Source organism: Aphidius gifuensis, linkage group LG2, assembly GCF_014905175.1.
Source record: "Aphidius gifuensis isolate YNYX2018 linkage group LG2, ASM1490517v1, whole genome shotgun sequence".
Taxonomy (NCBI): Eukaryota; Metazoa; Arthropoda; class Insecta; order Hymenoptera; family Braconidae; genus Aphidius; species Aphidius gifuensis.
In genome coordinates this window covers 20,174,554-20,309,880 of record NC_057789.1, presented here as the reverse complement: position 1 = coordinate 20,309,880, position 135,327 = coordinate 20,174,554, and the positions used below count along the sequence as shown (strand labels likewise).

At 31.5% G+C, this 135,327-nt stretch overlaps 8 protein-coding genes and 2 long non-coding RNA genes across 15 annotated transcripts; 3 read left to right on the top strand and 7 right to left on the bottom strand.

Moving 5' to 3' along the window:
• Window positions 1-1,081: 1,081 nt before the first annotated feature.
• Window positions 1,082-4,293, bottom strand: LOC122849308 (sodium/hydrogen exchanger 8). The gene is made up of 4 exons (XM_044147998.1): window positions 2,560-4,293; window positions 2,019-2,486; window positions 1,638-1,954; window positions 1,082-1,270 (listed from the first exon to the last, which is right to left on the bottom strand). The coding sequence occupies exons 1-4, from the start codon at window positions 3,946-3,948 to the stop codon at window positions 1,246-1,248; spliced, it is 2,199 nt and encodes a 732-aa protein (XP_044003933.1). The 5' UTR covers window positions 3,949-4,293; the 3' UTR covers window positions 1,082-1,245.
• A 12,041-nt stretch (window positions 4,294-16,334) lies between these two features.
• Window positions 16,335-20,873, bottom strand: LOC122849306 (nuclear pore complex protein Nup155). Its single transcript, XM_044147994.1, has 2 exons — window positions 20,487-20,873; window positions 16,335-20,396 (listed from the first exon to the last, which is right to left on the bottom strand). Exon 2 carries the CDS (start codon window positions 20,392-20,394, stop codon window positions 16,483-16,485), a length of 3,912 nt encoding a protein of 1,303 aa, XP_044003929.1. The 5' UTR covers window positions 20,395-20,396; window positions 20,487-20,873; the 3' UTR covers window positions 16,335-16,482.
• Window positions 20,874-29,809: 8,936 nt separating this feature from the next.
• LOC122849290 (alpha-glucosidase 2) lies at window positions 29,810-33,791 on the bottom strand. The gene is made up of 2 exons (XM_044147971.1): window positions 33,587-33,791; window positions 29,810-33,352 (listed from the first exon to the last, which is right to left on the bottom strand). The coding sequence occupies exons 1-2, from the start codon at window positions 33,788-33,790 to the stop codon at window positions 31,112-31,114; spliced, it is 2,445 nt and encodes an 814-aa protein (XP_044003906.1). The 5' UTR covers window position 33,791; the 3' UTR covers window positions 29,810-31,111.
• A 39-nt stretch (window positions 33,792-33,830) lies between these two features.
• Window positions 33,831-50,075, bottom strand: LOC122849295 (ras suppressor protein 1). Of its 4 annotated transcripts, none has more exons than XM_044147981.1 (7): window positions 49,952-50,075; window positions 49,643-49,846; window positions 49,149-49,320; window positions 48,962-49,080; window positions 48,790-48,872; window positions 48,439-48,686; window positions 33,831-33,917 (listed from the first exon to the last, which is right to left on the bottom strand). In XM_044147981.1, coding segments are annotated over exons 1-7 (849 nt in total). In that variant the 5' UTR covers window positions 49,974-50,075; the 3' UTR covers window positions 33,831-33,916. The 4 variants fall into 4 exon arrangements, with proteins under 4 accessions (XP_044003916.1, XP_044003913.1, XP_044003914.1 ...); XM_044147978.1 differs by lacking the exon at window positions 33,831-33,917 and adding an exon at window positions 40,413-41,023; XM_044147979.1 differs by lacking the exon at window positions 33,831-33,917 and adding an exon at window positions 41,097-41,952.
• On the top strand, window positions 38,545-40,301 carry LOC122849297 (nuclear envelope integral membrane protein 1b). Its single transcript, XM_044147982.1, has 6 exons — window positions 38,545-38,860; window positions 38,977-39,086; window positions 39,237-39,459; window positions 39,539-39,705; window positions 39,810-40,025; window positions 40,125-40,301. The coding sequence occupies exons 1-6, from the start codon at window positions 38,773-38,775 to the stop codon at window positions 40,251-40,253; spliced, it is 933 nt and encodes a 310-aa protein (XP_044003917.1). The 5' UTR covers window positions 38,545-38,772; the 3' UTR covers window positions 40,254-40,301.
• Window positions 42,306-44,848, top strand: LOC122849303. Its single transcript, XR_006373563.1, has 2 exons — window positions 42,306-43,624; window positions 43,867-44,848. It is a non-coding gene; the product is annotated as an uncharacterized LOC122849303 (long non-coding RNA).
• LOC122849291 (CCR4-NOT transcription complex subunit 10) lies at window positions 50,061-60,406 on the top strand. Of its 2 annotated transcripts, none has more exons than XR_006373561.1 (5): window positions 50,061-50,173; window positions 50,285-50,697; window positions 50,778-52,097; window positions 52,190-52,283; window positions 52,365-52,479. XR_006373561.1 is itself a non-coding variant. In XM_044147972.1 (5 exons), exons 2-5 carry the CDS (start codon window positions 50,286-50,288, stop codon window positions 60,003-60,005), a joined length of 2,163 nt encoding a protein of 720 aa, XP_044003907.1. In that variant the 5' UTR covers window positions 50,061-50,173; window position 50,285; the 3' UTR covers window positions 60,006-60,406. The 2 variants fall into 2 exon arrangements, 1 of the variants encoding a protein (XP_044003907.1); XM_044147972.1 differs by adding an exon at window positions 59,950-60,406 and having other exon boundaries at window positions 50,778-52,283; window positions 52,365-52,553.
• Window positions 60,407-70,167: 9,761 nt separating this feature from the next.
• LOC122849289 (RRP12-like protein) lies at window positions 70,168-74,462 on the bottom strand. Its single transcript, XM_044147970.1, has 3 exons — window positions 72,773-74,462; window positions 70,842-72,637; window positions 70,168-70,572 (listed from the first exon to the last, which is right to left on the bottom strand). Exons 1-3 carry the CDS (start codon window positions 74,225-74,227, stop codon window positions 70,482-70,484), a joined length of 3,342 nt encoding a protein of 1,113 aa, XP_044003905.1. The 5' UTR covers window positions 74,228-74,462; the 3' UTR covers window positions 70,168-70,481.
• Window positions 74,463-96,546: 22,084 nt separating this feature from the next.
• LOC122849305 lies at window positions 96,547-99,751 on the bottom strand. The gene is made up of 3 exons (XR_006373565.1): window positions 97,520-99,751; window positions 97,248-97,446; window positions 96,547-96,967 (listed from the first exon to the last, which is right to left on the bottom strand). It is a non-coding gene; the product is annotated as an uncharacterized LOC122849305 (long non-coding RNA).
• A 1,700-nt stretch (window positions 99,752-101,451) lies between these two features.
• Window positions 101,452-131,099, bottom strand: LOC122849292 (xaa-Pro aminopeptidase ApepP). Of its 2 annotated transcripts, XM_044147975.1 has the most exons (7): window positions 130,797-131,099; window positions 107,806-108,939; window positions 106,954-107,012; window positions 106,686-106,875; window positions 106,495-106,625; window positions 106,243-106,418; window positions 101,452-101,666 (listed from the first exon to the last, which is right to left on the bottom strand). In XM_044147975.1, exons 2-7 carry the CDS (start codon window positions 108,933-108,935, stop codon window positions 101,541-101,543), a joined length of 1,812 nt encoding a protein of 603 aa, XP_044003910.1. In that variant the 5' UTR covers window positions 108,936-108,939; window positions 130,797-131,099; the 3' UTR covers window positions 101,452-101,540. The 2 variants fall into 2 exon arrangements, with proteins under 2 accessions (XP_044003910.1, XP_044003909.1); XM_044147974.1 differs by having other exon boundaries at window positions 106,686-107,012.
• Between the last annotated feature and the right edge of the window lie 4,228 nt (window positions 131,100-135,327).

The window sequence follows — 135,327 nt, the reverse complement described above, 5'->3', positions numbered from 1 at the left end:
TCAATGGACTGTAATACAGAAAGAAAGAAAATACAAATTAAATGTAACTTAAAATGGAAATAAACAACAGCACAATAGGTTCAATTAATCGGAAAATAATTGAATAATAATAATAACAATAATGATGATAATAATAATAATAAACAATAGAAAAAAATTAATAAAAGTAACAGAAAGAATTTAAAAAAAAATTCTTTTGTAGTTGTCTGTAAAAATGAACTAAATTTAAAAATACTAAACTTTTTTCAAGCTACAAAAATATTTGGAAAATAAAACTCATCGTTTGATTATCAATACTGAAATTTGAATGAACACTGAAATATTGCATAAAAACATTTTTAGTTTCAATAGTTTTATAATTATGCAGGATATTAGAAAAATTATGCTAAGAAGTTGTTCATCCATTTAAAAAAAAAAAAAAGAAATGAGGCTTCAATATATACTGCTTGTTATATTATTAATCAATGATCACTAATGTGAGCAAAAATTCAATTCTCTATGTTTTAATGATTTTGTTTAAAAAAGGTGATTAATAATGAGCTGGTTGAGAATGATTTTCAAGAGACAATTTGATGGACTTGATGTTCAGATTGCTGCCTTTATGTCTCCTTGAATAGAAAAAAAAAAATCATTTAATTGCTGATAATGGCTATTAAAAAAAAATTAGCATATAGAACCATAAAAAAACCGTTGATTTATCAAGTTTAAATTCATTTTAATAAGTATTTTAATTATTAAAAAAATTTTATTTTATTTATTATTTAATCAAAGAATAATTCGTTGTACATTTTTTTTGTTATTTATTTATTCGATATTCGTGGAAACTATGATTTTTTGTCGACTTAAAACAATATACATCAAAATTCAATCTAGTACTACTCAAAAGCGACATGTCACCTTTTACTTTTTAAATATTTAATTTTTTTTTATAAAACGCTAATGACAAAAGAAAAAAAGTTAAGATCTAAAATCATTGTTGGACGGATTACAAAAGTCTCTCCCAATCTGTATTGTTGTAGATTTTTTTTTTTTCTTTAATTTGATACTATATTATAATAATCTAAAATGATATAAATATACATTTGGCCTGCCATTAAGTAACTGTTCAAACTTTACGCAACTTTTTGTTGTTTTGTTTTTGTTTCCTATATACAGTGCAATTTTCTATATTTTCAACGAAATACTGAGTCTATTTGTGCAGGCAGCTTAAGTTGACAAGTAAAATGAAAAATAAAGTTAAAAGCCTCAATCAGACCATTCCTCGAATCTTCTGTAAATGAATAATTGAAATGTTTTTTTTTTATTATGTAGTCAAAAAAAAAAAAAAAAAAAAACAATCAATAAATTAATCAACAATTAATTATTAGATAAAAAATATCAACCCAACACCATGAAGTTTAATCATGTAATTCAAATAATCAAAAACATTATTCTCGATTGAATAAAAATGAAAGTTAAAAATACTGGATAAGTATTTATGACTAGATAGGAGATTAATGATCAAGTTGATATTTGTTAATAAGCTATAAGTTAAAATCACATTGTTAAAAGTTTGAAACAAGTTCGAACAAAACGAATACACGAAGATATTCCCCAACAAACATTTTTTTTATTATTATTAAATACTTAATATAGACCCGTGACTAACGCATCCTTTATTTCCACTAGTTCCGTAATTATCCTTTTGTCTTTCTGGTACTACATGAAGTTGAGTAGTTGTTTCTTCATCACTTTCAACTGGACTTATTCGAATTGCTTGGTACCATTGATTTGTTAAGTCTGTCATTTGTGATTTGCAATCTTTTAATTCTTGCTGTGTAAATCTTCTTGTAAAGAATGGAATAAAGAATTTTAAATCCCATCTCGCAAATCCTCGTATTCTAGACTGTATAAATGACACTTCGATTTCTTCCTCAGTAAACTCTGACAAATGTTCCGAGTCAATTGTTTGTCCCTTTAACAAAAAAGCAATATTTAAAATAATTTTTTTTTTTTTTAATTTAATTGAAATTTCGTACCCATTCCCTTGTTTTGCTTAATGAAACTTCCTTATTTTTATTTTTTCTTCTACTGTTATTTTTTTGTTTTTTTTCTGCTCTTAAAAACTTTAACAAAGGCATCGTTGATCCACCAAATACCAAGGTAGTAAATAAAACAATAATGAGAGTTGTTGTGATAATAACATGACGTGTTTCGTCACTAAAATTAAGATGTAATGATAAAGCATATGATATCGCTCCTCTTAATCCACTGAACCACATGATAAACATCATTTTTTTCGTTATTTGATGCTCGCGAAAGCGGTTGACTAATATAGCAAGTGGAAATATATTTGCAGCTCTTCCTATCAAACATAGTATCAATGACCATGTAACAAGAGCCGGTTCAACACGATGCCTAAAGCTAAATAATGCTAGGCCGAGATAAGCAAAAACACAGGTCTCTGCAATAAAAGCAAGTGTTCTCATTGTTTGTTGCATTGTTATCTAAAAATAAAAATTAAAGTTATAAATTAATCATAAATTATCATGATTATTTGTTAATGATTGATTAATTTACCTGAGTAACAGTAGAAAGATTAAAATGTGTATAATGTGACATGACGATTCCATTAAATAATATAGCCATGATTCCTGATAGCTGCATTCCTTCGGCCAGAACATAAGGAGCGTAAGTAAACACTAACATAATTCCAAATTCTAATGATGGATTTTTTCTCAAATCAACATGTTTGAGTAGCATTGCACTGATCAATGCTGAAACAACACCAATACCCGCTGATGCAAAAAACATTAGACAAAATCTATTAATTCCTAGCATGATTGCTTCACCAGTTGTTGATCCATTATTCGACTCTAAAACAGATGTCGTCAATACAATTGCAATGGCATCATTAAGTATTGATTCGCCAAAAACCAACATATTTAAAACTGGATCAACATCAAGTGCATGGAATATAGCAACAGTAGCAACTGGATCAACGGCTGATATTAGTGAACCGAATGCAAAACTTTCAACAAAACTTAATTTATATGCAACATCCGCAAGACCAAGTAAATAAATACCAGTACCAATAACAAATGCTGATATTGCTGTTCCAATTATTGCAAATACCAATATACTACCAATATTTTGAAAAAAATTACCCTTGTGTAAATTATAACCAGATTCAAATATTATAGGCGGTAATAATACAAGAAAAAATGCTGTTGGTGAAAATGCTTCTTCTTTTTTCCAATTAGCAATATTTTGATGTGACATCATGTTTATTATTATACCGATTGCACCACCTAGCACCACAATAACAATTGATTCTGGTACATATTGAAAATTTGTTTGCAGCATGAGATGAATGAGGAGAATACCGAGTGCAAGAACACATAGAACGAAAAATATTGACATTGAACTGTGGTGTTCATCGTCAGCTGAACCTTTATCTGGTAAAACTGGCTCAGCTGGCACTGGTGGTAATTTTGTGGTGTTTGTCTCGCTTGACCCAACTTGATTAATGTGTGAAATAATTCTTGATGTGTTATTTTTGATGCTAGTGTTGTTCGTTTTGATCTTCAGTGATTCTTCGTAGATTTGGTGTATTTTTTTGTCAGATTCCAATGGCAGTAATGAGGGCTTTGTAGAATCTTTACTAGTATTTAATTTATTTACTAGTACTACAGCATTATCTTCAGGACGTTTTTTTTTAAACTGATTATTGTTGATTTGATTTGACACATTTTTTATGTTATCGTCAACGTGTTGTTGATTTAGACTTGTTATAAATGTAGTTGAAGGTGAAACCTCTTCTTTAAAAGAATTTTCGAAAGCTGATTGATTAATATCATACCCTAATGATGGTTGTTGAAGAGAAGTAATTATTAGAAAAGGTAATATTAATTTTATTATCCACAAACATTGATAAAATTGACTAAACTTCTCGAAATTGGACTTCATTATTAAAACATTTTTCAAATAATGTTTGTTGTGTTTGACGTTTCTGGAATTTGACAGTTGTCGCTAACTTTGATATTTTACTACTAGGTCGTCGTAAACTTGATATAAATTATTATTGTGATAGTTAAATATTAAATTATAAAGTTATATATTTACTTAGAAATATTAAATATTAACTTATAAAGTTTATTATATTTCATACTACATGATTTTTTGTTAGTGATACGTCCAGGGTGCCAGACAGTCTAAAAGAGAAGTCTGGAGGGCAGTGATGGGTAAATGGTCGATTTTTGAGGTTTCATACACTTACAGTAAGATACTGTAAGATACTGTAAGAAACTGTAAGATACCTCTGACGCCATTTTGAACATTCTTATTGACTGTCGACTCGACAATTAGTTCTTATTGCTCGATATATATTGGTACATGTAATTTATTTGTTATATAAATATATATAATATCAAGGAAAACCAGTTTTAAGGAATTAATGTTGCTTGAAACATAATTTTTTGGCAACATTAATTTCTTAGCTCCATCCTTTCCTTAGCTACTGCTTTTCCTCGGACATTTTCTATTTATTAAATAAATAATATACATGTCATTTTATTTTTAAAAGATGGAAATGTCCAAGAAAAAGCAGTAGCTAAGGGAAAGATGTAGCTAAGGAATTAATGTTGCTTAAAAAAGAATTTCTTTGGCAACTGTAATTCCTTAGCTTTATCTTTTCCTTAGCTACTATTTTTCCTTGGGATTTTTATTTATTCAAAAAATAAAATGCATGTAATTTTATTTATTAAATAAATTAAAATGTCCAAGGAAAAGCAGTAGCTAAGAACTAAGAAATTAATGTTGCCAAAAATTATATTAATTTGCTTTTGATTTTAAATAACTAATTTTTAAATAAATAAAAATCCCAAAGAATAGTAGCTAAGGAAAAGATGGAGCTAAGGAATTACAGTTGCCAAAGAAATTCTTTTTTAAGCAACATTAATTCCTTAGCTAAATCTTTCCTAGCTACCTTGGAATTTTTATTTATTTAATAAATGAATTACATGTATTTATCGAATAAAAACAAATTGTAGCACGAAGGTTCCACTTTTATTCGTAGAAGGCGCTGGGAACGCAATGTAAGATACCTCGATGTATGAAACCGATGATGTAAGATACAGTATCTTACATGGTATCTTACACATGTAAGATACCAAGGTATCTTACCTACCCAACACTGCTGGAGGGGGCTGAGCAAAAGTCTGGATTTATCTGGATGGCTTAGAAAAAATTAAAAACCCTAGCATTTTATTAAATTTTTTATTGTGTAAAACACGGATTATACCTATTAGTGGAAAATTTTCTCCTATTAATTTTTTAAAGACATTGGGTGCATTCCTTTAATAAAAAATTTTTTTTCGTTTTGCAATTTTGCCCTGTAATACCGACTAAAAACTAGAAACAGAAACAACGACAAAAGTGATAAAATTCTCTATGCAATATTCCAGGCTTTACAGTTTACGATAATGTGTGGTACGAGCTATGTGACAATAACAAACAATCACAACAAGTCAATTTTCTATCTATTTCAGTTTGATATAAACATCCATCTAATAATTGGAAGCCAAAAAAAATAATGTCATGTGCCAGTACTGCCACTACAAGAAACAGCTTTTTCCTATAAAATTTTGGCCAGTATTACAGGGCGAAATCGCAAAACGGAAAAAAATTTTTTATTAAAGGAATGCACCCATTTATTAATATGTAAAAAAAAATATATTAATTTTTTTTTTTAACATTAATATTAATATTGCTACTTAATATTTAATATAGGTATAGTCCACATGGTAAAGTAGATAAAGTTAATAAAAAAGAATCATACATATTATAGCTACCCTAGATAAGAAATTTGAATGAATATATAATATAAAATTTCAATTCAAAATCAACCTTTGGAATTTTTAGATATCATATGAATAATAAAATATGGGGTGCATTCCAAATTTTTTTTCGTTCTGCAATTTCGCCCTGTAATACCGACTAAAAACTAGAAACAGAAACAATGACAAAAGTGATAGAATCCTCTATGTAATTCTCCAGACTTTGAACATTTACGATAATATCCTGTGCAACCTATGTGACAATATATATAACGAGCAATTACAACGAGTAAATTCTCTTTTTATTTCAGCACCCGTATTCAGAGCATGTTCTCATTAGGGCTTTTTTTTTCCGATGGCGGCGCTTGTGAACTTTTTATATAGATTTTAGGGTCGGTTTTCACTCGCAGCTCCATGACGCGCGACACCAAGCGTCTTGACGCAAAGCACCCGACTTCTTGACGCAAAGCACCCAACTTCTTGACGCAAAGTGTCCAGCTTCTTGACGCGCAGCATGAAACTTCATAACGCGCAGCTTGTTTTGGCCGCCATTGTTGTTTACATTCTGTCAAAAAGGTCACATGTTTTAAATTTGACAGAATGTAAACAACAATGGCGGCCAAAACGCGTCGCGCGCATCAACTGACGCGCGTCAGGCGAACATCGAAAGATAATTGCTTGTCAAAACCGGTATTCATAGAAAAGCTTCACAAGCGCCACCATCGGAAAAAAAAAGTCCTAATGAGAACATCCTCTGAATACGGGTGCTGTTTGACATGAATATTGAATAGTCGTTTAGATAATTTTTCCAATAATTGAAAGCCAAAAAAAATAATGTCATGTGCTAGTACTGCCACTACAAGAAACAGCTTTTTCCTATAAAATTTTGGTCGGTATTACAGGGCGAAATTGCAGAGCGAAAATAAAATTTTTATTAAAGGAATGCACTCATGGTTTTCGACAAAAAATTTCTGGTCATTTAATATCCCCCCACAAAAATGGAAACCATAATAATGATTGTGATTGGTCCAAATTAATTTGTAGGTAATTTTTAGTAGTTATCTTTTATCGGTATCTGTAAAAGTTTAGCGAAAGATTGAAATATAAATAAATAAAATGAAAAATCTAAAAAATCTAAAAAATCTGGAAAAAAATGATACAGAATCTGGATTCTGGACAGCCACTAAAATGTCTGGACGAATCCAGACAATTCTGGACGTCTGGTAACCCTGCACCCGTATTCAAAGGATGTTCGCATTAGAGCGTTTTTTTTCCGATGGTGGCGTTTGTGAAGCTTTTCTATGTGAAATCTATATAAAAAAAATTTTGTCAAGCGCCATCAGCGGAAAAAAAAAGCCCTAATGAGAACAATTTTGCCCCGTGAATACGGGTGCTGGATACGTCAATGATTCAGTTAATCAGGAATCAAGATACAGTTGAGCTTGCCAATGTTAAGTTCGGGGTTAAGACTACTGTAAGGGCACCCAGCTTCCGTATATAAGGGTGCAAACTCAGGGTGCGAACTCACGACACGCAAAAGCATGGAGGTGTATAAGGAGGGTAATCTCTCGAATTTCACTGAAGCTCACAGAATGGAGCAAGTCAGTACGTTTTTCTGCCGGTGATGACGCTAGTAGCGAGAAGATCCAAAGTCACATGTTGTTTTTGTTTATATTTTTTTTTTTTTTGTGTAGCTCAGTTAGAGTATTCCTTCATTATGTAAAAAAATAATACAACTACATAATACATTATTTATTTAACAAATAAAATTAAAGCAATTTATTTTAATAAAATAAACACCAAAGACAAGCAGTGTCTAAGAAAAAGATAAAGCTAAGGAATTAATGTTGCTTACCATATAATTTCTTTATAGTCACATCAATTCTTTAGCTTCATCTTTTTTTTTAGCTACTGTTTTCCTTTGGTATTTTTTTTATGATAATGTTTTTTACTTTAATGTTAAATAAATAATTTTTTATTAAAAAGATCATTCCAAATAAATTCTATTTCAATTGAATGTGATGCAAATGCTGACATAAAAAATAATAATAGTCCAATTGAAGTATTGAAAAAAATAACAAAAATGTTCATGATGACATTAATGGATATGAACCAGATATACCAAGTTTTTTAGAGGAATTATTTGGTAAAGAAAAAAGACAAAAAAACCACCAAAGGGTTAGTATTTGTATGGTGCTGTTGGTGATGGAAAAATCATGTTGATGGATCTCTTTTAGGATTGTTGTGAGATAATTTATATCACAATTATTTTAATGATAATATAAATAAATAATTAATAAATATCATTGTTTACAGATTGAGAAAAAAGAACGTGTACATTTTTATTTATTTATGCTAGATGTACATAGTAAAATTCATCAATAGTTAAAAAAACAATAAAACGTGTTTATAGTAGTACAAAACTTCAACCATTTGATCCAATGCCACCAGTTGCTGATATGATTATTAAAAAGATTTTACAAATTTTTTTTTGTTAAATTAACAAACAAAAATTTGACAAACGACTAAAGTCTACAAATTACAAACGAATTACCAACTTTTTTTTACTGTGTATAAATGGAATAAAATTTCCTCTTTGTAATCCACTTTCGTATAAATCATCTGGAGCTGTATTACTTGTTGTAACAATATGTTAATGATTGCAATAATTACACGATCAAATAATTCAGTAAATAATGGTTTCAATATCGTTGCATCAGCAACATCATCAAAACATATATTAGCCATGATTTTTCAATAATCATATCAGCAACTAGTGGTATTGGATCAAATGGTCAAAGTTTTGTACTACTATAAACACGTTTTATTGTTTTTTTAACTTGATGAATTTTACTATGTACATCTAGCATAAATAAATAAAAATGTACACGTTCTTTTTTCTCAATCTGTAAACAATGATATTTATTAATTATTTATTTATATTATCATTAAAATAATTGTGATATAAATTATCTTACAACAATCCTAAAAGAGATCCATCAGCATGGTTTTTCTATCACCATACAAATACAAATCCGTATTATTTATTCTAAATTATTTATTTAACATTAAAGTAAAAAACATTATCATAAAATTATCATTAATTCCTTAGCTTTATCTTTTTCTTAGACACTGCTTGTCCTTGGTGTTTATTTTATTAAAATAAATTGCTTTAATTTTATTTGTTAAATAAATAATGTATTATGTAGTTGTATTATTTTTTTACATAATGAAGGAATACTCTAACTGAGCTACACAAAAAAAAAAAAAATATAAACAAAAACAACATGTGACTTTGGATCTTCTCGCTACTAGCGTCATCACCGGCAGAAAAACGTACTGACTTGCTCCATTCCGTGAGCTTCAACAGCACCCGTATTCAGAGGATGTTCTCATTAGGGCTTTTTTTTTCCGATGGCGGCGCTTGTGAAGCTTTTCTATGTAAAATCTATATAAAAAGTTCACAAGCGCCGCCATCCGAAAAAGGCTTTATCCTCTGAACTCTGAAATATGCTCTCTTAATACACAGTGTGACGTCACAGATTACCCTCCTTGTTAAACTCCATGCGCAAAAGTTTACGTTTTATCATGGCTGCCGTAATTCTAAACATGGCGCCTCCGTGATTTAATGTCGAGCGGGTAAATTCACACGCGCGTTTAAATCACTAGAAATTACTATATATTACCAAAATATCACTGAAAAGTGTAGTTTTGTGTAATGTGTGTGTAGTGTATCTAGTGTACAAAGCTTGGATCACGGAGGCGCCATGTTTAAAATTCCGGCAGCCATGTTTAGAATTACGGCAGCCATGATAAAACGCAAACTTTTGCGTGTCTTGAGTTCGCACCCTAGTATAGAATATGAATTTACTTCTGCGATGATATTATCTCCCGCTGGATAAACGCTGCGGCCTGTGATACGCTGGATAGCTATTCTCGACATAATTATCCCCTGTACCGGGGATAACATGAAAACGCTCGAAAGCGATATAGTCGTTTGATGGAAACCATTGAAAAGATACAAATAAAGCCATAAATTAAGGTGAATTTCCACAAAATAGTTATCCCTGTCGCCGGGGATAACTAAGGGGATAATTATGTCGAGAATAGCTATCCAGATGGGACCGCTAAAGTTAGCGGCAATATGGCTGATTTTAATATGGCTGCTGTTTCCAATATGGCGGTGGTAAAATCCGCGGTTAGAGCACTTTTTGTCGACTTCCGTGACTCTAATTGTACTGTTCATCTGAGTCGAGAGCGTGCAGCATTTTTTCAACATAGTCCTCAGCGGCCATTTTCTAGTAAATTTTTAGTGAGATATAGTGACACAAGTGCTATGGCATGCCTTAAAGGCATGTGGCCACGAGCATAGTTTTTCGACCAAGTTCTATGCCATAGCACTTGTGTCACGAAAATTTTACAAGCGCCATCACCGGCAAAAAAAAGCCCTAAATTGTAAAAAATTTGCCCTGTGAATTGGATTGCAGAGCCTCACGGACGCTTTATGTTTATATGTGTTAAGGCTTGTAGCCACTAGCATAGTTTTTCGACCAAGTTCTATGCCATAGCGATATGGCAAAAATAGTTCACATATGACGGCTATAGGGCGGCGTTTTAATCGTTTTTTGAAATTGTTTCAGCAGTACCAGCTTGCTTAGAAACACATAAAAAATAAATAAAAATATAACCTTTCTTATTTGTTGACAATTTGATATTTGATATTTTTTTAATGTTGGCTGTATCAAAAAAAACTAGTGTGAAGTTAGCGGTTCTATGCTGAAAATGCTGCATGCAGCATTTTTTCAACATAGTCCTCGGCGGCCATTTTCTAGTAAATTTCTAGTGAGATATAGTGACACAAGTGCCATGCTAGTGGCCACATGCCTTAAGGGATTACCTCGGCCAGTGACTAAATATGAGAATGCTTTGAAATTTTTACAGTAGATTCTTGAAATACTGATACATTTTATGTAATTTTTTGGTAATTGTTTGGAAGCTGGAGAATACGATTTTTGTCAAAAAAAAGTCCATGAAAATACCGATATTTTGAATCGACAATATGACATCGTGAAAAAAAAACTATTGGGTTATAAAGTGAGACAAAACAAAACGTATGGAAAAAAAATTAAAGAGGTTTGGAGCTTAGTTTTTTTATAATTAATAATTAAAGTATGAAAAAATTTATCTAATCGAGCAGTATATATGACGTCTACTATATTCTAATGTACGCTTAGCAACACCGAATAGTGATCCGCTATGTTGTGGCGCGTAGGTTAAAAAACGCCAGTAATGGGTGCGTTCCGTGGCTACCCAGTCCGTACGAACTTCAAAATGGCGACGAAAGAAATGAAAATTCTAATAATGTTAAAAGTTACTATGATACATCACTACATCCAAAGCAAGCCAAAGAGAAGGCCAGAGATTTATAAAAACTTAAAATATTAAGTATTACTATTTTTTTCAGGTTATTAAGTTGACAGAGTTTCTATTTAATTATTTCAAATCTGTCGAATAAATTGGCTAAAGTCAAATTTGATCAGATTATTTTCAAATGAAAAAAATCAGGTCTACCACAACAAAGGATCAAAATATTTCCAAACCCCGCCATTTTGAAGTTCGTACGGACTGGATAGCAGTGTTGGGTTTGTATAATACCGCGGTATCATACCGGTCGTAAACCTCGGTATAATACCGGTATTATACCGCGGAGGTTTCATACTTTCATACTTTCATACCACGTTAGTAGCGCCATCTGTAGGAATTTTTCGTATATTACGTCACACACCATTTTGAATTGCTCATAATTTAAATTTAAGAATATCATTCCTTTAATTATAGCATAATAGTAATAATCTTCATCCTTTTCTCAGACTTTTGTTAGTAGTAATAAATTTATTGAATATATTAAAAACTATTGACAAATGTCTAAGGAAAGGATGAGGCTTACCTGTTTATTTCTTTGGCTCAATTAATTCTTTATAAATCAATATGTGGCAACACCCTTCCTTAGTTATTTTTTCCATAGTTTTTTATTTTTTTATTTATGTAAAAACCTATTGGAAAAATGTCTATGGACAGAATGTTGTTTACATGTTAATTCATAAAATATTAATTTAGCCAAAGAAATTAATACGCAGGCAACATCCTTTCCGTAGCTAATACTTTTCCCATAGCTTTTTATTAATTTAAACAAATAAAAAGCTATAAGGAAAATGGTAGCTAAGGAAAGGAAGTTGTCACATGTTAATTTATACGAAATTAATTTTGACAGAGAAATTAACATGCAGCAGTCCAATTCACAGGACATTACAATTTAGGGCTTTTTTCCTCTACTAGTGGCGCTTGTAGAGCTTTTGTATGTGAAATCTATATAAAAAAAATTTGACAAGCGCCATTACCGGCAAAAAAAAGCCCTAAATTGTAAAAAATTTGCCCTGTGAATTGGACTGCAGGCAACATCCTTTCCTTGGATAATATTTTTCCCATAGCTCTTCATTTATTTAAATAAAAAAATGGTCATAGGAAAAATAGTAGCTGAGAAAAGGATGTTGCCTGCATGTTAATTTCTTTGGCAAAATTAATTTCGTATGAATTAACATGTGACAACTTCCTTTCCTTAGCTACCATTTTTCCTATGACCATTTATTTATTTAAATAAATAAAGAGCTATGGGAAAAATATTATCCAAGGAAAGGATGTTGCCTGCATGTTAATTTCTCTGGCAAAATTAATTTCGTATAAATTAACATGTGACAACTTCCTTTCCTTAGCTACCATTTTTCCTATGACCATTTATTTATTTAAATAAATAAAAAGCTATGGGAAAAATATTAGCTAAGGAAAGGATGTTGCCTGCATGTTTATTTCTTTGGCAAAATCAATTTCGTAAAAATTAACATGTGACAACTTCCTTTCCTTAGCTACCATTTTCCCTATAGCTTTTTATTTATTTAAATAAATAAATGGTCATAGAAAAAAACGGTAGCTAAGGAAAAGATGTTGCCTGCATGTTAATTTCTTTGGCAAAATTAATTTTGTATAAATTAACATGTGACAACATCCTTTCCTTAGCTACCATTTTTCCTATGACCATTTATTTATTTAAATTATAATAAAAAGCTATGGGAAAAATGGTAGCTAAGGAAAGGATGTTAATTACTTTGGCTGAATTAATTCTTTAGAAATTAACAGGGAAGCTACATCCGTTTCTTAGCCATTTGTCAATAGCTTATTATCTGTTCAAATAAATTAAAATACATTACTGTTGTTGTTTTTATAATCAAATATTGTTCATATTATTTGTTTATTCTGTAATACATCTATTAATATATCAACAAAAAATTTGACATTCGAGAGTTTTATGCTGGTATGGTAGACAATTTTGATGCCATAGGGGGCGTTCCTGAGTTTCATACTTTCATACTTTCATACCGGTTTAATACTTTCATACCGGTATGAAAGTATTAAACCCAAAAATCGACCATTTACCCAACACTGCTGCAGTCCAATTCACGGGGCAAATTTTTTACAATTTAGGGCTTTTTTTTGCCGCTGATGGCGCTTGTAAAAATTTTTTTTATATAGATTTTACATACAAAAGCTTCACAAGCGCTGTGAGTGGTGAAAAAAAGCCCTAAATTGTAATGCCCTGTGAATTGGACTGCTGGATAGCCACGGAACGCACCCAATAAATCCCCCATTGATACACACATACTGCCACAGCAGCTATATCATACACTAACACAACCGCACTCTCAGTACAACCAACTGTTTTTTTTTTTTGCGGTGTTTCACGATTTACACATTTTTTTTAACTATTGAATAAATGTTCAAAAAAATAAAAAGTCGATCAATTATATTTCAGGGATTAATAATATTAGGTTATTATACGATAATTATTTCAACAAACTATTGTTTTATCAAAAAAAAAAAAAAAAAAAATTCATCTTTTTGAGGTTGGCAATGGCTCTCGGACCAATGTATTAAACATAGGGTGCATTCCTTTAATAAAAATTTTTTTTTCGTTTTGCAATTTCGCCCTGTAATACCGGCCAAAATTTTATAGGAAAAAGCTGTTTCGTGTAGTGGCAGTACTGGCACATGACATTATTTTTTTTGGCTTCCAATTATTAGATGGATAACTGTTCAATGTTTATATCAAACTGAAATAAATAGAAAATTGACTTGTTGTGATTGTTTGTTATTGTCACATAGCTCATACCACACATTATCGTAAACTGTAAAGCCTGGAATATTGCATAGAGAAATTTATCACTTTTGTCGTAATTTTTTATTAAAGGAATGCACCCAAGGGCTTTATCCCCTCTCCTATACCCCAAAATTTGGCCGAGGTAATCCCTTAACAGCTGTTGAGTGTGTGTTGTTGCCATGGAGTTTAACCCTCCTTAATCCTTATACACCTCCATGGTTGTTGCTTATCAATGTTTATTAAGGGCCAGTTAAATTAAATTATTAAATTATTTACCCAGGAAAAAGTCGCGTAGATCTACGTATATCAAATTAGATATAATAAGATCTAATTTGATCTAAATATATCTAATTTGATATACGTAGATCTACGCGATTTTTTCCTGGGTATATTAATAAATTAATAATTAATTTATCAATTTATTATTCAATAAATTAATTTTTCATTGTTAATTTTATTATTTAACTAATGAATAAATGGTTATCCTTTGTATTATATTAATTAATGAGTATATTCAATTAAATTGTTATTGCAAAAGAATTTTATTTTATTTATTAATTTATTTATATTAATTTTTTAGCTTGGTATTTTCATTTATTAAAATCAATGCATTAATTTTATTTGTTAAATAAATCAAATACCAAGGAAAAGCAGTAGCTAAGGAAAAGATGGAGCTAAGGAAAGGGATTACCTCGGCCAGTCACTAATAATGAGAATGCTTTGAAATTTTTACAGTAGATTCTTGAAATACTGATACATTTTATGTAATTTTTTGGTAATTGTTTGGAAGCTCGTTATTTTTTTATTAATTTTCAAAGTTGACAACTTTTAACATGGGCTCTTATGGAGAATACGATTTTTGTCAAAAAAAAGTCCATTAAAATACCGATATCTTTAATCGAAATAATGACATCGTGAAAAAAAACCTATTGGGCTATGAAGTAAAAAAACAAAACGTATGGAAAAAAAATTGAAGAGGTTTGGAGCTTAGTTTTTTTATAATTAATAATTAAAGTATGAAAAAATTCATCTAATCGAGCAGTATATATGACGTCTACTATATTCTAATGTACGCTTGGCAACACCGAATAGTGATCCGCCATGTTATGGCGCGTAGGTTTAAAAACGCCAGTAATAAATCCCACATTGATACACACATACTGCCACAGCAGCTATATCCACTGAAATATAATAAAACTGGAAGCCGAACTTCGTGTCGCCGAGAGAGAAACTCAATGGTTGGCCTGTTGTCCTTGTCGGTACAGTCACGTCAACTATAATTGGTTGAGACTACTGAAATATAATGTAACTTTTATACCGTGTAGTACTAGTTTGTTTTGACGTTGACTGTACAAGATTTAATGTGCGCATGCGTGAGTGAGAGGGAAAGCCAACCAATATATTGCTATCTCTGGCGACACGTGCATGGCTAAGCATAGGATCACGTTCATTCACAGGGCAAATTTTTTACAATTTAGGGCTTTTTTTTGCCGGTGATGGCGCTTGTCAAATTTTTTTTATATAGATTTCACATACAAAAGCTCTACAAGCGCCGCCAGTAGAGGAAAAAAGCCCTAAATTGTAATGCCCTGTGAATTGGACTGCAGTTTTATTATATTTCAGTGGCTATATCATACACTAACACAACCGCACTCTCAGTACAACCAACTGTTTTTTTTTTTTTTGCGGTGTTTCACGATTTACACATTTTTTTTAATTATTGAATAAATGTTTAAAAGAATAAAAAGTTGATCAATTATATTTCAGGGATTAATAATATTAGGTTATTATACAAAAATTATTTCAAAAAACTATTGTTTTATCGAAAAAAAAAAATAAAAAATTCATCTTTTTGAGGTTGGCAATGGCTCTCAGACCAATGTATTAAACATAGGCTTTATCCCCTCTCCTATACCGCAAAATTTGGCCGAGGTAATCCCTTAATCATTATACACCTCCATGCCCTTAATGTAATCAAAGAAATTGAATGGTAAGTCACATTCATTCCTCGGCTCCATCTTTTCCTTAGCTACTGCTTTTCCGTGGTATTTTATTTATTCAAAAAATAAAATCAATGCAATCAATATTCGTTAATTTATTTTTAAAAAATTTACAAATATAAAAGATGCACAGTATGAATTGGCACAAGTTTGTGGTTCTGCCTTTTGGTGGTCAAAAACAGTTGACTTTTTTTTTTTTTTATTTTACCGGTAAAAAATCCCGACTCATAACCCCAACTATTCTAGATCATATTACAGAAAAAGATTTGAATATTGAACTGTTGAAAATTTGAAATAAAATGAAGGAACTGTTTTTCAGAAAAACATACAAATTTATTTATTATTATTACAATCTTTTTATTAATCAATTTTTCGACATTACAATAATCATGATATCGTTTATAAAAAATCGTAATAGAAAAAAAAATAATAATATTAAAACGTATAAAAAATAATTTTATAATCTATTAAGAAGTGTCTGAATGGCTCTGAGTCTATTTATTAATTCATTAGCATTAGTTTTACTGAAAAGTGTTGTTAAACATTTTGAAATAATATCTTGTGATTTGATAATGACTTTTCTTTTAACAAAATTATTACCAATTTTAGTATTATTTGTGAAATAATTGACGAGATTTGCTGTTGATTGTATTAAATGAAATTCATTGCCTTCATTGAGCCAAACACGATTATTACCACCAATCATTTTGTCATAAAGATCTAATAAATCTTCCATAGCAACACCGAGTTGTAAAAATCCAGTCATAATATCAGTATTTGGTACATGTAAACGGCAAGCACGCAATTCAAGTTCTTTCAAAAGAAAATCAATTGGAAAACAGTGTGGTGTACCAGAGTATTCTTGACCTAACATTTTAATTTTACTCATGACAATTGGTAGTTTATCCTCAGGTGCTTGTCCTTGTGAATTTTTCATTTCATTGTCAATAATATTTGTCCATATACCTTGGACAAGCATAGCATCTTGATGACCAGAGCAGTGTATTATTGCTAATTTACATTCCCAAAGTTGATGTGGATCAGCATATTCTTCATAAAGCTGAGTAATATCAAGAAGAGATGAATTTAAACGAAGTTTGGCATCTCTAATAACCATGTCATCATATAGATGTTGCTGATTGCATATTGTCTCGAGTATTTGCTGTTGGATTCTTGCAACTTCAACTTTATCCTCAAGTTCACGTAAAAATACCCCTAGATATGGTGCATATCCAGTTTGATCACTTCTCATACAAACAACAGCACGAGCAAGATATTCAACACGTTGTAGTAATTGTATATCTGATCCTGGTTTCGTTGCAAGATCATCAAGTATCTTAGCAGCTGCAGCATGATTTTTATTTCTTTCATAAAATTGCCAAAGTAATTCTGGTTTATTAACACGAATAAGATATGTCTCAAGTGATGAGGCAGCAAGAGCAATAAGTTCACCATGTAAACAACGATCAATCATCCATCTGTAAATTGCACTGTGAAGTATAGTACAAGAGCTTTGAAGTGCATCTTCAATAATTTGATGTAGTGTTTGTTTTGCTGGTGCAATTGATGCAACGGAATTATTGTATATTGGTGGTCCGGGTTTACTAGGGACTGTTGGTGTTAATGGATTTGATATACTTTGATTATACAAAAGATCAAGCATTGATATCACTTCTTTGTATATTTCTAGTCTTTTCATGTATGCTGAATTGCCTTCTAGATCTTCAGTTGGCTCATTATTTTTATAATAATGCAATGCAGCATTATTTTGATCAATTTTATTAGCACAACAAAGTGATAGCTCTAAAATACCAGCATGAAAATGACAAGCAAAAAATTGTTGACAAACTGCTGTTAAATTAATACGTGGTGCAACTGTTTTACATAATTTCAATGCTGATTGCAAATAGCTTTCTTTTTCATCTGGATTTTGTGAATTTTTAGCTTTTAATATTATTTCATTTGCTTTTGAACAAATCGCATCTTCACTTTTGTATAAACTTGGACATACTTCACGCAATTTTGAACTAACAACATCGACTGATGCATTGTCACCCAAATAACTTTCGATCAAATGAATTATTAACAATGATGATATCTCATGTCCAATTAGTATCAAGTCACGAAATGTTGCTGTTGAAAATTGATTTATTTGATCTTTTGATAAACAACTAACAATACTGTGTAGTTGATTTTCACAAAGTATTTTCCAAAGACCAAGTACTTCACAAGCATGATTGATAAATCCTTTCAATGCATCAAGTGAATTTCTTTCTTCAACAAGGGGCTCTTGATAATGAGTCATTGATGTTTCAAAACCATCATGACCAACTCTAGTAGCATTATGTTGTTTTGAAATATGTGTATTTTTATTTAAAAACGATCTAAGAGCCTGGAGATGTCCAAGAATCCATCCAATTTGAGTAGAAAAAATTGTACTTAATATTTGTGATTTTCCATTGATTGTTTCTTGTTTGATACATCGAAGATTCCATATTGGTCGTAAAATTCTACCTACATAAAGATAAAGCCCTCCATGTTTACCCGAAAACTGTTGAATTGCAGTTTCAATATTTAATGATAATCCAGTTTGTTGAGGTGGTTTAAATATACCAGGACGATCAATTATTGGTATTCTTGGTGTTGATGTGCAAACATTGTACAATGCATGAAGATCAGATTGTTGTCCTTGTTGATAATTCGTAATAATGCGTTGTCCCCCATAAAGAAAAAATGCCCGTGTTGCCCACTCTGATAATTGTGCATTTTGTGAGCTTTCAAGTGTCGCAAGAATAAGACATGTTGCACATGCTTGCTCGGGTGATTGCGATTCAAAATATGAACGAACAGCTTCGGTATCGGGTCCTCTTTGTTCTAATAATAATTGTCGTAAAATATCAACTGGTCGTACTTGAACGAGTATGATTGCACCTTGTGCTGTTAAAAATATAAATTTTCTCGGTGGTTCCATATGTTGACGTACAAGTAATGGTGGTTCGCCAATTTGTCCAACTTGTTTATCAATATAAATTGCTGATTCTCCTGGTATCTCAGCCATTGCCCAGGCTGGACTATCAAGTGGTAGTATACTCTGTGTTTCAGCAAGATAATTTGTAAATGGATATGCATCGTTACTCAGACACCAAGCTGTTTCAGTATCACCACCACAAATAAGTATTAATGTCCCTTTACGGTAATGTGCCATTTGTGCTTTTCTTGGTCTCATAACTGGTGCATTAGCAGCATAACCAGGAGGTAAACGTACATGTATTAATTGTAAACACTGTGGACGTGGTCCTGGGTTTGTTATTGATGAACAAGTGAAATAAAATCTTGTACCAGTTGCTGCAACAGCTACGAGATTAAGATGGACTGACTCAGATTCATTTATTGCTGATATACTCACCAATGGACGAAAATTATTACTGTCTAATGTTTTGACAACATGAACAGTATTTTGAACGAGTGATGACTGCGATAAACTTGTTATTTTTGTTGCACCATTGTTGTCAATATCCCATACCATTATTGTTCCTTTGTCACCAAGTGTGTATAGTATATTACGTGAGTCATCAACAGATATTTGGACAATTGATTCTTCTTCTGTTAAGGCAATTGTCACAAATGATGGCACCAAAAATGAAAGAGGTCCTTCAGAATGATTAATTTTTTTGCAACGTTTGCCAAACCACGACGATTCAGCTTGATAATGTATTTCATAAAGTGAACCATTTCTACCACCCAAAAATATACGACCACTATTTGTATTTGCAATTGTTGTTATAGCAATACCATCTGTTGCAACTGTAAATATTGGCTCTGGTACTAGTTGAATCTCGCCTTGAGTGCCGTCAGATTTTTCATTCATTGTCACACCAAGAACAGTAATTTCGACAGTTGTTGTCAGAATCAAAAGATACTTTACGTAGCTTTGGAATATTCCTGGTTTTGGTTTCACAAAACCAACACTGATTATTGTCTCATTGAGACCGTCAAAATATGCAACATCTGATTCATTTTCGTATGACCAAACGTAAATGTCAGAATCGATTGTTAACCAAGCTTTGGAGATGTCAGTAAATAGGCCCATCATGCAGTGACATTGCATGTGACTAAAATGCTCCATTACTTCTGATGGTAGTGGTATTTTACTGTGCATTTTCATCTGATTTATGCTTGTTAAACTTGATGAGTTGCCATTTAATTTTGGATAGTCGTGATCATCTAGACCAGATACTGTTGGTCCACTTTGGACAGTATATCTCATTAAATTAATTAACAATGGAAAATTGCTGTCAGCGACAATGTGTTTATCCACCATTTTTCCTGCCATCTCCAAAGCGTCTAGATGATTTTTCAATGGCTCCATGTCTAAATAAGAATAATTAATCAAATAGTTTTTATGATTTGAAAGAATTTCGAAAACACTCATCATTTTTAACTAGGTATTGTAATACTTACTTTTTTTCTAGGTAATATAACAATAAATACTATTTTAGGTTAGAATGATTTATTTAGTCACCAGAGATAATTAACTGAATAAAACAAGTGGTTGTAAAACTTATCCAAAATATACAATTCCAAATATATTTATAATATTCATATGTAGTAGTATTAATTTCGATAAATATCAACTAAAACATTTATACGTTTATAATCATTCTGAACTGTTCTGAACACTTAGGCGACTTAGACCACTTACATATGTAAACAATTGTGATTTCTGAACAGTTCTGACTTCTGAATGAATTATATATGAAAGCATATGAAAGCAATGAAAAGCATGAAAAGGCCCGCGCGTTCTGCAGCACCCGCACCTGCACCCGTATTCACGGGGCAAAATTGTTCTCATTAGGGCTTTTTTTTCCGATGGTGGCGCTTGTGAAGCTTTTCTATGTAAAATACGGGTGCAGGGCATCACAATTTAAGGCTTTTTTTTGCCACTGATGGCGCTTATAAAATTTGTTTTAAGCGGTGTCTCCACGGCCCACGCCAGTGTTGGGTAAATGGTCGATTTTTGGGTTTAATACTTTCATACCGGTATGAAAGTATTAAACCGGTATGAAAGTATGAAAGTATGAAACTCAGGAACGCCCCCTATGGCATCAAAGCTGTCTACCATACCAGCATAAAACTCTCGACTGTCAAATTTTTTGTTGATATATTAATAGATGTATTACAGAATAAACAAATAATATGAACAATATTTTTGATTATAAAAACAACAACAGTAATGTATTTCAATTTATTTGAACAGATAATAAGCTAAGAAATGGCTAAGAAATGGCTAAGAAATGGATGTAGCTTCTCTGTTAATTTTTAAAGAATTAATTCAGCCAAAATAATTAACATCCTTTCCTTAGCTACCATTTTTCCTATAGCTTTTTGTTAATTTAAATAAATAAAAAGCTATAGGAAAAATGGTAGCTTAAGAAAGGAAGTTGTCACATGTTAATTCATACGAAATTAATTTTGCCAGAGAAATAAACATGCAGGCAACATCCTTTCCTTAGCTAATATTTTTCCCATAGCTTTTTATTAATTTAAATAAATAAATGGTCATAGGAAAAATGGTAGCTAAGGAAAGGAAGTTGTCACATGTTAATTTATACGAAATTAATTTTGCCAGAGAAATTAACATGCAGGCAACATCCTTTCCTTGGATAATATTTTTCCTATGACCATTTATTTATTTAAATAAATAAAGAGCTATGGATGGCAGGATGTTGCCTGCATGTTAATTTCTCTGGCAAAATTAATTTCGTATAAATTTACATGTCCCTGGTAGAAATATTTCTCCGCCGTTACTCCGGCTTTTTCCGGCTTTCTCCGGCATTACTCCGGCTTTCTCCGGCATTACATACCCGGCCCATTCCGGGAAACTATTTCGGCATGAGGTTGATGGCGGAAAATTAATTCCGGCATGAAATTGATGGCGGAGAAATTATTCCGGCATGAGGTTGGTGGCGGAGTAATTTATCTAAATGGCTGAGACGGTGTGGCAACACATCTAGGCATGGTATCGATGGTGGGGAAATTACTCCGGCATGAGATTGATGGCGGATAAATTTTTCCGGCATGGGATTGATGGCGAAGACAATATTACAATTGTTATTAATAAATACTATTTTTGAGCAGACAAACTAGAGGTTTTTCATCGGTTGAACATTTTTATAATATGACAATCTATTCTTTTGTGTTCTTGGTTCATGGAGAACCACATCTAACCCCGCACATACACATGCTTTATAAAAAAAAAATTGTCAAGTTCGCTCACACATTTATAATCTAATCCTCGCCGAGTCGCCGGACGGTTGCCAGAAATACCATAATTCTACCGCTCACCATCGCTACTCATATACATTAAAAGCTAATTGCATGCATAGCAGTGGAAGCCAACGTAGATTGTTTTTATTCATTATTCAGCGAAAAGAAAGTGTGTGCCCTAGTATAAGGCAAATGGAAAATCATATCAATAAACAAATAAAATAATAAAATAGCCATATTGTGCCCAGGGCTAATATTAAAACACTCAGAATAAATGAATTCTGCTTGGATAAATTTGTGGTTCAGCAAAATGGCAGCAGCCGACTCACCAACGACGAAGTCTTATTCATAGCAATGCTGTATTCAGGGTGCAAATTTTATACAATTTAGTTTACTGATGGCGATAAATTCTTATGAACATTGAAAGTTTTAAGACAGTAATAAAATAAATTAAACTGAATATGTTCTGATATATAAATGAAAATTTACGTAAGTACAACAATTATTATTTTCAAATATTACCAAAGTTTTTATGTTTGAAAAAAAAATAACTCGATCTTAGTCAGCAAGTGTTTGTAAATAAATGAGGTTATAACTGGAGCGGTTTTTTTTTATATTAATTTCATCATATCAGTTGACTTAAAATTTGTTTAAAATGTAAATATGATGAACATTTTATTTTATTACAATTAATGAATATATTTTTATTTTATAGCTGCGATTAAATTCAATCAAAAAACTTTCAACGATTGCCTTGGCACTTTGTGCTGAACATACTCGTTGTGAGTTGATACATTTTGTTCCATTGGTACAACGTTTGGCATCTGGTGATTGGTTTACGTCAAGAACATCGACATGTGGTTTAATAAGTATCTTATCCACGTAAAGTACAGAAACAATAGCTGAATTAAGAAATCATTTTTGTAATTTATGTCAATTGACATCTTAAGATGATACACTAATGGGGCGACGTTCAGCATCATCGAAATTGGGAGAATTTGCGAAAGTTGTTGAAATTGAGTATTTAAAATCTGATTCAATTCTAATGTTTGTTATACTTGCACGAGATGAACAAGATTCTGTTCGTTTATTAGCTTTTGCATGTGTTAGTATATTGCAACATTATTACAACGAGAAGATGTTGAACAACGTGTTATGCCAAAATTACGTCAATGTGCTGCTGATTTATCAAGTGTACATTATATGATTGATGATAAATTTATAGATCTTGAAAAGCAGTTAATTATAAACGTACCACATTCCGAAAATATAATTTTAGTTTTCTGAGTCATTAAATGTGATGGTTAGTTTAAATAAATATATTTGATAAAATTGATGAACATATAACATTTCTACATTGTTTTAGTAATCTCATGCCGAATTAATTACTCCGGCATTAATGTTATGCCGGAGTAATTATTCTGGCATAAGATGAATGCTGAAGAAAATGCTTCGGCATAAAACTAGTGGCGGACTAATTTTTCCGACATTACTTCCATGCCGGAGTATTTACTCTGCCATCAATCTCATGGCGGAGTAATTTTTCCGCCGTCAATCTCATGCCGGAATAATTTTGTCGGCATGAAGTTAATGTCGGAAAAATGAATCCGCCACTAGTTTTATGCCGGAGTTTTTTCTCCTTCACTGATCTAATGCCGAAATAATTTCTCCTTCACTGATCCCATGCCAGAATAATTTCTCCGGCACGAATCCTATGCCGGGATAATTCCTCCGCCATCAATCCCATGCCGGAATAATTTTGCTGGCATTAATCCCATGCCGGAACAATTTCTACGGCATGAGTCTCATGCCGGAATAATTTCTCCGCCATCAATTCCATGCCGGAGTAATTTTTCCGCCATCAACTTCATGCCGGAATAATTTCTCCGCCATCAACCTCATGCCGGAATAATTTCTCCGCCATAAATTTCATGCCGGAGTAATTTTTCCGCCATCAACTTCATGCCGGAATAATTTCTCCGCCATCAACCTCATGCCGGAATAATTTCTCCGCCATCAATTTCATGCCGGAGTAATTTTTCCGCCATCAACTTCATGTCGGAATAATTTCTCCGCCATCAACCTCATGCCGGAATAATTTCTCCGCCATAAATTTCATGCCGGAGTAATTTTTCCGCCATCAACTTCATGCCGGAATAATTTCTCCGCCATCAACCTCATGCCGGAATAATTTCTCCAATAAAGAGCTATGGATGGCAGGATGTTGCCTGCATGTTAATTTCTCTGGCAAAATTAATTTCGTATAAATTTACATGTGACAACATCCTTTCCTTAGCTATCATTTTTCCTATGACCATTTATTTATTTAAATAAATAAATAGCTATGGGAAAAATATTAGCTAAGGAAAGGATGTTGCCTGCATGTTAATTTCTCTGGCAAAATTAATTTTGTATAAATTAACATGTGACAACATCCTTTCCTTAGCTACCATTTTTCCTATGACCATTTATTTATTCAAATTAATAAAAAGCTATGGGAAAAGTATGAGCTAAGAAAAGGATGTTGCCTACGTACTAATTTCTTTGGCTAAAGTAATATTTTATGAATTAACATGTAAACAACATTCTGTCCATAGACATTTTTCCAATAGGTTTTTACATAAATAAATAAATAAAAAACTATGGAAAAAATAACTAAAGAAGGGTGTTGCCACATGTTGATTTATAAAGAATTAATTGAGCCAAAGAAATTAACAGGTAAGCCACATCCTTTCTTTAGACATTTGTCAATAGCTTTTAATATATTCAATAAATTTATTACTACTGACAAAAGTCTGAGAAAAGGATGAAGATTATTACTATTATGCTATAATTAAGGTACAACTAGGGAAAATTAAAAATAATGACGATTTCACGAATTTTATAGAGTAGGTAATTGAAATAACGATACACCTTTTTCTTTAATCAGTTTTTTTGTTATAAGATGTTTTTTTGATTAATTAACTGTTAAAGATGGTCCTTTTTTTGAGGTTAAACATAGGCTCTTATGGAAAATAATGTTCGGCTTTTCATATTACCCCATCGAAATACTTGAAAATATAATGCCATATTTACCAAAAACTAAAGGATAAAACTAGAAAAAAAGACGAAAACGAAGACGTATGGCGGTCCATGATAGCGACGCATGCGCAAATAAAATAATCTATTTTTTTGAGTATGTAAAACACACTTAAATTGCACAAGGCACTTAAGGCTTGTGGCCACTAGCATAGTTTTTCGACCAAGTTCTATGCCATAGCGCTATGGAAGGAAAAGTTCACATATGACGGCTATAGAGCGGCGTTTGAATCGTTTCTTGAAATTGTTTCAGCTGTACCAACTTGCTTACAAACACATAAAAGATAAATAAAAATATAACCTTTTTTATTTGTTGACAATTTGATATTTTGACAGTCAATCATTATATATATGTACTATACATGTGTAAATATAAACAAAGAAATTTATTAACAACGCTAACCATTGTTGTTGTATTTTTTTAATGTTGGCTGTATCAAAAAAAACTAGTGTGAACAAGAAGACTAGAAATACAGGAGGACTTACTCCCTATCTCGCCTGTATATAACAACCGTTCCGCTATGTGATCGCCGCATAATTGAGGGGCGCTAGTAGTACCACGGTAACGTGCGCGAATTGTATCGCTTTTTTTTTACAATGCGCACAATACAAACATACTCTGACAAACACTAATAGAGCATTATACACATGATGTATAGCTTGTGGAGCTTTTGTATGTGAAATCTATATAAAAAAAATTTTGTCAAGTGCCATCAGAGGAAAAAAAAGCCCTAATGAGAACAATTTTGCCCCGTAAATACGGGTGTGGGTGCAGTATAGATTTCAACAGGGCCCCGGCACTGCGGCGGCTTGTTTCGCAGTCTAGTTTCTTCTGATTCCCCAGGAAAGATCTAGTTATGTTGCATTCATATTGGTAATCCTACTTATTTTCTACAGTATCGGTCTCAAATCTGTTTTACCAGCTCAATGGCAGATATTTATTCGAATGAAATAAAATAATATAAACAAAATTATATTTATTAATTTTAAATTGAATTGACGATTGAAAAATAAGTAATTGCTTACATGCAGTCGCACCACCGGATCAAAAGTCAAAACGTAACCACACTTATCAAAAATTATATTTAATGTAAATACAAATAATGAAGAACTTAAATAATTACATAATAATTAAGATAAAAAAGAATCATATGTTTTAATTGTTAGAGCCAGTGGATGAAAATGCTCATCGAGTTTTTATTTTGCTGGAGCTGGAAATCGACACATTGGAATTGTTGATAATTGAAATAACAAATCTTCATAGACAATTGTTGTTTACAATAAGTGATATTAAAAATTTAAAAGTTGATGCTGCAGCTAGGTAAATTGTATACCAATAAAATTCAACAATCAATATTACCCATAATAATAAATTGAATTAATATTAAATTAATAATTAAAAAATTAAATTCAACCCAAATATAATCCAAATATAATAATAAAAAGTTTATATGTAATAATATATAGTTATATGAAATTATATATAATCATATATAAAAGTGGTTTATTTGTTATATATGCTAAGATATTGAAATTAGCTTGACAGGCTATTAGCAATGCAATATGCTAATATATAATCATATATAACTATATATTATAATATATAGAAACATATATCTTAAATTTATTAATTTAATAAAAAAAAATACTTTTTCATTGTTTAAACAATTTAATGTTTTTATTTATATAATTGATGATTTATTTGTCCGAAAATATATTACACTATAATACTTAACATCACCAAGACTTGAACACGGTATCTCTTAGTTGAAACTCCAGATAGCCGTACTTACTTAATCACAGCCCTGGTAGATATATTTCTCCGACTTTTTTCCAACTTCTTTTCATTTTTTCTCCAACCATGGTTCATTTTCGTAAGAAGGTGGAGAAAGTTGGAAAAAGTTGGAGAAATATTTCTACCCTGGAGCAGTAACAATTAAAGGTGACGAAAGTTTGTTTTACTTAAATATTCATTATAATCATGGCAATCCAAGAATTAACCGACACTCAGCTGATATATAAATTTTAATTGTTTCATGTACCCCGGAATGTAAAAAAAATAAGCAGCTGTTATATGTATATTATTGAACAAACAAACTTCCAATATTAAATACATAACAGTGGCTCTTAATATATTTATATATTTTGAAAGAATGAAAAATAATTAGTTTCGGTGACCCAAAGAACAATCGACGAATGTCAAGTCATATACGTTGGCCAGTCTTTAATGTGCCAACTCTTTGCTTTATTGTATATTCTCAGTTTTGGCCACCCAATAATTTACCAAGGCTCAGCCAATGAATTGCTTGATAAGAGCTGACCACCTCTTTTTTAACCAATGGTCGGCCAAGTATTGGCATACGAGCCTTGGTAAGCAAATAACCAGCCAAGAGTCAGCCAAGCAGGGGTATAGCACTCTGTGTATTTTGGCACCCGTATTCAGAGAATGTTCTCATTAGGGCGTTTTTTTTTTGATGGTGGCGTTTGTGAAGCTTTTCTATGTGAAATCTATATAAAAACAATTTTGTCAAGCGCCATCAGCGGAAAAAAAAGCCCTAATGAGAACAATTTTGCCCCGTGAATACGGGTGCAATAGGGGCTTATTTTTTGTAACCAGTGGACCGTACATCAACACAGCACCCGTATTCAGCAGTCCAATTCACAGGGCGGCATTACAATTTAGGGCTTTTTTCCTCTACTGGCGGCGGTTGTAGAGCTTTTGTATGTGAAATCTATATAAAAAAAATTTGACAAGCGCCATCACCGGCAAAAAAAAGCCCTAAATTGTAAAAAATTTGCCCTGTGAATTGGACTACGGGTGCAGAAGACCAATTTTCGTCGTAGAAAGAGACAGACAGACAGACAGATAAAACGAGACGATATATACTTTCTACAAGACCGACTTTTCAATAACTTTTTACCTGAATTTCATTTACCGGCATTTTTTGAACCTATAAAAATTAATTAAATTTTTTATGCTTCAATTAATTTATTAAAACAAACAAAAAACTATAAAAAAAATGGTAACTAAGGAAGGATGTTGTTTACATGTTAATTAATAAACATTTAATTTTGCCAAAGAAATTAAGTAAGTTTTTCAAGTAACTTTTGTTTTACTTTTTTACAACTATTTATATATTTAACTGTCTTCTTGGTGAAATCTATATAAAAAAAATTTGACAAGAGCCATCAGTTGCAAAAAAAAGCCCTAATGAGAACAAATTTGCAGATATGATAATATCCCCAAATTTGCCTTGTGAATACGGGTGCAAAGTGAGATTACTGAAATCTAATAAAACTGGACCCTGGTGGAAATATTTCTGCGGAATTGCTCCCGATTACTCCGAAATAGCTCCGGATTACTCCGGATTATTCCGAATCGCTCTGGATTACCCCGGATTATTTAGAATTGCTCTGGATTGCTCCGGATTATTCCGGAATTGGTTCACTCCGAAAAAATTTGGAAAAATACGAGAAATCCGTAGCAATTACAAAATACTCGAATTACTGTGTAAAATGAAAAAAAAAAACGACCAAAAGATTTTAATGGGCCAATTCCGGAGCGATACGGAGCTTTCTGGAATTTTACGTAGTATTTTCGGAATTTTACGGAGTTTTTCCGGAATTTTACGGAGAAATTATTTCCACCAGGGGAAGCTGACCTTCGTGTCGCCGAGAGAGAAACTCAATGGATGTCCTGTTGTCCCTGTTGTCTTTGTCGGTACAGTCACGTCAACTACAGTTAGAAGCTAGTACGTCAAGACAGTCAAGTTTCTACGTGCTATACACAATATATGTATACCTATATATTTTTTATTTTTTTATTAATTCAATCAAAATATCAACATAAAATACACTCTTAGCATTTTGTAAATTTTATTTTAACGTAGAAAATTGATTATAAATTTATTAAAAAATATTATATTACCATAATTCAGTATATAGGTGAATAAAAAAAAAAAAGTTTCATTATTGTCATCTTATATTTATTTCATATTTTTCCAACTCGTTTTGAGTGTCGACTGAGTGCTACATTGGAGAGTCGAGCCATCCTCTAGGGATACGGAGTAAAACAAAGAAAAGCGCAGAAACTATTTCAGCTAGGGATATTATTCTTGCTTACTTAGTGATATTTATTTCCAGTATTTTTGAATTATTGTTCGACACATAATGTGTTCATTTTTTATTCAAATGTACATTCATTATTTTCTTGCATGTTTATTATCGCGTTATTTATTTATTTATTTATTTTGTGTCATTTTCAAGGGTTTTCAATGAGATGACTTAGTTTGGATTATTTTATTTAAGAATGAAAATATTTTATTTTTCTAAACGTAAATTTATGAAAATCTTTGCCGATGTTAAGATCCTTAATGCCAGTTCTGAATTTCTGAACCTACTCTGAAACACGGGTTGATTGTTTTTTTTCTTATTTCACAGCCAGGTTTAAAGATCTTCTATACCCACAATAATTAATGATCGGTTTTTTTTTTTTTTTTATTTGATTTTTTATTATAAAACCGACACTGGCAAATGACAAACTGAATATTTTGAAAAAAAAAATTTCGCGAAAAATGTTACATTTCCGTACATTTTTGAATAATAAATATTGTTATATTATTATTATCATTTATATTCATACATTTTAAAAGCCCATGTAGACAAGAAATTAAAAATATCAGAATTGATTATTTTAGTTTTTTACTATTATTACATTTGTTTCGATTTCAAGAGCAAATTAATATGAATTTTCAAAATAAATATAAAGAAATAATGATAATTTTAAAAAATACCTGAGTTTTCTTTATTATTTATTGAATACAATAAAGTTCAAATAATTCACTAGAACAATGTTAATCGGTTTATTCAAGTTTGTTTATTGAATATTCAAAAAATAAAATTTTATTATTTTATTTTGTGACCTGTAACATTAGAAAGATTTCGGAATGATTTTTTTTTTGATCTGACCAATTAATATAATAATAGTAATAACAATAATAAAGTACAACCGTTACATTGGTGGTGAGTGCCAGCCTCACAACGTAAGTCTCACACTCAATGATATTTTGTGCAAAAAGTTGTTGAACAAGTAAAATAATAGTAATAACAATAACAGGAATTATGACAAGAATATTTGGAGTAAAATATTAAGTAACTTTTAACTTGCATTCTTTTTCTTTTGTTAAAGCATCACCAGGCTCTCCAAGTTGATAAATCTTTTAGCTTATAATTTATAATCAAACTTCATATTGAAATTATTAATTACTATTATTTTATCTATTTTATCGGGACTAATTTTCTTAAATATGAAAGTCTTCATAAGTTTGACTAATAATAAAAAACATGAACATAAGACAGAATATTTGTTTCATAAAAATTGTATTATTGTAAAGCCTGATAATAAACTTTTATAAAAAGCAAAATATTGCAATTTATTTATTTAAATTTTTTTTGAATTAGTTTATATAGTTTTTAATGAAGTTGAATAGAAATGTTAATGACAACAACACTGTTTTAAAAAATCAAGTTTATCACTAATTAATTTTTAAATAATATAATTAATTTACCTGTTAATAATTCTTATTCTCACTATGTCCCACATATTGTCTTTTAGAAATATTTACTAAATGTTTATAAAAACTTATATTGACTGATTGTGCGTCTTTGAAAAATTATAATTTTCATACTATGATTGAAAGAAAAAAGTAAAATTAAAAAAGAAAATTAAATTAACAAACATATTAATAAATTTCTGCCATAATCATGATTACTAAACTTGACCACCCATTGAAAGGGTGTGACCCTTTTCCTTCACCATAACTATCTCCATAATTTTCCCATATAAATCCAGTTTTTTTGTACTGACCAAACACATTTTTAATTATATTATCTCTCAATTCGTTATATATTTTTTTAGCTTTGGACTGAAATGGTCCCTCAATATTTCCATAATAATGCAATGATCTTAATGTTAAATAGTTCAAATTAATCCATATTGGTCCTCTCCAGTACGGTGGATCATGTTCAGTATTATATTTCATATAAAGCGGTGAAGATTTAGATAATGAACGTAAACCATATTTTGTCCATAATAAATCTGGTCTTTGTATATCATGTAAAATACGATCGAGCATTGGTGAATCAGCATCAATGATTTGTAATATAAATGGAAATAATGATACATATCCAAAGGTTGTATCAACATGTCTAAGTACAGGATCATCTAAAACAACGCGTATAAAATCAGGTGATGCCGGACTTCTCGGTGGTGCTGTTGGTCTCCGTAATTCAACTTTATCTGTATGAAGACCATAATCAGCATATGATTGACTAGATGTTGACCAATGTAATTGATTTAATAAAATGTTATCAGTTAAATAATTATATGTTTCACGAAATTTATCACTTGACTGATTTAATAATTCTGATAATTTTGTCATAACACCAGCTGAAAATGCAACCCAACATCTTAAATCAATATGTCTTTCATCAATGTTTGGGTGTGATGCTCTCGGATAATCATCTAAGCCAGATGTTAATGTTTTTGGATTCAACTCACGATTTGTTAAACTATCCCTACCTCTCCATCTATATGTACCTGGTAAATCACCAATTTGTGTAGTATTAAACCATTCAAACCATGCTTTCAATCTTGGATAAAGCTTACTTAATAATTTGTAATGACGATCTAGTAATTCATTGTGTCTATTATCTAATATAAGTTTTATTGTTAAAAAAAATGTTGGTGGATTTGCGTTTGTTGATATTTGAGTTATGAATTCTTCGGGTACTTTAGCTATTGCTTCTGATCCCAATATCATTTCACGTGGAATCCAACCTTCAGAATTCATTAAATCGAACCAATGACTTATTATATCAAGTTCAATATCAATATCCCATGTTGATATTAATAAACCATGAAAACCTTCATCCCATAAAAATCCACGCGGAAAAAAACTACGACTTGGTACAGCAGTATAAAGTGGTGACTTCCAATACGGTACTGGATTTTTAGTGTAAATACTTTGTACTTGTGAGGTACCATGAAAATAACCAATTGAACCAATCAAATTTGAAAATGCTAATTTTGCAAAATTTATTGTGTCATTACTGAAACCTTTTTCTTTTAATTTGAATATATTATCGAATTTATCATTAAATCTATTACGTTGTTCATTTAATGTTAATTCAAAATTTTTACCAGATAGTTTTTCTTTTCTCAATGGCACTGAACCAGATTCAAACAATATTTCAAATTCAAATGGTACTTTTGCTGTAACTTGTGTTGCACAAAAATTTGGGTCCATTTTTTTACCTTCATTGTCAAGTGGTAATTGATCACCACCAAGTACAATTCTTTTAATATTTGTACCTTTTTGGGTTGCGAGTCGTAAATTTTGTAAAACTGTTTCTTTAACCAAATTTAAACCAGGTGTTATTGCAATTAAAAATGAATGTTCTTCAATTGTCCCTTTTATTGGATTTATGATAAAACGATATGCACCAAGACCATCGGTATAACCTTCCATTCCTGATAAACGATTATCAACACCAAGGGATGCTTTAATATTACCAGTTGTTTTGTCCTCAAGTGCTGAATAAAAAACAAATGATATTTCACCAATTTTATGGAGAAATTCTGCATTTTTTGGTGTAGCTGATATCCGTGCTGTCCAATCCCCACCATGTCGACCACCTGGTTTTTTAACATATGATGTTTTTATAATAACATCACTATCGTGAATTTCTTGTATGCCAAATGTTTTTCCATCGTGCTCCAACCAGCCATATTTATCAAGTTTATCACCTTGCTCACACCAATGACGAAAACTTTCACCTCCTTGACGTAAATTTTGTGGTCTGTACCACATTAAACCACTTACAAGTGATTGTGGATCTCGGGTTTTCATACCAAAGTACAAACCGGGGCGATAAGATCCCCAGTAACGATCAGCGGTATCAAGACCATTTATTGTTACAAGCTAAAAATATCAAATTTGTACTATCATTATACAATAACATTCACTACGGCAAATACACAATATAAATATATTTTTTGATTATTCAATCAAATTGATTATAAAAGCTAGTTATTTTAAGCAAACAAAATTTATGAAACTATTTGAAGAAATTGGCATCAGAAAAGCAAAAAATGTAAGTAAAAAGATTTTCTGAATCAATTATTCAATTATGTATTGAAAAAAATGAACACATACTTTTTCAGTGTCATATGGAGTATTGACACGAGTCTCTAAATAACCTTTGTAACCAAACCAAGCTGCTACAGTCATACAAGCCACAGTCAATGATAAATTCCAAAGATTCATTCGTGATGATTCAGTTTCTTTACGAAAGTGTGCATAATTTAAATGTTTATTTTTTGCTTTCGGTGTTCTCTCATGAGACTTGGATTTAGCCATATTTTTTTGAAGTTTTTTTACTTGGGTTTAAGTTTATTTATGGATTTACACCGTTTTCATTAATTGATTAACATGGACAAGGGTCTTTTTGGGGCCAAATGTCAATGAACCGGCGAGTCACAGCCATCTGAAAGAGTAATAATCGACTTCTTACATAAATAATATTTTTTCTAGGTTATCATTCAAGTCAAATTATTTGTTTACGTTGAAAATGAATTTAATTTTTTTTTTCTTTTATAGATTCTGATTTCGTAGGTATTCTCTGTACTCACGTAAATAACTGATGAGCATATGGAATCTATTAGATGTTATTCATTGAATACCGCTATATTTGACAGTTCTTTTTTTGTGGCTTCTGTATGGGTGTATAGATATGGTTTGATATTATTATTGTTATTATTCCTTTGCGGCTTGCAGAAGTCAATTCCCAGCATGCAAATGATTCACAAGGGTGCAAACCAGTGCAAACCATAGGTATATTTACGGAAGCCGGGTAGGGACATTGAGTGCTTACGTGTAATCGTACGAACGCACACAGAAAACACCAAAGTTTAGGTGTGTTCGTTCACTATTCACACCGAGCGTATGCACGGAGCGTATGCAAGGAAGCGCTAGAGTTTTGCGGTCATTTGAAGAAACTTTAGTAACTAAAATTTACTAAAACATTCGTTATTTTCAGTCATTGTGTTAATTTTGTTAATTTAATTATTTTTTCTCAGACGCAAGAACAAATTACCAATTAATAATAATGAAAGAGAGCGAAAGAACTGGAAAAAACGAATAGCAATAAATAAATAGTAAATTTTAGTTACTACAGTTTCTTCAAATGACCGCAAAACGCTAGCGCTTCCTTGCATACGCTCCGTGCATACGCTCGGTGTGAAAAGTGAACGAACACACCTTTTGCGTACTTGCAATCTGTGTTGGGTAGGTATGATACATCTCCATTATCATACGCCGTGTATCATCACTGAAATATAATAAAACTGGAAGGTGAACTCCTATGCTTAGCCAATGCACGGAGTGTCGCCAGAGATAGCAATATATTGGTTGGCTTTCCCTCTCACTCACGCATGCGCACATTAAATCTTGTACAGTCAACGTCAAAACAAACTAGTACTACACGGTATAAAAGTTACATTATATTTCAGTAGTCTCAACCAATTATAGTTGACGTGACTGTACCGACAAGGACAACAGGCCAACCATTGAGTTTCTCTCTCGGCGACACGAAGTTCGGCTTCCAGTTTTATTATATTTCAGTGTGTATCATACATTAAGAGTGCCTCTACATTTTACTTTTTAAACTATTTTACTGACGCCATTTTGCCATGGAGTTTAACAAGGAGGGTAATCTGTGACGTCACACTGTGTATTGGCTCCATGCATTTTGCCTATCCGCCATTATACACATATCATATGAATGTAATTTAATTAATTAAATAATTTAATTATAATATTATGAAAAAATATAATATATGAACAAATATACCTATATACAGCACCCGTATTCACAAAATTATGTTTCAAGCAACATTAATTCCTTAAAACTGGTTTTTCTTGATATTATATATATTTATATAACAAATAAATTACATGTACCAATATTTATCAGGCTTAATAAGAACTAAGTTGTCGAGTTTATTATCAATAAATTTTCCAAAATGGCGTCAGAGGTATCTTACAGTTTCTTAAGGTATGTTACAGTATCTTTAATTTAAATCTTTTTTAAAAAAATCAAAAATCGAACATTTAGCTATGGAACTGGAGCCGTATTTCAGGGCAAATTTTTTTACAATTAAGTGCTTCTTTTTGCCACTGATGGCGCTTCAAAATTTTTTTATATTTTTTTTGCATATAAAATATCCACAAGCGCCGGATTTCATGGAAACAAACCCTAAATTGTAATATCCTAACTCAGTATTTACGGAGATTACTTTCAAATAAAACACATCATTGTTAGTTGATATTATATTTTAATAAATTCTCAATTACATATGATTAATAATTATTACATTCATTTGATAGCATATATGTATAACGGATAGGCAAAATGCATGGAGCCAATACGTGTGACGTCACAGATTACCCTCCTTTAAACTCCATGGCAAAATGGCGTCAGTAAAATAGTTTAAAAGTAAAATGTAGAGGCACTCATGTATGATACACACTGAAATATAATAAAACTGAAGCCGAACTTCGTGTCGCCGAGAGAAAAACTCAATGGTTGGCCTGTTGTCCGTCGGTACAGTCACGTCAACTAAAGTTGGTTGAGACTAGACTGAAACGTAATGTAACTTTTATATCGTGTATTACTAGTTTGTTTTGACGTTGACTGTACAAGATTTGATGTGAACATGCGTGAGTGAGAATACACCAATATGTTGCTATCTCTGGCGACACTCCCGTGCATTGTCTAAGCATAGGAGTTCACCTTCCAGTTTTATTATATTTCAGTGATGATACATGGCGTATGATAATGGAGATGTATCATACCTACCTTTAAGCCGCAAAGGTATGTTCGTTCACTTTTCACACGAGCGTATGCACGGGCGTATGCGAAGCGCTAGCGTTTTGCGGTCATTTGAAGAAACTGTAGTAACTAAAATTTACTATTTATTTATTGCTATTCGTTTTTTCCAGTTCTTTCGCTCTCTTTCATTATTATTAATTGGTAATTTGTTCTTGCGTCTGAGAAAAAATAATTAAATTAACAAAATTAACACAATGACTGAAAATAACGAATGTTTTAGTAAATTTTAGTTACTAAAGTTTCTTCAAATGACCGCAAAACTCTAGCGCTTCCTTGCGGCATACGCCCGTTCAGTAATATAGTGAACGAACACACCTAAACTTTGGTGTTTTCTGTGTGCGTTCGTACGATTACACGTAAGCACTCAATGTCCCTACCCGGCTTCCGTATTTTTCTGCTCGGTTCATTCCTGCTTGTTCCTATGCGAGCAAGCAAGCAAAGCAAGCAAGTAAGCAGGAAGCCGTGAATGTCCCTTCCCGGCCGATAAACTCAATTTATAATAGTATAAGGGCGTATGTATGATGAAAAATATATGATATACGCCTTTATTATACGCGAGAATATTAGTTCTATTAGTTCCTGCTTGCTTTCTCTGCTTGCTAGCGCGACGAGCAGGCAAGTAAGGCAAGCAAGCGTGAATGTCCCCACCCGGCTTCCGTACCATCGTCCATATGGTGACATACTGACATCTAACGTATAGTAACTATTCGTCGTTAACGCTGTTATCGATAGTTATCCGATAGAGTTAACTGAGGTAGTTAACGTCGAACCAGCAGATTTCTATAAAGGCGTGTGGCCACTAGCATAGTTTTTCGAACAAGTTCTATGCCATAGTCCATTTATTACCAGAAACAACTGACTTTTTCAGTGATAACTGGGAATAATCTAGATGTTTCTAGTAATAAATGGACTATGGCATAGAACTTGTTCGAAAAACTATGCTAGTGGCCACACGCCTTAACTATGGATGAAAAAACTGGCCCTATTTCTTTCATTTACTATTTGCTCTTACCTGAATTATATTATCTATATTCATGTTGATTATATATTTATTAATTTATTGTAATAGATTATTATGATGACACTGTTTGCATAAAGTAAATAAACAATATTTATTGGGGCATTAATACAGTGATGATATAAATAAGCACCTGGGTGCATTCCTTTAATAAAAATTTTTTTTTCGTTTTGCAATTTCGCCCTGTAATACCGACTAAAAACTAGAAACAGGAAAAACGACAAAAGTGATAAATTTCTCTATGCAATATTCCAGGCTTTACAGTTTACGATAATGTGTGGTATGAGCTATGTGATAATAGCTGTGTTCGATGGTCGTCTCGGCTCAGTTCCGTCTCACTTACGGCTCACTTATGGCGCTAGCGACGTACGGTTGTTTGAAGAACTACAAAGGCACAAAATCTCAATACAGGTGCTTATCTATATCATCACTGTATCAATGCTTCAATAAATATTGTTTATTTACTTTATGCAAACAGTGTCATCATAATAATCTATTACAATGAGTTGATAAATATATAATCAAAATGAATATAGAAAATATAATTCAGGTGAGAGCAAATAGTGAATGAAAGAAATAAAAATGAAAATACAAATTTTGGAGATGGAATTATTATCTGTGCTATTGAACAATATTTTTTTATCTTTCATACATAGGAAATAGATGAAAACAATCAAAATAATATTATGAACTCATTTTGTTATTACAAAATTAAAGTTTTAATAAATAACAATAAATTTTGAAACCACAACGAACAACAACAACAATCGTCATTTCGTCAATCAACAATATTTATTGGGGCATTGATACAGTGATGATATAGATAGGCACCTGTATTGAGATTTTGTGCCTTTGTAGTTTTTCAAACAACCGTACGTCGCTAGCGCCATAAGTGAGCCGTAAGTGAGACGGAACTGAGCCGAGACGACCATCGAACACAGCTAACAATCGTCATTTCGTCAATCAACAATATTTATTGGGGCATTGATACAGTGATGATATAGATAGGCACCTGTATTGAGATTTTGTGCCTTTGTAGTTCTTCAAACAACCGTACGTCGCTAGCGCCATAAGTGAGCCGTAACTCGCAGTCCAATTCACGGGGCAAATTTTTTACAATTTAGGGCTTTTTTTTGCCGCTGATGGCGCTTGTAAAAATTTTTTTTATATAGATTTTACATACAAAAGCTTCACAAGCGCTGTGAGTGGTGAAAAAAAGCCCTAAATTGTAATGCCCTGTGAATTGGACTGCCGTAAGTGAGACGACCATCGAACAGATCGAACATAGCTACAGCTTACAATTTACATCTATGTATGTAACGTGTCGGCTCGGGGACCTGAGCGCCTAGAACGTAGTGTCTATAAACAAGTTTCTATTATTTTATGTAACTCAATATTAAACGTATCACTCAATATAACTATTTAATCAACATGAGAAATTTTTTTTTCATCTCAAATGGAATCATTTTAATTTTCGTCCTTCGACAGGTTATTGGACAAAGACCATACGCTGGTGCAGGTTTGTTTTTTTCTATAAAAACATTGTCACACTACATACATAACCTGTAAAAAAAAAGACCGGCTTTTATTTAATTCTGATACTTTACTATAAATATAATGTTTGGAATTGTTTAGTACATTACATGGAACCTGGTGATTCTGTAGAAAATAATGAACCAGGATTAAAAATATTTTGTCATAATGCTAAGTCAAAATACCTAAGTCACATTTGGAGAACAATCATGGTAAAATTCTTAACAATTATACTTAGGCTTTAAAAATTATTAGTCATACACTTGAATGTTTCTATAAAGAAATGAATGAAAGTTGACTTTACCGGTAGAATGTTAATTATACAATTTTCATTCATTATTATGCTGTTTCTTTTTTGATAGATGAGTTTACATACTGATTTAGACAATTATGAACTTTATGATGGAAAATCATCCACTGAAGTAATAGAAAAGCATGATATTAATCAACGTTCCTGGAGATTTAATTGGTTTGGAATAAAAAAAAATAAACAATTTCATATCAATTTATTTGAAGACACATGCATTGGAATTTATACTCCTCCATATAATAACTATAATTACAAAATGTCGATGACATTAACTGGTCAGTATTTTATTTGCTAATTTCTTTAATTTAATTACCTATATATTGCTATATCAAACATTTTTCTGTTCATTTTCAGTCCTTGATTTGTTAAAAGTTTCATTGGCATTATCTGGAACAATTATTTTTTGGGCTAGTAAAAAACTAAGCAGAAATACATTATTCTATTACGCTACTGGAATCACATTAGGAGTGACATTTTCAATCTTAATACTCATTTGGTTTGCTTCCAAATTTTTCGGAAGGGTAAGTTAAAAAAATATTAACTATTATAGGAGGACAAACCAAATCACTACAATTCAATTGTTTTCAATATTTCGTTTGATAATAAGCCTTTTAATTTATTTTAGGGAAAAACAATGTATGTGATTGCAAGTATCGGATGGGCATTTAGCTCTTGGGTTTTAAATGGTCTCTGGCAGAATGCACAATTTATTTTACAACAATACAAAGAATATGTAATTTGGTATTTAATAGTATCATCAGTAATAAGTTTCATTATTTGTTATCGGATTGGACCAATAACGAATTCAAGAACAAAACATATTATTCAGTGGGCCCTACAAGTAAAAAAGAAATGTTTAACTCTACTTTAGTCTTAGAAATAATTTGATAAATTATTTATTATCTTTTTAAAACTTGTTTATGTTTTTATTTATTTTAAGGGATTAGGACTTGCGATGATTTACTATAGTAGTCACTTTCACGAAGCTTCGCTGTCGATTTGTGTTTTATTACTTTTTGTGTATAATTTTCCAATGATAGCATTTCACAAAAGCAAAAAATATTGGTAAGTACTTAATATTTGTATAATCAACAAACAAAAAAAAAAAAAAAACCAAGTAAATTAAACAATGTCATTTTTTTTTATTTTTTTATTTATATATATAAAGAACGTTAAATAAAAATTTTTTTTTCCTTCTAACATTTTTTTTTCAAACATTTAAATGAGTCGATGCATCATGATCTTGAACTTACTAAGCTCATTGAAGAGTGTGAATATACTGATGACGAAAACGACAACGATTATTAATGCAGTATAGTTTTGTTTGTTTCTGTGTGTGTTTTCGTGGTACGTTTTGTTTGAATGAATTCAATTATAATATTTATTTACAAGTGAATTTAAATCTGATGAACCAACTATGTGTCGTAATTGTAAATAATAATCTGAAAACCATTACTTGATTGAATCATGAAAAAAAATAGATAGTTTTTTTTAAAAGATTTATAGATACATTTATTAATATGTAGTAATATTTAGTTAAAAACAAATTTTCTTTTCCTTAGTAATAACAATTTTTGTTTATAAAATTTTTGCTATATTGATTATTAATATCATTTTTAAAGTACGTATAAGGCATTGTAAATAGTTAATAAAAAATATTTTTCGAATAATTTGGTTATTTGTTGATTTTTGAAAAATAATCGTTTTTTTTTTTTTTTTTTTAGTGTTAAATACTGATAAAATATTATTAGTGTTTAACGCAAACGAGAAATTTTTTTACTTTTATCGTTTTCAATTTCCGGAGGTGGTCCCTTGGCACTTTGATGACGATTGTAAACACTAAAAACACGCAACATAAAATTTGATTAATCACTGAAATATAATAACTGGTAAAAGGTGCACTCTCGCGTTAAGGCATGTCCAACGCGGAACGAAAATACAGAGAAGTTTTTGAAATTTCGACAGTAGATTATTTATGTAATAATACACAATCTCTAATTTTTTTATAATTTTTTTGTCGGTGGTTTTTCTTAAATTAATTAATAAAGTTGACATTTTCGAAGGAGGTTATACATAGGCTCTTATGGCCAGCCGAGTACACTTCACACAAACCTGGTTAGAAACTATATGAAAAAATACAGAGACTATTTCGAAAAACTGATATATTATAAAATGAAAAAAGACGAAAATTTTGAGCCGTATATGAAAAAAGTTTTGTCGGTGGGTTTTTTTTAATAAATAAAAATAGACGCGAAAATTAGGAATTTTGACATATTATTGTCGGCATAGTTTGAACATAGAGTAAAACTGACAGAAGAAGTTTGCATGTGTGGTCACACAGACACGTAATTGCCGTGATCTCTTCTGCCAGTCTCACTCTATATTCAAGTTGGCCAACATTAAATTTCAACATAATTTTTAATTTATAGTAAATGATATTTTGGATAAATAAATTTAAATAAAATAAGATAATAAACATTTTTTTATTGTGAAATAAGGTCAAATATGGTAAAAATAACGTGTTATGATTGATTTAAAAAAAAAAAAATTATTTTTTTGGGGTTGGCAGTGCATTTCTTGTAATATAAAATAGATAGGACATTCTCCCCTCCACAACACTCTAAAACCGGCGTTGGACATGCCTTAAAAATGTGGCCAGTTAAGTTGAGTCCGGTGGTAGAAAACAGTGAGCCGAAAAAGTATGGAATATCTGACCTCAAGCCCAATTGGAAATTATGTTTCAATACAGGGCAATTTGCCTGAATTCGCTATGGAAATGAAAAAAATTTCCTGATGATATTATTTAATTAATGAAAATGAGTGTGGAAGTTAGCTAGCTGAAAAAAAAATTCAAATTAACTATCATAGGTTTTTTTATTGTTAATTTGTAGAGTATAATTTTCTAGATTCAATTTTTATTGCCTCGTTATTTGCCTGATGTCAACTAAGGAATAAAACAGAATAAAAATAAAAAGTTGAATACAAGCTGTGTTCGATGGTCGTCTCGGCTCAGTTCCGTCTCACTTACGGCTCACTTATGGCGCTAGCGACGTACGGTTGTTTGAAGAACTACAAAGGCACAAAATCTCAATACAGGTGCCTATCTATATCATCACTGTATCAATGCCCCAATAAATATTGTTGAATGTTGATTGACGAAATGATGATTGTTGTTGTTGTTCGTTGTCGTTTCAAAATTTATTGTTATTTATTTCAAACTTTAATTTCGTAATAACAAAATGAGTTCATAATATTATTTTGATTGTTTTCATCTATTTCCTATGTATGAAAGATAAAAAATTATTGTTCAATAGCACAGATAATAATTCCATCTCCAAAATTTGTATTTTCATTTTTATTTCTTTCATTCACTATTTGCTCTCACCTGAATTATATTTTCTAGATTCATTTTGATTATATATTTATCAACTCATTGTAATAGATTATTATGATGACACTGTTTGCATAAAGTAAATAAACAATATTTATTGAAGCATTGATACAGTGATGATATAGATAAGCACCTGTATTGAGATTTTGTGCCTTTGTAGTTCTTCAAACAACCGTACGTCGCTAGCGCCATAAGTGAGCCGTAAGTGAGACGGAACTGAGCCGAGACGACCATCGAACACAGCTATCGTAGAGCCTCGATTATCCGAACCGCTGTATGAGTATCCGAACGTTCTACTATCCGCAGTCCAATTCACAGGGCAAATTTTTTACAATTTAGGGCTATTTTTTGCCGCTGATGGCGCTTGTAAAATTTTTTTTATATAGATTTTATCATATATTTAATACTACTATATTGCGCATCGCCTATGCTTTCCCATAAGTGGAACGCTGGTTCCTCAAACGGTGCAGACAATCTCTCTGTCGCAGTCCTTGGAAGATTTAGGCAATGACAAGAGTGGGGATTCGGCTTCCATACATGCACAATGAATTTGTGTGCGTATTATTTCTGTATATGTGTTGAGCTATTCCGAGTTCTGCCGAATCCCCACTCTTGTCATTGCCTAAATCTTCCAAGGACTGCAACAGAGAGATTGTCTGCACCGTTTGAGGAACCAGCAAAATCGAGCCCCATGCGCAATATAGTAGTATTAAATATATGGATTTTATCAAGAAGACTAGAAAGAAGGAGAGTCAACTCCGTACATTAGAAATGGGACAAAATATGTCCTGTACCTCGAGCTTCTCAAATTCGCCAATTTGGCGCTGATTGTTCTCAGCCGTACTTATGCGCTAACTATTTTGAATTAATATTGTTATAGCGCAGATTCGTTTGGGATAGCGTTTTTTATTTTTTTTTTTTCTGTCATGTAATTTATATACATGTTTTATATCAAAATTATACGTAAATATTTCACGAGTTTGTTGCATCAAAAAGTGCTCGGAAAACCAAAAACAAGAGTGATTTGACGGCTTTTTCAGATACCAAAAGTAAGTAAGTTCAACATCGTTAGACCAACACTTTGATAAAAAAGAATTCTTGCCAGAATTTAATTGTTTTTGTTTATGTTAACAGTTTATCATTAATTGATGTTTAAAAAATCATACTTCTTTCATGCTTATAAAATCATTGATGTATTTGTTTTTGTTAAAACCCTATTTATTAACTTTTCTACTGATAATCATTGAATTTAAATTTTGTTTACTATTTTCATGTTTCTTATTTTCTGCAGGATGCTCGTGTAACATGGCTTAATGTGATAGTTGTTAACAATTTTTGTGAACTATATTTTCAAGAAGAAGATATAATTTGATTATTTCATACAATAAATCCCAAACATTGTTGATAATGTCAATAGTGAGACCAAAACGTAGATGTGCAGCAAGACAAACATAATCATAGTTTTGATGATTCATGTGCTGTATTATCTAAGTCAGCAACTCAAAAATCGCGTGATGCTGCAGATGAAAAATAATTAATTTTTGTAATGTTGACAAACAAAATTTATTGTCAAGTGAACAAGTTGATATGATTTTATTACAGTAATATTTTTTATGTTACTTGTTAATTTTTAAAAACGTTACTTATCGATCATCATCACCCAGTAAATTTTTTTGTCTGTTTAATATGGATCAATAAATTGATAAACCTGATATATTCCTTTGACATTGCTCTAAGATGATCGAATAATAAACCTGCGCTATAACAATGTTTATTAAAAATAGTTAGCGCATAAGTACGGCTGAGAACAATCAGCGCCAAATTGGCAAATTTGAGAAGCTCTAGGTACAGGACATATTTTGTCCCATTTGGCCTATCCCCCACTACAGGGAGTTGACTCTCCTTCTTTCTAGTCTTCTTGGATTTTATATACAAAAGCTTTACAAGCGCCGTCAGTGGAGGAAAAAAGCCCTAAATTGTAATGCCCTGTAAATTGGACTGCCGAACGTTGAAAAAAAAAAAAAAACAAAAAGACCTGGTAATGTTTGTTGGGACGTGTTGCCCGCGTTACCCGTTGAAAATTAAAAATTTTCAATACTCCGGCTAGGGCCATAGTTATTTTAATTTTTCAGATATAATAGAATTATGGTTTTTAAATAATTTTATTGTTTATTGATAATAAAATTATTCAAAAATAAATTTTTATGTTTATTTTTTTTTTCTCTCAAAAAGTATTGAAGATAGCAGAAAAAACCCACAATGCGGGCGATAAAGTTTATTGAGACGCAAAATAAGAGCCGATTACGATGTTTTTAATTCAATTCTACGTTGAGTTATTTATTACCTAATTTTTTAAAATTGTTAAAAAATTGATTAAAAATGCTATAACTTTCAGGATACTGAAGATAGAAACATTGTATTAGGCTCAATTGAAAGTTATTACTGCTGGCGAATGGCTAAGGAATCGATGTGTTTTACCTGTTAATTTCAGCAATTAATGTAGCCAAAGAAATTAACAGGTCAGTCACATATTTTTTTCAGCCATTGGCCGTATATATATCTTTTATTATATATCTTTTTTTTTTTTCAAATTTCAAGGTTTATATTTTCTGCTACAAAAACTATTGTTCAGAGTAGAAAAAGTCCATGTTGCGGGCGATAGAGTTTGTAAAAACGCATTTTTTAAGCCTAAAACAAAGTCTCTAGCTTGATTTTTTTACGAGTTATTGATGGCGCCATTTTGTCAGTTTTTTGGACCGCCATATTTGGAGTTATTATCAACATGGAGACTTCGTATTAGGCTTAAAAGAAGCGTCATCAAAAGATTTAGTGCTTTTTGAAAAATTGTTGTTCTATGATGCATACTTTTTAAGAAAAAAAAAAAATGTCTTTTTTTTTTTTTTTAATTTTGAGGTTTTTTTTTTTTGGTTCAAAAACTATTGCTTGTAGCAGAAAAAGTCCATTATGCGGGCGATAGAGTTTTTGAAGACGCATTTTTTGAGCCTAAAACGAAGTCTGTATTTTGATTTTTTTACGAGTTATTGTTAGCGCCGTTTTTCGTTTTTTTTCGAACCACCATATTTGGAGTTATTATCACCATAGAGACTTTGTATTAGGCTCAAAAGTAGCTCCTTCGAAAGATCTAGTGTTTTTCGAAAAATTTCTGCTCTATGTTGCATACTTTTTGAGAAAAAAAAAAAAATGTCTTTTTTTTTTTTTTTAATTTCAAGGTTTTTTTTTTTTGGTTCAAAAACTATCGCTCATGGCGGAAGAAGTCCATTATGCGGGCTCTAGAGTTTTTGTAGACGCATTTTTTGAGTCTAAAATGAAGTCTCTATCTTGATTTTTTTTATAAGTTATTGCTTGCGCCATTTTTTGCACCATTGAAAAAATTTTTGAATAAACGTCTGTCTTTTTTTTTATTTGAATGCTTATCCATTTTTAAGAAATAAAACATGATAGAGAAATATCTAAAGATCATATCAACCCTCGTAACTTATGATCTCAGATTCATAGTTTAGATGGCATTTAATTTAGAACAAAGAACAAACATTTTCCAAAAATCGATTTTTCCATTTTTTTTTTTAAAACTTTTAGTCACAGGGAAAAATTTTATGATGGTTTTCGAAGAGTTTTTCGAGGCGCTTCTTTTGAGCTACGAACGAACAAAGTTCAGTGGTTCAAAAGTTATAGACTTTTTTTTTTTTTCGTCGATAAATCCAATACCGCGGCTGAGCCTATGGCTCCTAGCCTCCGTAAAAAAAATCAAAATTATAAAAAATAATTGAGTCAAGCGTTTTGATAAAAAGTAAACATGTGTGTAACGATGAGAAAATCGAATCACGCAAGTTTGAACTTGTCAAAGCACTTTAGTGTGGTCTTGTTTTTTTATTTTTTTTTTATCTAGGTATTGTCTTACATATTGTCTTTTATATAATCAATGAATCATGAATATATATATAGGTAGATTAGTTTGCCGCTATTCGTCAGCTAAAAAAACATTTTTTTTTTAAACAATAATAAATTTTTTTTACGTGTCTTGTTTTTTCTTTTTTAAAAGTTCCATATGAAAAATTTTTCTCTTAAATATCATAATAAAGTATTATGTATTACATTATTAAATAATGAAATGTCATTACATATGTCCTTAACAGAAATATCATGTACACGTTTATGTCTATTTTCGTTTAAAATCTCTCAGAAAAATAATTTCCATTATCCGAATATTCACTTATCCGAACTAGACGCGGTTCGGATTGTTTCGGATAATCGAGGCTCTACTTAATAACCAAGGCAGGAGTAGTGCGCATGCACAGACTTCATTGCCCGGCATAATTATTAGTATATTATTATTATATATATTTATAACCTGGCTTATGTTTTCGACCATCCCTGGTGAAAATAATTTTTCGGATAAATCCGAACATCTCCGGAATCGCTCGAGATTTCTCCAGATTTCTACGTAATCGACTTCCGAAAGTAGATTTTTCTAATAAAAACATTTATTCGGAGATATTTATGAAGCAATCTCCAGAATGTTTTTATAATATCTCCGGATTTTTTCCAGAATTTTCGCGTCAAAAAAACCGTCGAAAAAATGAATGAATAAACGACAAATAAGGGTCTACATAGGAAACAGAAAAAGAAAATTTTTTTCAAAAAAATCCGGAGAAAATCTAAAAAAATCTAGAAAAACTATCTCCGGAAGTCTAAATTACGTAAAAATGTGGAAAAAAAATAGAGAGTTTCGTATAAAAACCGGAGAGATTTTTTCCACCAGGAATGTCCTAAAATGAAAGTCACACAACATCGAAAAAAGTCTCGAATTAAGAAACAATATGGGTTTGATTCAATTTTACAAGTGATTTATACAGCTGTCTTGTATGATGATAGTTATTGGAGCTATGTAATAAATTCTTCAGAAACAATACTTGTAAAACAGTTTATTCTTCATGGTAATATCTCTTCATCTGTTCTATCACAAAGAGCAAAAATATTATCTAAATTTTTTGAGGTAAAAAAAGAAATCTATACAACAGTGAAGAATACACTATATGAATGCAGAAACATGGATTACTATTTACTGGCATAATCTTTTCGACCAAATATTTTCACCAGGGTAGCTCTTGGCACTTTAGCAAAAAAAATTGTCAATGTACTGAGACTGATTGCATGTACTAAATATTTACAAGGTCAGATATTTTACACCGTTTCGGCTATCTATTTTGTTGGTTTTTTTTTTTTGCAATTTCGTGGGTTGTTTTTTTTTTAAATAATATAACTGATGTCAAAGTTGACAAATTTAACACGTAGGGATAGGGACCGAACATATATTTTCGTCTGTAGTTGAAAAAGTTTCAATAGAATTTCGCTGAATTTACTATCAGTTTGTAGTTTATTACAATACGGATTTTTTAAGCCTTCAATGATCAATTTTGTCAGTTGATTTTAAAAGATAGATTTTTAATCATAAAGATTTTTATCATTAGCGGTCGTTCTTTTTTCTTTATTTGTCGTGATGTCTCATGTTTCTTGGGTATAGTAGTACAATTATTAGAATCAAAATTTTCTATCATTAGCGGTCATTCTCTTTCTTTTATTCGTCGTGCTGTCTCATGTTTCTTGGCTATGGTAGTATGTGTGAGTCTATCCAGATTGAATGCAGTCACACATACTACCAAGAACCTGTCAGTATAGTAAATATATTTTGGACAGAGGGGCACTGAAAATATTTTTTATAACCATATGTGCGCAACCTCTCGGGCCTAAACTTTGTTCGACGATGGGATTTACTTTCAACCTTAAAGTGATAATATCAAAAATAAAACTCCCACTGATCGACTTTTTTTTAATATATACTTACTATTTGTATGTTTCTGAACGAATGTAATCCATAACATGTGATATACCAACTTGTAATTGATCACCAATTGGTGTTACCCATGGATTAAATTCCATTCGAAATACAGCTTTATTGCTAATAAGATCGATGTTCCCAATTTCTGGTGGTAAAACGGTTAAACGATTTCCTTGAATGTGAAGCTCACGTAAACGATTCAAGTCTCCAATTTCTCGTGGAAGTTCAATTAAATCATTCTCACGTAAAACCAACTGAAGAGATGAAAATCGAAATTATTTCATAAGTAATCATTATAATCAATTACATCATTACTATCTTCTATATATTTATTTCATTTTATTTTAATAAACTTACGATCTGGAGATTTTTAAGATTTCCAACTTCTGGTGGTAAATATTCAAAATCGTTGTCAGCGAGATAGAGAGCTCTCAAGGTTTCTGTAAATATTGTTTCATGTATTTTTTGTATTACGTAATAATTAGAAAAAAAAAAAAAAAAATTGAAAATAGATGTAAACTCTACCAACCCATCATAAAGAAATTTCCAGGTAAATTTTTTTCATTTAAATTATTGTAGGTCAAATCGAGTACTTCGAGAACTGGAAATGCTCCGAATCCACGAGGGAGAGCATCCAATTTATTCATTCTAAATTGAAGAAATAAAATGAATCAATATTTTTACATTAGTTTTATTTTCTAAATTATACAACTTACCCAACATTGAGTATTCTTAGTTTTGGCATTTGAGATAACGAAATTGGTAATTCAGTAATTTGATTATTGAATAAATTTAAAATTTCTAAATTGACTAAATTTGCAAGACCAGGTGGAACACTTTGAATTTTGTTATGGCTTAAAGTCAGTCTTGTAACATTGACCATGTACACTAAAAAAAAATTATTGTTTTAATAGAAATTTGAAGAATTGTTAAATTTTTATTTGTTATATTTGTTTGATCAATAAATTCACAAAACATTCAATAATAGTAATGTGTAAAATTTTTCAAAAATAGGATATACTTTTCACCAACTATCAAACTTCGATATTTAAATTTTGACATTTAAACGAATCCTACTATTGTTCCAGAGAGTAATGACGTCACTTGAAAGAAAAATACAAGCAAAAATTCCGTCTAGACAAACTACCAAATTTGGCTCGAATGAAGTATCGTTGACAGTAAATTGTTATTGAAGCTGATAATTACTTACATAAACCTGGTAATTCTTCAAATGTTGGTATATTTTTATCTGCCAAATCCAATTCTGAATTTTGTAATTCCCGAGCTTCATCGAGGACTTTTTTAGCTTTTGACATTTTTCCAACAGGAATACACGATACTGGGGTTTGGTTTATTCCATTCATTGCGCACGCACTTGTATAAAATGATAATTGCAGCAGTCCAAACTCCAAATCTATATAAAAAAAATTTTGTCAAATTATTGACATTATTACATTTTTTACGTAAATTACATGTAAATTACATGTAATGTAAATAACTCGAAAAATCGCCCATTTACCCAACACTGCTAGTGGCCACATGCCTTAACGAAATATACTATTTTATTATATTTCAGTGGAAAAAAGCCCTAAATTTAATGCTCTGTGATTCTGTGAATTACTGTGAAATGTGAATAGTGAATACTGGGTGCTGAAAACTTAAACTTTTCTAACCTTAAGTACTAAATGTTAAAAGATCAAACTGAATAGTAAAATGTCTTAATGTTATAAAAAACTTATAAGTAAGTAAAATTTAAAAAATGTAGAGATACAATAAAGCAAATTTGGATTATTAAAAAATATAATATAAAAACAAATAAAATTAAAAAAAAAAAAACCAATGATAATTACAGAATGACTGAATGTAGTGAATCTTCGTCGAAACAAGCCAGTACAGTTGTATTAACCGAGCATGAACGAGACCTCGCACAAAATGCCTTATTAGAATTTCAAAAAAAGTCATACACCACTTGCTTAACATATTTAAATAAACTGGAATTATTGAGGCCTAAGGATTTACAAGTCATACACAATAAAATAGTTGTTGAGTATTATAAATGTGATTTTAAAAAAACAGAACTAGCGAGAAAAACTTTGAATGCTGTTTGTGGTAACCCAGTTCTTACTGATGCACCACAAGATACATCCGAAGATGTTGAAAAATGTGTTATACGATATAATCAAGCCGTTCTACATTACCATACACGACAATACGAAGCTGCACTCCAAATTCTTAATAGACTTTTTACATTTGTAGAAGCAATGGGTTTGCTTTCTTGTTTATTTAAAATTTGTTCTTATCATTTGATACTTTCATAAATTCTATAATATTTCTTTTTTTTTTAGAAGAAAATTTGGCATGGAAAGTTTGCTTACTCTTAATTGAACTTTATATTCAAACAAATCGGCTTGATGCAACTCTATCATTAATAAACTACGTTGAGAGTCAATTTATCTGTTCATCTGAAACGATAAAATCATCATCATCTGGTGATAATTTGAATCCAACAAAGACAGCATCAGTATCAAAAGAAACAAAAATACAAAAAAAAGATAATACTGATTCTCAGAATGACTTGTTTCGTATAAAATTACTAAAATACAAAGCACGAATTTATCTGCTTTTACGTCAACCAAAACTATGTCAAAAAGAATGGGATACAATGTTGTTAGTTGGTGCTCCACAAACAACATCAACAATTTTTTTGAAAGCCCATTATGAATATGTACTTGGTAATTATGATAAATCAATAAAATTATTAAATTCAGCCACAGATAATTTAGATTACAAATTATGTGGTGGATCAGCAGCAGTTATTTATTACAACAATATGGCCTGTATTAATTATTCTCGTTCAAAGCCAAATTTAGCGGCATTTTATTTGGAAAAAGCATTAGAAGAAAATAAAAAGTCAATTGAATCAATTCGTGGTAAAGAGACAGATAAAGATCCATTATCATCACAACCAGTGTATACACTTGGTGGTGATAAACATCACGAACTGATGTTTAGTTTAGGTATTTCACTTTTACAAGCTGGACAAGCAACTAGAGCATTCGATTGTTTTCTTGAAGCAGCCCAAAGACTCCAAAATAATCCAATTCTATGGCTCAAACTTGCTGAATGTTGTGTCTATTGTCACAAACCAACCAATGAAGTTGATTTTGATGTCATAAAGTTTCGAGATTGCTTGGTTCAAAAAGTCATAGGAAATGGTAACAATAAAAAAATTATATTATCATCTGGATTGAATACTGACACAAAATATCATTGCGAGAGCTTGTCGTATGCAATACCACAACCAACAATTGAATTTGCCATGTTGTGCCTTAAAAATGCACTGTTTGCTTTGCCAAAAAAAGAAAATATGCAATGTCCATCATCAAGTTTAAGTGGTTTACCATTTAATTCATCAGTTAATTTATCCAGTGGCAATACAAGTGGTTTACGAGGATCAATTGGAAGCTCAGCACCACCTTGTGGTATTGTTAGTACGCATCCATCAATGTCTATCATACCAATTACGTCGCATGCAACATGGATTGAAGTGATGAATCTTAAAATTGCGATACTTGCTGCATCATCATATGTATCACTTTGTCTTGGTGATTATACGGTTGCATTCGAACATGCAAAAACATTATTAAAAATTGAAAAAATACCAGGTGCTTATAAATTATTAGGAAATTTATATGCTGCTGAATGCTTAATTTTAATGGATAAAATAAATGATGCTATTGATTATTTAAATATTCAGGATCTTTTCGATTTGGATTTGTCAATTGATATGCTTGATGTTGATAGTGAGCAAAATAATGATTGTAATGTTAATGTATTTGCTTTTAAACACAGTAAGTTTTTTTTTTTTTTTTTATGATCTAAGTGTTTTTAATCTTTTTTAATTTTTAGTGCTCTTATCTTTTTTTTTTTAGAATGGTTTCCAAGAAGTCTAAGAACAGCCAATGCAGTGATGCGGTATAATTTAGCGGTTGCTTACGCAATAAGAGGAGAACTCGATAAATCAGGAGAAACACTAAAACAAGTTTATATGTCAAAAGGACCAGACTGCGATGTACCAATTCATGTCATTATGCTTGCATTGTACATTGAACTACAACTTGGTAACTTTTTTTCAGTATTTTACAAGAATATTTTCATATATGGGGCATTCCACGTCAATTTAGAAAATCCAACCCATATATGTAATTCTTCTATATTGCTAGCGTCCTATCTTCACAATAAGTGGATTTCCTCCAGCGGCAACGGTGCAGACTCTATCGTCTTCTTTGTCGTGTACCTACCAAAACGACGCGCACATGGGACAAGAGTGGTGCACTCAAAAGACGTCGAAAGCTCACTCACATATTATTAGGTGCTTTTTTTTGAGTGTTTATTTTTTTTCACTTTAATGCGCATGATCATGCACATGCGTATGTTATGCAAAATTGAGAAGAGAGCAGTGGCGTCGAAACAAATAATTCTTAAAAAATGAGAATTAAAACATAACTGCAGTCAAGAAGACTAGAAATACAGGAGGACGAACTTGCCTCAAAAGTCCTGGGACAGCCGTATATACTGAGGGTGTTAACGTGCGACTTAGACAAAGTATAATGTGTTAATATTAAAACATACCTGGACAAACATCAGTGTATAATGCTCTATTAGTGTTTACATCAGAGTATGTTTGTATTGTGCGCATTTTTGTAAAAAAGCGATACAAGTCGCGCACGTTACCGGGGTGCTACCAGCGCCTCTCTCAATTATGCGGCGACCACATAGCGTTTTCTTTCATATACAGGCGAAATAGGAGTAAGTCCTACCCTGTATTTCTAGTCTTTTGATACCAGTCCAATTATTAGGGTATTATCAATGTTAGGGCTTTTTTCCTCCACTGGCGGCGCTTTGTAGAGTTTTTGTATCTGAAATCTATATATAAAAAAATGTTACAAGCGCCATCACCGGCAAAAAGCCCCAACAAAAATTTCCGTCTCGTGAATTGGATCTAAGCTGATCTAGCTCCTATGTCCTACGTGCTGTTGCAAATCTGATTCTAACCGACTGGTGCATTTAACTGCGCATTATTAAAAATAAATAGGAAAAAAAAAAATGAACACCAAGCAAAAAAAAGCACCTATCATACCATAAGTAGTCCATGCCTCTTTTCGGAAATTATTTAAAATTTAATTATAAAATATTAATTTCAGAGCGATGCGGGGGCTAAGTGGTATGGGGATTACAGAGTGGCGTGGGAATAATAGAGTGGTGGGGGGTTTAGCAGTCAGCTTGGAGTTTATAGGTGTATTAGGTGCGTTCTTTCTGCGGGAGCTCGTGGTGTCTCACAGTGAGTCTCCTTCTACTCTTTTTCCCTTTCTTTTTCTAACTTGCGTGAATTTTGTTATTGCGCCTCCAATTCCACGCAAGTTAAAAGAGGAAAGGGAAAAAAAGTAGAGAGGGATCGTTAGAGGTGGGGATACCCGCAGGCTCCCGCTAGCGAAAGAACGCACCTATTCTTTCATGGTGGATTTCCACCTCCACTAGACGTCCCTTCTTTTTTTTACCCCTTCTTTGAGTGTTTGAGCATAACTAGTTGAGAAGAGGAGCTCAAACGCTAAAAGTAGGGGTAAAAAAAAGAAAGGACATCTTGTGAAAGTGGAAATCCGCCAGAAAATCCGCAATGAAAGAATACACCTAATATTAGATAAGAAAAACTATAGAGAAAAGAAAGAAAAAAAACTCCCCACTACTCTATTATTTTCGCGCCCCTCTGTAATCCCCATACCGTTCAGCCTCCGCATTGCTCTACAATTCAATTTAATTTTTAATAATTTTTTTAACCCCTTTGATAATTTTTTTTTTTGGTAGGGATTTTTTTTTTATATTTAAAATACATTTAAAAAAAATAACCTAGCTCGCCTACTATTTTTTCCTCACTGAGGCATTTTTTTTACTACTTTTTTCCACGCGTTTGCGGTGGTAAAGTGAACTATTATCTCACTCTCCGCTCCACACGTCTTTTTCACTTTACCGTGCGTAACTTTCATTTTACCGGAAGTTTCGGTTAAAGTGAAAAAGACGTGTACAGCGAAAAGTGAGATAATAATTCTCTTTACCACAACAAACGCGTTTAAAAAAGTAGACAAAAAATGCCCACGTGAGGAAAAATATATGTGAGATTAGGGGGTAAAGTAGGGTTTTATCAAACGCTGCGAGTGAGGCCCGAGACAGAGCGGAAACATAAGACAGTGGCAATCGATTTTCGCCTGGATTGCCACTGTCTTATGTTTCCACTCCGTCTCGGGCCTCACTCGCAGCGTTTGATAAAACCCTACTTTACCCCCTAGTATCACAATATACTATTAACGTATCTTATAATTTGTATGTTTTTCAATTTTCAAAAATTAATATCTCCGTCGGTTACCAATTAATTTAGTAGGGATTTTATAATTAAATTAATATAATAAAATTAAAAGTATTAAACAAAAAATTAAGTAGTTATGAGCTGTCTAAATTATCGGATTTCCCCTGGCTTACCGATGGACGGTTACCAATCAAAACAGTAGGGAGTAGGTGCAACGTGTACTGGGTCTCAAGGACTACCACTGAACAAATATTTGACCTTTTAGGTTCTGTCTAGTTTATTTGGCCTCGTCCTACCGTCTAGATAGAATCTGCAATGTTGCCGCTGGAGAAACAATTGAGCCTTGCTAGCAATATAGAAGTATTACATATATGGTCCAACCCACCAAATTTGTTCATGTTTTTTTGGTAATCATAAATTCAGTTCTCTGAGCTTCCCAGGAAGGGAAGCATGAAGTTTCACGGAACTCAATTAACTTATGCCCGAGTTCCTTACCCTATTGAAAATTTTAAGAAAAAAAGCTATTTAGAAAAAAGTAAATAAGAATGGCGGTGTGCCGCTAGATTGACGTCATCCTACGACTCTGAGGGAAGTTCCAAAACCTCCGTTTATTCAGGATCTCCAAGATGGCGGATATCAGCGTTATATACCTTTTTTTTTAGTAGCGGCCTTGACTTTGCGTTATTTGCAATTTTCGTTATCGCAATAATAATTTCCAGTAATAGGGATGTCGTAAGACAATGTAGTAAATGTGAATCCTTTAGAAAAAAAATATGAACAAAATTGGTAGGGGCGGCGTTGGAATTGTCGTGTAATACCCCATATATATAATAAAATCGATTCAAGTACAACTAGGGAAAATTAAACATAATGTCGATTTCACGAATTTTATAGACTAGATGATTGAAATAACGATACACCTTTTTATTTAATCGGATTTTTTGTTCCCATATGTTTTTTTTAATAGTTAACTGTTGATGATCTTTTTTTTGGAGGTTAAACATAGGCTCTTGTGAAATATGATGTTCGGGTTTTCATAATACCCCATCGAAATAATTAAAAAAATAATGCCATATTTACCAAAAACGAAAGGATAAAACTAGAAAAAAAGACGAAAAAACATCACCCAAATTTAATATAGAATTTAATATCCAATTTTAATTAATAGAGGATAATAAATTTTTGTCTTTGTCTAAATACTTGAGTGGAAGTGAAAAACAGTAGTGTCTCTCTAATATCTCGTTTTTTTCGCACTCATGAATATATAATGTTCTTAGAAAAATCCGCCAGATGTCTTTAATTTTGCCCTGCACCCGTATTCAGAGGATGTTCTCATTAGGGCGTTTTTTTTCCGATGGTGGCGTTTGTGAAGCCTTTCTATATGAAATCTATATAAAAAAAATTTTGTCAAGCGCCATCAGCGGAAAAAAAAAGCCCTAATGAGAACAATTTTGCCCCGTGAATACGAGTGCAGGTTGTACCTTAAGAGAGCGTTCGATAGCTGGCCGAGGGCCTCGGCCTGGGCCAACGGAAAGACAACTTGATAAATCAAAAACTCACTATGAGAAAATCCCATGTAAATATTTGAAATTATAATGTAGCAGTGCTGACACTACGAACATATAAAATAAACCATGATAAAAAATTGGCCGGATTTTTGGCCTCGGCCAGCTATCGAACGCTGCCTAAAAAGATGCCTTCCGTGGCTTACTAGCAGCGTTCTTTGAGCAGTTTTTTTTAGCGCATCCTGACCGCGCAGTTGTGCAGTAGCTGAAAAATCACGTGCGTTCGTCGGTTGTTTGTTAGTGTGGGTTTTCACGCATACGTAATTCAAAAATTTTACTCAAGAAGACTAGAAATACAGGAGGACTTACTCCCTATCTCGCCTGTGTATGAAAACCGTATCGCTATGTGATCGTCGCATAATTGAGGGGCGCTAGTAGTACCTTGGTAGTAGTGCGCGACTTGTATCGCTTTTTTTTTACAATGCGCATAATACAAACATACTCATGCAAACATTAAATAGAGCTTTCAGGATTTTTATAAAAATTACTAATTAATTTGAAGAAATTAAGCAAAGATATTAATGGAAAGTACTATTTATTTTTTTTTGGCTACGTCTTTTCCTTAGCTATATTCGCCATAATTAATAAATTGAAAAGCTATTGGCAAATGTATCTAAGAGAAGGAGGTAGCTAAATAAATTAATAAGTAGTCTTCATTACTTCTTTAGTTAATGAAGAATAACCTAATGCCAATAGCTTTTTAATTGATTAATTATGGCAAATATTGCTAAGAAAAGGATGTAGCCAAATAAAATATTTTATAATCTATATTAATTCCACAACGATTTGGCTCAAGAATTTTAATTTAATATAGGAATTATACGTAAAGAAAGAATTATATGTAAAGAAAGGATGTAACTAAATAAATTATTCAATAGTCAAGATTAATTTCTCTGCAATATTTTCTATAATAAAATAAAATTACTGTCAAATGGCTGAGAAATTAATCTACACTGTTATTTGAATTTTTTGGATTATTTATAAATTAAAGTAATTGTTTCAGTTCAATATATCAGTCGAACAAATATAGACTATATTTTTTTTTGTTTTTTTTTATTTGAGTATTTTAAATCTTCTATTTATGAAGTTGAAGAAAATTGTTGAAATATTGAATACCCTAGTCATTTTGCTCACTTGTCAGGTCAAATGATTTATAATGAATTTTGTAAATGTATCTAAGAGAAAGATTAAACTAAATATATTGATTTATAGTCTACATGAATCTCTTTACAATATTTTCTGGAACGCAAATTAAAATATTATTCGCTAATGGCTAAGAAATTATTTTAGAGGGCAAATTAATTTATTCGGTTTTATCTTTTTTTTTACCCGTTTGTCAATAGTTTTTTTAAATTATTATGGCAATTAAATAAATTAGTAATTTTTATAAAAATCCTGAAAGCTGTATAATGCTCTATTTAATGTTTGCCAGAGTATGTTTGTATTATGCGCATTGTAAAAAAAAGCGATACAAGTCGCGCACGTTACGGGGTAGAGTGGTGCCAATAGCGGGTTCAGGTCCGCCATATCCTGCTTGTTGTATGTAGTTCGTATAGCAGAGTGACGTCACTTCTGGGCAGCTTTTTGCCTTTGGCACCACTCTGCTTATACCCACTCTATTACGGGGATACTACTAGCGCCCCTCAATTATGTGGCGATCACATAGCGATACGGTTTTTTGAGGCAAGTTCGTCCTCCTGCAGTCCAATTCACAGGGCATTACAATTTAGGGCTTTTTTTCATCACTCAAGGCGCTTGTGAAGCTTTTGTATGTAAAATCAATATAAAAAAAATTTTTACAAGCGCCATCAGTGGCAAAAAAAAGCTTTAAATTGTATAAAATTTGCCCTGTGAGTTGGACTGCTGTATTTTTATTTTTAGTCTTCTTGATTTTACTCGATTCCTCGACTTCTGGCTAAAGAACACTAATATACATGGAGGTGAATAAGGAGTGTAAGCTTTGCTTTTTTACTGAAGCCGACATTTCGGAGTAAATGAGGGCGCTGGTATCGGACTCGAACGACAGTATCACGTGTAATCTTTTGTTTACTGCATGTACCTGAATGGTCCAAGAAGATATTTAAACATAATTGTACAGGCTAGATAAGAATATTTTGTTCTATCTCTCTTTTTGGTCAAGGGTCGATGTCAGCGCTGCAGCTGGTAGTTTTTTGAACTGACTTACTCCGAAATTTAGGCTTCAGTGACAGCCTATGCTTTAACACAGTAAAAAAGCAAAGCTTACACTCCTTATTCACCTCCATGCTAATATAAACATGAAAACTAGAGGACCTCTAGTCTTCATGAATATAAAATAAAGTTAAAAGTTACTAGAGTAAAATTTACCAAAGTTAGTTTTAGAGAAGGGGACACGGCATCAAATGTTTTTAAGGAAGAGTGGGGGAAAGCTTATTCCCTTGGCTAAATATTGACAATTTTGACAGATAAAATCGTCGCAATAACAATAGTGACGTCCACCACAACAATATGTCGAACATTTCCCAAACTCCGCCATCTTAAAGTTCGTAAGAAAAGTAAGCCATGGAACCCACTTAAGAACTCCGCAACACTTTCAAGAGAAAAACAGTATTAAAACAGTAACATAGTAGACACCTCCTAACATACGTTTTAGTGGGGTGCGTGAACCTGGCCTGCATAAGTCCTAGAAAAATTATCTAGGATACTTATTAGAAGCGTCTTGATTTGTACTAATTTGTACCACCATTGATTTAATTTGTACCTCAAAATTAAAGGGTCCAGAAAGGGTTAAATATCGATTTTTTTTCTAGATGACTTAGAAAGGGTAAAAAAAATTGCTACAGACGCAGAATAATTTGTACTAATTTGTACTACCAAGCCCGGAATTTGTACCTCGAGAATAACAACAAAAAAAAATTATTTACTCCAACATGATAATTAACAATTGCATATCTTAATTATTATTATTATTATTTTAATTATTGAGGTACATTGCGCCATGCATTTGTTAATAAAAATATTTGATAAACAAATGCATGGCGCCTTCAAATATTAATATTTTTTAATAATTTTTTTTTGTTTTAAAGAGCAGAACAAAGGCTAATTTGTACCGATAAAACTAAAATTTGTACCTCAATAATAATAATAAAAAAACAAGTTACTCCGAAATATCAATTGATAATACTTTATTATTATTATTGAGGTACAAATTGTAATTTTATCGGTACAAATTAGCCTTTGTTCCGCTCTTTAAAATAAAAAAAATATATTAAAAAATATTAATATTTGAAGGCGCCATGCATTTGTTTATCAAATATTTTTATTAACGATAAATTTGAGGTAAAAATTAAATCAATGGTGGTACAAATTAGTACAAATCAAGACGCTTCTAATAAGTATCCTAGATAATTTTTCTAGGACTTATGCAGGCCAGGTTCACGCACCCGTTTTAGTGCCGTTTTTTGAACTGTCGCCAGGTTCTTCGGCCGGTTTCATAATATATTCTTTGTCTGTTGACAAATTTGTGAAACGAAAAAAAAAGCCATGGCTTAATGTGCACATTAATATTTGGTGTATAACAGGCGGTGTTTTTACTCTTTTTTCGTTTTTTTACAGATCACGTAGACATTGCCAGATCGATAGTCAAACAGCATTGTCCGCAGTACTGGTGATGTTTTTTAGACCGAAAACGTCAGACAAGAAAAGTTTCCATTCAACTAATCAAAAAAATTTAATATACAACTTCTGTTAATCAATGATTTTTCTCATCAATTATTTATTATGATTTGGTACGCTAATTTTTGGTTTTTCAATAGTGTAATTTTTTTTGATATTTAATCATTATTCAAATGATTGACAATATTGTATAATTCTTGTTTCTTTGTATATATAGAATTTATACATTTTTTAAATTTATAATGTAAATTTATTAGGAAACATTCGTTTCTAATTATATTTTGCCCGATATAAAATATCTACGAGGCTCCTCAAGTCAAATCAGGGAGCGTTTCCCCTCGACCCTGCGGCAGCGTTGCCAAGTCCAAAGAAATGCCTGAGGAGCGTTCGATAGCTGGCCAAGGCCAAAAATCCGGCCGATTTTTTATCATGGTTTATTTCATATGTTCGTAGTGCCAGCACTGCTCCATTATGATTTCAAATATTTGAATGGGTTTTTCTCATAGCGAGTTTTCGATTTATCAAGTTGTCCTTCTGTTGGCCCAGGCCGAAGCCCTCGGCCAGCTATCGAACGCTGCCTTGGGGTACGTTCTATGGAGGTGAATAAGGAGTGTAAGCTTTGCCTTTTTACTGTGTTAAAGCATAGGCTGTCACTGAAGCCTCAATTTCGGAGTAAGTCAGTTCGAAAAACTACCAGCTGCAGCGCTGACATCAGCCCTTGACTAGAGTGGGTATAAGCAGAGTGCGGCCATAGATGATTTTTATCTCGGAAGTGACGAAAACCTCTTATACCCACTCCATACGGCGAGCACAAAATGTCGGACTAATGGGACCTCTGTGGCCGCACTCTGCTTATACCCACTCTACCCTTGACTAGAGTGGGTATAATCAGAGTGGTGCCAATAGCGGGTTCAGCAGTCCAATTCACAGGGCATTACAATTTAGGGCTTTTTTCCTCCACTGGCGGCGCTTGTAAAGATTTTGTATGTGAAATCTATATAAAAAAAATTTTAAAAGCGCTATCAACGGCAAAAAAAAGCCCTACATTGTAAAAAATTTGCCCTGTGAATTGGACTGCAGGTCCGCCATATCCTGCTTGTTGTATGTAGTTTGTATAGCAGAGTGACGTCACTTCTGGGCAGCTTTTCGCCTTTGGCACCACTCTGCTTATACCCACTCTACCCTTGACCAAAAAAAAAGACAGAACAAAATATTCTTATTCACTCTAGCCTGTACAACTATGTTCAAAGATAAAAGATTACACGTGATACTGTTGTTCGAGTCCGATCCCAGCGCCCTCATTTACTCCGAAATGTCGGCTTCCGTAAAAAAGCAAAGCTTACACTCCTTATTCACCTCCATGGGTACGTTCCAAAACCTCGTTTGGTTCGGTATATCAAGATGGCAGCGATTCGAATCAAATATATGAAAATTTTAAACACCCCTATAACCAAGAAGACTAGAGACCAGGAGACTAAACTTCGATGGTGGGGGTGGGACCATATACGTCGGGATCCAGCTAGAGCCACTTTACCTTACCAGACAGAAATTCGGCTAATTGATCGGTCTTTTCCGGGCTTTCCGAACTTGAAATAATAATATGAATAATATGTGTGTTTACATTTTAAAGTAATGTATGTAAAGTTCTAAATATCATAAAAAAAAAACAGTAAAAAAGTAGTAAATAATTAAATCTCACTTTGCTATTAATTTAATATTATTAATTAAAATAAAATTTTTATAAATTTGCATCAACCAACATTGACTGAAAAATAAAAAAAATATATTGTGTATCTACACTTATGATATTAAAATTTGTTTATTTAATCTTATTTTATAGGGATCTGACCTATTCACCATGGCATCTGGTGGCGCACAGTGAACTATTTCCAGACCATTGAAACTACATGAAAAAAGTTTATATGGTATAGTTTGTTGACGATAGCATACTATAGTAAAACGGTCTGGAATGCGCCATATTGCCTCACAGATAAGCTTTTACACAATAAATGTGTGCGTGAGCGATCAAACCCCGCCCATAGGTCAGATCCCTATATCCTCAGATACATAAAGTATTTTAATAATTGTTAGTGTAATAATTTTTATACAATTGATTCAATATGTTATGGTACATGTGTTTGAAAAATGTTTTAAATATAAATACTGATGATACATCCTGAATATTTTATATTAAAAAAGTATAAGCAAATGTCATACATTTGTGTGTATTTAAAAATTAAATGATTATACAATTGAATTTGTGAAATTTCATTTGACGTATTATTTACAATTGAAACTTATTGAATAATATGTAATCATAAAGCTCCTATTTGTATCTTAACATAGTGATATTTTATCAAGAATATTTATAATTTTCTGAACATCACTTGTTGATTTCAAAGGTCTAAATTTTATCCAATCAATAAACTTTCTACCATGGGTTATTTTTACTTTCAAATCAGGGTAAACAACACAGCTAAGAAGAGTAAAATCGCTTTGGCCTTTAGTATAAATTATAGTATTTCCTGATGTAACAAGCCTTCCCCATGCTTTATTAGGTAATTGAACAACATATGTTCAATTAGATATATCTCTATGTGTGGGCGTGGCAAGTAGTTGGTACAGGTTGTGGGAAGATACTTCTTTAGCTTTGGCCATAATTAATTACATGTAATCAATTACATGCTTGATGTAGATATCTAGAAGAAGAAATATATTTATAAAATTTGTTATGAATATATATTATTAAATAATACTCCAATGATTTTGACATGTCCTTATTGGAGTAACATTGGTACGCGAATACAAAACATACCTATATTTTAAATGCTTACTTACATATGATTGACGATTAGGGTGTTTTTTTTTTTTTTCGATATTTTTTTTTCTCTTCACCCATCTTCATACAAGTTGATACAACTCTAAATCATGCCCAGAAAAAATTTGAACTCAATTGAAAAATATTTAGAGGTGGTTCAGGAGTCATTTGTTTTTTCCATTTGATTAACATGGGGTTAATACACTTCATTCACTATTTTGATCATGGAGGCTTTAATTTTCGACCGTTCAAGTTCACGTTGGTCTCATTTGATAGAGTATTAAATTCTATAGCATATAATATTCATAGTTTTGATCATTTACAATTAAAAAAAATAGTGAAATAATGCTCCAAAAAGGTAGTATTTACAATTTTTCTGAAAAACAAAATTGTAAATGAACAAAACTATGAATATTATATGCTATAAAATTCAATACTCTATGAAATAAGACCAACGCGAACTTGAACGGTCGAAAATTAAAGCCTCCATGATCAAAATGGTGAATGAAGTGTATTAAACCCATGTTAATCAAATGGAAAAATGACGAACCACCTCTAAATATTTTTCAATTGAGTTCAAATTTCTGAAGAGCTGTATAAACTTGTATGAAGATGGTGAAAAAATCGAACACCCTATTGACGATATTCCAAAAGTCACTCTATTACTTCATATAAAAATTATTCTTCTTTGTGAGTTTTACTAAACCACGAGAGAAAAATTGTTGATTGAGACTGTCAGTTGCTGTTGGGTTATGCTGTAGTATTTTGAGTTTCGACTCTGCTCACACACTACTACAAAATCCACGTATTTGATTATTTCAAGTTCGGAAAGCCCGGAAAAGACCGATCAATTAGCCGAATTTCTGTCTGGTAAGGTAAACCTTCGTTCGGTTCAGTATATCAAGATGGCGGATTTCAGTGTTTTTTTTTGCCATTTTTTTTATCGCAAATCAGTGTTGGGTAGGTAAGATACCTTGATATGTATATGGTATTAGTATGTATATGGTATGTATATTTTAAATAAACCTGCACCCGTATTCAGAGGATGTTCTCATTAAGGCGTTTATTTTCGATAGTGGCGTTTGTGGAGCTTTTCTATGTGAAATCTATATAAAAAAAATTTTGTCAAGCGCCATTAGCGGAAAAAAAAAGCCCTAATGAGAACAATTTTGCATCGTAAATACGGGTGCATGTGGGGTCGAGTTATATTTATATTATTATACATATACTCAATTCTTGACTTTTTTGGTACCACATCTTTTCGTTTAAAAAAAATAAAAGTGCTAAAAGATTTCGAATACTTGACACTTCTTTTTGTAAAGAAAACTAGGTTTGTTTTTTGTTTATAAAATCACATCTTTTTGTAAAGTTGTAGAACGCTAGTAAACTTGATGGAATGAGAATGTTATGAAATTTTGAGATTAGATAAATGAAATATTAACGCATCTTAATGTGCCCTTAGAATTATAGGTAATAATATTCGTTTTTTTTTTATATTAATTATTACAGCAGGCCTGTTTTAGAGAGGTTATACATGGCTCTTATGGGAGCAAGTGTATGTAAGTAAATAATTTCGAACATAAACAAATGTGATTAAAAGTAGGTACATATTTCCCAAAAACTACTAAATTATAAAAAAAATATCAAGTTTTTTTTTATACCAATATTATTGTGGCGAATAATATTAGATTTTTTGTAATTATAAAAACTATCCACAAAAAAATAAAATTTCATCAGCAGTCCAATTCACAGCATCCGTATTCACAGGGCAAATTTTATACAATTTAGGGTTTTTTTTGGCCACTGATGGCGCTTATAAAATTTTTTTTATATAAATTCCACATATAAAAGCTCCACAAGCGCCACCGGTAGATGAAAAAAGCCCTAAATTGTAATGCCCTGTGGATACGGGTGCAGGGGGTGCATTCCTTTATTAAAAATTTTTTTTTCGTTTTGCAATTTTGCCCTGTAATACCAACCAAAAACTAGAAACAGAAACAACGACAAAAGTGATAAATTTCTCTATGCAATATTCCAGGCTTTACAGTTTACGATAATGTGTGGTACGACCTATGTGACAATAACAAAAAATCAAAACAAGTCAATTTTCTATTTATTTCAGTTTGATATAAACATTGAACAGTTATCCATCTAATAATCGGAAGCCAAAAAAAACAATGTCATGTGCCAGTACTGCCACTACAAGAAACAGCTTTTTCCTATAAAATTTTGGCCGGTATTACAGGGCGAAATTGTAAACGAAAAAAAATTTTTTATTAAAGGAATGCACCCCATGTTTATCAATGTTTAGATCACCATCAGTCTGACAACATAATGAACACAATTCAGTGTTATTTTTCTGAATACGATTATAAAACTTTTTATTATGTGAAAATGATTTTTTTTGGTATAAAATAATTATACTGATCAAAATATACATGAATAATGATTGATTTCAAAAAACTAATTGAAAATATTTTTTTTTGATTTTCTTGGAGTTGTCAAGCATGAATATTTTCCGTGTTAAAGCATAGGAGCTGGACTTAGGCCACGCCCCAAAAATTTTGCTAGCGTTGTACGTTAATTATAATATATTTTTTTTCATACGTTTATGAATTAATTTATTATTTATTCTATAATAATAAAACACGAAAGAAATTTTTCTTTTCAAATATCTCCGACTTTTCTTTCGAAACATTATGAAAATACTTGCAAGTGGAAACATAGCTTAAAGCATCATTATTAACCCAACAAGGCAACAACATATGGCATGCGCACCATCGATGCGATAGTAGGTGCTTTATTTTGTATTCTTTTTCGCGCATGTGCAATCGAATGCGCAGTCAGCAAAGAGTCAGTTTGCAACCACGTAGGACATAAGGAGCTGGATCAGCCATGTTTTAATTCTTATTTTTTAAGAATTATTTGTTTCGACGCCACTGCTCTCTCCTTAATTTTGCATGACATACGCATGTGCATGAAAGTGAAAAAAAAAAAATACACAAAAGAAAGCACCTATTATTTGTTTGACGCCACTGTACTCTCCTCAAGTTTGCATGGCGGGCGCATGTGCATGGAAGTGAAAAAAAAAAATACACAAAAGAAAGCACCTATTGAATACTAATGTAAATAAAGGTTTTTTCACACCATCTACTATTGCTCAATTTTATTCTATAATGTTGTCACATTAGAGTGTGTATAAGCAGAGTGAAGCCATAGATGATTTTTACCTCGGAAGTGACGGAAACCCACTCCATACGGCGAGCATAAAATGTCGGACTAATGGGACCTCGGTAGGCTTCACTCTGCTTATACCCACTCTATGTCACATTGTTCTGGGGTGCTATTCTTGGTCCCGTATTGCGGGAGTTATCGCTGCACCCGTATTCAGAGGATGTTCTCATTAGGGTGTTTTTTTTCGATGGTGGCGTTTGTGAAGCTTTTCTATGTGAAATCCAAGAAGACTAGAAATACAGGAGGACGAACTTGCCTCAAAAAACCGTTGCGCTATGTGATCGCCGCATAATTGAGGGGCGCTAGTAGTACCGCGGTAACGTGCGCGAATCGTATCCTTTTTTTTTTACAATGCGCACAATACAAACATACTCTGACAAACATCATGTGTATAATGCTCTATTAGTGTGCGATCACATAGCGGAACGGTTTTTATATACAGGTGAGATAGGGAGTAAGTCCTCCTGTATTTCTAGTCTTCTTGGTGAAATCTATATGAAAAAAATTTTTTCAAGCGCCGCCATCGGGAAAAAAAAGCCCTAATGAGAACATCCTCTGAATACGGGTGCTGAGGATGTTCTCATTAGGGCGTTTTTTTTTCGATGGTGGCGTTTGTGAAGCTTTTGTATGTGAAATCTATATTTTTTTTTTTTTTTTATTAACAAAATGTACAAATGTACAAAAAAAAAAAAAAAATACAGCCATATGGCCATCTATCGTCTATTTACAAATTTACAATATTACCAGAATTATTTTTTTTAAAAATACGTTCTGGTTACACTCAAAAAATTCCCTAGGGCTTCTGTCATTCTTCTTTCTTTTGCATTGACATAAAATTCAATGCCCTTGATTAATGTAGTTTTCCCTTTGTTTGTAATTGTTGAAATGAATTTTTCTCGTTCTGTATTATATTGTTCACATTCCCAAATAATGTGTTCCACAGTTTCAGGCATCCTTAACCCTTTGTTCAGGCACCATTGACGCCATTCATCCTTGACAATGCCAAAACGTTTCAGGCTTGCTCTTGTTGAAGTGTGTACGCTTCTGGAGTGCTATTCTTGGTCCCGTATTGCGGGAGTTATTGCGGGTCCCGCAATAACGATTTGCCGACAAGAAATGTTTGTCGCGATAGAAAAATATGAAGGCGCTTGTTGTTGCTTTCATGTGAAGCTGCCATAGTCGTATGCAAATGCAAAAATAAGGTAGAATTTACATGAAAGCAACAACAAGCGCCTTCATATTTTTCTATCGCGACTAACATTTCTTGTCGGCGAATCGTTAGCGGGACCCCATCTTTTCTGAACAAAATAGCACCCCTGATTCTGTTTAGTGAAATCTATGTAAAAAAAATTTTGTCAAGCGCCATCAGCGGAAAAAAAAAGCCCTAATGAGAAAAATTTTGCCCCGTGAATACGGTTGCGGGTCTGCAAATTTTTTTTATATAGATTTCACATAGAAAAGCTTCACAAACGCCACCATCGAAAAAAAAACGCCCTAATGAGAACATCCTCTGAATACGGCAGTCCAATTCACAGGGCAAATTTCTTACAATTTAGGACTTTTTTTTGCCGCTAATGGCGCTTGTAAATTTTTTTTTTATATAGATTATACATACAAAAGTTCCACAAGCGCCGCCAGTGGAGGAATAAAGCCCTAAATTGTAATGCCCTGTGAATTGGACTGCACCCGTATTCAGAGGATGTTCTCATTAGGGCGTTTTTTTTCCGATGGTGGCGTTTGTGAAGCTTTTCTATGTGAAATCTATATAAAAAAAAATTTGTCAAGCGCCAACAGCGGAAAAAAAAAGCCCTAATGAGAATAATTTTGCCCCGTGAATACAGATGCTGGACTTGAAAGTTAAATGCCATATTAGGAGTACGTTCCAAAAATCACCCGGAAGCCCGGAAGCGGCGCAGTCGACGAAAAAATATAGCAATAAAATAAACTTAAGCTACTGGAGGTTACTGGAGATTGTAAACAGTTGTAAACATTAAAATTAGCTGTATTGCATATGCCACTTACTTTCGTTACTTATGACAGTTTTGGAATGTATTTTTATAATTATTATTAATAATTAAACAATAATATTTTTTTGATTTGTACCTATAAAAGTTCATGAAAAAAAAATCATTTTTACCACAAAAAAATATCAAAAATTTTCTATGATCGCAATCTTGAACTTCCGGGCTTCCGATTTTTGGAGCTTACACTCGGCTTCCGTTGTCTACACTCCACTATCAACCTCTATGGTTTTGTGAAATTATCTCTTTCTATTATGTCAGTACGAAAAACAATGGGCAAAATTCCGATATCCCAAACAACACAAAACAACACGTCACATTTATCGCCGACGTATCGTATAGTTACTATACATAAGCTGTGTTCGATGGTCGTCTCGGCTCAGTTCCGTCTCACTTACGGCTCACTTATGGCGCTAGCGACGTACGGTTGTTTGAAGAACTACAAAGGCACAAAATCTCAATACAGGTGCTTATCTATATCATCACTGTATCAATGCTCCAATAAATATTGTTTATTTACTTTATGCAAACAGTGTCATCATAATAATCTATTACAATGAGTTGATAAATATATAATCAAAATGAATCTAGAAAATATAATTCAGGTGAGAGCAAATAGTGAATGAAAGAAATAAAAATGAAAATACAAATTTTGGAGATGGAATTATTATCTGTGCTATTGAACAATAATTTTTTATCTTTCATACATAGGAAATAGATGAAAACAATCAAAATAATATTATGAACTCATTTTGTTATTACAAAATTAAAGTTTTAATAAATAACAATAAATTTTGAAATGACAACGAACAACAACAACAATCGTCATTTCGTCAATCAACAATATTTATTGGGGCATTGATACAGTGATGATATAGATAGGCACCTGTATTGAGATCAATTGAGATTTTGTGCCTTTGTAGTTCTTCAAACAACCGTACGTCGCTAGCGCCATAAGTGAGCCGTAAGTGAGACGCATGAAGACTAGAGACCTAGGTCTCTAGTCTTCATGGTGAGACGGAACTGAGCCGAGACGACCATCGAACACAGCTATACACGGAAAAAAAAATATAGTTTTTATTACTATACGTATAGTAAATTCGGACAGCGACAAAAGTATAGTTGAATTTACCATACAGTATAGTAATAAAAACTATAAATACAATTTTGGTTACTATACCAGTATAGTAAAATTTGACGAATATTGAGAAAATTTGACAAAAAAATTATTATAATTGACAAAATTTTACAAAAAAAAAAATATAGTCAAGTCCCCCAAAGTGCACCCTAAGGGTGCATTCCTTTAATAAAAATTTTATTTTCGCTCTGCAATTTCGCCCTGTAATACTGACTAAAATTTTATAGGAAAAAGAGCTCTTTCTTGTAGTGGCAGTACTGGCACATGACATTATTCTTTTTTCGATTTCAATTATTGGAAGAATAACCTGAATGACAGTTCAATGTTTATATCAAATTCAAATAAATAGAAAATAGACTTGTTGTACTTGCTTGTTATTGTCACATAGGTCGTACTAGACATTAGTAAAGTCCGGGATATTACATAGAGAATTTTATCACTTTTGTCGTTGTTTCTGTTTCTAGCTATTTGTCGGTATTACAGGGCGAAATTGCAGAGCGTAAAAAAATTTTTATTAAAGGAATGCACCCTAAGTGTTCACTAGGATTTTTTATTTTTTTTCCTGTTGTTCGATTTGTTTTTTCATTTTATTGTAAAATAAATGACTATTTTTTTTGTTTTGTTTTATTTTCTAATGTTGTTTATTTCTGTTGTTTAATAAAAAAAAAATAAACGACCGGTAAATTTCAAAAAAATATCGTAATGTCTACAGATGAAGCGTCGTCGATTGAAACAATGCCGGAATTGATCGGTCAATATTTGAAATTGGGCCCTGTTGAAAAATGGCACTATCAAATCTGATAAGGCCCAAAAATTAAAAATAAAAATGATGATTGCTTTTGGGAAAAAAAATGGAACATAATGGGCATCGTAGAAGCCAATTCGATTCATAACTTTCATTTTTATCGCGAAATAACAAAAAGTCACACGAAAAGTGAAAAAAAACATAAGTGTCCTACGGAACACTAAAAATTTGAGAAAATTTGACAAATTTCGTAAAATATTTTCAAAATTTATCAAAATTGACAAAAAAAACCTCCGACTTTTGGCAAACATTTAAGCGTATAATATTACAAATCCGGAGTTGTTATTGTGCTTATTTCGTGTCTAAATACAAACGTTAAATTCGAATACTTCATTCAATTCAGGAGGTAGTTATAATAAATATTTAGTATGATACAAAAGTTTCTATTTTTTTAAAAGCTATATTATGCTATATAATTCCAAAAAACCTAAGCAATGAAATATCTCAAAGTGTATATTATTTCCTATGTTTTTTCCCGTCAACAGTAATTCTTCTTTTCATTCCAGAATTGTCATTCTTGATTTTGGCAGCATTTTTCAATTTTTTTCTGAAACACAATGAATAAAAAGTATGCAATTAACAAAAGAAATCAACGATATTAACAATTAACAAAACTAACAACAGAAATTAACAATAAAAAGTATGCAATTAACAAAAATCAACAATGAGAAGTATGTAGTCAACTTTATATTTTGTTTATAATTTTTGTTAACTGCATACTTCTTATTGTTGACTTTTGTTAATTGCATACTTTTCATTGTTTATTTTATATTTTCTTTATAATTTTCGTTAACGACAAAAAATTTGGATACATACTTTTTATTCAACGTCGACCGACGCAATGGTTTCAATTCAAGTGTCTTGTCAGCTTTGAGACTTTTTTTTTGATGATCATCATTATCATTATTAAATTCTCTTTTTCTTTTTTTCCCTTCTGCCGATATTAAATTTCGATTGTTTTTATTTTTTAAACAATTTTCGTCCTTATTATTTAAATTATTTTGTTCAATACTTTCAAGCCTTCTATGTGTCGCTTCATCTGACAATGGTACCATTTTAGAGATAGTTTTAAAATCAAACTTCTTGACCAATTTTAATAAAATATCACTAATCTTTTTACGAAAGTGGCGTTTGCAATCGTCAGTCATGACAGTAAAACATTTCATAATTATTGTCAGCAGGAAACGAAGGGAGGTAATTGATAATGATGTTGTTAAGACTTTTAAAAGTCCAATTACAGAGTTTATAATTTCTCTTGATGTTCCGGTAATCAAAGTACTTAAGTATTTTACAATTTCTGCTAATTTATTATCACTAATTAAACTATGATATTTGAAAATGATTCCAGTAAGTCCTAATAAACTTGATGAAACGTAGCTTGGATCACCTCCAACAATCAACATACTAATGTACTCTTCAAAAAACTCTACATTTGTTTCAAATTTATCAGCAATTTCATTTAATAATTCGTATGAGACTTTCCGACAAGTTTCATCATATTCTTTAACGCACATAACTATTTCGGGAATAATTGATTTTAAAAAATTCGTTTTTTGTAATTTTGGATGACTTTTAATTAAGCACCGAAGACAATATAGACGATTTTCTTTCGATACCGCTATCATATTTTCACTTGCTTCAACGAACATTTTTTGAATTTTTTCACGGTTTTCTTCAACAAATTTGTGACAGAATTCTGATTGACTCAAAAGAATTTCTTCTAGGATTTTGTACCATTTTTGTTGATCTTTAGAATTCATTTTATCATTTATCATTAAACCACATTTCTCATAAATATTTTCAAGTTTATTTCCATCGATAAAATTGATCAAAACTTGAATTAAATCAAATAGTGCGTCTTTTAAAAAATCATCGGTTTCAAATACATCAAGCCGCCTAAAAATTTCAACAAATATTTTTCCAATTGTGTCTTTTGATGAGATTGATAAATAAAGTTTTATAAGATCAAGAACAGCACATCTATGAGTCTCTTCGTCACTGTCATTTGTTTTGGTTATATAACAGTCAATCAAACTTGGCAAATAAACACTTGAAAATTTTTTGAGTTCCTGAATATCTTCTACAGCCTTTTTTTCAATTGAAATTATTATTAATTTTTTTAACGACTGTACCACTACCATTCGTAAGTCTTTTTTGTCTGTGATTGCTAGACTAAGAATATTGGCAATAGTTTTGAAATTACTTTTAATGTCTATTGGATTATTACAAAATCCTAGGAGTAAACTCCATATTTTGTTGTAAAGTGTTTTATAAGTATGAGCACGAGATTGGTCATTATTATCTTGAAGGTCAATTGATTTATTGTCACACATCATAGCCAGTGGTAAAATGGCATCCCGAAAATAGGATAATGTTGATTCATTTATAGCGTTACTAAGGACACTCAGAAGCCAAATACGTCGATTATCAAAATCACCTTCTGGTGTTTTTAGAGGTATTTTTGAAAGGACCAGTTCTGGTCCAAGTGATTTCACTGCAGCTTCAATAGCATTTTCTACGCAAGTTGAGTATTTTGAGTTGTGACAATCATGTAGATCAGCTAGGCTTGTTAAGCATTGAGCCATTTCTGGGGCACAAGTACGTCCGATCACCTGCAAAAAAAAAACTGAGTTTTAATTTTTATCGTTTGATAATCATACACGATCAAACTTCTTTGAAAAAAAATTTACGTATAAAAGAGAATTAATTAACAGAAGATGATTAAAAAATATAAAAATAATTTTTACCTGATACAGAGTTTTAATAAAAATTAAAGTATGAAGTCTGACTGAATGATCAATAGATTTGTCCTTTAACCCTTCATGAGCTAATTGAATTATTTTTCTCAGTATATCTTTGTATTTCTTGGCAATAGCATTATTAATACACATTGGAGTTAGACACTCTTGAATTACTATATTGATACTGTCATTTAATGTATATACAATTTTCTCATCATCAAACTTCCAGAGTTCTATCATTTTTGTCAAAATTTTGAATAAAATAAGAGAACATTCTTCGAGATCATTTTTTGCCACGTTACACATTGCTTGTTGTATGACAGCCAGCCAAGCCAAAGTTGCATCTGATTCTCCTGTTTTCAGTTGATAATCATATAGAGTGCTAATAATCCGTGTACTGAATTGTGAAGAAAGAACAAGTGTTTGAGAGGTAAATAAACTGTGTAGAGTTTGAAGACAACATGAAGTTAACATCGTATTTTTTGATCTCAAGATATTTAACAATTCCTTACTAATCACTTTAACACGCTTTGGTGGCATCATAGGAATGATGTCTTTTAAAAATGCCAGAACATGAAGAATTTTAGTATTATTAATGCAAGATTTTTCTGATTCTTGGGAACTTTTTAAAGTCAAAACACAGTAATCTGCAACTCGTAAAACAAATTGACAACAGTTTGTTGATTTATCGGTATCAGTTGAATTCAAATTTTTCAAAATAAGACAAATCGAATGTTGAGCTACTTTTCGTATCTTAGGCTTCGTATGAACAATGAATGTTAATATTTTATCATAAATAACAGTCACCAAATCATTATTTAGTGTTTCAGCAGCTTGTGCTAGGAGTAATACTGTTAAACATTCAATACAATGCCGAATAATTAAGTGATTATCTGAGATGGATGAATATTTTTTTAATATTCCAATAAACGTCTGACTAGCCTCGTTAAATTGGCTTTGTAACATTTTCTTAGGTACCGTACTTAACAACATTTTAAGAAGTGAAAGTGTTGCCAATATTGATTGATCTGTTTCTGCCTGATCTAACGTTTTCATCAAAGCTGAATAGTATTCACTGGACGATTCGTTACTTTCGTTTTGGGTTATCACTGAAACTACTGCTGACAATATTGCTAACATTTCATTTTGGATAACTGATGATTGTTGAAAGTGATTTAAAAATTGGCTGAAGGCAGTATTGGAACACTTACAATATTTACTTGCGTATGAATCCAAGATTTTTGCAGTTGTTGTGGTTGACGGTGTATCAATTTTTTTATTTGTGGCTTTTGAATCAGAAATCGAAGAATTACTCGTTTTATCTTTACTCGGTTTTTCAGGATAAAACCATGCCGGTCCTTTTACGATTTTTTTTAACTTTCGATTGGATAACAAACTTTGGCCTTTTAAATGTTGTTTGCCTATTTTTTTATGATACATGCCTGGAATGAGTTTTACCATTTTATAATTAATTAACAACTCACAATAAATTTCAATAAATAATAAAATTTCTTTGCATTTATTTGTTGTTCATTTGGAATCAAATTTTTAAGACTGGATATTAATATGTACTATGTATGCATATGACGGGGAAACACGTGTTTAGACTTTAGAGTTTAGACCAAAAAGTTAAAAGAGTGAAACTACATGCACTACAGCACCTGCAGGGATGGGCATGTATAAAACATGGTTTAAAACACCCTTAGTTTTATTCAGTTGTATAAAACATCTCCCTCTAGCGGCGAAACTTGGAACTATCATCAGAAGTAACCACAATGAATTACATTCCTGCACCCGCAGTGTTGGGTAGGTAAGATACCTTGGCAGTGATGGGTGGCTCCATATACTTGGTTGGCAGGATTATGAAAAATAAAAAACTGAGATATAGAATCGTTTGGGAATGATTTGGGAACGTTTGGGAAATGATTCTCATAATTTAGGAATGCTTAGTTTAATTAATAATTAATAATTAAAGAATGGGCTAAAATTCACTAGATGTATGCGCACAAGCATATTGCGCATGAAGCATGCATTTACACTGCAATCGCAAACGCCTCCTTCAGTCGCTAGAAGTTAAGCACCTGGCCTTAAGGAGAGTATCCACAATGCAAGTTTGCTAATTTGAAGATGGCGAATAGCAACACTGAAATATAATAAAACTGCAGTCCAATTCACAGGGCATTACAATTTAGGGCTTTTTTCCTCTACTGGCGGCGCTTGTAGAGCTTTTGTATGTGAAATCTATATAAAAAAAATTTGACAAGCGCCATCAGCGGCCAAAAAAAGCCCTAAATTGTATAAAATTTGCCCTGTGAATTGGACTGCTGGAAGGTGAACTCCTATGCCTAGCCAATGCACGGAGTGTCGCTAGAGATAGCAATATATTGAATGGCTTTCCCTCTCACTCACGCATGCGCACATTAAATCTTGTACAGTCAACGTCAAAACAAACTAGTACTACACGATATAAAAGTTACATTATATTTCAGTACAGTCTTAACCAACTTTAGTTGACGTGACTGTACCGACAAGGACAAAAGCCCATCCATTGAATCTCTCTCTCGGCGACGCTAAGTTCGGCTTCCAGCACCCGTATTCACGGGGCAAAATTGTTCTCATTAGGGCTTTTTTTTCCGCTGATGGCGCTTGACAAAATTTTTTTTATATAGATTTCATATAGAAAAGCTTCACAAACGCCACCATCGGAAAAAAAACGCCCTAATGAGAACATCCTCTGAATACGGGTGCTGCAGTCCAATTCACAGGGCAAATTTTTTACAATTTAGGGCTTTTTTTGCCGGTAATGGCGCTTGTAAAATTTTTTTTATATAGATTTCACATACAAAAGCTCTACAAGCGCCGCCAGTGGAGGAAAAAAGCCCTAAATTGTAATGCCCTGTGAATTGGACTGCAGTTTTACTATATTTCAGTGAATAGCAATGATTGCAGTGTAAATGCATGCTTCATGCGCAATATGCTTGTGCGCATACATCTAGTGAATTTTAGCCCATTCTTTAATTATTAATTATTAATTAAACTAAGCATTCCTAAATTATGAGAATCATTTCCCAAACGTTCCCAAATCATTCCCAAACGATTCTATATCTCAGTTTTTTATTTTTCATAATCCTGCCAACCAAGTATATGGAGCCGTGATGGGTAAATGGTCGATTTTTGAGGTTTCTTACACTTACAGGAAGATACTGTAAGATACTGTAAGAAACTTTAAGATACCTGAGACACCATTTTTGAACATTCTTACCGACTGTCGACTCGACAATTAGCTGTCATTGCTCGATATATGTTGGCACATGTATTTTAATTTTTATTTGTTAAATAAATATATAAGATATCAAGAAGAAGCAGTGGCTAAGAAAAGATATAGCTCAGAAATTAATGTTGCTAAACAATTATGTTTTAAGAAATTAATTTTGCTTGAAACAGAATTTTTTTGGCAACTGTAATTCCTCAGCGACATCTTTTCCTTAGCTACTGCTTTTTCTTGGACAGTTTTATTTATCAAATAAATAATATACATGTAATTTTATTTGAAATAAATAAAAATGTTCAAGGAAAAGCAGTAGCTAAGGAAAAGATGTAGCTAAGGAATTAAGGTTGCCAAAGAATTATATTTTAAGCAACATTATTTCCTTGAAACATAATTCTTTGGCAACCTTAATTCCTTAGCTACATCTTTTCCTTAGCTACTGCTTTTCCTTGGACATTTGTATTTTTAAAAAATAAATTTACATGTATTTTATTCATAAAATAAATAAAAATGTCCAAGGAAGAGCAGTAGCTAAGGAAAAGATGCGTGGCTAAGGAATTACAGTTGCTCAAAAAATAATTCCTTATATCCACTGCAGCAACTGTAATTCCTTAGCTCCATCTTTTCCTTAGCTACTGCTTGTTTTTGGGATTTTTATTTATTTAATAAATAAAAGACCTGGGGTGCATTCCTTTAATAAAAATTTTTTTTTCGTTTTGCAATTTTGCCCTGTAATACCGGCCAAAATTTTATAGGTAAAAGCTGTTTCTTGTAGTGGCAGTACTGGCACATGACATTATTTATGTATTTATTAAATTAAAAAAAAAATTGTGGCATGAAGGTTCCACCAAAAAATCATAGGAGGCGCTGAGAACGCAGTGTAAGATACCTCGATGTATGAAACCAATGATGTAAGATACAGTATCTTACATGTATCTTACCCATGTAAGATACCAAGGTATCTTACCTACCCAACACTGTACCTTGGTATCTTATATATTTATTTAACAAATAAAATACATGTGCCAACATATATCGAGCAATGACAGCTAATTGTCGAGTCGACAGTCGGTAAGAATGTTCAAAAATGGCGTCTCAGGTATCTTACAGTTTCTTACAGTATCTTACAGTATCTTACTGTAAGTGTAAGAAACCTCAAAAATCGACCATTTACCCATCACTGTGCACCCGTATGCACAGCACCCGTATTCAGAGGATGTTCTCATTAGGGCTTCTTTTTTCTGATGGCGGCGCTTGTGAACTTTTTATATAGATTTTACATAGAAAAGCTTCACAAGCGCCACCATCGGAAAAAAAACGCCCTGATGAGAACATTCTCTGAATACGGGTGCAGGGCATTTCAATTTAAGACTTTTTTCATCGACTGGTGGCGCTTGTGAAGCTTGTGTATGTGAAATCTATATAAAACAAATTTTATAAGCGCCATCAGTGGCAAAAAAAGCCCTAAATTGTATAAAATTTGCCCTGTGAATACGGGGGTGCGTTCCGTGGCTATCCAGTCCGTACGAACTTAAAAATGACGGGGTTTGGAAATATTTTGATCCTTTGTTGTGGTAGACCTGATTTTTTTCATTTGAAAATAATCTGATCAAATTTGACTTTAGCCAATTTATTCGACAGATTTGAAATAATTAAATAGAAACTCTGTCAACTTAATAACCTGAAAAAAATAGTAATACTTAATATTTTAAGTTTTTATAAATCTCTGGCCTTCTCTTTGGCTTGCTCTGGCTATAGTGATGTATCATAGTAACTTTTAACATTATTAGAATTTTCATTTTTTTCGTCGCCATTGTGAAGTTCGTACGGACTGGGTAGCCACGGAACGCACCCCGGGTGCCGCACCCGCAGTCCAATTCACAGGGCAAAATAAATTTGCGATGGCGGCGCTTGAAAAACTTCTTGTCAAACCTCTTTGCTAAATGTAATTCATGACTACAGGCGAGCTACTGAATGTTTGGATCTGAGTATTTTATCTTGAAGCCTTTATTTCCCCTTCCATTCGTTCCTTACGGTTGATTCCGAATATCTGAATTATTGATAGACTTTCGATTTTTTTGGCTTATTTTCTAAATGAAATAATGGGTGCATTCCTTTAATAAAAAATTTTTTTTCGTCCTGTAATACCGACTAAAAACTAGAAACAGAAACAACGACAAAAGTGATAAATTTTTCTATGCAATATTCCAGGCTTTACAGTTTACGATAATGTGTGGTACGACCTATGTGACAATAACAAACAATCACAACAAGTCAATTTTCTATTTATTTCAGTTCCTATAAAATTTTGGCCGGTATTACAGGGCGAAATTGCAAAACGAAAAAAAATTTTTTATTAAAGGAATGCACCCAATTATCTATATTGTGAATTTTTTTGAATTTTTTCTTGTTTGCTTTTTTCGAGATATTTACTGTCAAAGTTGACAACTTTAACACACAAGGTATACGCGTTACCTTATGTTTTTACAAATAACTTTTTTTTGTGTTGATTTAAAACTGTACATTTACTATCAGATTGTAGCCCTGGACAAGACAAAATTTTGATAATTATTTCAATTTTTTCTTCTTTTTCTTTTAATAAATATTTAACTTTTAAACTTCTAAATTTTGCTAGATCCGCGGCACACTGACATGAACACAAGCATGGTTTTGGCGTACGACGTAAACTTTGTTTGCTAGTGTGTTGCCGCGCACACACATACTACTAAAGAACTTGGTTTTTTCATCAGCGGCGCCACAAAAATTTCAGGACACGGGAATAAAAAATAGCGTTATTAGGTGCGTTCTTTCGTCAATTTTTTGTTGGCGCATCATGACCGCGCATTTGCGCAAAAGTCGTAGAATCAAGTAAAATTTTTAAAGTATACATGTGTGCGTTACTCACACTTACAAACAATTAAAAACTTACGTGCTTTTTCAGCTTTTGCGCAAATGCGCGGTCATGATGCGTCAACAAAAAATTGACGAAAGAACGCACCTATTAATATACGTGCCCTTCGTGGCATAAATATTGGTACGGCGATGGAACTTGGAAGCAACCTTAAGTCACACATACATTTATAAAAAAATAAACGATGTAAACCGAGTGCTCCCGAGCATGTTAATTTCAGCTGATTTCAATTTTCAGCTGATTTCGGCTATCTCGAAGTCAAGAAGACTAGAGACCTAGTTTCTAGTCTTCTTGCTCGAAGTAAATTCGGAAGCACTCGAATTACATCGTTTATTTTTCTTTTAATTGTGTGTGTGATTTGAGGGATGCACAAGAAGGGCAAAAATAAGCTCTAAATTGTAAAAAATTTGCCCTGTCAATTGGACTGCTGCAGTCCAATTCACAGGGCATTACAATTTAGGGCTTTTTTCCTCCACTGACGGCGCTTGTAAAGCTTTTGTATATAAAATCTATATAAAAAAAATTTTACAAGCGCCATCAGCGGCAAAAAATAGCCCTAAATTGTAAAAAATTTGCCCTGTGAATTGGACTGCTGGACTTGAAAGTTAAATGCCATATTAGGGGTACGTTCCAAAAATCAATGTGAGTCGGTTAATAACAGGCGGTTAAAAGTTTTTCGGTTTTTAACTAAAAAAAGGAGGAGCCTGCGCACAAAAAGCGGCGCGTACTTCATACTGCGTATGTACTATGTATTATTTATTAAATTTTTTAATTTTCAACAATAAAAATATTAATTTATCATAAATAATATTAACAATAAATATTATTTATTTAATGTCAAAAAAATATGAATAATTAAATTATGTTAACAAAAATTCAATCGTAGTGTCAACTGAAAAATTTGTGAATGAAAAAAGACAGTGAAAAAGGTAAACATCATAACAACTTTAATTTTTATTGTATTAATATTTTTCAAACATTTTTCTAAAAAATAAGAATTATCAGTGATAAATTTCAAATAATTATGGGTATAACAATCAATACTATAATTTGTAGTTGATGCAAGTCCTAGGAGTGGTAAAGATTACGCAAAAATCTTTCGAAGATGTTTCAGAACTTTTTCTCCGCATGGGTCAATTTCGTAGAAATTCGTAATAATTCGTTAAAGTTCGTATAAAATTTGCAATAATTCGTAGAAAATTGGTTAAAGTTCGAAGAAAGTTCGTAGAAAATTCGTAGAAAATTTGGAGAAATATTTCCACCAGGGTGGGTATGTTATATTCAGTCCAGAGAGACTTGATTATTGTAAAAAGGAAAAGTGAGGTTAAACCCAGAGTTGACAGCAAGAAGACTAGAGACCAGGAGAGTCAACTATGTACATTGGAAATGGGACAAAATATGTCGTGAAAAAAGGCTTGTACATTTGGCCACAGAGAGGCGCTTTCGAAAATTAATAATAAATTGTTTTTAAAAAACAACTGTTTGCATTTTATTCTTGCTGAGATTATTAATATCTATATATATATACAATTGATTGTATTTAGTGCCTTATACCTATATTCAAATGGAATTCTTAGAATTTTTAAAGTCTTGTTGCCTAAATTATTATTGTACAATTGATGAAATATATTACGTTTGACGTAAATTGGCTTATTTTAAGATTGTGTTTTTTCTAACATTGATGGTACTGTGTTAATTGCATTAACAATTCCTTGCACATCTTTCACTGTTTTTGGAGGATCACATTGTATCCAGTCAATTGTTTCTCTGCCATAGGTTATTTCAACCTTCATGTTAGGATAAACAACAATATTTAAAGAAGTACTATAATCAGGCTCAAATTTAGAATACAATATTCGCTTATCAGGGGCTACAGCAGTTAGCCACATTTTGTTAGGCAACTTAATGATTTCTTCGTTGTCTTGCAGCTGTTTGAAAAGTTTTTTTATAACTTTTTTTTTCTTTTGGTTTTTCATAATTCTGGTTTTCTCCATCTTGAACAAAATTAATTATTTATATTTAAAAAAAAGGCACTACAATTATTATTCAATAAACAATTTAAAAAAGAGCATTTTCTCATCATACTTACTTGTGCTGAAACACTTATATTTTATTACAAAAACTTTATCTTCACAAAGCCAATACAAAAATTGAATGAAAAAAATTATTAATATTAATATTAATTGATAGTTTATAATACTACTCAATATTTTGGAGTAATCTTTTTGACAGTTAAAATGGTTATGTTATACAGTAGTAAACTTGCGCGTTAATAACATTTATTATTATTGAATAAATAATACATGTGCCAGCCTATCCCCCACTACAGGGAGTCCCTAGCGAAAATGCCGATAGTCGGATTGTGCACTGATCTCATACAAAAACGACACAAAACCGACACACGACTATAAGAATTTCTAAGTCACAAAAATAAATAGTAAGAAGCATTTAAAAAATAAAATATTATGTCTAAAAATTTCTAAATAATATTTTTATAATTTAAGACACATTAGAATTTTTTTTAAATAATTTTTTTATTGAAAAAACTCAATTCTGTTTATGTATTAAAAGTGAGGTTAGCTGTCAGAATCATCTGTACACGACTGTGAGATTTTACAATTCTCACACAATTCCGACACACGACTGTGAGAATTGTAAATCCGACACAATTCCGACACAAATCCGACAGACGTACGACAGTATATTTTTATTTTGTATTTAATATAAAAAAAGAGCATTTTATTAATAAAAATTTTTGTTCAATATTAAAGTTATAATATTTTAATAATTTTAGGCATATTAGATTTTTTTTTTTGAATAAATTTTGACAAAATAAATAATGAGAATCGTCTGTGAGAATTCGAGTTATAAAAATACCAAATACGTGGGAAACTGATTAAATGTATTAGTTTTGTAAAAAAAACCAAAAAATGATCATTTTCTAATTAAAAAATCTAATATGCCTATAATTATTAAAAGATTATAATTTTATTATTAAACAAAAATTTTTGTAAATCGCAAATTCTCACAGACGATTCCAATAATTTTTCGCGTCTCGCGAACCAAAATTGTTCACAATTGTTGTTGATATTTTAATGCTGATTTGTTCTATTTTACGTATATCAATTTGATATCAAAATACGCCACAAGTTTGTTATCTAAATTTATACAATGCAATTAATTGATTGTATGTAATAATTTTTGCTAAAAGAAGGATGTAGCTAAATAAATTATTTCGTAGTCTAAAAAAATTGCTCAACTATTCGCTACAAATATTTTAATTTATTATAGAAAATGTTGCCAAGAAATTAATCTAGACAACATATAAATTTATTTGGCCACATCTTTCCCTTAGATACATGTTCTAATATCTATTTAATTGATTAATTATGGAAAATATTTTCTAAAAAAAGGATGGAACCAAATAAATTAATCAACAGTCTAAATTAATTCTTCAATTATTTGCCACCAATATTTTGATTCATCATATAAAATATTGCCGAGAAATTAATCTCGACTCTCAATTTATTTAGTTGGTTACATTATTTCCTCAGCTATTTTTGGCATAATTCATTAATAAAATAGCTATTGGCAAATTTTGCTAAGAAAAGGATTCAGCCAAATAATTTAATTTGTAGTCTATATCATATTTTCTATGATAAATAAAAAAATATTGGTGGCAAGTTATTAAGGAATTAATTTAAATAGACTGTTAATTTATTAAGTATATGTATTTTATGTATTATATTCAATACATGTGTGCATGTGTGCGTGGTTCGTGGGTCGACAACAGCGCTGAAACGGCGTTTTTATAAAGCCTGCCCCTGTGTAAAAGTTTACGACGTTTTTGGTCCCATCCAGCCTATCCCCCACTACAGGGAGTTGACTCTCCTGGTCTCTAGTCTTCTTGCTATCTTAATTGCTGGGTAGAATCGCCGCTATCTTGATATACCGAACCAAACGGAGGTTTTGGAACGTACCCCAGGGGATAACTATGTCGAGAATAGCTATCCAGAACAGCGTTGCCAACAAACAGCAACATGGTATGAAGTAGGGGAAAATATGGTAAAATGGATACCATTATGGTAAAAAAGGAAATTTTAAATTTTTTATTGAAATAAATTAAATGAAACCATGCAATTAATTTTTTTTTTTTATTATTTATTTATTGAGTCATATTTACTTATTTTTATTAATAGGTATAATTATTTATTAATAATGAAATTTTTCATATTAATTTTTTTAAATTTTTATCATATGAATTTTTGTACTCTTTAATGTAAAATACAGTTTTAATTAAAAAACAATATATATTGTTTAATTTTTTTTATAATTAAAATATTTAGTTTGTATCAAACGAAACTCCCGATAACTCATCATCATCATCATTAATATAATTTTCTTTTTCTTTAACATTTGGTTTATCATATAAAGTACTTGTAGCCATACGTGAAAGCATTTCTTTGAATGGCTTAAATTTAATGCAATTTCAATTGGAAATAACATGTTGACTAGCTAATAATATTCCACGCATTGTTGGAACAGCTAATTTATTTCTTATTTTTGTTTTAGCCAAGTTAATTTTACTGAAAGTTCTCTCACTATCAGCATTACAACTAAATTATGGTATATGGTAAAGTCGTTATGGTATATGGTATGGAAGATCAAAATATGGTAAACATACCATAATTATGGTATGGTTGGCAACGCTGATCCAGAATTGGAGTGCGGCACCCGTGTTCACAAGGCATTACAATTTAGGGCTTTTTTCCTTCACCGGTGGCGCTTGTAGGGCTTCTGTATTTAAAGCGGCGTCTTGAAGTCAAGAACTTGCATGAGACTTCTGTAGCGTGGAAACACGAGTTATTTTATGCGCATGCGCGATTATTATAGCACAAAACCATGGAGTAATTCATTAATGTACCTCAGCACCCGTATTCACAGGGCAAATTTTATACAATTTAGGGCTTTTTTTTACCACTGATGGCGCTTGTCGAATTTTTTTTATATAGATTTCACATACAAAAGCTCACCAGCGCCGCCAGTGGAGGAAAAAAGCCCTAAATTGTAATGCCCTGTGAATACGGCACCCGTATTCAGAGGATGTTCTCATTGGGGCGTTTTTTTTTCCGATGGCGGCGTTTGTGAAGCCTTTCTATATGAAATCTATATAAAAAAAATTTTGTCAAGCGCCATCAGCGGAAAAAAAAAGCCCTAATGAGAACAATTTTGCCCCGTGAATACGGGTGCTGGTTCTGTGCAACAGTGTTGGGTAGGTAAGATACTAACTAAGGATTATGTTTTTATAGTAGGTGCTTTCTTTTGGGTGTTTATTTTTTTTCACTTTCATGCGCATGATCATGCACATGCGCCTGTTATGCAAACTTGTTGAGAGAACAGTGGCGTCGAACAAATAATTTTTCAAAAATAAAAATTAAAATATGGCTGATCCAGCCCCTCATGTCCTACGCTGTTGCAAACTTCGCATGCGCGAAAATGAACAGGAAAAAAAAAATACACAAAAGAAAGCACCTAGTGTCAACTTACATGTATATGTTTTTAACCGATAGTTAGTTGACTGAGGTAGTTAATGTCGAGCCAGCAGATTCCTATAACTATGGATGAAAAAACTGGCCCGTAGTATTTAAATTTAATTTGGCAAATATAGCTAAAAACTATATAAAACTGAATAAATTGCGTAGTAATTTTTATTAACCCTTAGACATTTGCTACAATATATCGAAATACTATTGGCAAATGTTGCCAAGGGAAGGATGTAACCAAATAAATTAATTGACAGTCTAGATTATTTTTACAGCTTTTTGACAAAGTAATTTTTTTTTTAATAGAAAATAATGCTGTAAAAATAATATAGACTGAGAATTAATTTATTTGGCAACATCCTTTCCTTAGAAACATTTTCCATAAATAAACAGTAAAATATTGCTGAGACATTAATTCAAACTAAGAATTAATTTATTTGGTGACATCCTTTCCTTAGCAACATTTGCTAATAGCTTTTTGATTATTTAATTTTGCTCAATGTTTCTAAGATTAATTTCTCAGCAATTCACCAAATTTAATAAAAAAATGTCGAATTTCTCGAATTACCGACTGTGGAATTAAGGTTTCGTGTAAGATGGCGCAGTAAACTTTGTGTAAGATAGAGTGGGTATAAGCAGAGTGGTGCCAAAGGCGAAAAGCTGCCCAGAAGTAACGTCACTCTGCTATACGAACTACATACAACAAGCAGGATATGGCGGACCTGAACCCGCTATTGGCACCACTCTGATTATACCCACTCTAGTGTAAGATACAGGATACTTCATGTAAGGAACCAAGCCGTGTAAATTACTATAAGCAGGGATGGGCATATTGTGAGTTTTTGAGTTGTTTACAATTATCCATGGATAAAACGTTTAAAACGTTTAAAACAGGATAAAACGGATAAAACCCACGTGATCTCTCAGTAACTCAAATTTTAACCATATAATTTTTTTTAGCTACATCTTTTCCTTAGCTACTGCTTGTTCTTAGTCATTTATTTATTTAACAAATAAAATACATATTATTCGTTTTAAAAAAATAAAAATGTCCAAGGAAAAGGACTAGCTAAGGAAAAGATGTAGCTAAGGAATTAATGTGGCCAGAAAAATTATGTTTTGAGCAACATTAATTCCTTAGCCACAAGGGATTAATGTGGCCAGAAAAATTATGTTTTGAGCAACATCAATTCCTTAGCTACATCCTTTTCTTAGCTACATTTTTTTCTTAGCTACTGCTTGTGCTAAATATGTCACATCAATTCCTGAGATCTTTTTCGGGATTGCAGTAATTCATTTTGGTTCCTTTTGATGATTTCAAGTTGCCAAGAGCCCTGATTGCAGTAATTCATGCTTTTGATATACAAGTTTGCTAAAATGCCATATATTTAATACTACTATATTGCGCATCGCCTATGCTTTCCCATAAGTGGGCTGTTCGGATTCATTACGGTGCAGACAATCTCTCTGTCGCAGTCATACTCCTCGACAAAAATTTTTTGCGCATGTCCGAATAATCTGTTCGGTTCACACGTATACACAATGAATTTGTGTGCGTCGCCGAATGTTTCCGAGCCCCGACTCGAATAATAATTCGGACATGCGCAAAAGATTTTTGTCGAGGAGTATGACTGCGACAGAGAGATTGTCTGCACCGTAATGAATCCGAACAAAATCATACCCTATGCGCAATATAGTAGTATTAAATATATGGATAAAACTAAGGATGTTTTAAACTATGTTTTAAACATCGTTTTAAACATAGTTTAAAACATTATGTCTTATACATGCCCATTCCTGACTATAAGATTGGAATATTGAAGCACGAATATTAAAGGGTGCATTCCTTTAATAAAAAATTTTTTTTCGTTTTGCGATTTCGCCCTGTAATACCGGCCAAAATTTTATAGGAAAAAGCTGTTTCTTGTAGTGGCAGTACTGGCACATGACATTATTTTTTTTGGCTTCCAATTATTAGATGGATAACTGTTCAATGTTTATATCAAACTGAAATAGATAGAAAATTGACTTGTTGTGATTGTTTGTTATTGTCACATAGGTCGTACCACACATTATCGTAAACTGAAAAGCCTGGAATATTGCATAGAGATATTTATCACTTTTGTCGTTGTTTCTGTTTCTAGTTTTTAGTCGGTATTACAGGGCAAAATTGCAAAACGAAAAAAAATTTTTAATTAAAGGAATGCACCCCATGGCTGCTTTCTTTCATGAACTCGGTGTTCAGAACACTGGGCAGCGTTCGAAAGCTGGCCCATGAAGACTAGAGACGTCTCGAGGCTTATAAATTTTTTTTTATATAGATTTTACATATAAAAGCTCCACGAGCGTCACCGGTGGATGAAAAAAGCCCTAAATTGTAATGCCCTGTGAATACGGGTGCCGGCCAGCTATCGAACGCTCCCCCCGATGTGATCTCCATCAGCGCACGCGTAGGCGCAAATGCGCAGAATTATTTATTTAAAAAAAAACGGCTGTGCATTGGCGCTGGTATTATATTTTTATTTTCCTTGACATTTGTGTACTGACCTAAAAATAGTGAAATTGTTGGTTTTGTAAACATAATTTTTTTTGGGGTAATTCCATTATATTTTAAATAAATTGTTTATGTTTTTCAGTTGCAATTGGTTGACACAACAAAATGCTGAATCCTGAATGACATGAAATTTGACACACTAATGTTAAAATAAATATAATGCCAACGGTTGCCGGCTTCAATGCACGGCCGATTTTTTTAAATAAAAAATTCTGCGCATCTGTGCCTTCTGAGTTCATGAAAGAAAGCAGGGGTACGTTCCAAAACCTCGTTCGGTTCGGTATATCAAGATGGCAGTGGGTGCATCCCTTTAATAAAAAATTTTTTTTCGTTTTGCAATTTCGCCCTGTAATACCGGCCAAAATTTTATAGGAAAAAGCTGTTTCTTGTAGTGGCAGTACTGGCACATGACATTATTTTTTTTGGCTTCCAATTATTAGATAAACTGTTCAATGTTTATATCAAACTGAAATAAATAGAAAATTGACTTGTTGTGATTGTTTGTTATTGTCACATAGGTCGTACCACACATTATCGTAAACTGTAAAGCCTGGAATATTGCATAGAAAAATTTATCACTTTTGTCGTTGTTTCTGTTTCTAGTTTTTAGTCGGTATTACAGGGCGAAATTGCAAAACGAAAAAAAATTTTTTATTAAAGGAATGCACCCAGTGATTCGAATCAAATATATGAAAATTTTAAACACCACTGTGAACTTTTCTATATTAGTGTCAGTTGATATATTTTTAGTAGAGGAAGGAGAATAATATTAGTTATTTTTTATTCTCACCAATAATAATTATAATTGATTAACTTATTATTACGATAAAAAAAATCGCAAAAAAACACTGAAATCCGTCATCTTGATATACTAAACCGAACGAAGGTTTTGGAACGTACCCCAGTCAAAGGCAAATTGTATATTAGCGTGAACATGGTAGAAATATACAGATATGTCCATAGCTCTGACAAAAATAAAAACCTATTGCGCATATCATTGGCGGCCATCTTGTTTGCATGTGTGTAAATCTGTGTGTCTGTCATATTATTATTATTATACTGTTAATTTTATGCAAGACATGCTTAAAAATTTAGCAAATGGCTAAGCAATTAATATAGAAAAATAGACTAAATAGACTACTAGTTCTTTAATTACAAACTAGCTCGGCTTACCAGTTAATTTCTTTAGCTAAATAAATTCTTTAAAAATAAACTAGTGAGCAATATTTACTCCTTAGCTGAGAAAGGAAGAATTAACAATAGCTATTTAATTTATTAACTAGTATTTAATTTATTTGAATAAATAAAGAGCTATTGACAAATTGTTGCATAAATTGTTTAAATAAATAAAAAGCTATAGGAAAAATGGCTAAGGAGTAGCCATAAACATCCGCCGCCATCTTTTACAGCTGTCATCTCAATTGATACAAGGGATCTGACCTATGGGCGCGGTTTGACCGGTCACGCACACATTTATTGTGTAAAAGCTTATCTGTGAGGCAATATGGCGCATTCCAAACGATTTTACTATAGTATGCTATGGTTAACAAACTATACCATATAAAATTTTCAATGTGATTTCAATCATTTGGAAATAGTTCACTATGTGCCACCAGATGCCATGGCGAATAGGTCAGAACCCTATAGAAAAAGAAATCTACGCGCATGCGTATAATTTTAATTAGTAATTAATTTTAAATTACCTCGGAAAAACAATACAAATATATATTTCGAATGTACAAATGATTCCCTATAAAATCCAATCATAAATTAATTTTTACAACTGTTCCTTATAATTTGTCGGCTAAGTGCAACATAGAATTTCAGGTAATGAATTACAATTAATGAGGGGGGTTACAAATAATTACAAATATGTTACATTGAAGTGCAAATCGGTTACAATCGATTACAATCATTAGTTTTATGTCGGCCCGTCAATTGTCGGCTAACTGATAACAACATATTTAGTTACGTCCTCGAAATTTAGTTTATATATGTAAATGTCCCCAAAATCATTTGTTGATAATAAATTGTTAATGTAAGAATCTGTGATAATCTGCCAAAATCTGTAAGAATCTGTCAGAATCTGTGGGAATCTGCCAGAATCTGTCATAATCTGCCAGAATCTGCCAAACTATTTTTACCAAAAAATTCTAAACAAAAAAAAAAAAAAATTCTCGACGAATTATTGTGGTTATTATAAACATCACGGTAAGGTATCAAGAAACTTCAATTTCAAAGCGTTGCATTTTTTTTTTTAAACTTGAATATGTTTTTTAAATTTTTATACGTATCATAATCTCAGCCGAATATTTGGCTAGCAGAATCTTCCAGAAACTTCCAGATTTTGTCATTTTTTGTAGAATCTTGCAGAATCTACCAGAATCTGCCAGAATCGGCAAGATTATCATATCTGAGACAACTTGTTTTTTTGTTGGTTTCTTATAGGAAATTTTCTCAGGATTACGGGAAAAATTCCTACGAGTGCGCAAAGTGGTTAAAAATCTAGTTGAAATATCGAAAAACGGCTATTTATCGGTTATATATCGTATAGTTATTGAAATAACGATTAATTCCAAAATTTAATAATCGCAATCAATAAAGTTCGTCAAAGAGGAAAAAAAATGTCTTAAGAAAATTTTCGATATCTCGAATATGTTATGATAATTTAAAAATTTCGATATATTGTTTTTTTTTTTTTTTCAAAAATAAAAATTGCAATCGGTAAGACTCGTCAAGAAAAAAAAAAGTCTACATAAAAATACTTTGGTCTTGGATTCGAGGACTTTTTTAATGTTCACAACGTATCCAGGCAAAAGTCTTGAAATTAAATACTTTTTCCATACCAAATTTGAATATCTTGAGAAAAAAAATAGCCTGTCCTGAATATCAGGATTTTTTCCAGAACGAAATTAAGGGCTTCAATCAAAATAATACTTTTATGTTACAAGGGCAGTGGGAACAATGTGTGAATTTCCAAAGCGCAAGAGGGGTAGTGCGCTTTTTAGAAATTCACACATTATTACCACTGTCCCTAGTAACATAAAATATGTGCCCAATACAGAGGCTCAATCACAACTCATTTGGAGGGGAAACACTCGCCAAGGCTCGTGCTTGCCCCTCCAAATTCGTTGAGAGCACACTCTCTGAGTGGGCACTTGTAACGAAATATACTATTGTCGTCAAATTCGTTTTAAACGATGTTTTTGAAACGTCCTAAATTGTGTATAAACTCGGTGGCAGGTTTATTCTTGACATAGAAAAGTTTCTTCATTCTCATGTATAATATTTGTATGTTTCAAAAGCTTTTCATTGTTTTTAAAATACTTTTGGCAAAAATAGCAAATTATTGAACTACATGCCATTTTTCGAAAACAAAACAGAACCGATTATTTCAAATTTAAGTTAAATAACAAATTAACACGTTGTTTTTTATCCTTATGTGCTGGCTTATTTTGATACCTGATTTCCTAGATCGAAAAAGAAAATGTAGTACAATCGAAGGAATAATTGAAAATGAGTCAATTTACGTAGTAAAAATAACTGACAGATCATAAGTAATAAAACTCCTCACATTGAATACAATTATAAATTTTTTATAACTTAGAAACTCGTTTTTGATCACACTGGAAAACGTTGATTTTTAATAATATTCCAGTTACATCAGCTCAATACTAGGTGAATACATACGCAATTACTGAAACTAATTCACATCAGTGCTTCAATTATTATCATGTAGAAATTCATTTTGATTTATTTTATTTTTACTGGCAATAAATGAATAATATACATATATCTATTTTGTGAAATTTTATAAACTTACACTGAAAAAAATTTTTTCTATTTTTAAGACAAAAAGTTCTTAATAATAGAAGTTTTCTTCTTGCAAAAAAATGGATTTGGATTAAGAAAAAGTTGATTTGGATTGAGACAAAGACTTCTTAATCCAAATCATAAAAAACTTCTTGAATCATGAAAAAAACGTCTTGGTTCAAAACAAATTGTTCATGTTTTTAGAAGTATACTTCTTGGATTATGAACAAATGCGTCTTGGACCGAGACAAACTGTTCATGTTTTTAGAAGTATACTTCTTGGATTATGGATAAATGTGTCTTGGATCAAAACAAATTGTTCATGTTTTTAGAAGTATACTTCTTGGATTATGAACAAAAGTGTCTCTCGGTCCAAATGTTTTTTTGAAGTAACATGATTATGGATAAATTATGCTTTTTGTTTTTGAAGTATGTTTGGGATTATGAACAAAGTGTCTCGGTTCAAGACATATTGTTCATGTTTTGAAAGTATTCTTCATTATGAATCGATATGCTCGTTTTAGGCTTATGAACATTTCAATAGATTGAAAATAAAAATAAAATCAAACAAATTGTGTAATTTTTTTTTCCTGCAATTTTTATTTTTCAATTTTCAGACCCGACCTGTCCTATATCTAATCTAAACCTGTGCCTTAGCTCGCTTAACCACGGGCGCGATATGGAAACGGAAAGTTATTTGTATTACTTTAGTGACAAGATATTTTTTTTTTTTTAAATTTATTACATGAACAAATGAACTAAAACTACCACGTATCAATTTGTATTACTTTAGTGTACTATTGTATTATTTTATGTTTTCTAAATTTTATTAAACATTTAGATAACATTTTATCATTATTATTATTTAAGAATATAAACAATTTAAATGCTAGTATTTTGAGTCGATTCAATATTGACACATTTTGTATTTTAATAAATTAAATTTAACATTTATTTGATTTAATTTATTTTTAGAATGTACTGATATAAAACTTAAAAAAAAAATAATACATTTTTTTTTAATTTTCGATTATAATTTAGTTTTTCTTTACAGTCAGTAAATCTTAAATCTTTCAATAATTCTAACTATCATATTATTGTTGTTTATATTCTTAAATAATAATAATGATAAAATGTTATTTATATGTTTAACAATTATTTGGAAAACATAAAATGTTTCGATATAACAAAAGAATGATATTATAGTAATTTGATAATTAATTATAAAAAAATATATATATACGTGTAGTTTCAGTTCATTTGTATAATAAATTTTAAAAAAAATATCTTGTCACTAAAGTAATACAAATAACTTTCCGTTTCCATATCGCGCCCGTGGTTAAGCGAGCTAAGGCACAGGTTTAGATTAGATAGGTTTTACGGTCACAGGTTCGGGTCCCGCGTTAGGTAAAAAAAAAAAAAAAATTGTAGGAAAAAAAATTATAAAATAAAAATTGCAGGAAAAAAAAAATTACAAATTACAAGTTTGTAATTGAAAAATTTTTTTTATTTTTTTTATTTTCAATCCTATTGAGAATAAATGTTCATAAATAAAAACAATATTGCCTTGAACCGAGACATATCGATTCATAATTCAAGAAGAATACTTCTAAAAACATGAACAATATGTCTTGAACCGAGACACTTTTGTTCATAATCCAAGAAGCATACTTCTAAAAACATGAACAGTTTGTCTCGGTCCAAGACACATTTATCCATAATCCAAGAAGCATACTTCTAAAAACATGAACAGTTCGTCTCGATCCAAGACACATTTATCCATAATCCAAGAAGTATACTTCTAAAAACATGAACAATTTGTTTTGAACCAAGACGTTTTTTTCATGATTCAAGAAGTTTTTTATGATTTGGATTAAGAAGTCTTTGTCTCAATCCAAATCAACTTTTTCTTAATCCAAATCCATTTTTTTGCAAGAAGAAAACTTCTATCTGACAGAAGTTTTTTTTTTCAGTGTATTCACCTTAAAGACTTCGATAATGTCGTCAAAGATAGTATTCTATAATATATAAATATAAATATATATATTATAAAACTATAATATTCCTTATTATTAATTACTTATAATTAACAATTTGATGATTATTAATTATTATCGAAAGCAATTTACTGTACTTTGACGACTCATTTTACAATATTGAGGGTTTTGAACGTAAAAAAACAATTAAAAGAAAGCAGTATAAATTTTAGTTTCAATTGTAATTACCCGGTTAATGCAAAAAAGCTTGGGTACTTCTTAAAAGAGGCATATTTGAAGTCTGTTCTCCTGTAAAATATTTATCAATCCATTTAAAAACGCTACTCGGTGACATATCCCGTATAGATATAAAAAAAAACTTTTGAAAAGAGAAATTTTATAATTTTCCGTCTATTTTGCTATTCCAGTCAATATTTGAGCTTATTTCTGAAAAAATATAGAATTATATCTATTGTCATAATGTGTTATTAACTAGTCCCATTACTATTGAAAACATATTAGACTTAGTTTGGCTATGTTACATGAGTTGTGATTTTATTAAAATATTTGTGAAATTATAATTTAAAAGTTATTGAACAAATAAGAAATGGTAGACAAATGAAAAAAATCTAATAAGATTAGACCATATAATTTGAATTTAAAAAATTAATTGTTTTTTAATATATATTGTACTAATAGAATTTTTCATATGCAGTATATGAAAAATTCGTATAACGTATATGAAATTCTCGTATACTGCATATGAAATTTTCATATACTAGCTTTGAGCTGAAAAATTCAAAGTATATGATTTTTTCATATGCTAGTATATGAAATTTCCATATACAGTATATGAAATTCTCATATACCAGCAGATTTGGTGCAACTTTCATATACTGTATATGAAAATTTCATATAATTTTCTCTCCGTGTATAGCTGAGTTAAAAATATAGCTAAGTAAAAGATATAGCTGCTAAAATTATGTAGATAATGTGTGTTAATTGTCTATTAATCTAGCTGAGTAAAAAATCTAGCTAAGTAAAAAATATAGCTAAGTAAAAAATCTAGCTAAGTAAAAAATATAGCTAAGTTAAAAATATAGCTAAGTAAAAAATATAGCTGGTAAAATTATGTAGATGTTGTGTGTTTGTCTATAAATCTAGCTAAGGGTTCCCTGATGATCATCCGACGGACTTTTTTCCTACGGACAGTCCTCTCACCAACATACACCCCACGGATCCACACCCGACCAGACTCTCTTCCCACGGGCATTCACCCCACGTGACACACACCCCACAGACAAACAATTTAAAAATAGAATAAATAAACCAGTAAATAAATAATCGATAATATAATTGATTAAACAAAATATAAAAACTTTAATAAACAGTACTGAAATTTTTATACAACAACTTTAAATACAAAACAATATAATTTTAATTTTAATATTCAGAGCAACAGCTCTTAATAAACGGTATTGAAATTTTTATATAACTTCAAATACAAAATAGTATAATTTTAAATAATAATAATTTTAAAGTCATTTCGTCAATCTATAAAAATAATTATAAAAAAATTAAAAATATATAACTATATAAATCTATAATTAAATAATCAAATATTCATCAAATATATATATTTATAATAGTAATATACTCGCATTCAAAATTATGTACACACTTGTGTACACACATGTATACACGTATTACACAAATAATAATTATTATTAATTGTTGTTGATTATTATTAATAAATTTATATATTTTATTGTTACATTAATTACACGAAATCACAATAGTCTAGTCCAATTCACTTTCAATTTAGGCCTTTTTTGCCTGTGTTGGCGCTTGTCAAATTTTTTTTATATAGATTTCACATAATAAAAGCTCTACAAGCGCCGCCAGTGAAGGAAAAAAGCCCTAAATTGTAATGCCCTGTGAATTGGACTGCTGACTATGACAATATAAATATATAGTGTCTGTGGGGAGAAATTAGTCGTCGTCGGCTAAGAGTCCGTAAATACTAAGTCAGCACCCGTATTCAGAGGATGTTCTCATTAGGGCTTTTTTTTTCCGATGGCGGCGCTTGTGAACTTTTTATATAGATTTTACATAGAAAAGCTTCACAAGCGCCACCATCGGAAAAAAAACGCCCTAATGAGATCATCCTCTGAATACGGGTGCGGGTAGGGTGATAGACCGTCGGTACAATGTCAATGGGGAAACAGTCGTGGGAAAAAAGTCCGTAGGAATTACGTCTCGGTACTTAGCTAAGTAGAAAATATAGCTAAGTAAAAAATATAGCTAAGTTAAAAATATAGCTAAGTGAAACCCTAGCGGATGCGTCGACACCTATTCGATCGGGATTTGACTCTCCAATGTAGCATTCAGTCGACAGCGATTTGACAGCCATTCGACAGCATATATAAAACGTAATTCACGAGCACCGGACACTCAAAACGAGTTGGAAAAATATAAAATAAATATAAGATTATAATGACAATAACTTAAACTGAATGAAACTTTGACTAGTACATGTATATTTAATATTAAATAAGAGTTCGAATTATACAAGGTAGAGAGGTTAGATTGACATGATTCGCATATCTACTGGAGTTGGAAAGCTGTCGAGCCTCAGACCATTCATCGGTAATTGACTCGGTCATTATTACCGACATATTTTGTCACTAAATCGACAGGCTTTCGACACCAAATTGAGAGTTGTCTAATTTATATATTTTTCATTGTTTTAAATTAATTAAACATTATAATGGACTTTATTAATGATAGATTTGTATTTTTTTTATAAAAAAACTTGTAAAAATTTAAACAAAAACATTTTTTTTTGTTTATAATTTTTAAATTAATTGTTAATAACAATTGCGCGTAAAAAACCAAATAAAACAGTGGAATTAAGCATTTTGAGTAAGCATTTAAGTAAATTTGAAAAAATTTTTTCACGTTAAAAATTAAATTTTTACATTTTTAATTTACCGTGTAATATTATTTTTACGCTATCATTATAGTTAATGCAATTTCTTCGTTTATTCAATGAATTAATTTATTATTATTACACGGTAAATTAAAAATGTAAATTTTTTTTTTTTTAATTCTATATTCAAATAAAATATATTTTTTTCAAATTCTTTATCCATATTTTTTGATAATATTCAAGATTTTAAAATCAATTCATATTCAATAATAATAGTAATATATAATCATATTTATTAATAATTAATATTAATAACATACATATATACATCATTTAATTTATCGAATCAGTCTTTACGTGTCATACAGCATTCTTTGGACCGTTCATATGCCTGAACTCATCAACAGTAAAGTCTACCGCTACAGCAGCAGTACAGCGCTTCGCAGTCTACTTTACTGCTACGGAGACATGGTAGAAATACTACAGGTATGGCAGTGCGCAGCCTGGTTTGGCCGCTGTTAATCGACCAATCAAAAGGTCGCCTTCTCGCCACAAAAATGGAAGACTTTATGCGCGCGCGATACAAATTTGTTAAGAAAATTTTCAAGTTTTTTTTAAATTTTTCAAAAGTTATCATATTTATTCAACTAGATTTGGTATATTTTATAATGATTCACATACATCAATGATAAAAATTAATTATTTATATTAAATAAATGAATCCAAGTATAATAAATACAACACAACCTCTATTGTTTGTGGCATCAAAAAAAACAACAACAATGAAAATATTATAATTTATTTGTTAAACTGTCTTGGTTTTTTTATTTTTTTTATTTTTTATAAACATGCTCCACATATATTTATTAGTATTTACAACAATATAAAAAATAGTTGTCAAAACAGTATGTTAGAGAGAAAGGATCTTATAATAGAGATTGCGTGTTAGAAAGAAAAGCAAAACAGCTCGATGGCGCGTTCTTGATTGGTTGAAAAAATAAGGCTGCGCAGAACGCGACGAAAAAAGCATGGACTACTGCCATACCTGTAGTACTTCTACCATGCTACGGAGACAGGAACGTACCGTGCCTGCAGCGGGAACGTTTTTTCAGTGTATATTTTAAGCAACATTATTTTTTTCAAACATAATTTTATGGCAACCTCAATTCCTTAGCTACATCTTTTCCTTAGCTGCTGCTTTTCCCTGGACATTTTTATTTATTTTATAAATAAAATACATGTAAATTTATTTTTCAAAAATAAAAATGTCCAAGGAAAATCAGTAGCTAAGGAAAAGATGTAGCTAAAGAAATTAAGGTTGCCAAAAAATTATATTTTAAACAACATTATTTCCTCTAAACATAATTTTTTGGCAACCTCATATTTTTAGCTACATTCTTTCTTTAGCTACTGCTTTTCCTTGGACATTTTTATTTTAAAAAAATAAATTTACATGTATTACATGTAAAATCATAAGGCAATACCTCACAGGATTATTCACATGAAAAAGCCATGGTGAAGAATCCAATGATAAATTTCAGAAAATCAAGTGGTTCTACCGAAACTTTTTTAGTATTTTACTTTGAAAATCACGTTGTACGTCAACACTCAACGGTTCCGTCACTTTAGTATTCCCACGTGATATTCCGGTGAAAATTCTCTCAGTGCAGTGGTCATGTGAACCTGTGTTAATAAAATCAAGATTTGTACATTATTAACAATAACAAAGTATTAGTAAATAAAATTTTGGAGTTACCTATTATTTTTTAAAAAATATTATTGAAGTACGAATCCTGCTTTCATTAATTCGAACAAACTCACGACAATTTTTGAAGAATAAAAAAAAGATTATTCAACAATATTCGTTGTTCGAGGTGGTATGCAATTGTTGATAAACGATTTTCGTCGAATGATTTTTTTTATTTTTTTTTCATTGAAGTCCAAACTTCATATCTACAGTCAATGATCTGTTCTAAAAGTTAAAATCTTGAACGATATTTGAATACTAAGGAAACAAATTTTCTGGATATGTCTGGATCTCCTGGATCTGTTTCCCAGATCAGGCGGGATCCGTATCGCCGTCAGCCAGGTATATCCAAAAAATTTTCCCGAATACTCGAATATCGTTGAATATATTCAAGATTTCAACTTCTAGTATATACCGTTGACAGTATAGATATAGATAGTTTTTTTTCCTGAGATGATACTAATAATTTAATAATGTAATTTATAATTATATATATTTATATAAAAACGTTTTTTCCCGAGTAGCCAAAAATACGATACAGCCATTATCGGAATTTTTGCCATTGTTGCACTTCAAGAAACAGCTTATTCTTAAGGTAATTTTGCCGGTATTGCAAGGCGAAAAAAAATTTGTTAATAAACGAAAATACCCCAGTGCTCTGTTTATCCAAAGGCGCAGTTCTTCTCATAATCTCATGTACTCTATTTCCGAATAAAGCCTCCGTACAATAAAAATGAGGGCCAACGGGGTCTGAGTGTCAATGGGAACGGCTGCCAGACGACAACCTCACAACCCGAGATAAAATTTCTATCTCTGTAAAAAACATTCAAAAACTCAGTAGCCTCTACAACTGTCTCTATTCTGGCCAAATTAGAGTCAGTTTAGAGGCTGCTAAAAACTTCGCGATTATCGACAATTTTTTCTGTCAACCTCTAAAAAATTTCCAGCTGCAGCCTCTGAGTCAGAGATGATTGCCTTTGTAATAAAGACACTATATTATAGAGCAAATAGTCTCTGAAAGCTCTTCATAAGAGTTCGCATTCGAATTCTTTCGAACATGGTCCGGGTACCTGACCACAGTACATACCTGGTCAAGAATAAGTCAGGATGCTTGATCCAAAACTGACCACAAAAAATTGAGATAAATTAAAAAAAAAAAAAAAAAATTTCAATATTTCGTTCACAGACAAATTGATTTATTCAATACACTAGTGAGATTGATACAGTAAATAGACGGAATATTTTATAAGTAAACGCGACCCAAATAAATCACCCTCAGCCATACACGAACTATAATGATATTGTTACGCATGAGCATAAAAGATAAAGATAATGTTGTTATTTTTATGATAGATCTTCATTATCTCACGTTTATTTTAAGACATTCTAATGTTTATATCTGTTGTGGTCGTCATCTGTTATTATTCAGTCTAAGTGTCTGTCTTTGTCTATCTCATGGAAACAGGGAATATGGCTAGTTTCATAGTCGTAACACTACTCTCCACTCAATGAAGATTGTCGTCCCGACATTCGGTGAATTTAAAGTTTCAGAGAATTCAACAATTTGATTAAAACATCGTATTTAATCAAATTCTCAATCGTTAGGGATTCTTGATTTGTTCTAAGATATTTTTCAGCATTCACTTATGGTTCAATGGAAAACCTAACGTAATAACCTCAATCGAACAATATTTACAAATTTAAATCCCTGATAAAAGTATTCAGTTTGAGTCATAGTCATTATTCTATATTGATTTTTTTTTATTTTCAGAAACAGAAACTCCGCGATCCCTTTGATCTTTTCTTTTTTTGAACCTTGGATTTGCGTCATCTAGGCTGTAATTCTTATCTAAAGATCTATAAAATTTTTAGGGAAAAGGAAATAAATGAACTCAATAATTATTTAAACTTTGTACCATTCATGTCTAGTTTTTCGAATATCTAAAACGAATTATAATCATTATGTGTTTTCAAGGCGACCCTTAAAGACAAATAATAATACATTGATATTGTAAATTTTAAAACTTTATTACCTTTTGTCCTACCTGAAGAAAAAACCTACCTCAGTCCATCAAGGGCCATTTTTAACCTTACCTTTTTTCCTTACCTTACTTAATTTATATATTATTAACAATTTCTCTAACAGAGACATTTGCCTCTACAAGTCTTTGCGATTTAAATACTTAAAAAATCTATACCAAATTTTAAAATATCACATTAAGATATTTGTCTTTGAGAGGTTCTGTGATTTCGAAACGTAAAAAAAACATTATTAAATTTCAAAGTAAAAAAAAAATATAGTCAAGTCCCCCAAGGTGCACCCTAAGTTTTCCGTAGGATATTTTATTTTTTTTTTTTGTTGTTCGATTTGTTTTTTAATTTTATTGTAAAATAAATGACTATTTTTTTTGTTTTGTTTTATTTTCTAATGTTGTCTATTTCTGTTGTTTAATAAAAAAAAATAAACGACCGGTAAATTTCAAAAAAATATCGTAATTTCTACAGATGAAGCGTCGTCGATTGAAACATTGCCGGAATCGATCCGTCAATATTTGAAATTGGGCCCTGTCGAAAAATGGGACTATCAAATCTGATAAGGCCCAAAAATTGAAAATAAATATGATTGCTTTTGGGAAAAAAAAAACATAAATTTCATTTACTATCAACTAATTCGGTTTGGCGGTTCAAAAAATATCTCGCAAAAACAAATTCTGACACTACATTTTGTTTAATAAAAAAAAAAATAAACGACCAAAAAATTTCAAAAAAATATCGTAGAGTCTACAGATAAAGCGTCGTCGATTAAAACATTGCCGGAATCGATCCATCAATATTTGAAATTGGGCCCTGTCGAAAAATGGCACTATCAAATCTGATAAGGCCCAAAAATTGAAAATAAATATGATTGCTTTTGGGAAAAAAAAAAAACATAAATTTCATTTAACATCAACTAATTCGGTTCGGCGATTCAAAAAATATCTTGCAAAAACAAATTCTGACACTACATTTTGTTTAATAAAGAAAAACATAAACGACTAAAAAATTTCAAAAAAATATCGTAGAGTCTACAAATGAAGCGTCGTCAATTGAAACATTGCCGGAATCGATCCGTCAATATTTAAAATTGGGCCCTGTCGAAAAATGGCACTATCAAATCTGATAAGGCCCAAAAATTGAAAATAAATGGGATGATTGCTTTTGGGATAAAAAATGGAACATAATGAGCATCGTAGAAGCCAAATCGATTCATAACTTTTATTTTTATCGCGAAATAACAAAAAGTCACACGAAAAGTGAAAACATAAGTGTCCTACGGAACTCTAAAAACACAGGGACTCTCAGAGTAACATCAGAGATCGCTAGAGACAATTTTATATGTTTTAGAGATTTTCAAAAAACCAATATGTACTTCTAAAAAAATATTTTTCAGAAAATACAGAGAATAATTAAAGACTATTTCAGAGTGTACAAAGTCAAACAAAGGCGAGTTAGAGACAGTTAGAGGCTTTAAGAGACCAGAGGCTGTTTTCAGGATAGCTATTCTCGACATAATTATCCCCTGTACCGGGGATAACATGAAAACGCTCAAAAGCGATATAGTCGTTTGATGGAAACCATTGAAAAAGATACAAATAAAGCCATAAATTAAGGTGAATTTCCACAAAATAGTTATCCCTGTCGCCGGGGATAACTGAGGGGATAATTATGTCGAGAATAGCTATCCAGAGAAACAAATTCTCATCTCGCGAAGCAAAATAGAAAAAAAACAACAAACACTGTACAAACGAACCTTATGATTTATTTTAAACTTTTTATAGTAAAAAAGCTAAGTGTTCCTAACTCTTGGCAACATCTATTTGAGACGCATCGCTTTTCAACCTAGTAACGTGGTGGAAAGAAAGAATTCTAAACAAATCAAAGGTTTTAAGAATTCCAAAATATTTATCTGTTTTTATATTCATTACTTTTTGAATTCGAGATAATAATGTTCCACCCAAATCTGGATGAATAAATGAAAACAATTTTTTTTTCACTCCTTAGATATAGGTTTTGTTTCTTTCCGTAGCCATTCCAATGCTTGGATATTTTCAGTACCCTGAAGACGTGTTTTGAGAAGGTCCCAACATTGGCGATGATAATGATTCAGGAAATCGATCTGAAATCATAAAAGTGATCACTAGCATGATGGAGTTCAAGTCTTTATTAAGATGAGACCACATCGATTATGACGGTAAATGAAGTTTCCATAAGTCGTTTCATCATCATTGTAAATTTTGTGCTTATATTAGTAGTCCTTATAAAAAAAAAATAATGATTATTTGAATATACATTTCTTACATTCTTTGTGTCTATGTCTTCTAATTGATTCTGTTCTACCCTGGGTACGTTCTGTAGCCACTATTCCTTAAAAACTACAAAATGGAAACCAAAAAAAGGAAAATAAAATGATATTGACAGTTACTATACTATTTTACTAAAGCATATTTGGAAAGCAATATTGGATTTTGCCAATAATATCAAAGATGCTTGTTTTTATTTTCATCTCTGTTAAAACAATAAATATTGTTAGATTTAAAAAAAAATAATGAATAAAGTATCAAGAACATTTATCTTGTGTCACAAACGTTGTACCGTAAGGCAAGCATCCTTAATAAATAATAATAAAAACAAAAGATAAATCTACGGTTTATGTCCCCAAAAAGCCTCAATTTCCTATTAGCTGTTTATTTATTGAACATACACGGAGAGAATTTTTTATTTTTTTTTACGAAAAAAACATAGCAAATTTTACAATGGCCCATAGCTGAGCTGCGCCATCTTTCGGTTTCATGATATTTTCATATGGGCCATAGCAAAATATCGTGTGGGCGTGGCTATTTTTTTTTTTGTGTACCATAGTAATTTTTGTTATGGTCAAACGCAAAATTTATTCCATTTATTGAAAATATTATAAAAATTTTTTTTTTTATTGTCAATATCTATATAATTTATTTATTTGTTTTTTTTTTATTTCTTTTTATTTTATTTTATTTTTTTAATTTATTAACCTAAACCAGGATTTGAACCCCAAACCTTCCGAACAGAATTCCTACGCGTTATCCGCTGCGCCACAACAACATTTGCAAAAGCTAACATTTGTTTGTTTTTCATTAAACATAAGCAAAGACACGCCTGCGCGGTTGGCTAAAAAGTGGGGGTGGTTGACATTTCTGAGTCTGTCATTGCTTTTGCTATGGCCCATTGTAATTTTAACCATGTTGCTTTGTATTTATCAGTGACACCTATAGGATTTCTAAGAGAATTAAATTTTTACTATGGCACATTGTAAATTTTCAGAGGATCATTTTAATTTTGTCCACAGCAACAACGTAAAATTTTATGAATAACAAAGCAAAAAAAAATATATATATATTTTGCTATGGTAAAATGTAATTTTTAGGCTGGATTATTTTAACTTTTAAATTTGGCCTTCGTAAAAATTTCTTTATGCATTGTAATTTTTAATCTGAACATAGCAAAAAAAAAACATTATATAAATTGCTATGGTACATTTTAATTTTTCAAGACAAAAATTGTTTTTTTTTGTTAACATAATAGTAAATATTTGAATAGTCAGAAGATAGACCCTCAATGATATGGCGCCATAGCAAAATTTGCTGAAAATTTTTCTCCGTGTACCTTTAATAGTTAAAAGACGTGAAATATATGAATATATAAATAATTAAAAATTTGATTCTCTCAGAAATCCTATAGGTGTCACTGATAAATACAAAGCAACATGGTTAAAATTACAATGGGCCATAGCAAAAACAATGACGGAGTACGGACTCAGAAATGTCAAATGCCCTACTTTTTATTCGACTGCGCAGGCGTGACTTTGCTTATTTTTAAATTGTTAATGTAAAACGAAACAATATTAATTTTCGTAATCCTTCTTGTGGCGCAGCGGATAACGCGAAGGGTCTCCATTCGGAAGATATGGGGTTCAATCCCCGGTTAAGTTTAATTTTTTATGTTAAACTATTCATCGTAGGAAATAAATAAATAAATAAATAAATAAATTATGAATATTGACATACTAAAAAAAAAAATTTTTATAATATTTTTAATGAACAAAGTAAATTTTGCGTTTAACCATAATAAAAATTACTGTGGTACACAAAAAAAATCGCTTTGCCCGATATAATACTATCAATATTATATCGTAATTAACATTATTATTATTATAAATATTATTATTTATGAAATTATTGTTATTATTATTATTATCCATACCATGAATATATATAAATGATGATAATTATAACAACAATAATTTCGATAATATTATCAGCTATTCACAATAGTATTGATAATAATAATATCTATAATAATAATATTTTAAATATAGATACTAATTATTATCAATATTTATATATGAATGGTATTGTCAATATTATTATGAGTATTATATCGATATTATTATTATTATTATTATTATTATTATTATTATTATTATTGATATCAATATTATTATTAATATGGTTAATAACATTGTTATTATTACTAATATTATATTGATATTATTATTATCGATGATATTTTTGAAATCATTGTTATTTTATTCATACTATGGTTATATATATCCCGGGATAAAATTTTTGAGCCTTTTTGACCCTTTATGAGTCTTTATTTATCGATTTAGAGTATTTAACAGCCTTTTAAAGTGTTTCAGAGCCTTTATGAGTCTTTTTTTTTAAATACTCGTCATATTGAATCGTGGACGCGAGTATTTCAGAGCCTTTTTTTTGGGACTCACTTTTAGTTTCAACACTTGGAATTTTTTCGGCTTCAACGAGGACTTAGATTATTTTGGAGTTTAGGAACTTAGAATAATTTCCAGTTTGTCTGCAAACTTAGGTGTTTTCTAGCTAATTAATAAACCAATTAATTACTACGGAAGTTTAATAAATAAATATATTATTTAAATACATAAGTTTTTTTTTTGTTTAATTTTCCATATTTAGGATAGAATCAAGTATCCTTACCACATTTTGAATAATAATAGGACAACCTGGTCAAACCTCGGCCAAAATTTTCTAAGTCTCATCAAATTTTCCAATGTCGATAACTATATATATTTTATTTCAAAATGTATCCAGTCTGTTATTACTTTAACTTTAACTTTAACAAATAAATACAAAGAAACTATTTCGTATTTTATCAATTATATATATTAATTAATAAATATGCATATGATTATTGAGTGTAATACAATATTGCAAAATAATTTTTTTTTGATGTTAATAATTTCGTTTGTGTCTCTTGTGACTGAACGTAAAATATTAAAGTAAAAAAATTAATCGTTGCATCGATGGTCCAGTGGTCAAGCGGACTAAAGCGACCACTGGACCATCGCTTCAGCAACTGTATGATCATTTAAATAAAAATCATTTTTTTTGGCTTAATTTACTCAGAATAGTCTGAAACGTGGAGAAAAGCTGAGAAACCATGACAATTTTGACTTTTTTTTTTACTATATGAAAAAAAAAAAATCGGAGTTTTGAAAAAGTTGGAATCGGATGCCCTCGGGGACACCATCCTTTACTCTTTCCCAAATTTTTGGAAATATTGACTGAATCATTAAAAAAAAAAACTGGTTTTGAAAATTTTTTTTTACTCTATTAAAAAAAAAGAAAATTCGGAATTTAAAAAAAATTGGTTTCGGATGCCTTCGGGGACACCATCCTCTACTCTTTCCCAGATTTTTGGAAATATCGACCGAGTCATCAAAAAAAAAAACTGGTTTTGAAAATTTTTTTTTACTCTATATAAAAAAAAAAATTTTGGAATTTTGGAAACGTTGGGCTTGGATTCCCTCGAAGACATCATTCTCCTCTCTTTCCCAGATTTTTGGAAATTTCGATGGAGTCATTAAAAAAAAAAACTGGTTTTGAAAATTTTTTTTTACTCTATATAAAAAAAAAAATTTTGGAATTTTGGAAAAGTTGGAGTTGGATGCCCTCGAGGACACCATTGTATACTTTATTTCAAATTTTTGACCGAGTCAATAAAAAAAAAACTGGTTTTGAAAATTTTTTTTTACTGTATTAAAAAAAAAAAAATTCGGAATTTTGAAAAAGTTTGACTCGGGTGCCTTCGAGGGCATCACTTCGCACTTATACCCAAATTTCTGGAATTTTTTATCACACCGTTTTGAAAAAAACTGGTATTGAAAATATTATTATTTTTATCATCCATGTTAAAACAGAAATACATATCATGTCCCCTTATTAATAAATTTTTGGAATCTTAGTACATCTAATTAGATCTCAGTATATCTAATTAGATCTAGTTATATACGAGTAGATTGCGCCATTTTGCGGATCTAATTATATCTAAAGCAGTTAAATCTAATTTGATCTACGTAGATCTACGCGATTTTTTCCTGGGTAGTTTCAATCATTTGGAAATAGTAACACTGTGTGTCACCCGATGTTCAGAACTAGAATGGGTATAAGCAGTGATTATACCCAGTCTATTTAGTCAGAACCCTATGTATATATGTATGATATATGATGTATACTTTAAATTATGCATATATTAATACTATAATGTTATACACTTTACGGTACTACGATAAGAAAAAACCACGAAAAAAGATAACATATGCAAAACAGCTAATAATTTGTTTTGGTCATTCACATCTATAAATCACGATCATTCATTTTCTTTTTTAAAAGAATTTTTACCTCTTCATTTGTTAGTAACGAAACGTCAAGAAGCTTGGTCTGGATGGGAACAAAAGTCACTGTCTCAAACTTAAGAAATTGAAGATCACGGTGGCTGTAACGCGTGGTGGCTTCGGTAGTACACATCACATTTTCTAAGCGAATACCAAACTTTCCGTCTTCATAAAATCCAGGCTCTGTTACAAAATAAAGTATTACCTTAAAATGTTAAAAAGTTTTATATGATACAGTTTAAGATAAATGTTGAACTACCATTGGATAAAAACATTCCAGGTTGAACGCCAGGGTCATCGGGATACGGTCGCCATGAGATACCAGTTGGGGACTCATGGACGTTTAAGTATGCTCCAACACCATGGCCAGTCCCATGAAGGTAATGCAATCTAGAACGTAAAAAGTTGGAGTTGAGCATTGCCTTAAAAAACTTGATAGAAACGTTTTACCCAACATCCCAAAGACTTTTTCGTGCCAAAGTATCAAGATAGTTTCCTTTAATCATAATAGGAAAAGTCGCAGATGCTAGTGCAGTTTGACCTTTGAAAACACGGGTAAAGCACTCTCGTTCAAAGTCAGTTGGAATGCCAAAATGAAATGTCCTCGTAACGTCAGTTGTACCATCATAATACTGAGCGCCTGAATCACACAAATAAATTTCCTGATCAGTAATTGGAACATCAGTCTTTTTATTTGGTGAGTAATGAATAATAGCACCATGTGCTCCTACAGCAGAAATTGTCTCAAAGCTTAAACCCACGAAGTTTTCTTGTTCTCTATGATGCCAAAAAGAAAAAATATTTTTGTTTAAAACCATTATTGACATTCAAGTCCTCAAGTACTCAGAGAAAAACGAGCATCAGACTTGACAAAATAAAAGCAATAAGTATCTTAAGGTTGTTTGTAAATATTTGAGTTTCCACTCGATTTTTTTTTAATAAGGCTTATTTTTTAAAATTTAATGAAATAATTATCTATGTTGACCATTTATTTCAATTTTTTTTGCCTCGGCTTTTTTAAGATAATGAATGTCAAAGTTGACAACTTTTATACACGAGAATAGAGCGAAACAATACTTTTTTTCTTAAACAACATACAGTAGATTCGTTGTCTACTCAAAAACTAATTTTTTTCTATCAAATTGTAGATAAGAAAAAAACGAATATAATTTGAAAAAATAAGTTATATGTTTTCCACGGATTTTAAAAGTTATTCAAGTTTAAAAAAAATAAATATTTGCTTTCTCGCGGCAAGTGATGCACACAGACGTGACACACTCAAGCATATAATGTAAAAGTGTACTATACTTGCTTGCTAGTGTCTGTATATATGCACGGACACACTCAAAGCCAATTTTCGAAACAGAAGAACAACAAAATTTCGGGTATCCGGGCATAAAATTTAGCGTTACGATATACGGGCCCCTCAAACTACAAATATTGATTCGACGATGATTTTTACAAACAACCTTATTTCAAACGGATACTGTTATTATTTCCAGTCAGAGCCGCTTATTTTTTTCTAAACAAGGTATTTCGATCATTCGATATAATAAAATTACAAATTTACCGACGAAATTTTTCCAGTTGATCAGCACCAGTAACTTCGGTAATTGATGGTACCGATTTAGTTACTATTTTATCTTCTAGCCAAGAAAAATATTTGACAAGTGCGACAGAATCTCTTAAATGAGCTTTCTTCATATTTTCAATTTCAACATCATTTTTCACAATTACCATCAGTCTTACTGGTGTAACCTGAAAATGTCTTCGAACATCGCCACATGCTTGATGTAAAGCATAGTTAGCATCGTTATGGATCCATATTTTATCAGCAGTGTCGGTTTGTCCACGTATTACACTAAAAGATAGTTCTTTTAAAACAGTCGTAACATGACTGTATGGGTGGTAAGTCACATTAACATGTTCATTGCAAAGTTGTTGTTTGGCTTCAGCAGTCAATCTACTTTCATCAATAAAAAAATGCACTTCGGTAATTGTGATAATGACATAAGCAAAAAAGACTGGATTATAAGGAATGTCTGAACCACGTAAATTCAATAAGTATGCAATTTCATCGAGAGCAGTTATTACAAGAATATCAGTTTGACTTTTGATCATTTCTTTTCGACACTTTGCAATTTTTTCTCCTGCTTTTTTACCAGTGTATATAAATGGTTGTGGAAGGACTGGATTTAATGTCGAGGGGGGCTGCTCATCTCCCCATAGTTCATCAATTAAATTTTGTTTAATAGGATATAGAAAATGGCCAGCTTCTGTGAGAGATAATTGTAGTTGAGCCCAATTGGAATAACTGATGAGAGTAGGATCCACTGCAATTGTAGATTTCAGAGGTAATACTGATTTTAACCATTCGTCTTGACTTGGTGTACCGATTGTACCGTCTTTCATAAGAATCCAGTCTTCCGGTGGATATAATTCTGACGAGGCTTGTGCATAGTATCGACCATCTGTCCAAAGCGCTGCTTTATTTTCGGTAATTATAGCAGTACCATATGAACCCCGAAAACCTGAAATATATTCTCGCCGCTTATCGCGATCCATTATATATTCTGATAAATGTGCATCTTCGGATTTGACGATAAAAGCTTGAACGCCCTTCCGTTGCATACCCTCAAATTCCACTTTCGCCATTAATTCACGAAGCTTCGATAGCTTCGTCACTTTATTTTTTTCCATGGTCCTGAAAAAAATAATTGTGATAAGAAAATTTCTTTGTGAGTTGCTTCAATTCAGGAATTTGCACAGAAAATTAGAGATATTTTGCAGATGGCTACAGAAACATAATATTTTTCATGAGTGCGAAAAGGATAAAAAGAGAGAAAATATTGTTTCTGACTTCCACTCAAGTATTTAGACAAAAACAAAAATTTATTGCTATATATATCCTCTTATTATAAAAAAGACACTTGACCGCATTTAATTTGTAATCTGATTGGTCAAAGTTTTTTAGCATTTGTCTATAACTAAGATTTCAACAAAAAAAAAAAAAACGGTTTTTTTTACCAAAAAAGTGTCAAGTATTCGAAATCGTTACTAATTGTGAGTATATTAATTAAGATGTGATACTAGAAAGACGAGAAGGAAATATATTTTTGACGCATGTAATTAAGTCTGAACTATTGAAAAAATTTTATACTTGACCCCACCTGATGTAAAATATATGTCTTTAATACTGAAATTTTATTTTGGAAAAACCAGCCGGGGTCAAGTATAAAATTTTTTCAGTAGTTCAGACTTAATTACATGCGTCAAAAATATATTTCCTTCTCGTCTTTCTGGTATCATATCTTAATTGATATACTCACAGATAGTGGCGATTTCGAATAGTTGACACTTTTTTTATAGAAAAAACTTTGTTTTTTTTCTTTTTGTTGAGATATCACATCTTATTGTAGAATCGTTTGATCATATCGAATTTAATAATCCAGCCTCAGAATTATTGTTTTATAACTTTGACACATTTACTAATTTGTTTTGAGTTTTGACACATACTTCACAAAAAGTTGTTATCAATGCCCTGGTGGAAATAATTTCTCCGGAAAAACTCCGCAAAATTCCGGACAGCTCCTGATTACTCCGTAATTTTTTCAAAGTGAGCCAATTCCGGAATAATCCGAAGCAATTCGGAATAATCCGGAGCAATTCCGGAGAAATATTTCTACCAGGGCGTAACAAAAGAAACTGGTCTGGACTTATATTTCAAAATTTCGAGTACACGTAGAGAAGTTTCTAATAAAAATTATTGTGCTGGCACAGTACAAATGTTGCCAAACTGAATTTTCGTAGAAATTGTTAAGTTTATAATAATATTTGTTTTCTTTTTGACATATTTTATTATGTGTTCTACAAAAATTGTTAAACAGCACAACAATTTTTACTGAACCTACAATTTTTATTATATGTATTATATTTTTTGTTTTAAGAAAAATAATTTTTGTTAATCGTAAAACAAATTTTATTAGTAGTTGAATAATTTTGATTGAACAGCACAACAATTTTTACGGTCCAGCAATATTTGTTGCTCTTCTTGCAATTATTGTAGCGCAATGGAATAAACTTTGTTGTGCTAGCACAATAAATTTTACCTTTCTTCCATACAAAACCGAACGTAATTCAGAAGATTGTGGATCTTCGGTGTGAGTGCTGAATTGCTAGCTGCCCGGTTAAATGTCAATAACTAAGTCACATTTCAGCAGTGAAAATTGTTTATGATGAAATCCAATTATTTTAATAACAACTGATTATATAAAAAAAGTTTATAATTAAATGAACAAATTAGAATTAGATTTTCTACGCAATTGAGACTTCCGGAGATATTCCGGAGTTTTTTCGGGTTTTCTCCGGATTTTCTCTGGATTTTTTCAGGAAAAATTTATTTTTTATTTTTCGTATGTAAACTCTTATTTCTAGTTTTTTTTATTAATTTTTTCATTTTTATGTTTTTTTTTTAAGTCAAAATTCCGGAAAAAATCCGGAGATATTATAGAAATAGTCTGGAGATTACTCCGTAAATATCTCCGGAAGTCTCAATTACGCAGAAAATCCGGAAAAATCCGGAGAGATCCGGAAAAATCATGAGAAATCCGGGGAATCCGGAGAAATCCGAAGAAAATCCGGAGAGATTATTTCTACCAGGGAAATAATAAATTTTTTTTTCATTACAATGAAAATTGTTTTCATTCTAATAATTTTTATTAATAATTTAATGAATTTTGTTTGACGCACAATAAAAATTATTATGCGGCCAACAAATTTTATTGTGCCAGCACAGTGAAATTCGTTGTGCTGTGTTTAACAAAATTTATTTGCTGGTAAAACAGTTTTTATAAAATTCTCATTTGGCCACCTTTTAACTGTGCTAGCACAACAATTTTTATTGGAAACTTCTCTCCGTGTAGGAAATAGCGAGTATGAGAAAAAAAAAAATTTATCTGTTTTAAGCGCAAAAAAGAAAAGTTGTTAATTTTATTTATTGATTAAAAACTATATATACTATCAAATAATTTGATTTTTCTCTTATACAAAAGCTTGATATAAGGGAATTTTAAATTATAAAAATGATTCATTTTTATCGTCAACATCTCATTTTAAATTAAATTTTTAAAACTAGCGAGGGATGAGGATGCCTCTATTAGGTGTATATTAAGGCTCGGTAGTGTTTTCGCTTCTTTTTCTTCTTTTTTCGCTATATTATGTTTTTGTCTCACACTTGACACGAAGCAGTACCGTGCCTATTGATTTATTTTTAATAAAGTATAATTATGTTTATTGATACTATATGCTAACAAATATAGAAATAACACCTTCTCTCTGGATTACATGACCTTGATGTCGGTGAGAAGGCTTGAGTATCTCGGTGATCCGATGGACTATACCGGGCAGGCCGGAGGGGAGAGATCAGACAAACAAGTAATTCTAACAAAGGGAAAGTGGCGCACCCATCGCTCGAGCTGCCTGGCAATAGCCCTGTAAAGCTAAAGTGTGGGACACCGTGCTGATGGCTGAATGACACTTGACCATAGAAAATGTCGAAAAAAGTTCCACTGGAGGCCCAGGTCGAGCTCCAATTGTATTTAGACCCCTGCCCAGCTCAGTCGCTTCGGGACTCTGCTGGGTTGGAATTATATTTCCCTAGATACTCGTGGGATTTCGTATGGATACCAAAAACACCAGAAACATTATGCCGCAGAGCTTACTGAAGACTGTGACTACTCAGGAGATACCCGAGAAGGTGGAGCTGGTAGATAAGGGCAGCACCCAGGGAGAAGGGATACAGAAATGTGGACCATCGACCAGAGAGGCGGGGAAGATAACACCTTTCCTACAGAGATTCTTAGACAGGGACTGCCCCTGACCAAGCCCGAAACGCTCAGTGGCTCAGCCCGTAGGAAATTAGCGAGAGCAGGTTCCTCAAAATCGGTACCCTACAGTCTGCTCAGCAAGAACTTGATAAAAAAGACGAAATGAAAAGGACAAATTTTCATTCGCGGTTGTCACAGCCCTAACGGTACGATCCAACCCGTTTCGTCAGTTGGAATTGGGTTATTTTGGGGTTAAGTTTTTCTAAGGTTTGTTCGTGGTTGGATAACTGTTACCTGACGATTGTAATGTGCGCAAAAACAACCGTCTCTAACCGCGTTGTATAATGGTTATTCTAAGGTTATACGAACCGAAGGCCAGTTTGCTGTAACCCTTATTTAACCGTTCAATAACTTCGGTTGGATTTCGGTTACTTCGAGGTTGCCGCAACGATATGACCCAATCAGTCTCGTGGGTTGAAATCAGGTTATTCTGAGGTTTGAAGTTTCTATAGGGTTTGTTTGTGATTGGATTACATCTACTAATCTCAGACGACTTATCCCTGGTAAAAATATTTCTCCGCCATCACTCCGGCTTTCTCCGGCATTATTCCGTTATCGGCCCATTTTCGGAGAAATTACTCTGGCATGAGATTGATGGCGGAGAAATTTTTCCGGCATGGGATCGATGACGGAGAAAATATAATAGTTGTTATTAATAGTTTATCTGTTTGACTATTTTTGAGTAGACAAACTAGAAGTATTGTTTTCATCGGTTGAATATTTTCATGATATGACAATCTATGTATTCTTTTGTGTTCTTTTGGTTCATGGAGAACCCCCTAGCGGATGCGTTGACACCTATTCGATCGGGATGTGACTCTCCAATGTAGCATTTAGAGTGGGTATAATCAGAGTGACGCCAATAGCAAAAAGGTGCCTAGAAGTGACGTATATTATACGGAAACATTTAGTGCCCTCTGTACCAAACATGGCGACTGGCGGTCTGTTTATGAATATTATTAATGTTTGTGGATAATAAACAAAGTGACACAGAGAAAAAAAAAGTACAACAACATGATGAATAAACTGTTTTAATTGAAAAAAAGTGATAGATTACAGTAAGTATATAATTAATTTTATGAATAGGTACCCTGGTGGAAATTGGGTACATAATATGATTATGCAGACAACATAACTAGGTTTTTTTTTTTTTTTTCAATTCAAATAATTTTGTCAAATTTTGACAAAATCATTTGACAAAATTGACCTTAATTTGACAAAATTAGATTGTCCGTAAATTGAGGAGTCCCAATTTCCTCTCAAAATTTGCCAAATTTTGACAAATTTTGACTAAATTTGACAAAATTTGACAAAATTTTGTCAAAATTCTTTTCACCAGGGTATATTTCAAACAAATTACGAGACGTGTAGTAAAATTGTATCTGTTGTTATTTTTTAATTATAATTATACAATTGGAATTGAGTTTTTTTTATATTTCAAAATGTGAGAATATTCGTTATTTATTGATAAGTTTATTATTAAGTTAGAACTAATTGATTCATTTTTAATATATGTAACAGGTATTTAGTAAGATGGTTTAATAATTAAAAATAAAAATTATTATTTATTTAAAATATATATTTACTTAATTTATATATTAAATTAATTTCTTTTCTTTTAAACTGTTCAAAACTCCCTCTTCTCTCCACTCCATACAAAAAGCACGATATGGCGGACCAATCAAAAACTAGACGGCTATTGGCGTCACTCTGATTATACCCACTCTAGTAGCATTCAGTCGACAGCGATTTGACAGCCATTCGACAGCATATATGAAACGTAATTCACGAGCACCGGATACTCAAAATGAGTTGGAAAAATATGAAATAAATATTCGTTATTTATTGATAAGTTTATTATTAAGTTAGAACTAATTGATTCATTTTTAATATATGTAACAGGATTATAATGACAATAACTTAAACTGAATGAAACCTTGAGTATATCTATTTAATATTATACAAGAGATGAAATTATACACGGTAGAGAGGTTAGATTGACATGATTCACATATCTACTGGAGTCGGAAAGCTGTCGAGCCTCAGACCATTCATCGGTAATTGACTCGGTCGATATTACCGAGATATTTCGTCACTAAATCGACAGGCTTTCGACACCGAATTGAGAGGTGTCTAATTTATTCATTTTTTATGAAGGACTGTATTAATGATAAATTTGCATTTTTTTTATAAAAAAATTAATAGAAAATGTAAAAAAACTTGTAAAAATTGAAAAAAAAAATTTTTTTTGTTTATAATTTTTACAAGTTTTTTTATTATATTTTCTATTAGTTTTAAAAAAAAAAAATACAAATCTGTCATTATTAAAGTCCATTGTAATGTCCTGCGGTAAGCGCCGAACCTTTTTTTATTTCATATAAATTGTATTTTATAAAATTATATATTCAGGGTCCAATTGGATACCCCTAGCTCCATCTTATGAATCATAAGGGTAACATTTAAGGGAGCAAACGCATCCCCGAGCACCCCCGAATATTCCCGACCTACCCTACGGTTAGCTTGTGCCCAATATATCGATCAGTTCACTGGGATCTCTGATCTTGTGACTACCAGCTCTAACTGCTTTAACTGCTTTAACTGCTTTAATAAGTACTTTAAAAAGTCTTAGAATAATTTTAAGAGTCACCAGCCAAAAACTGTAAGTTATATTTATCCAATATTCCATTGATTTATTTTGCTTAAATATTCTCACTTAAATTCACATAATATTTGGTTACATGAATTATTAAATTAAACTCATTAAAATCATCTTGGAGTTAACTTGTAAGTCCCGACCGCATGGTCTAAGTTGTCTTGTTCTTTTAAATTAAATTCAAGTGCATACTTTTGTGTTAAATTATTTAATCAAATAAATATTGAATAAAGTAAATTATAGTTGGTCGATTTAAGCAAGAATTTGCTTGTTAAAAATATTTAATTATTTTAAATATAACAATCAACGACCTCGTGATCATGAATTTGGTTTTAGCTACGATCTGTAAAGTATAGTAAAACGTTTATGTAATTATTAAATCAAACAAATGTAAAAGTGATCTTCTTTATAATTTTTATTGTAAATTCCGTGTTACACAAGTGCGTCAATTAACTCAAAGTCCACGTCGGTCCGAATTTAACTATCTGTTACTGAACATCAATACCATTGGTACAGTTGTGGTATTTTAATAATAAATTCACCATTTGATTTAACATTATATGTTTTGTGTTTGACTCCAGTTTTTATAAATTATGTGTGTTTAATTTGTGTGCTATTCTCGCGTATTTTTCAGGTTCCTTTTTACCTCTCCCTACATTACGCAATTTTTATCTCCCTACCTTTCTAATGTTCCTTTGCTGGGCAGGATAAACAGGGTTAATAATAAAAATACATGTCTAGTTGGATTATTTTACAGGGCAATATTGATTGTCTAATAAATAATCCGGCTACAATATTTCACTATCATGATGCTTGAACAATTAAAAACAATGAAAAATGAATGAATTAGACACCTCTCAATTCGGTGTCGAAAGCCTGTCGAAAGGCGGTCGAAATGCTGTCAAAACGTGATTATTATTGAAGTACAAATTCTAGTTTTATCGGTACAAATTAGCCTTCGTTCTGCTCTTTAAAATAAAAAAAAAATAATTAAAAAATATTAATATTTGAAGGCGCCATGCATTTGTTTATCAAATATTCTTATTAACAAATGCATGGCGCCTTCAAATATTAATAATAATAATTTTTTATTTTAAAGAACAGAAAAAGGCTAATTTGTACCGTTAAAATTATAGTTTGTACCCTTAAAAAAATAATAATAAAAAACAAGTTATCTAAAAATATCAAAACAACAATACTTCATTATTATTATTTTTGAGGTACAAATTGTAATTTTATCGGTACAAATTAGTCTTTGTTCTGCTCTTCAAAATAAAAGAAAAATTATTAAAAAATATTAATTCTTAAAAGCGCCATGCAATTGTTTATCAAATATTTTTATTAACAAATGCATGGCGCCTTCAAATATCAATATTTTTCAATAATTTTTTTTTATTTTAAATAACAAAGCAAAAGCTAATTTGTACCGATTAAATTAGAATTTGTACCTCAATAATTAAAGTAGATATGCAATTGTTAATATTATCTTTTTGGAGTAACTAATTTTTTTTTGTTGTCATTCTTAAGGTACAAATTCCGAGCTTGGTGGTACAAATTATTCTGCGCCTGTATCAATTTTTTTTACCCCCCTAAGTCATCTAGAAAAAAAGTCGATATTTAACCCTTTCTGGACCCTTTAATTTTGAGGTACAAATTAAATCAATGGTGGTACAAATTAGTACAAATCGAGACGCTTCTAATGAGTATCCTAGATAATTTTTCTAGGACTTATGCAGGTTAGATTCACGCACCCCGTCTGACTAAGGGTAATTAAATTAGGTCGCGTTTTCTATGTAATATTTTTCTTTCATCCATTGAGTCAATCTCATTATTATATTGTATTAATGAGATTAAGTCTAAATGATTGCTCTAAAGGTTTTTTTTTTTTTCCAAATTTATATTAATAATAGAGTTTTCAGATGCTGTTTCCATACGCAAAAATTTCATCTTGGGACAATCAAGAGGCACGGTAGTGCCTCGTGTCAATTATAAGAAAAAAAAAATAATAATACCGAAAAAAAAAGAAAGCGAAAACACTACCGAGCCTTATATACACCGAATAGAGGTAACCTTATCCCTCGCTAATTTCTAAAAATTGATCTAAAATATGATGATTGCGATAGAAATAAATGATTTTTATTATTCAAAATTCTATTGTATCGAGCTTTGCTATAAAACAAAACCAAATTATTTAATAGTTTATTTCATTTTTAATAATCAAATGAATTATACAGTTGTGCGTTTTTACGTTAAAAAAAAGATAAATTTTTATCTCTCTCATACTTTCTTATTAGTCGCTATAACTCTCTTTTGCCTTCTTGATATTTTATGAATATCAAGAGATTCTTTTGTTTTTTTGGTAACAACTTTTGGTGAAGTATGTGTCAAACTCAAAACAAATGTGAAAATGTGTCAAAGTTACAAAACAATAATTTTGAGGCTGGATTTATTAAATTCGGTATGACCAAATGACTTCACACAAAGATGTCATATCGCAACAAAAAAAAACGAAGTTTTTTTTATACAAACAAGAGTCAAGAATTCGAATTTGTCACTCTATAATTGTATAAGTAGATTAATTTAGATATGACAATAGAAATTCAAGAAAGAAATATATATTTTTGACGCATGTAATTAAGTCTGAACTATTGAAATTAAAAATTTTCTGCTTGACCCCACCTGGTTCGTCCAAAATAAAATTAAATATTACATTAGGTATAGATATATCTTTCACATCAAGTGGGGTTCAATCAAGTTCACTACTTCAAAAATATATATTTCTTTCTTGAATTTCTAGTGTGATACCTAAATTAATATACATATTTATACAATTATAGTGACAAATTCAAATACTTGACTGTTTTTTGTAAAAAAAAAACTTTGTTTTTTTTTTTTTTTTTTGTTGCGATAGAAATACAAAATAAATATAACTGAACATTATCATTACCTCTACATGGAAATATAAAATATTTGCAAAATAAACATTATAACGTTCGACATAGCCTAAAATTAATTCATTTATTATAATTGATTGTACATAATCATTATTATATGCTCTGAAAATAAAAAATCGTATAGTGGAAAATTCTATTTACTTTCAACCCTAATATTTATTTAAAATTGAAAGACTAGTTGATATAAATTCAAATTTGAACAGGAGGACGAATTAGTGGTCTTCGATATTCAACAAAAGTACTCGGTATAAAATGAATTGAATAGTTTCGCGGGAATACCGGGTACTCGGTATATCGGCTCAAAAAACTACCGGTATATCGACTATCGAGTACCGAGTACGTTATTTTTTTTTTTTTATCCACATTAAGCTAAATAGAATTTAACTACTATTTTTTGCTGAATAAAACAAAATGTTGTAAGATATTCTTTCATCTTTTTATGACTCATTAGTCAGTACAAAAATTGCATGTAATAATTAATTATAATCAACAATAATAATTATAATACATGCAATGAAGATAAAATTAATACATATATTCAAAGTCAAGTCAAACATAGATGATTTTATAAATTCTTTAATAGTAATCAATTTCTTTAATATTGAATAAATATTCAATATATCAATATTATATAAAACTTGTTAAGGAGGTTATGCACAAATTACTCTTTTTTTAAAAAATATAATGAGAATCTTCTGAAATTTTGTACACAAGTAGATCTTTTTATTCTGAATACAACGGTATAATTATTTTCTTATGTTGATCGGTTAAATTTTTTGTAATTAATTATTGAAAATAATATTTAACATTGGCTCTTATGGAGATTTCAACCATTTTTTTCGGATAGAAAAAATGATGAAAAAGTCTTGAAAAAAATCACACATATACTAGAAACCGAGTTTCATTAATTGCGCGAAAAATTTTCATATGTTGATCGGTCAATTAATGAGTAATTAATTATAAACTTTACAAAAATTAGATGTGGCAACGTATGGCATGTTCAAACACACACACATACCCGCAATCCCATATATTGTATATGGGGCGCAGGCGCTTTTCACTTTATTTTTTTACAGTGTAGTCGGATTTCAGTTTTGTCTGTGATAGAGTGGGTATAAGCAGAGTGAAGCCACCGAGGTCCTATTAGTCCGACATTTTGTGCTCGCCGTATGGAGCGAGTATAAGAGGTTTTCGTCACTTCCGAGCTCACCGTATGGAGTGGGTATAAGAGGGTTCCGTCACTTCCGAGATAAAAATCATCTATGGCTTCACTCTGCTTATACCCACTCTAGTCTGTGACGTCAGAAGCGCCCCGCAACACCCGCAATGAATTTGTGCATAACCTCCTTAAATAATAATTTTAATATTGCATAAAAATTCAATATATTAATATCAAATTGAATAAAGCTGGTTTCATATGTGGCGATGTAAAATCTCTAAAAATGGTGCGCGTAGTTTATTTAAAATGGCATTATTATAAAAAAAAACCGAAAAAAAAAAAATTATCTAAGTTCACTTTGGTGTCGCCCCCGGTCAAAGTACTCGTGTCCGATATTGGCCAAAAAAATACCGAGTACCGGAATATCGGGGGAAAGAAATACCGAATAGTGTAGTACTCGGTATACCGAGTAGAAACTCATGTCTCCAGTATATCGCTCAATATCAATGAACACTAGGACGAACTCATAGTGATGTGAGTCCGGTAACTTTCCGGTAATTTACCTTCTGTTGCCGGAAGAAAAATTGTCAACGTTAATATGTCATTTCTGGTTACAATAAATTGACGATTCACGGTTTTTTTTCCGAATGGCCTTTTTCCCGAATGACCTTTTTCCCGAAAGTCTGTTTGCCCGAATGCTTTTTGCCCGAATGCATTTCGTCCGAATATTATTGTGCCCGAATTTAAAAAAAAAAAAAAACAATTTAAAAAAAGAAAGAACTAATACTAAAATAAAATTTATGAAAAAAAAGAAAGTACTAATACTAATTTCATTATTTACCGTCATTTGTTTCATTTTATTCAATTCATTATCTTCGTTTTTGAATGTCAAATTTTTAAGTAAATTTTGTTCAAATTTTTATTTCTTTTTAATATTTTTAAATGATCGATGATATCAAAATTCTTGGGGAAACAATATTAGTTCATAATTGTTCCGTTTATTTGCGGTCTAAATTACCAGTTGAAGGTAAAATTTATTGGGAGTGTCAAAGGTTACGTCATGAAGAATGAACATTACTCTATACGTGAACCAACATTAGACGATCATGCTCATGTTCCCAACTAAGAACAGGTTGAAGCTGAGATTTTAAAAATTTCTTTGAAACGGAGGGCTGAGGACCATCCCCAACAACCCCCATCTCAAATATTACGTGCAGAGCTAGCTGGACTGTCTGAGGGCATCCTTGGCCAGCTATCTGAGCACGATAATTTAAAAAAATCAATGCGAAAAATCCGGAGGTACTTTCTTTTAATTATCTTTTTTTAATACAATATTCATTTATTATTTTTTTTAAGAAAAAATTTGCCACCATATCCAAAAAGTCTTGCTGACTTGGGTACTCTTCCTGATCGATATCCGAAAACACTCACGGGTGATAAATTTCGTTTCAAAAATTGAAAAACGCTTTCAGCTTGTTGTTGGGAAACACCATCCTGACCTGTATTTTGTACTTGGTGAATTTCAAAAACAACAAGCTGACGCAGAAATAATGATAATGAAAAGAATAATGTCCCTTGTGGCTAGTTATGGATCGTTCCACGAGTTAGAGTTTTTAAAAGCTATTGCACATAATATTATAATCTAATAAATATAAATAAAATAATACACTTGAAAAAATTTATTCGGGAAAAAAAATACTGAGAAAAAGGTTATTCGGGAAAAAATATTCGGGATTTATATTTCGGGAAGAATGCATTCGGGCAAAATGTATTCGGGAAAAAAGCCATTCGGGGAATTTGATTTGGGATAAAGGACGGCAACCTTAATTGACAATAATGAATTATTCGGCAATGATAATATGGGAAAAATTTACTTCCGAATTATATAGGAACGAGTTAAAGTCCCAAAAAAAAATATTGCAAAATAACGAGACAGCTGTTAGGAGGGATTTAGAGGGTAGATTATTAATCTAACTGTCATCATATCAATATTTAATTATTCACGCCACTTTGCGTTATCTGATTAGTTATGAACAATACACTGAGAAAGAAAAACCACAAAAATTGTTGTGAGAGCACAACAAACTACAGGCGAAATCCTATCCTGTCGCTTTTTGTTGTGCTGCAACAAAAATTGTTCTATCGTTAAACAAAATTTGTTGTGCTACAACAAATTTTATTGTATCGTTGAACAAATTTTATTTAGCTGCACAACAAATTTTACCATCCAATAATATTTGTTGTGTTGCTTAATAATATTTGTTCGGCTGCTCAATAAATATTGTCCAGTTTCAAGGCAAATATTACAGTGCTGCACAACAATTTGATTTTCGGGTGTTATCGGTAAGACTCGGTCTTGTTCGTGTGCCTCGGTATATCTACATGGCATTGTGTGGAATTTTCTAAGTCAGTCTAAGTTGAGATCAGCTTTGGTGTGACTGACGTTTTGAAAATAAATTAATTAATCCCAAGATGTCAAGTTTTAATAACATTTTAATCATTGAATTATAAACTAAAATATTTGTGAGCAACTAGATAAATAACCAAACTTGATATTTAACAAATCACATTAACAATAAAGTATGAAATTATATGAAAATGACAAACATAACCTGCATCTGTCATTTTAATGCAGAGATTTTTTATTTTAATCTTTAATAATTATAAATATGAAAAATAAATCAAAGCATTAATTTGAATTAATTTGTTTCTTAATTGTTTTCCTTCTTCTTTTTAATTATCATAATGAAAATTTATTTCGTAATTTTGAAAAAAAAAAAATTTAATATGGTTTTAGAATTTTTGTTATGTGAAATAATAATAATTATTAAACTAAATACAAAAATTGTTGTATGTTCAACAGTTTTTGTTTGGAGCATAACAAAAATTGTTGTATGTCTATTAATTTTTGTTTGGAGCATGACAAATTTTGTTAAACAGCACGGTAATTATTACTCTGTCAGATGAACAAAAACTGTACTACCGGCAGAACAAATATTATAGAGTTTCAACTTCGCCTCCACTTTGTTGTGCGGCACGACAATTTTTGTCCTGTTTTCTCAACAATATTTGTCGTTTTTTTTTCTCCGTGTAGAGAAATCTCCGCCCTCTTTGGTAAGTTTCCGGTAATTCAAAGGGTAAGGGTCCGACATCTTTCGCCGGCATGATCGAGTTATGGAAAAGTAAAGTCGCTCGAAATATTTTCATATGAACTGACCATATTTTGGTGGAATAAGTCAGGAAGGGACTTTTACTTCCATGTCACCGTGAAAATTCATGCCGGCGAAGATTATAGACATTCGATCAAGAATAGCGAACCATTCGTAATACTACTATATTGCGCATCGCCTATGCTTTCCCATAGGTGAAACGTTGAGGGCTCAAACGGTGCAGACAATCTCTCTGTCTCAGTCGTTGGAAGATTTAGGCAATGACAATGTAGGGATTCAGATACGTTCGGAATAGCTCAACACATACACAAGTTTCTTCATACGTGAGATGAGTGTATAAACAATATGTCTATTTTAAGAAGACTAGAGACCAGGATAGCTATTCTCGACATTATTATACGCAAGTTATCCCGAGACTTACTTTTTTACTCGAAAAGTTTTATCGACTGCCATTATTATATTTGAAAAAAAAAAATATACATTGAAATTCATAAATTATTATCTAAATTTTTATCGAAACATTTTTTTCTCCTTGACGAGCTTTATTGATTGATATTAATAAATTTTAGAATGAATCGTTATTTTAATATCTATACGATATATAACCTATAATAGCCATCAAAAATAAGGGGTGCATTCCTTTAATAAAAAATTTTTTTTCGTTTTGCAATTTCGCCCTGTAATACCGGCCAAAATTTTATAGGAAAAAGCTGTTTCGTGTAGTGGCAGTACTGGCACATGACATTATTTTTTTTGGCTTCCAATTATTAGATGCAAGGTCTGTAGATTAATAAGATATACTGATTCAGATTCAGAGGATGTTTCCGATGGCGGCGCTTGTGAACTTTTTATATAGATTTTACATAGAAAAGCTTCACAAGCGCCACCATCGGAAAAAAAACGCCTTAATGAGAACATCCTCTGAATACGGGTGCTGGGATCAGGTCGTCGCATGACTCAGTGCGCCTGCGCGGTCAGCCATGTTTGGTGCTATTCCCCACTACTAATGTTTACCACATAATGTAAACAAACAGTGTATGGCATGTCAAAAAAATTTCCAATTGAAAATTTAATCATTTATTTATTGAATAAATATTGTACGATCGGTATGTTGTGCGATCGGTTGCTTTCCCCAGAGATTCAGATCGTCGTCGAAAATGATCTACTGGGGCTGGTGTGAGCCAAATAAAACCAAGCTCAAGGTTATGTGAGGTAAGTTTATTTCTTTACATAATTTTCTTTTTTCTGATCAAAATTATTAGTTTACTAGTTAAAAAATATTGATATTCACAGATATATTTATGAAAATCCATTATGATGAATCTCAATATGAACAACATCGTCAGGATGGCTCAAAAAAAATTAAAACCAAATGCAATACCAACTTTGTTTGATGATGTTTTGATAAATTATTTGAGTAAAATCCACCAAAATAAAAGTAACGTGAGTAAGAATAAACATTGAATTTTAACTTATATTAAGGTTGCTTACAAGGGACATAGTCGTACTATTATTTAGGCTCGGAGGACTCGTATACCACTACGTTTATTTTGTGGCCCCTCTTTAAAAATTTTGTTACGCTTTTGCCTTAAAAATCGTAGTGTGTGTGTAAACAGATAGGCACCAACACTATTCCAGCAAGCAAAATGGAAATTGTGAGACACTGTATTTTTTTATATACTACCACTACTACAGTGCATCATTGTGTATGTCACGTTGGTGTATAACATCCCGCTCGGCAAGTGAAAAGTAAACAAGGACAAGAGAGCAGTGTTGCCGGATCGCAATTCTCTCATGTCCTCTCGTTGCGAGAAAGACGAAAATTTAAAAATTTAACATTAAATATCTTTAAAAATCAACGTCAGAAAAAATTCAAATTTTTTTATCGTATTCGTCTTGTCGAGCACTACAATTTGATAGTAATTTGAAAATTTTTTAGTGAAAAACGAACTCGTTAAAAATAAAAATGTACGGTATATCAACTTATAGTCCTATCCTCGCGTATAAAAGTTGTCAACTTTGACATTAATTATCTCAAAAAAACGACGTCAGAAAAAATTGAAAAAAATTGAGAGTATAGATATTTATTTCATTTGAAAAATGAGCCAAAAAAAAAAAAAATTGAGTGACGATTTAATTATTTATAAGCAACCTTAAAGTTGTCTTGATAAAAAAATATCAATAGTTATTTTTTTTTAGTACATAATGTTCATTTGAATCACTAAAACAGTTGCCAACAATAAACTTAGGTGAATCTTTTTCCAGACCATTGCTTGATGTAATTATTGATGAATATACCACTGACAACAAAAAGAGTTTATTCAAGTTACCAAAGTCTAATAATACCAAATCTTTACCGATAGTGATAAGCAGCAGATTGAATTGCCACTAGTAAACTTAGATGAGGATCATTTAGTATCAATTTTTACTCATAATATTTATCCTGATACTTTCAACAGTTTTTTATCAATTCTTGCTGATGAATTACAAGCAGAAATGATGAAAAAATATAATAAAGGAGTTATTAAATTTAATTTCATGCTTCAAAATCAACATCGTCTTTATCACAATGAAATTTCGAGTTTAAACTAGGAAGTAGAAAGCTTAAAGAAAATAAATATTAGTTTAGACTGTGAATTACGAGTTGAATAAGAAAAAAGGATACAGTCAGAAAGACAACGAGAAAAAATTAAAAACAAGTTTAACAAGCTTCTTAATGTATTCGAAAAATTGTCCATTTTTAAAAAACCTTTCAATTGAGTTATTTTATTTACTTATTCATAGTATGCGACAGGCAAAAGCCTACTGAAGCCAGAAAAATATATTTTGTTGTCAGATAAAAAATTGTATTCGATTATTTTATTTTTATATTAAAAAAGAAAAAATTATATTTTTCGAGTAACTTTTGTTTCACTTTTTTATAACTATTTATATTAAACTGTCTGCTAACTTTGTCAATTTTTCAGAATATTTAATTAATTATTAATTGAAAAAAATTAAGTGTTAACTTCTTGTTATATACTGTTTCTGTTATAGACCAGATGTAAGCTATAAAGATGGTTTAAATAATGTGCGCCTAAAAGTCGGCCATGTATGGTGCTTGTGCGACGACCTGGGGGGCTATTCTCGAATTCATACGAGTCGACTCGTTCACACGGACCGAGGTCCGTGAACGGATCTCCCATCTCTACTCAAGGCAAGATCCGTCCACGGACCTCGATCCGCACCCGTATTCACAGGGCATTACAATTTAGGGCTTTTTTCATCCACCGGTGGCGCTTGTAGAGCTTTTATATGTAAAATCTATATAAAAAAAATTTTATAAGCGCCATCAGTGGCAAAAAAAAGCCCTAAATTGTATAAAATTTGCCCTGTGAATACGGGTGCTGTGTGAACGAGTCGACTCGAATGAATTCGAGAATAGCCTCCCTGATCCCAGCCGTCTTATTAATCTACAGACCTTGATTAGATGGATAACTGTTCAATGTTTATAACAAACTGAAATTAATAGAAAATTGACTTGTTGTGATTGTTTGTTATTGTCACATAGCTCATACCACACATTATCGTAAACTGTAAAGCCTGGAATATTGCATAGAGAAATTTATCACTTTTGTCGTTTTTTCTGTTTCTAGTTTTTAGTCGGTATTACAGGGCGAAATTGCAAAACGAAAAAAAATTTTTTATTAAAGGAATGCACCCAAGGAAACATCAATCTGTTAATAGTAATAGCATATGCATCATATATTTAAACACAGAAATAATACACAAAAATTCATTGCGCATGCATGTAAGCCGAGTTCTGCCGAATCCCCACTCTTGTCATTGCTTAAAGCTTCCAAAGACTGCGACAGAGAGATTGTCTGCACCGTTTGAGCAATCAGCAAAATCGAGCTCTATGCGCAATATAGACGTAATAAACATATGTTCGTAATGGCATTTGGGTGAGGTTAGAGTTGGTGGGGATAAGTTAACACTGACCGTAACTCCAGACGTTCGTAAAGAGGTGTCTCCACCAGTGTTGGGTAGGTAAGATACCGTGGTGTAAGATACCATGTAAGATACCGTATCTTACATCATCGGTTTCATACATCGAGGTATCTTACATTGCGTTCCCAGCGCCTCCTACGAATAAAAGTGGAACCTTCGTGCTACAATTTTTTTTTATCCGATAAATACATGTAATTCATTTATTAAATAAATAAAAATCTAGCTAAGGAAAAGATGTGGCTAAGGAATTAATGTTGCTTAAAAAAGAATTTCTTTGGCAACTGTAATTCCTTAGCTCCATCTTTTCCTTAGCTACTATTTTTCCTTGGGATTTTTATTTATTTAAAAAATTAGTTATTTAGAATTAAAGCAACATTAATTCCTTAAAACATAATTTTTTGGCAACATTCATTTCTTAGCTACATCTTTTTCTTAGCTACTGCTTTTCCTTGGACATTTGTATTTTTAAAAAATAAATTTACATGTATTTTATTCATAAAATAAATAAAAATGTCCGAGGAAAAGCAGTAGTTAATAGAATAAGGAATTAAGGTTGCCAAAGATTTATATTTTAAGCAACATTATTTCTTTGAAACATAATTTTTTGGCAACCTTAATTCCTTAGCTACATCCTTTTCTTAGCTACTGCTTTTTCTTGGACATTTGTATTATTTAAAAATAAATTTATATGTATTTTTTGGACATTTTTATTTTTAAAAAATAAAATGACATGTATATTATTTATTTAATATAAATAGAAAATGTCCGAGGAAAAGCAGTAGCTAAGGAAAAGATGGAGCTAAGGAATTAATGTTGCCAAAAAATTATGTTTCAAGCAACATTAATTCCTTAAAACTGGTTTTCCTTGATATTATATATATTTATATAACAAATAAATTACATGTACCAATATATATCGAGCAATAAGAACTAATTGTCGAGTCGACAGTCAATAAGAATGTTCAAAATGGCGTCAGAGGTATCTTACAGTTTCTTACAGTATCTTACTGTAAGTGTATGAAACCTCAAAAATCGACCATTTACCCATCACTGGTCTCCACGCTATAGAAATCTTAAGGAGGTTATACACAAATTCATTGCGGATGTTGCGGGGAGCTTCTGACGTCACAGTCTCATGTGAAACTTGGCTACACTGTAAAATAATAAAGTGTAAAGCGCCTGCGCCCCGTATACAATATATGGGATTGCGGATATGTGTGTGTGTTTGAACATGCCATACGTTGCCACATCTAATTTTTGTCAAGTTTATAATTAATTTCTCATTAATTGATCGATCAACATATGAAAATTTTTCGCGCAATTAATAAAACTCGGTTTCTAGTATATGTGTGATTTTTTTCAAGACTTTTTCATCATTTTTTCTATCCGAAAAAAATGGTTGAAATCTCCATAAGAGCCAATGTTAAATATTATTTTCAATAATTAATTACAAAAAATTTAACCGATCAACATAAGAAAATAATTATACCGTTGTATTCAGAATGAAAAGATCTACTTGTATACAAAATTTCAGAACATTCTCATTATATTTTTTAAAAAAAGAGTAATTTGTGTATAACCTCCTTAAGGCATGTGGCCACTAGCATAGTTTTTCGACCAAGTTCTATGCCATAGCACTTGTGTCACTATATCTAACTAGAAATTTACTAGAAAATGGCCGCCGAGGACTATGTTGAAAAAATGCTGATTGTCTGCAGCGTAATGAATCCGCTTAACTTAGAGTGGGTATAAGCAGAGTGGTGCCAAAGGCGAAAAGCTGCCCTGAAGTGACGTCACTCTCCTATACCAACTACATACAAAAATCAGGATATGGCGGACCTGAACCCGCTATTGGCACCACTCTGATTATACCCACTCTAGCTTAACTGTCGTGAGTTTGAGCAGTGAAAGTTCAGGGGGGCTATTCTCGAATTCATACGAGTCGACTCGTTCACACGTTCACACGGACCGAGGTCCGTGAACTGATCTCACATCTCTACTCAAGGCAAGAACCGTCCACGGACCTCGATCCGTGCGAACGAGTCGACTCGTATGAATTCGAGAATAGCCTCCCTGATGTCGTAGAAGGCGTTTCTGAGTTTCATACTTTCAGACAGTATTATACTATATGTCCGACAGTATAAATAAGCTTAAATAGGTGTGTTCGTTCACTTTTCACACCGAGGGCAATATTACGATATCCGTGGCGACAAAATGTGACAGCTGAAATTAGAACGTCTTTTCGAGACAAAAATAATGGCCGCAACAGAATTTCGATATCTCGAATACTTTTCGAGATATCGAGGGTCCAAGATATCGAATTTTTTTTTTTTGTTATTTTTTTTATAAATAAATGGTATATAAAAAAATTAATTTTAAGATCGATTTTAATAGTATTTTTTACGAGGAATAATATGGATTAAACAGCAATATCGTATCTTTAATATTTTTCGAGATATTAAGCTTTAAAGGTGAAAAATATCGAAATTTTTTACTAATTTTTTATTATTTTGCTATTTTTCACTATAAATAAATTTAAAAAAAAATAAATTTATTAATGATTTCAGTAGTATTTTTTACGAGGAAAACAATGGTGATAATAGAAATTCAATATCTCTAATAGTTTTTGAAATATTAATTATTGAAAATTCAAAATATCGATATATTTATATAATAACGAAATGTCACCAGAAAAAACTAGATTTCATAGTTACGCTTGGACTTGGATAAAGAAAAATGATTAGTCGCTACTTTTTTTACGTAGCTGAAAATTTTATTTAGCTACATCTTTTACTTAGCTAAATATTTCACTTAGCTAAATATTTTACGTAGTCTCAATTTTAGCCAAACACACAATACCTACATAATTTTACCAGCTTAATTTTTCACTCAGCTAAATATTTTAGTTAGCTACATTTTTTCCTTAGCTCCATCTTTTCCTTAGCTAGATATTTTACGTAGTCTCAATTTTAGCCAAACACACAATACCTACATAATTTTACCAGCTTAATTTTTCATTCAGCTAAATATTTTACTTAGCTACATTATTTCCTTAGCTAGATATTTCACGTAGTCTCAATTTTAGCCAAACACACAATACCTACATAATTTTACCAGCTTAATTTTTCACTTAGCTAAATATTTTACTTAGCTAAATATTTTACTTAGCTACCTCTTTTCCTTAGCTACATCTTTTCCTTTGCTAGATATTTCACGTAATTTCTATTATCACCATTGTTTTCCTCGTAAAAAATACTACTAAAATCATTCATAAATTTATTTTTTTTTAAATTTATTAATAGTGAAAAATAGCAAAATGATAAAAAATTAGTAACAAATTTCGATATTTTTCACTTTTAAAGCTCAATATCTCGAAAAATATTAAAGATACGATATTGCTGTTTAATCCATCTTATTCCTCGTGAAAAATACTACCAAAAACGATCTTGAAAGTAATTATTTTATATACCATTTATTTTAAAAAAAAATAACAAAAAAAAAAAGTTCGATATCTTGGGCCCTCGATATCTCGAAAAGTATTCGAGATATCGAAATTCTGTCGCGGCCATTATTTTTCTCTCGAAAAGACGTTCTAATTTCAGCTGTCATATTTTGTCGCCACGGATATCGTAATATTGCCATTTACTATTTATTTATTGCTATTCGTTTTTTCCAGTTCTTTCGCTCTCTTTCATTATTATTAATTGGTAATTTGTTCTTGCGTCTGAGAAAAAATAATTAAATTAACAAAATTAACACAATGACTGAAAATAACGAATGTTTTAGTAAATTTTAGTTACTAAAGTTTCTTCAAATGACCGCAAAACTCTAGCGCTTCCTTGCATACGCTCCGTGCATACGCTCGGTGTGAATAGTGAACGAACACACCTAAAATCAACCTTTTACCCAACACTGATCCGCACTAATTGATACCGCTAATAACGCCGGAAATAGCTTAACATTAAATCATTTCATTTTGTTTATCCTTCAATATTATAGTTTTATAAATATAAGAATTGATCATAAGCCTGAAAAAGTTTTTGATATGCTATCGCTATTGCTAATGATTTTGGAGTTTGATCTTAGGTAGGGAGCTCCCTTCGAGCGCAATCTTCATTCTCCAAAAGTCAAAACTTGTCAACGTTTCGATCTCTTGTTTTTTAATTAAAAATATTACGTTTAAAAATTATTTTAATAATGTTTTGTTTTGATAATATTTGCATGCAGAGGTAGTAATAAAGTTTGTTAATATTTGTATTGCATTTTTTATTGTCTCTGGTATTACTCCGCTTTTGCTATCGCCCGGGCGGTGAGTGCGATACTGCAAGTTTCGCCAGGGAATCAACTGTCCACAATATGTATAAAGATATGTTAATATAAAAATTCTTAATACGATAAGCGTTCATATCCATAACATACATTCAAAACCTAAAATATTCCCATGGAACTTTTTTCTTTCACATTGAATTATAACCTTATCAAAATGGTATGAAATCAACAACAATCATTTAGAGTAGAATAATTTTGATAATTCGATTTATGACATTAACGGTATGAATTAATGAGACTGATCGTATAAAGAATAAAAATAAAAATATATTACGGGTCGAACTTATAATGAAAAACGGGTCGGACAACGATTTAAAACTGAGAAACTATTTACCATCACGACTGTAAAAGAAAAAACAAAAGTTTTCTCAAAATTTCGGTCAAGAAGTGAAAATTGACCTAATATTTCTTTCTCACTTACCAATGTATTTATAAGTTGATCGCTGAATACAACAAAAAGCGAAAACTTCATACGAAATTATTAAGGATAAGATTATAAACACTTTTCGGCTTATCGTCTAAACAGGTAGCAAAGGTAGGTGCGGTTTTTTAAGTTCAAACTCTCAAAGTACGGACAAGTAGAGATGTGTGATTTTCGGCGATATACCGATATATGTCGGCTACTTTTAGCCGATTTTTTTTCAGCTGATTTGTCGATATTTTTTTGATGGATATCTACAGCTGTGTTCGATGGTCGTCTCGGCTCAGTTCCGTCTCACTTACGGCTCACTTATGGCGCTAGCGACGTACGGTTGTTTGAAGAACTACAAAGGCACAAAATCTCAATTGATCTCAATACAGGTGCCTATCTATATCATCACTGTATCAATGCTTCAATAAACAAGTTGATGGTCGCCGGTTCAGTTCCGTTCACTTGCTGACTATGGCGCTAGCGACGTGAAGTTGTTTGAAGCAGCACAATTAATACAGGTGCCTATCTATATCATCACTGTAAATAAACAATATTTATTGGGGCATTAATACAGTGATGATATAGATAAGCACCTGTATTGAGATTTTGTGCCTTTGTAGTTCTTCAAACAACCGTACGTCGCTAGCGCCATAAGTGAGCCATAAGTGAGACGGAACTGAGCCGAGACGACCATCGAACACAGCTAATAGCTGTGGAGGTGTATTAATGCCCCAATAAATATTGTTTATTTACAGTGATGATATAGATAGGCACCTGTATTGAGATTTTGTGCCTTTGTAGTTCTTCAAACAACCGTACGTCGCTAGCGCCATAAGTCAGCCGTAAGTGAGACGGAACTGCAGTCCAATTCACAGGGCATTACAATTTAGGGCTTTTTTTCACCACTCACAGCGCTTGTGAAGCTTTTGTATGTAAAATCTATATAAAAAAAATTTTTACAAGCGCCATCAGCGGCAAAAAAAAGCCCTAAATTGTAAAAAATTTGCCCCGTGAATTGGACTGCTGAGCCGAGACGACCATCGAACACAGCTATTGTTTATTTACTTTATGCAAACAGTGTCATCATAATAATCTATTACAATGAGTTGATAAATATATAATCAAAATGAATATAGAAAATATAATTCAGGTGAGAGCAAATAGTGAATGAAAGAAATAAAAATGAAAATACAAATTTTGGAGATGGAATTATTATCTGTGCTATTGAACAATAATTTTTTATCTTTCATACATAGGAAATAGATGAAAACAATCAAAATAATATTATGAACTCATTTTGTTATTACAAAATTAAAGTTTTAATAAATAACAATAAATTTTGAAACGACAACGAACAACAACAACAATCGTCATTTCGTCTGATTTCGTCAATCAACATTCAACAATATTTATTGGGGCATTGATACAGCACCCGTATTCACAAGGCAAATTTTATACAATTTAGAGCTTTTTTTTGCCACTGATGGCGCTTATAAAATTTTTTTTATATATATTTTACATATAAAAGCTCCACAAGCGCCTCCAGCAGATGAAAAAAGCCCTAAATTGTAATGCCCTGTGAATACGGGTGCAGTGATGATATAGATAGGCACCTGTATTGAGATCAATTGAGATTTTGTGCCTTTGTAGTTCTTCAAACAACCGTACGTCGCTAGCGCCATAACTGAGCCGTAAGTGAGACGGAACTGAGCCGAGACGACCATCGAACACAGCTTACATCGCACTCGTATTCACAGGGGTACGTTCGAAAATCTTGTTCGGTTCGGTATATCAAGATGGCAGCGATTCAAATCAAATATATGAAAATTTTAAACCCCCTATAAACTTTTCTTTATCAGTTGATGTATTTTTATTTTTTAGTAGAGAAAGGAAAATAATATTAGTTGGTTATTTTTTATTCTAATCTAATTTATTCTATTGATTATAATAGGTATGTGTGATTAACTTCTATTGCGATAAAAAAAATGGCAAAAAAAACACTGAAATCCGCCATCTTGATATACCGAACTGAACGAAGGTTTTAGAACGTACTCCTAAGCAAATTTTATACAATTTAGGACATTTTTTTGTATAGATTTCACATACAATAGCTTTACAAGCGCCACCAGTAGAGGAAAGAAATACAATTGTAATGCCTCCCTTTTCCGTATTCGCAGGGCATTACAATTTAAGGCGGCGCTTGTGAAGCTTCTGTATGTGAAATCTATATAAAAAAAATTTGACAAGCGCCATCAGTGGCAAAAAAAAGCCCTAAATTGTATAAAATTTGCGCTGTGAATACGGGTGCTGCACACTGAAATATAATAAAACCGCACCCGTATTCAGAGGCTGTTCTCATTAAGGCGTTTTTTTTCCGATGGTGGCGTTTGTGAAGCTTTTCTATGTGAAATCTATATAAAAAAAATTTTGTCAAGCGCCAACAGCGGAAAAGAAAGCCCTAATGAGAACAATTTTGCCCCGTGAATACGGGTGCTGCACCCGTATTCAGAGGATGTTCTCATTAGGGCTTTTTTTTTCCGATGGCGGCGCTTGTGAAGCTTTTCTATGTAAAATCTATATAAAAAGTTCACAAGCGCCGCCATCGGAAAAAAAAGCCCTAATGAGAACATCCTCTGAATACGGGTGCTGGAAGGTGAACTCCTATGCTTCGCCAATGCACGGAGTGTCGCTAGAGATAGCAATATATTGGATAGTGTTCCCTCTCACTCACGCATGCGCACATTAAATCTTGTACAGTCATCGTTAAAACAAACTAGTACTACACGATATAAAAGTTACATTATATTTCAGCAGTCCAATTCACAGGGCAAATTTTTTACAATTTAGGGCTTTTTTTTGCCGGTGATGGCGCTTGTAAAAATTTTTTTTATATAGATTTTACATACAAAAGCTTCACAAGCGCCGTGAGTGGTGAAAAAAAGCCCTAAATTGTAATGTAAACTTTAGTTGACGTGACTGTACCGACAAGGACAAATGCCCATCCATCGAATCTCTCTCTCGGCGACGCTAAGTTCGGCTTCCCGTTTCATTATATTTCAGTGGTGCTGCACCCGTATTCAGAAGATGTTCTCATTAGGGCGTTTTTTTTCCGATGTGAAAGCTTTTCTATATGAAATCTATATAAAAAAAATTTTGTCAAGCGCCATCAGCGGAAAAAAAAAGCCCTAATGAGAACAATTTTGCCCCGTGAATACGGGTGCGGGATAGCTGTTCTCGACATAATTATCCCCTCAGTCATCTCCGGCGACAATGATAACTTTTTTGTGGAAATTCACCTTAATTTATGGCTTTATTTGTATCTTTTTCAATGGTTCCCATCAAACGACTATATCAAACGCTTTCGAGCGTTTTCATGTTATCCCCGCAGTCCAATTCACAGGGCATTACAATTTAAGGCTTTTTTCCTCCACTGGCGGCGCTTGTGGAGCTTTTGTATATGAAATCTATATAAAAAAAATTTTACAAGCGCCATCACCGGCAAAAGAAAGCCCTAAATTGTAAAAAATTTGCCCTGTCGATTGGACTGCCGGTACAGCACCTGTATTTAGAGGATGTTCTCATGAGGGCTTTTTTTCCGATGGCAGCGCTTTAAAAACTTTTTGTCAGAGTTCTTTATGAAATGTACTCTATGACAAGAGAGCCAAGCTAGGGTTCAGATCGATGTATATACGACATGTTTTGATGATTTTAAGCACCATAACCCTATTAAGGATGTAAACAAATAAAGCTGTCAAATTTTCAAGTTGATTGTTGTTACTGTTGCAAACAAAAATAGAAATAGAGAAGGACAAAATGAATATTCCAGGGAGATTAAGATGAATTAATATAAGTTTAAACAATAATATTCGCAATATGTCTGATCCTATTGAATATATGAGTGAGCAACAGTTTTCAGAAAAATTTAGGTTTTAAACAAGATATTTTTTTTATTTTAGGTGTTAAAAAAAAATAAAAATGTATTTTTATCAAATTGATTTAAAAAAAAAATTAACTTTCTTGTCATCATTGTCCTAAATAGTATATATATATATCGATGTGAACCCTAGCTCGGCAGCATGAAAATGAGCTCTCGGGTGCATTTCTTTAATAAAAATTTTTTTTTCGCTCTGCAATTTCGCCCTGTAATACCGACCAAAATTCTATAGGAAAAAGCTGTTTCTTGTAGTGGCAGTACTAGCACATGACATTGTTTCTTTTGGCTTTCAATTATTGAAAAAATTACCTAAATGACTGTTCAATATTTATGACAAACTGAAATAAAAAGAGAATTTACTAGTTGTAATTGCTTGTTATTGTCACATAAGTTGCACAGGATATTATCGTAAATGTTCAAAGTCTGGAGAATTACATAAGGTGTGTTCGTTCACTTTTCACACCGAGCGTATGCACGGAGCGTATGCAAGGAAGCGCTAGCGTTTTGCGGTCATTTGAAGAAACTGTAGTAACTAAAATTTACTATTTATTTATTGCTATTCGTTTTTTCCAGTTCTTTCGCTCTCTTTCATTATTATTAATTGGT

Bases quoted from the DNA above. Each gene is read 5' to 3' on its own strand.
- LOC122849308 (XM_044147998.1), bottom strand. From the start codon at position 3,948: ATGAAGTCCAATTTCGAGAAGTTTAGTCAATTTTATCAATGTTTGTGG. The intron at 2,487-2,559 runs GTAAATTAATCA...TTTTATTTTTAG, and splicing joins ATCTTTCTACTGTTACTCAG to ATAACAATGCAACAAACAAT. The intron at 1,271-1,637 runs GTCTATATTAAG...ATTCATTTACAG, and splicing joins AAAGGATGCGTTAGTCACGG to AAGATTCGAGGAATGGTCTG.
- LOC122849289 (XM_044147970.1), bottom strand. From the start codon at position 74,227: ATGGTAAAACTCATTCCAGGCATGTATCATAAAAAAATAGGCAAACAA. The intron at 72,638-72,772 runs GTAAAAATTATT...TTTTTTTTGCAG, and splicing joins TTATTAAAACTCTGTATCAG to GTGATCGGACGTACTTGTGC. The intron at 70,573-70,841 runs GTATGTATCCAA...ATTGTGTTTCAG, and splicing joins CGGTCGACGTTGAATAAAAA to AAAAAAATTGAAAAATGCTG.
- LOC122849290 (XM_044147971.1), bottom strand. From the start codon at position 33,790: ATGGCTAAATCCAAGTCTCATGAGAGAACACCGAAAGCAAAAAATAAA. The intron at 33,353-33,586 runs GTATGTGTTCAT...TGATATTTTTAG, and splicing joins CTCCATATGACACTGAAAAA to CTTGTAACAATAAATGGTCT.
- LOC122849297 (XM_044147982.1), top strand. From the start codon at position 38,773: ATGAGAAATTTTTTTTTCATCTCAAATGGAATCATTTTAATTTTCGTC. The intron at 38,861-38,976 runs GTTTGTTTTTTT...GGAATTGTTTAG, and splicing joins AAGACCATACGCTGGTGCAG to TACATTACATGGAACCTGGT. The intron at 39,087-39,236 runs GTAAAATTCTTA...CTTTTTTGATAG, and splicing joins ACATTTGGAGAACAATCATG to ATGAGTTTACATACTGATTT.
- LOC122849292 (XM_044147974.1), bottom strand. From the start codon at position 108,935: ATGGAAAAAAATAAAGTGACGAAGCTATCGAAGCTTCGTGAATTAATG. The intron at 106,626-106,685 runs GTAAAACGTTTC...TTTACGTTCTAG, and splicing joins AAAAGTCTTTGGGATGTTGG to ATTGCATTACCTTCATGGGA. The intron at 101,667-106,242 runs GTAAAAATTCTT...TTATGATTTCAG, and splicing joins CGTTACTAACAAATGAAGAG to ATCGATTTCCTGAATCATTA.
- LOC122849291 (XM_044147972.1), top strand. From the start codon at position 50,286: ATGACTGAATGTAGTGAATCTTCGTCGAAACAAGCCAGTACAGTTGTA. The intron at 50,698-50,777 runs GTTTGCTTTCTT...TTTTTTTTTTAG, and splicing joins TACATTTGTAGAAGCAATGG to AAGAAAATTTGGCATGGAAA. The intron at 52,554-59,949 runs GTAACTTTTTTT...GTTTTTTTACAG, and splicing joins GTACATTGAACTACAACTTG to ATCACGTAGACATTGCCAGA.
- LOC122849295 (XM_044147978.1), bottom strand. From the start codon at position 49,973: ATGTGGCCACTAGCAGTGTTGG. The intron at 48,873-48,961 runs GTTGGTAGAGTT...CAATATTTACAG, and splicing joins TGGAAATTTCTTTATGATGG to AAACCTTGAGAGCTCTCTAT. The intron at 41,024-48,438 runs GTAAGTATATAT...GCGTGTTTTTAG, and splicing joins CGTTCAGAAACATACAAATA to TGTTTACAATCGTCATCAAA.
- LOC122849306 (XM_044147994.1), bottom strand. From the start codon at position 20,394: ATGGAGCCATTGAAAAATCATCTAGACGCTTTGGAGATGGCAGGAAAA.